Source organism: Diadema setosum, chromosome 4 (genome assembly GCF_964275005.1).
Source record: "Diadema setosum chromosome 4, eeDiaSeto1, whole genome shotgun sequence".
Taxonomy (NCBI): domain Eukaryota; kingdom Metazoa; phylum Echinodermata; class Echinoidea; order Diadematoida; family Diadematidae; genus Diadema; species Diadema setosum.
The window spans coordinates 31,378,736-31,486,272 of NC_092688.1; the positions used below are offsets into that span (position 1 = coordinate 31,378,736).

General features: G+C 38.9%; 1 protein-coding gene across 2 annotated transcripts; it reads right to left on the bottom strand.

Annotated features, from left to right (window-relative positions):
* Positions 1–4,252: 4,252 nt before the first annotated feature.
* Positions 4,253–102,638, bottom strand: LOC140227133 (kinase suppressor of Ras 2-like). Of its 2 annotated transcripts, none has more exons than XM_072307567.1 (20): positions 102,246–102,638; positions 49,985–50,125; positions 33,709–33,865; positions 31,972–32,437; positions 31,258–31,406; positions 29,381–29,453; positions 25,204–25,293; positions 23,240–23,340; positions 20,565–20,600; positions 14,497–14,722; positions 14,043–14,106; positions 12,308–12,406; positions 11,568–11,656; positions 10,914–10,998; positions 10,004–10,092; positions 8,490–8,586; positions 7,451–7,584; positions 6,625–6,765; positions 5,526–5,655; positions 4,253–4,479 (listed from the first exon to the last, which is right to left on the bottom strand). In XM_072307567.1, exons 1-20 carry the CDS (start codon positions 102,372–102,374, stop codon positions 4,324–4,326), a joined length of 2,652 nt encoding a protein of 883 aa, XP_072163668.1. In that variant the 5' UTR covers positions 102,375–102,638; the 3' UTR covers positions 4,253–4,323. The 2 variants fall into 2 exon arrangements, with proteins under 2 accessions (XP_072163668.1, XP_072163667.1); XM_072307566.1 differs by having other exon boundaries at positions 25,204–25,314.
* Between the last annotated feature and the right edge of the window lie 4,899 nt (positions 102,639–107,537).

Below are 107,537 nucleotides of genomic sequence, written 5' to 3' on the forward strand. Positions count from 1 at the left end.
CTTCAGCAAATTTTCATCTTCAAATGAAAAAAAAAAAGTTGGAAAAAACAACAACAATCAAACACTTCAGTGACTTGGATACAAGAAAAGAGCACATGAAGCCTATTGAGCCATGTGATTCCAGTTTCAATATACGCCTGCACGCACTTGGGCATTTCTGCTGTGACCTCAATTGACAAAATCTTGGCAAATGACACTATACAACGGCTCTTGACCAACGATGTTGACCAAAGATACATCATTGTGACTTCTTTAAAAACCATTGCAGGCAATACCGAGTTCAGACCTGCCCGGGTTTCTATTTAAACTATTCAACCTTGAAGTTGTTTTGACTAAGACAAGCACAAATGCCCCCCTACATCCATTATAGTGCCTAACCCATTATTACAGTTCACAAACTTTGGTGGGATTCTCACCACTTAAATCACTGGACTCCTGCACTCATTACAGAGTGCTTGCTAACGAACAATTTTCAAATAATCCTCTGGAATGTTAAAAGGCCTATAACTGACTTTTTAAACTTTTTCAATACAGGCACTGAAGCGCATAGCTTCATCACAAACAGCTAGTTTACATAGAGATGGTAATATCTGACCTGATTAGGCAACAAAAAAAAAAAGAAAGTGCAATAAAAGTAACAATTAACGGTATTTGGATCAAATTTACCCCATACTGTAGGAGAGGTACACGCACAGAGGCTTACTTCACATGAGAAAAGAAAATGCATATAAATTGATATATTTTATACCGCTAAAAACTGAAACAAATAAACATTCTGAATCACCAGACCAGCTGGTAGAAATATAGAAACTAAACATAGAAGGGAATGCACAAATGTTTTCAGTAAAAGTTGACCATCTCAATGATCACTGGCTTCTTTCAAGCATACATCGACACTCTGTAGATGATACCAAATATTCAAATAAAAGCAGTAGCCACAAATGATTCTTAAAATCGCATTTCAATGTACATGAAGACACTTTTTGCTTTTTTTTTTTCCTCAAAAAACATTTTGATGTCCTTGTAAGTCCACTTAAGAAATACACATATCATTATTGACAATTCATTCACCAGAAAATAACAAAGGAGAGTGACAGTCAGAGAGAGAGAGAGAGGGAGAGAGAGAGAGAGAGCAAGAAAGACAGAGAGATCAAGAGATAAAGACAGAAAAAACAATAACAAAAGCTACAACAAACTTCAAATAGACCTTTCCCGTCACAGTAAGATCAAACTTTGTTTGACTGACACGAGGTTCAGGCAATGACTGGAAAGGACACTGTGTTTTGCGTACGTCGCAATCGCAAATTGTTTCAAGCAGCACTTTTTACCACCACGTCGGCTACTGGTAGGAAAGAAACGAAGCGCCCCACCCCTAGCAATATCCTCTTTCCGTCGTCTTTTATGTCATGTCCTGAATTTTCCTAGCAGTGATGACCAGAACAATCCTTCCCCCCCCCCCCCCCCCCCCCACAGAGAGTGCGGCAGCTAGACAAGAGTAAAACAGCATGGCCTTGCTTCCCCATGCAGTATAATCCTTCACACTACTCTACTTGTCCATGATGGCTTGCCAAGGACAGTCCCCCCACAATGAGAATGTGGCACGGAGAGTGAAAAATGTCTGCTATGCTATTACACACCCAGCCTCCACTTCGACAGAGATTATGCAATGCTACCTACACTATGCAAAAATCTACCATGGCAACAAACTACAGCTGGGTATTTGGAATTAATTTCGAGTTCCTGTTGCCAGTTACTGCATACGCCGAATATTTCATGAGGTTTTTATTTTCGCGAATTTCGCGAGTCAGGTGCTATTCGCAGAATTAAAGACACATGAAAATACTGACTCTGATCCCGACGTGAATGTGACGTACGCGTGTACTCTTCTCCGTTCAGTACGGGACTCCACGATCGCGAATTTAACCACTTGCGAAATCGTTGTGAATTCCCGATTCGCAAAAATTTAGACTCGCAAAATATAGGGCGTATACAGTATTGGTTGCTAAGTTCAGAGCAAAGTGGTCAAATCACCAAAATATCAAAGATTGAACAGATTATTTGCAGCTCCCTCCCATCAATTATCAAAAATATTGGCATTTCTTAGAAGCAGGGAGCTGAAGGAACCACCACTCACTTATTTCTTTGGACAATCCTGCGATAATCTTGAACACAAACACATCTACAAACTCTGGCGGCTACAGATTGCTGCGGCCACACACATTTCAGTCCTACAAACAGAAATATACACAAGCTGAGACCAGGACAAATTCGAGGAATGGCTTACCTAACCTTGGCGCAGGAAACTAAAAGCAAAATTAGTCTTGTGCAGACTGTACATTTGAACAAACTAAGATCAGCTATGATGGTCCCCCACTTTGTACTGCATGCTTTGCGCATTAACCAGTATATCCATGGCTATTAAAGGCAAAACACAGTTCTCAAAATTCACCTTCCACCATTTGGACTTTGCTTGCAATGCATCAGAAGGGTCTACCAAGAAACTTGTGTGACTGATGAAATTTACCAGGATGATGAGATGATGAGAGTAAAATTATTTTGATTGTGTGCATACAAATTTGTATCCCTGAAGCGCCATCCCTGTTCAGTAATGGGTAGGCAGAGCATTAAATGATTATCGCTCATGCCCTAGCAGGAGTATAATTTCCTAACACGCTGCATGTGATGCACACTAGTGCTGAAGACCAATGGTTACTGCTATGGTCTGATTTGTAATTAATTATAAAACATTACATAGCAACCACGATCAGACATGCTCTGTGAGTGCAAAACCGTTGGCATACTTTTTTTGTTGTTGTTGTTGCAAATATTTTGCATTTTCATTGTTAACCACCCGAAATCTTGATATCACAGCGTTATTTTACGCACTTCTTATGCATTTTTGTGTGTACATTTTAGAGTAAAACTTGACAGTTTCTGCAGATTTATGAGAACTATATTTTCCCTTTCAGCAGCCCTGTGAGTATCGAACTGTAACGAAACAGGGGGAAAAAAAGGTCTGTGGTCTACCAGATCAATCTTCACACAGTAACCCCAGTTAACAGTATTTGCTTTTAATCAAATAATCCAGCCTCCATGTTCACTTAATCTGACAACGCACTGATAGTGGACCATCATCTAGACTTGCCTGATTTTGGATGATGACAATCTTCTTCATGAAAACATTACAGTAAGTATGAAGGTTTAGTTCTGCCCATGTGTAAAAGTTTCCAAATTAAGAGCTTCCAGTGTCTCTACTGTCCAAAGGTTTGCTTCTTTAGTGATTGTGCTCAAGCAAGATCAAGACTCAAAAAAATGAGTGGAGGGAGGGGGAGGAGTTCAAACTACTGATGCTCCATTTTATTTGAAAACTTGAGGCCAGAGAGAAATGTCTCATTTGTCCTTGTTTTGTTGAATTCTCGCAAAAAAGGCTAGCTGTTGCTTTCTGGCAGGGAGCCTGCTATTTTGACATGATGGACAAAGTGGCATTCAGGCTTCCATACACAGAACACAGACTACAGGTATGCCTACAACAAAGCAATGAGGGTGGGGATGGAGAAAAATGTCTCTGTATTCCGTCTGCCCTTGAGTGATTTCAGGTTTTTCCTTTTGTTTTCACTTGTGCGCATTCTCCGCAAAGGATTAGGATTGCACGAAGGATGTCAAAATCTTTGTTCGGCAACTTTCCTCAAATCCACATGGACCCGGTAGGTGGTGAGCATTCCCTTCTGGTGCCGGTCAACTTTGTACATCCTCACTGTGCCAGTTTCTCCGCAGTGCTGCTTGGCAGCTCCTGCACAATAGGATGATGAGGACTGATGGTTTCCATGGCAACAGAGGTAGCCAGTCCTCTTTGAAGCAGAATCACAAATTTTGTTTCCTCAAGCTTTAGCGGCCACAGTCAACATCCAAGACGAGGTACACTGGGTGGGTGGGGGGCGGGGGTGGGGGGAATTGATGCAAACGACATCCACGGTGGAAGAGAGAGAGAAAGAGGAAAGAAACAGACGGGCAAGGTTCAATCCTCAAACTTCGGTCCTCCCGTTCTAAGATTCGATTGCAGAAGTTGCAGTACCCTTCGACAAAACGTTGCTGCAGGACAACGCACCTCCAAAAATGCTCATTGAATGCAAATGATGCAGTGGTGGTCTCGGACTCCAGAGAAGTTCCTCTTCCACAATTTCCACATAGTGATACAACATGAATCATTCTTTTTTTAAAAAATTGTTCATTTAAAAGAGTTCTGCCATCGTTTTCTTTTTTTTTTTAAAGGGGAATCTCTCGAGGGGTGAAGGGAGACCAACAGTTCTCCCCTGATCCACACTATCATAAGACAGACTCGGCGGAGCGTGAGAGATGTAGGGGGTGAGAGGGGCTGCGGTGGAGCCCCTTCTTCCTTGGCAGTCTCAGGATGGTCTTCTTGATCTGGGGAAAGGTGGGGCGGCTGTCTGGGCTGTAGGACCAGCACATCATCAGGATGTCCTGCAGAAAAGACACACACCATAAACATGTAAGGACCTTTCCCTAGCTCTCTCTCTCTTTGAATCCAGAATATACTGGAACATTGCAAGATTACCACAGCAGAACAAAACTAAGCCACTTTCTCTTGAACTACAGAGCCTTTTTGTAATGTTTACTACCGATCCAGGTGCAGCATTACATATTTCGACAGCAATTTTTTATTTTTTTTTTCACTCTGACAATGCTCCAAATGACCAGTGAAACGGATTCATTGCTTGCATGTCACAAGACAGTTTTGGGGCCGATGACATTTCATTGCTAACCATTCCTTCACATAATCCAGAATGGTTGATTTATCATCATCATCATCATCATCATCATCATCATCATCACCATCGCCACCCATCACCACCCATCACCACACATCACCATCATCACCATCATCACCATCATCACCATCACCACCATCATCACCATCACCACCATCATCACCATCATCACCATTATCACCATCACCACCATCATCACCATCATCACCATCATCACCATCATCACCATCACCACCATCACCACCATCACCACCATCACCACCATCATCACCATCATCACCATCATCACCATCATCACCATCACCACCATCATCACCATCATCACCATCATCACCATCATCACCATCACCACCATCATCACCATCACCACCATCATCACCATCATCACCATCATCACCATCATCACCATCATCACCATCACCACCATCATCACCATCATCACCATCATCACCATCACCACCATCATCACCATCATCACCATCATCACCATCATCACCATCATCACCATCACCACCATCATCACCATCACCACCATCACCACCATCATCATCATCAACAACAAAATTTAACTCTCTAAAATGCCATATCTTTTTCAGGGCTCACTGAGTTTGACACACATTCCAAAGCTTTCTTAGACCTCTGCTGTATTGATATGTAACTATTACTCTTAGGGACTCATAACAGATTAACCTCAATGTATATCGAAATGGTACTGGCTAGTATAAAGAGACAACATACTTTGACGTCCCTGGAAGCCTGTAGATGACACAGAGGCTGCTTGACCCCCTTGCCAACCTGCCAGATGACCGTCTCGGCCGGCTGCTTGTGGAAAGGCCACTCGCCGGCCAGTAGCTCGTACCACACCGTCCTACGGGTCAGGAGAAAATAAATGGCTTTAAAGTTTAGCCCAGCATTCATGGCATTAACCCAAACACTTTTAACACTGGAGGTGAAGATGGAGGTTGGTTTACATAAATGAACTTTTTCACTATCTTTAAAAAAAAAAATTGTTCTGACACAATTGGCATCAGAAATGCATGCATCAATGTATGGTCTACACTGCCTTCCGACATGGACAGGACATGTATGGCAACGCTAATTGTAGTTTCTCTACTATTTTGAAGGTCCTTCCTCTCACTTATACACAGAAATGGGTTGAGAGAAGCTTGAATTACTACCTGATGATGAATTAGTGAATAACACAGTTGACAGTGAGAAGCAAAGGCACACAACACAAGGAAGGCCTTTCAACCAGACAAAGTAATCACAGATAAGCGAAGAGGCTTAAAGGGAGTTTCCATCCTGATATGACGTTGCTTGTATGAAGACGGAGAAATTGGAGAAGTAACTTAGTAAAACATTTTGGGATCAAATTGGACATATACACAAAGATATGAATTACTAAAGTTAAGAGAGAAAGGTGCTGAGCTGCTCTCCATTTGTTTTGTGCATAAAATTTCACTTATTTTCATTTTTGTCAAATATTTATGGTCACAGAAAGAACTTATTTGTGGAAGATAACAGGTTAAAATGTATTACTCTTATCATTCACCAAGAAAAGGTCTGGGGAAAATTTTCCTCTGGAGATAAAAGAAAATCAGTGACATTTTGTGTCCAAACTGAAAGGAGATCTGCTCGACACCTAGATCACACAGAATTGCCAATTTGTCTTACTCTCCTAACTTGAACAGTTCATAACATCTTTTTGTATGTCTGATTTTTTCACCAAATTTTTACTGCTCTACATCCCTGATTTTCTATTGTCATACAAAGCAACATACTATCATGATGGAATCTCCCTTCAATGAAACGAAGATTAGTCTCTAGGTCATCTTACCCAAAGGCGTAGATGTCAGACTTCTCTGTGAAGGGAAGCTCCATGTCCGCGTTGCCGTCGTTGCTGATTCCCAGAGATGTGATGAGCTCCGGAGCGAGGTAACATAACCAGCCGTCTGGGATCAGCAGCGTGTCCTTTTGCCTGGGATAGGGATTGCAAGAGGCTTGGTTTTAATCAGCAATATCGGTGAGATATGATGCTTTCACCCTGCAATGGTTGTTGACTTTTGTCAGTAATACCATTCATGCCAATGCCATCACAAGTTGTCATAAGCTAACACATGGCAGGTTAAGACAAATGAATGCCAAAAGGCGATGCCACGATAATTTAAATGCAAAATTTGCTGTGTGCATGCCTTCTCACTTTGACAACTTGTACCAAGGAAGTAATCACACTGTGCCAGCTCTACTTCAGAGCACACAGTAATGGACAATTACTCCAGTAGCCTGCAAAGACCCTATCCAGCGACTGCTGGCAATTGGAGACAGCTCAGTGGGACAACGACAGCCATGCTATCCTTTGGGGAAATTGGAAAATGTCACTATGGCGACTGGCATTTTAGCATTTGACCTTGAACAAGTGTGCCCAAAAATTGATAGGCACAACTTTGTCCACTCATACATACATATGCCAAGTTTCGATTGGATACCACAAATAGTTCGTAAGTTACGTCATCAATCAATTTTGATTACGGATGGACGGACAGATAGATGGACGGACAGACACAACCTGAAAACATAATGCCTTCAGCACCACTTTGTGGCTGAGGCATAAAAAAACCCCCCAAAACTCAATGACCTCACAGAGCTTGAGGAGGTCAACTTACGTCTTTTGCTTGGACAGTCTGCCAATGCTGAAGAGAGCGAAGTCCGTGATGACCACCTTGCCGTTCTCGATGAAGATGTTCTTCGACTTCAGGTCCTTGTGAGTTATATGCTTAGCGTGGAGATACCCCATACCCTGTGGCACAGTGATGGGAGATGACACAGTTGAAGCAAATGACATTGGTTTGACTCGTCATGAGTTTAAAGGCAGAAGTTTGTCTTCAACACTGGTCTGAGTAATTGTTGAGCCCTCTCTCTTCACTCTCCTTATTCTCGTTTCTGGTTCAGGACTATCACATTTTCAAGAAAGAATACTTCTACTCTCGCTCACTCTCTTTCTCTCTTCTCCCTCATCAATTATCTACTATCTCCTCTACTTCCAACAGTCCTTTTCAGGAACACCACATGGTGAACCGCAAACCAAATATCCATTCTCGACACCACCATGCAAACCTCCTTCTTCAAAGATCATCTGAGTAATTGTTGTTTTGAATTATTGGTCATGCAATCCTTATTCATTTGACATTGCGTGAAACAGTAGATATTAAACAATAAGACTTTAATAATAGAGACTATGACCATTGCTAGGTTGTGTGTAGCTGAAGTACTTTTGTCACGACAGATTTTTGGTCACTCTTCATATCTATATCAGTGTAGGACCATCAAACTTCGGCCCACTCATATTTTCAGTCACGGCAATACCTTCTGGTTCTTTCAACAGTCAAAGGTATAGTACATAATACAAGAATACATACATCCACTACGCAGACATTGATTGGTTGATTGTCTGATCACTCGATGTAGAGTCATCCAACCAGCTACACCTATGCACTGAACATTTGCTGTGCCTGTCTGCTGCAAGTTGATAATCACGTCACTGGACACAAACATATCTTCTTTTTTTCCCCTTATTTTTTGTTTAAAAGCATCAGCAGCCCCAATGATAAAGGCATAGAGTGCCTGTAAATGTCCCAACAAAGTCTTGCGGTATGGAATATTTATAGCTAGACAATGACGAATGAGGAACTCCTTGGGTCTTACCTGAGCTATTTGCGTCGCTATCTGTATTGTTCGGTTAATGTTGAATCGGTCTTTCCGCAAGTGTATATGCGTGTATAGTGTCTGTCCTTTGCAAAGACTGAAAGTAAACAAACAAGCAAAACAATAAAACAAAACAATAGAATACAGAGTATGATGCATGATTGTGTGCAAAACATGACTGGGTCATTGGTGGGTAAGAAGAGAAAAAACAAATCTGAAAAAATACAAGAAGAAAAGTACAAAATTTCTGTGCTTTCTTTATCATTCCCTCACCACGCATCTTGCCCAAACAAGAAATTGAAGTGATAGTTAAAGAAATAATGAGACAATCCTTGAAAAAAAAATGGTCTTCCAAAGAACTCTCTTTAAAAAACAAAACAAAACAAGAACAAGCAAACAAAACAGAAAGAAGCTGAATGCTACAGCTGGCAGGATTGAAATGAAATGAAATGAAATGAAATTTATTCATATTCCACATAGTGGACATTATATGATAAAATATACAGGGTATATAACACATAGTGGACATTATATCAAAACTATACAGAGTATATTACATGTATATACAAAATATCGTGATATTCTGAGATAAAATTACACCATGTACAAATGTGGAGGGGACTACTAGATTTAGGGAGAGCCAGGAAAAGAAAGGAAACCAAAAAGGAAGAGATAGAAGGCAGAGGAGGAAGACATGGAAAAGGCAAAGTAGGAAGTTGTTCACGGCCAGAGATGACTCGAAAGATACAGAATACTGCAGAGAAGACACTGAGAAACTTGGAGGTTTGAAAGTGTGTTTATGTTTTATGTTCACATTGACTGGACTTGCTTCAAAACATAAAACAGAATGGCAGAGGAGGGAACAAAATCACACCTCAAACCACAAAGTTATGAAGTCTAAATGTTTTACATTCTTTTACAAAACAGTGATATGAGCTGGAATCCCATCTCAAAATTAAATGACACGATGACATCACAGCCTCAACAAGTCTCCATCTGACCAACAAACTAATTTGAATCAAATCTCCCTCTTTTTTTTTTTTTTGGGGGGGGGGGACAAGAAATGAAAAAAGAAAATCTGACATCCTTCACATCGATTGTTTGCTGTGTTGCAATAGTCTAGCAATGATGCCTTTTTAAGGTGGAATATTTGTAGCTGCAAAGGTCTGTACTAAAAACATGATTTTTGCGATTTTTAAAAATGTGTGTGTGCGTGAGCATTAATGAATGGGAAAGTGGAGAGTTGATTTAAAGGTGGCTTGATGATATCAACTTAGATAATTTGCACTAAAGTCACCTTGAGCCTGGTGTGAAATTGTACTTTAGAAGGACAGAGTTGCATCGAAGAGAAGCTAATCCTCTGCCATTCACTCTGCCATTTTCTTTTTTTAAATTCATATTTTCATTCCCCCTGAGAGTTGTGAGCTCTTGCCTCCTTCCAATGGAACAGAATACACTTTGACGTCACATGGTCTCCAAAACTGTGTGGAAGAGGAGGAGGAGGAACTACTCACCTAGTTACAATGGCAAGATGGGGCGGTCTCATACAGGCTCCCATAAACAGCACCACAAAGTCGTGCCTCGTTTTCCTGAATATTGAAACCTGCAGAAGTTTCCAAGAGGGATGACAACATCAGCTTAGGTGGATGACGTAAGTCAGATAAAGCATTGCTTGTCTCTTTTGACTACATGCTTTACTCTAGCAAAGGCAGACATTCATACTACTGCTATGACAAGCCTATATTACACTTGGTGTCAAACTTTACAATGGCGTGGTAATCTACAATGTCAACATGACAACTTACATGAATATTGTAGACTGTAAAATGTAATAATCTGACACATTGAACTTGACAGTACAAAAATTACTCTCATGATGGTTAGCTTACATTGGGGGGGGGGGGGGGGGGAAGGGGGAATCCTAATCTCACAACCTGCTTGACCATTCTGTCAAATATTACTGCTTGACAGACACTGGGCACTATAATCTAGATTCACATATATTGTATGTAAGGTTTAGGGTAGCACAGCCTATATGCAGTCTAATGCCCATACCTCCATTGCTTACTACTAAGCAGTATATGAACCTCTGAGGTTTGACGAGAAATACAACATTTGTAAACCCTACATCCGCAATGTGATGAAAAGAATGTCCTGCCTGTCTTAGCATATTTTCACTGAAATGCTTTTAACCTTTTTCCCTACATTGTGTTTCATGTAATTGACTGAAAAAAGGCATATAAATGTACACCCCACCAAGACAAAAATCAAACATATATAAAAAGATGATGACATAATGGAACAGGTCATTTTGTGAATATATTTAGGGCATCTCTTTCAATTCCCGAAGAGTAAATCAATGGCGGCATTCGCCAGTTTTCTATCGTCATGGCAACCAGACTCTTGCCCCTCCTCCATTCTCACCTCTCGTTTGAACGCCTGTAGCTGCTCCTCGTCATCGGTGTCAATATCGATCATTTTGATTGCAACGTCCCCGTGCCATTTACCCCTGTATCCATGGCAATGAAAACCATACATGGTATCAAAACAAACATTCATAGATGACCAACATCAACACTACTAGAATATCACAACAAGTAGCTGGTGTAATCAGAGGTTTAATCTGTCAAGCACTTGCACACTGGTATTTTGATTGTTTACCTTACAGTTTCTTATACCCTTCAAGCATTACACATTGTTCAACATTTTGTGTGCACTACTCATATGCCATATATTTCATGAGTCTAAATTTTCGCGAATCAGGAATTCCTGACGATTTCGCGAGTGGTTTAGTGCCTGGTCACTGTACAGGCATGCTAGCCTGGAAACATTAAACTGCACATTACTTGAATATGAGACCATTCTGAAGCAAATAATTTTCACAAAACAATAGATATATAATGTAATCTTAAATGAATCCCACAAGAATTGGAACAATCACCCCCCCCCCCAGCATTCCCACTGATCAGTAACTAGCCATCCCCTTTAAAGACATTACCCCTCTAACATCAGCCTTCAGAATTACAGTCTTTAAGTACAGTAGACCCCTGATATCAAAGCCAAGTACCCTGAACTCACTTGTGCACTGATCCAAACCGACCTGTCCCTATTAGGTCCAGGATTACCAGCTGCTCAAATGGAATGTCCCACTCTGATAACAATTTTTGCTGTAAATGGTAGAGGAAAAAGGAGAGCAAAAGATGTGTATAATAACAATAATAATAATAATAATAATAATGATGATGATGATGATGATGATGACGATAATAATAATAATAACAACAACAACAGCAACAACAAGTAATAGATACATTTCCTATCCCAGATCAAGAAAGACTTTGGGTTCTTTTAAACAGCCTAGGTCTCTAATGACTTTTCAACAGAAATAGAAAAGAGATCCATTTTATAAAGACATTCAAAATAGAAGTTCAAAAAACAATGAAAAGGGGAGCATTGATCTGATTGAATTGTTATGAATTATGATTTGTTTTATGAAGCTGTCATGAAAGAAAACACATGTTGCTATTCTCTCATCCACAGGACCTCCATATCATGTCCTATCAGCGGGACAGCATGTTTTGCCCCAGAATAGTGAGGACAGTATGATAACAACCTGACATGGCTCAGCTGGCTTAACCGGGCCTTGAATATGGGACCCTCTTGATTGACATGTCAAAGATGGACTGGGCAATCTCACTGCCCACTGAGGCTGTAAGGGAAGCCACCATCTCTCACACCACGAGGTGGTCTGTGCACTGCATGAGAGCCACGGTGCAGAATGCAACCTCACAACTCAAAAGCACATGTGAGTTACTTACACTATATTTTCTCGTTGCTACTGTACTCGGCTCCGGGTCGGAGACCTCATCAACAGGCTCTACCTGCTCTGGCAGTGTCCGCTCTGAGTCTGTAAATGGCTGTAGCGGTAAAATGAAAGAAGATTAACATTTAACATACCAATGTACACAAACAAAATTACACATACTTTTAGGTGCACCCAACACATGTAACATGTAGTCAAGAACAGTAATCCATCAATACTTTGAGATGAAAAATGTGAACTACTATTGCAATTTGCTTTGTAATTATACACCATATTTGTTTGATTTCAATTTCTTTATATGAGCTACTATTCATAGAATATTCTTGATTTCACTGGTTTGATCTGACATTTCACTGGTATTACTAATACAATTGGGTAAAATCACCATTGGAGAATGCTGGAAACCAATGGATACAATTACAGACCACTAGAGACCACTGGAGATCACTAGAGACTACTGAAGACCAATTGGGACCGCTAGAGACCAATGGAGACCACTACAGACAACTGTTGACCACTACAGACCACTATAAACCACTACAGACCACTGGAGACCACTAAAGACCACTGGAGATGGCTAGACACTACTAGACACCACTGGAGACCATCAGAGACTTCTTGCGACCAGTAGAGACTCCTAGAGACCACTGAAGACCTTGGATACCACTAGAGATCACTACAGATCAATGGAGACAACTGGAGATCACTTAACACCGATAGAGACCACTGGAGACCACTACAGATCAATGAAAACCACCTGGAGGTCACTTTATACCGATAGAGACAACTGGAGATCACTTTACACCGATAGGGACAACTGGAGACCTTGGATACCACTGGAGACCACTACAGATCAATGGAGACCACTGGAGATCACTTGACACCGATGGAGACCACTGGAGATCACTGGAGAGACCACTATAGACCAATGGAGACCACTGAAGACTGCTGGAGACCACTTCAGACCAATGGGGACCACTGGAGATCACTGCAGACCATTGGAGACCACTGGAGATCACTAGAATTAAGTAGAAACCAATGGGGACTACTAGAGACCACTGGAGACTCACCACTGGAGACCACTGGATACCACTAAAATCCACTGGAGACCACTGGATACCACTAGAATCCACTGGAGACCACTGGATACCACTAAAATCCACTGGAGACCACTGGAGATCACTAGAGGAAACTGGAGACCAATGGAGACTACAAGAGACAAATGGAGACTTCTGAAGACCATGACAGACCACTGGGGACCAATAGAGACTCATAGAAATCACTGGGAGACCACTGGGGATGACCAGAAACCACTGGAGACCAATGGACACTACTAGAGACCACTAAAGACCGCTGGACACCCTTGGAGACTGCTGGAGACCACTAGAGACGACTGGAGACCCGTAGAGACCAATGGAAACCACTGGAGACTACTAGAGACCACTGAAAACTGCTAGAAACAACTGGAGACCACTGGACACCAATGGTTTCTCAATAAAATCAATGTTACAATAACAGACATCAATCTCTGATGGTCCAAACCTGTCAACAGCGGCTATCCAAGGGAGACGAAAAAGTTGCCGTTTCAGACAAGTGGCCCACTACAGACAGGGTCTTTGACATGGCTTTCCTCTCAGCAAGGGGGGGGGGGGGGAGGAGGAGGAATAGACAGGTGGTCGCTAAGGCAGGTTTGACTGTATACTTTTTGAAAACATAGGGTGGGTACTCACATCATGATTATCATGGGAGTCGATGGTGATGGTGCGATCACTGCTGGTAGATCTGACATTCTCACTGCAGGGTAGAAACAAAGCAAAAATGAGAGTTTAGTTTGGATTACCATCATTTTATGTACAAGCTTTCAATTCAATTCAATAGTTTATTTATTTCCATCCAAGAAGAAAAAGAAAACATGATTCAAAGCGGTACAAGATGTCAATTTGACTTTCATTCATCTGATAAGTTTTAAAGTTTATTCCATTCCTTAGCTGCTGGTAAAAATCAACATTTGAATGTGAGAGCTGCATGCATACTAGAGTTAGACATTAACAAGTACAGTTTCTAGCCTTTACAGTATTTGCAGTTTTACAGTATTTTCTCCTCTATGTTGCGATCTTTCTCTCATTCTTTCTCCCTCTTCCCTCTCTCTCTCTTTCTTTCTTTCTTTCTCTCTCTTCCACTCACTTCTTGTCGAGAATGTCATCTGGGACGTCGGGCGGGAACTTGAACTGGGACGTGCTGGTGGTCACCCGCGGCGACGGCTGGGCGGGGCTGGGCGGAGAGATGCTGGACGACGAGTTCGTGGTGAAGGGGGCGGGGCTGGAAGGGGTGGAGGAGGTTGTTGACGAGGGGTTCGAACTGGAGTCCCCTGTTGACGATGCCACAGGCGCTTGCATCTCATTATTTCGCGCTGCCCAACAAAGGTAACAAGGATATTACAGAGTTCAAGACAATCAATAGCTAATTAACAACATTCTGTTCTGCACATAAGGGCTGAAAATAGAACATGATGCATGATAGTACATGACATATTGCAAACTCAACCACTTCCGTCTCCTCACCATAGAAATGTCAAGCATAAAATTCAGCAACATGGAAATGACACATTTACAGGGAAAGAAAAATATTCAATGGCTCTAAGGATGAAGCCTGGTAGAACAGCAGCATTTTACATCCAAATCCTGAAAAATTCAAAAGTCGTCTTGTGACAGAGAGGTGTAACATCCATTTAGCACATCATTGCTGGGATGGACAAGATCTTATATCTCAAATTTTGGTGACAGTCACTCTTTCTCAGATTAATGGTCTGATTATCAGTCAAGTAATGTCTTGTCCAAATTCTAGCTGTCTTATCCCAGAAACAAAATCACCATGACAGGTCAAAGGAAAGGCAATCCCATTTGTTATATGCGCTTTGGTTGCCATGTTCTTTTGCTCTCCTGAACATTGGACAGTTTTGGGGTCATGCAGTTTTGTCACCCGAACAGCCATATGAGTATTTTTTTTTATCTCCTTTTACTGGAAAAATATATCCATGAATAATTTGTCAGAGATAAAGTTCTGCTAAGCCATTTTATTTTTAGATATGTATTTAGTGTTACTTCAGGTATATTTCCATCCAGAAACATCAGAAAGTTTCAACATGCTGCATACATTAGACTGCAAAGGACAATCACAGAAGAGAAAAGGCTTAGAAGTTTCAGTTATCAGTTGCTGTCAGGTTAGTTAGCATGCATTCCAAAAAGGCAAAGACATTGTATTATGCAAACTGGAGAGAATTCTACATAAGCTAATTGAAGTGATTATGTCACAGCAAACCAAATATCAAAAACAACTCTCTTCAGAAACAGAGATAGAATTTCCTACATAGATTATTCATTCATCTGAGCATACTATACAAATAGATTTTGATACTTGAAATTCAATTTGCACACTTTAATCACTGCTATGTCAGGCACGCCTTGTGCAAGTTTTATGCTTCATCAAGAAAAACATTCATCGCCATGACGACATGCTTAATGCATGAAACTTGTATTTATCAGGAAACTACATGTAAGGAATGGAACAGCTTAAAAATTTGGGGAGGAATATAATGTAGGGTAATCTATAAGGAAACATATTTATCACAGACAACACAAGAGGGATGTCCTTTGATTCAAATAACAACTTTCTGTTTTAATTTGTTAGTACAGTAAGTAGGAACATTCAGCCAGTCCAATTCTGGATAGATACTGTATGATACTATATATCTCTGGTAGGAGTGCTGGTGTTGTAAGGATTAATGCCATTTTTGTGATTACAGCACCAGCAGTATACATTCAGTGTAGTGAACAGAAAATTGCCGGCACCACTGGATTACTAAAACTGAGGGGGACAGTATCTTAACTGTGAGACTAACAAACTAAAAAGAGCAAAAATATTTGGTTTGATGCAGCAGTGGTAACAATCGTTTGTCTGGCTACGATGAGAGTGATGGTTGTGGGGCGTCACAGTAATTGATGCGTGACAGCCCGAGTGACAAAAGGGCGGTAACCCAAGGAAATGGTAGACAGTGCAACAGGTGGTGCTACGCAGTTAGCGAAAAGCACCAGCTGCTGACGGAAGTGCAAGGAAATCATCTTCTACCTGTGAGTGTGTGTGTGTATGTGTATGAGAGTGTATACATCAATATCAATTAGGTATGTAATATATACTGTATACATGTGTGTGTGTGTGTGTGTGTGTGATCGTGTGTGTGCAATATGCAAGCAAATGCACACATTTAGCAGTTTGACACCCTAACCTTATTTAACACACACACACAAATCAATAACTTTGCTTTTTCTTTTCTTAGATTAAAACAACATTTAGACGTCGTCTGCTCATGCAAACCACCCCCACAGACCATGCAAATGAACATGTGGTAATTTTCAATGTCAATATATTCAAATGGTTAAAACTTGCAGGCAGAATGTTATTTTGCTGAAATAATATATACATTCATACTGTATATATATATATTTTTTATTTTTTTTTCCAGACAATCGTGGAACTACCTCCTGTGGCACATATTAAGAACTGCTTTGGTCTTCAGTTGTTGCCCTCATAAAATGGATGTTGGTAACCATTCTACTTTTCTCTCTGAAATGAAATGCTGATTTCAAATGTGTCCTGTTGTCATTCCAAGCAAATTTCTCTAATGTGCAGAAGAATTTTCCATAAAAGAGAAAGCTAAGATATTTCAAATGAATGCTTTAATTACTAAAAATAAGACACAGTAGATTGGTATATTGGAAGGCCATATCCTTCTCCCATTCACCACCAGTCTCAGTCACTTAGCTTTGATGTCAGTTGATAATATACTTTGTCCCATTACTTTTTCCACAAACCAACCAGAGCAACAGTTAGATCTCTGGTCACAAGATCATGATAAAGCTTCAGGTTTTGAAGATTTCTTTTTTCCCCAGAATTTATTGTGCTGGTGACAGAGCATCAAAATCTGATAGATTGCCCTATAGCACTGCAAAACATGCCTCTCAAAGACGGAGAACTTTGGAATTCAAAACAACCTCAACTTTAGAATTCGGACAGGAGGTAGTACACAAATCAAACTTCACATTTGTGACAGAAATTTATGTTAATGTTTTCTTGCCAAATCACCTATTTTGCATTCAGTCATCTTTAATAACTCAGACCTCTATGTGACTTAAATATATTTCATGTTGTGTCTGTTTTTTGCTTGAATTTTAGTCCAGTTGTTGCCATGGTTTCACTCTGATTATTTCAAATCCTCTTCACTTTGGAGTATAGCCTCCTTTATGACATCAAGGGATTTTCTTCTGTAACTATTATTCTAGTGTTGTTTAGAATATATTTGCATATGACTCTTCAAATCTGTCTGCAATACATGGGACAAAAAAGCAAAGCTATTTGATTATGAAATATTAAGCCAAGAAACTCAAAGAAAATGTGGCAGATTAAACCATCAGTTCACGAAGACACTTCGTGAATCTCCCCTAAAACCAAAACATATTGCGGGGTGAATATGATGAAATGGCTTCACAGACACATAAACAAACAAACAAGCAAACAAACAAACAGAAATAATGTCATGCTATGTCCCTCAAAGTTTTTATGATGACTGACAGCTATATGATTAAAGGTTCTCAGGAATGTCTCAAATCTCCAAGTGACGGTTCTTGCAAAAAAACACACTTTTGCCAACTTTCTCTCACAAAAACTATGGCCAGGACTTACTGGCCTCATCACCATATAGACAAGTGAGAAATAAAATGGCAGAATGAGCTCTATGATAATGCTGATCTACGTCAAGTGATTTTTGTGCCATCAGAGAGACACAAATGTGTATCTACGGATGCGAAAATCAAAAAGTATGCATGCTCCACAAACAGTGTCATGTATGAGGTCAACTCAAGCTTGGCGAGAGCGAGTGTGAACCAAAAACATAAATAAATAAACAAACAAACATGATGCAAACAGAGGATTGATCTCTCGAAAGGTGAGAGGAAGAAAGGTCTTAAAGATTGCTGCACTGCAGACATAAGCCCTTTCAGCTCTTAATGGATGACACACACTTAGGCCTGACCCAGGCTGCTAAAACCTTCCCTCCTCTGTGAGTGTCAATAGTACACCTGATGACACGTTTGACGACCTTGAATATTTAATGCTGCCACTCTATTGGTGTGGCTGTTATAATTGTTCTTCCCTATCGGCAAAATGTATACCTCACACAATTCTGCAGCGACATGCAGCAAGCAATAGGCAATGAACTGTGACCTGGTTATTTCCAGGCTCAACTATGGTGTGAAAAGAAAACAGATGCCACCATTGGCATTTTTATTGGGTTATTATTCTTTTTTTCTTTTCTTTCTCTCTTTTTCTCCAACACAAAAAAGTGGTAATTAACACAAACTCTTTTGTTCTGCGCCAACAAGAGATGGCCATCCCATGAAAAATGAACCGGATGATGGAATGATTTAAGAGGTATGCAATCAATGCTGACATTGAATAAACACACACACACACACAAACAAACATATACACAGCTACCTCTCCTGTGTCACAGAAAGAAACACGTTAGCATCCGATCAATGAAATGATTGCAAGGCTCAGTCTCTGTAATGTACCGTTCTTTTTCGGCATCACACTTTCTGTTAATCTGATGACATGGTTATAACGTCACAAACAAGAAATGAAAAGTGGTATCATGGGGCTATATTTTCTCGGCAAGTGCAGTGGCAACACATCATATTACAATTCTTTGGAGTCCTTGCTGCAGAGAAAAAAACTATTATCTGTGGGCTGCCTTTTTTTTAAAGAGTCCATTGATGATTACTGAGCAAATGATTTATCTTATTCTTCTCCTGGTTGTTAAACAGACCAGAAGATAATAATCAAACATTTAAACTATTTTTATGTCCAGAAAATTTCATCAGCACATTCCACATTTATTTATTCATTTATTCATTCATTTATTTACTTATTTATGTATTTATTTATTCATCTATCTATTTCTTTCTTTCTTTAATTAATTAATTTACTTGTTACTAACTTTTTTTTGCTCAAGTTGTCATGATGATATACAATGCAAAATGTTAATAAATTTCAAGACTTTTCATTTCCCCCACCTAAACAGTATGGCAATTGATTTTTTTTTTTCGAGGTAGACATCGAGTTACTAACTTTAAAGGGGCAGTTTGTAAAACAACAGCTAAACTTGGTCTTCCAACCTCCACCCACTGCAGATGTACTTAGCAGTGCAAGTACTGAGGTATATGCATTTCGTTTTTGTGCTGCCACTGTTGTGTTTGTTTGTTTGTAAGTAAACACACACAGCAGAAACACTATTAAAATCAAGACCGTCACTCAGTAGTAAGGCAGCATAAAGCATCACTTTAAAATCAAGGTGCAATTTTGTGAATATCTTTGTAAAACTGAACTCCATAAAATCACCATCACTGCAATGTGTAAGAACAAGGGCCTACCTACTACCACCTCCCCCCCCCCCCATAAAAAAAAAAAATGAAGGGGAAAGCATAGTGACAGTTCAATCAATCAATCAATCAATCAATCAATCAATCAATCAATCAATCAATCAATCAATCGTGACAGTTCTCAGGTTGCAGACAGATGGTATGTCACATTTAGAACGGATATCTGAATAAATGCCACTGCATTGATACGTATTAACAGAAGCTAGAGGGGAAAAATATGATTAATAAGAAAGAGAACAAAAAGGAAAGGAGGGAAAAAAGATAAAAAGGAAAGAAGAACAAAAACAAACAGGAAAAAAAAGAAGAAATAAGAACCTTGCAAAAAGAAAAAAGTGTACTGAGGGCCCTGTCTCATAAAGCTGTTCAAAAAGTTACAAACGACTTACGAGCGACTGGTGATCAGTTCTGATGTGCTATACTTATCAGAATTTCCATAATTCAGCACAAGAACTGATCACCAGTCGCGCGTAAGTCGTTCATAACTTTACGAACAGCTTTATGAAACACTCCCAGATTGTCAGGATTGTCAGTGTCATCATAGCTTTTTCTGTTTAAAACCACATGTAAACTAGTTAGTGGAAGCTGGAAAGGGGTTAATGTTCATGCCATGCATGCAGTCACAGGCATCTATAGGGTGGTGAAGGAAGGAGTCTATTGCCAGTGCTACGGCTACATGCTACCGATGCTGGAATGGTATTTGGTTTTGCATAATTCAAGAGTACTGGTACTAATGGTAGTAACTCCAACGCTTCTCTCTACCTTGTTTATGTGGCATTATGGGTGACGAGGAGAAACCTGTTTGGCGAAGGGGGAACGACAAAAAAAAAGCAACATTGAATGAGCAAATTACCATAGCGACAATAGCGACAATTCTACAAAAAATGTAAACGTAAATTACACAAGACAAAGGCAATACGTCCAGATTAAAGCCCATGGTAACTTGTGACAAATCCCTGCTGTATCTGGAGGAAAATATATCACTAACAGTTGTGTTTGCAGTAGGAGTATTTTGTTTATTTCACTACTGCAAAGATCAGCCATCGCAAACAACAGTATGATGTTATACAAGATCAGTTGGCCAACATGTATACATTCATGCCAATTTGCCTGTGCTTGGGTATATGGCTAATTTGAAGAAAAAAAAAAGTTCTTTTGTTCGCACTAAATTCTGGTAATTCAGCACTTTTAGTAATATGGACAATCAACATATGAGTTACAAAAAATTTAGAGCTTCTCAATATTCATTGTGAATTGTTTCAAATGTACTTATTGTCCTATGCAGAATTATTTTTGGATTTTTTGTTGTTGTAATTTTGTAACATTCTTTGTGGAAAAAAAAAAACCCCAACAGAAATCAAATCAATTTGAATCAATTGGTCGATAATAAATAAACATGCGGATTTGTCTTCCAGTTTGTCATGTCACCAAGCTTGTCATGGCCTTTAATATCACAATACATTGGATCTGCAAAGCCCAGATACTATCCTAGCAGGGCTACGCCGAGGGACTGATCTGTGTGACATCAAACTATACAAATATGACCCGCTACAACAAAAGGATCCTAAAGTTGCTGACGGGTGAGCCGAGAAAATCAAGTTTGAAGTCAGAACAACAAAATCTTGTCAAAACGTTCGGATTTCTGTTTTTACATAATTTTGTAGTCTAATGTATCATCTGTAGAAATTTTGAAGCTAAATGATCAAAGGAAAGGCCAGAAAATAGCATTTTTTCTGGGCCATGCTTGGCTCGCCTGTCAGCGACTTAAGGATCCTTTTGTTGTAGCGGGTCACAAATGCTCCAAATCTAGGAAAGCACATGTGACTTGCATAACCCGTCATCTTCATTTCGTTTTCTTTGTAGAAAAGTAACAGCTGATTTCTTTTTGAATTTCTTGTTCTTTGCTTGTTTGGTTGGTTTTTGTTTTTGTTTTTGCTTTGTTTTTTCTGAAGGAGAGGGGTTGTGGGGGGTATTGGAACTACAGAAACAGATTACTTATCCAAAAACAAAAACAAAAAAGTATCAAGGGGATCAAAGCATTCATGAAAAGTGTTCCAACAATTTAGATCATGAATGGCAGATAAATAAACATTAAGAAAACACACTTAAAAACAGGTAGAAATATTTCACAGGTTTTAGTTATGCAAGTCAATACACTGTATCTATGTCTAATTTCAGCCGGCAGCAATTACCCAACTCATTCATACATGCACGTATGGGAAAGGTATCAACCAAAACTATACATCTTTTTCATTACAAAGTCTTAACTCTTGAATTCCCTCGGACTAAATGCACCATAGTCACTAATTACTTTTAGATTGAATGTGTACAATCATATAAAGCACTTTGGGAGCATGTTACTTGTACTGAAGCGATGTTGCCACAGCTATCTCGAACATCTTGCCGTGCTTCAAACACTGCCACAGACTGCTACCATCTAGTCTACTCTGTGCACAGTCAATGAAAGCGTTAATCTTGGCGTGTTGCTCGACACATTGGCTTGACCAATATTATTTGCATATAGCAAAGCAGCCGCCCCGCCCCTGTGCAAACATGTTGGCTTGGACGGAAAGCACCATCTCTTGGGCACCGACACTGAACGTGGTCATGTGATGCAACGACATGCAATGACAACCGTCAACCGTTCGAAACAGACTGCGCCTTCTTTGACATCAAGCTGACTGTGGGAGCCCCAGTTTCATATAACACTACAGCAACAACTACCACTTGGCTTGCCATCAACTGCTTTGACAAATTTGGATCAGCTTTTTCAGAATTTGATTATGGATTTGTCGTAACGCTTGCAGCCACTGTTGTAAACCTTCAGACATCTGGCTAAAACGACATGAAGGTTATGGGATATCTAGGCAAACGTTTTGGGCAGATTAAAAAATACATTTTTAAGAAATTATGATTTTCTTGTAGGTCTGGATGACATATAAAATTGTCTATCAAATGCAAATTAAGTATGATACCACCTGTTTTGACATACCCCGTCTTCTCAATCAAAGCCAAAGAAGTGAGCTTGAAAAAAAAAACTTCATAGCAGGGTCTCGTTTTATACAGGTACAAGCACTCACAGCTGAGCTATAATGATTGCAGTTGCCATAGCATCAAATCAAACCCTCACAGCTGACTGACTGTTGGCCAATTGCTGCCATGGTAGTCATAGTGACTATTGCCAGGCATGGTAGTCGTAATGACTATTGCCAGGCATGGTAGTCATAGTGCCTATTGCCAGGCATGGTAGTCATAGTGACTACAGCAGCATGTACTACTACAGCATGTACTAGAGATGGGGGCTGCATTCAACTGACAAGGAGATTTTTTTTTTTTTTTGGGGGGGGGGGGGGAGGAAGGGTATGTAATAGGGTGCTTTAATTGTGACTGTAGCTACTCACTCCTGCTTTGGAAAAGTAAAGCCCGCCCTCACTCACCGCTTTCAATTCTCTCTTTGAAGACCTCTTCATACCTACGAGGCAGACCACATGAGGGAACCTTCTCTGCCTGAAATCTGCACTGGTTGTGACATTGATACCTGTGATGAAAGAATGCGAGAGAGAGAGAGAGAAAATGAACTTAGAGTTAGGCTTAGAAATTAGCCAAGACTGACAAATGTGGTGATCTATCCTATTTGTGATTGGGGGATTTGGACATGTAATTTTTTGAGATGTTCATCAAACAACAGACTTGACATGTAATCTTAATTTGCGCATCGACCACAGCATATCATAAATGACTGCCACAGAGATAACATCTACAGCACCGAAGTAAAATTTTACAAGGTTAACTGCTATGGAATTTTTTTCGCAGTGATGTAATCATCATATTAAATAAGATTGTTGATGCTAATTTGCACGGCCAAGATGGCGTCTGATCACAGAGGTAACTTCTTTAAAATGATTCATCCGAAATTGTCTTTAAATGCAAAATATGAGAGCGATATGCTTTGTAGTTTATAAAATAACATCAAAAGAATTTTTGACCTTTGACTGTAATTTACATGGTCATAATGTAATCAGATAAAAAAGATGTGTATAGGGCACAATATGACATGCATTTCCAAAGGTAAAGGATATAATATGGTAAAATATAAGGATAAATATTTTTGACCTTCTATCCTTATTTTCAGACAAGATCACATCTGATCAAGAAATGATCCATGTAACATGGTCTATATGTGGGCAAAATATGGGGGCTATAGTGTATGTATTAATCGACATACAGAATTGAATATTTTGAATTTTGAACCCAATCTGCTCATCCAAGATGGCATCTGACCAAGAAGTTGTTATTGATATGAAATGATCCTCGTACAGTAACAAACGCTAGGGCATGTGTTATCAGAGACACAATGCAAAACATTCTAAAATACAGGATGAGAGAATTTGCACAGAATCGACAGATGATCCATGATCTCACACAGATCACCTAATGATGCATATTTCACAGAACAAACTATCAAACTGTTCAATGCATTTCAGTACACATACAAACACAACACAGACAAATATTTAAGGGCAACATCACAAACATCTTGTTGTCTTTTTAACCTTGATCAACACATTCTTGTTGTGATCACGGCAAAAAAATCTGTATTTTCAACCAATGAAAAACTTATATTTTTACCACTAGAAGGTAAGAAACAGCCACATTTTAAGCCTATGTCACATCCATCAGTTATCCCCTATCCTGAACTCTGCAATGATTCTCGAACATAGGGATGTATTGTTTACCATCAGGAGCATTGCTAGCAAGAAGAAGTAGAATGAAAAAAAAAAAAAGAAGGTGCAGGTCTACGTACGATTTGCCCAATTACGAATAAACCTGCAAACATTTTGATGAAAGTATAGGTATACGCACAATTCCTTTCACATTCTATACATGTACACAACTTTGATCCTAATCTTACCCAAATATCAATAATAGATTCTCATACAACAACAACAAAAAAACCACTATGTTTATGTTGCATAAATTTTTCCTTTAAGTATGTGAAAAACATTCCTCACCAATCAAATTGTTTTATGGATGTTGCCAAGGCAACAACCCCCCCCCACACACACACACAGACACAAGTACACATAGGCGTCTATGGTAGAAACCGAGGACCTGTTTTACCAACAAGAATTTTACCACATAACCGAGGACCTATGTGTAAGTAGGAGTCTTGTCAACCGAGGACTCATTCGTATATTACCAAACAACCGAGGACTTATTACAATCATGCTAATCAAACATGTACCCCTACATGCGAACTGAGAACGTCCTCGCTTCTCTGTGTGACCGCGGTTTAAATGTAAAGTTCGTGTGTGTGTGTCCTCGTTTTCCACCATGGGTAAGTGCACACACACACACACACACACACACACATTACAAGGGATTCTGGTGGATACTTTACTTGCAATCCTTGCACCGGTAGCCCTGGAGGATGATCTTCTCGTGGCAGTAGTCGCAGTTCTGCGTCTTCATCATGGGTTTCTTGCTGAACCTATGAGGGCGCAATGACCATCTGTTTGCATGAATTCGCAGGGAAAATGTTCGGGGGGAATTTTTCGAGGGGGAGGGGGATGTGGGTGAGGGGGGCAAAGGCGGGAGTATGATGGTGTCGGCAGTGAAGGTGAAGTATTTTACCCATTTCAAAATTTGTTTTTGAAACAATTTTTTTTTTTTTTTTTGGGGGGGGGTCATTAGCAGTCATAAAAATATCGCAAGAGAAAGTTTGAGTGAGGTGCGCATTTTGAGATCATTGAATAACATGGCACAGTATTACAGATTTGACAAGAGTTGGGTGTAAAAGTGAGGAAAATGATTGCCAAAAAAAAAAAAAAAATGATTACACAAAATCCCAACACATCCATGTTATACACAAATTGATTAATGGTCAAGTTAGGAAATTCCAATGTCAAGATGGCATACGAGAATAAGAGGAAAATAAACCTCCAAGCGCATTATGACCATTCAGTGGTTAGTGTTGAGTTGCATTCCGTCATGAGTGGTTAAAAAGGGATTATTGATTGTAGAGAGGAATGGTTGCAGGTTTGATTAGAGCAGGGAAATGGTGTTAAATTCCATGTTAGATGTTATCGAAGCCAGGAAGCGTTTGTAATGGAGGTTTGCCGGATTAATAATTAAGAAATGTATTACAATGGTTAAAGGGGAGGGGGGGTGACAGAATTTCCATGTTGACAAGAAAGTTGAAAAACATAGTGGATCGAGAACGTATGAAATGGAAAATGGAGCGACACATATGTTAAGCAGGATGGGTTTTCATGGATTGGATGCGTTGATTGGGCAAAGGAAGGAGGGGGACAGAAAGAAAAGGCGGGATGGGGTGGGGGGGGGGGGGGGGGGAGAAAGGGGGGAAGAGAGAGAGAGAGAGGGTGTTTTGTGTTAGCCGATGAGATGCAAGCCCAAAACAATAAAGTTCATGGCTGATAGTGCATACAAACTAAAAATAAAGAGATTAATGATCGTAAGTAATGTACTGAACGCCTGGTTGAAGTGACCTGAAATGACTCTAGCCTAAAAATGACTCACAGCAATGACAGTTTACACTGGAGATTTTAATGATGCTCTCAGTACATGGCAACAATGAGTTTAAGAAATCTTGCGCATGAAACAAGAAATGTAATGTATTCATGTTCACAGCACGATAAGCTTAAGAGGGTATAACAAAGTTTGCATTTATGCATATATACATCTATATATAATTTCAGAGCAATTTTGATGATGAACTTTGTCTGAATGAAATGTAACACTCTCAATGCTTTGTTGAAAATTAACTGAATGTGCTGTGTGGAAAGACTTAACAGGTCATGATTGTTTCAGATGGAACTCATACCATGCTTTCATACAGGTGGAATCCATGTCATCAACACAATGTAACACCACCATGTTTGCAAAATAAATAGTCATGCAGATGCAGGTTAGAGCATTTCATCTTTTCTTTTCCATGCCCAGTGTCTTGAAGGACACACCTAAAATGGAGCAAGTTGTACCATTACAGTTTCAAAGTGCTTTGGGACACATACAGAGATTAATTTTCAACCGTCTCACACACTATAATGTTTCAAATCGAACAAAAGAGATTGCACTTTTTTCAACAGCTGGCCCTCAGACCTACATGCTCTTGTCTCCTTCCATCAACACTTCATCATTGTCATTTCCTTCGAACTAGCGCAACTTACTCTCTAACTTTGCTGGTCTGAGATCTGTTTTCATAAAGATGTTTGCAATTACTGTAAGCTGTAATAACTGCAGTTAACCCACGGCAGCAGCCACAAAGCAAACCAATCACCTGGGAGTATTTAGGTTGTTGACATGACAACTGCAGTTCTTGCAGCTTGCAATGATTGGAAACCGCCACAAGTTAATGGGCACCTGTTGTCTTGATTTAATGATTGCAGTCAAAAACAGTATTGGCATCAGGGTAAATTCAAAAGTATATCTTTTATGACTGGGATAACTTCCATTAGGATGATTGAGTCATACCACAGCAACAGTGGCTGGCTATGATGTACCATCTTGTTTTTGCACGAATTTTGGTGAAGCTCTTTTTTTGTGGTTGAATATACATGGCTGCAGGGTGTTTTTTTTTTTTTTTTTTTAATTGTGAAATATTTTGCTATATACATATGCGACAGTGACAGTTAGGTATAATCATTTTACAGAACTGTCAAAGCAACATTAAGCATAATACTGCGAATAATTCCTTTTGTCACAACCAAAAATAAGATGGAAATTACCTCACAACTCTAAGCACAGCTTCTACTGCCTTGCATAATTGATAACCACATAACATAATACTGCAAATAATTCCTTTTGTCACAACAGAAAATAAGATGGAAATTAACTCACAACTTTAAGCATAGCTTCTATCGCCTTGCATAATTGATATACACCACATAACAGGTCAAACTGCATTTAAGGGACCATGCTCCTCAACAATTTCGCCAAGTGGACATAACATTCCAGGCAGCTGGAACTGAATGTCCAGTCAGCTCTAATCGTTTTATTTGCTGTCATGGCAACCATGACAAGTGTACTCTGCGGTTGTTCACAGTAATTACAACCACTGCAAAAAAAAAAAAAAAGAAAGAAACCCAACATGCACTTTCATCAAACATAAGAATCATGAATTGTACAAAAGCTAGTTTCGAACATCACATTTTGCTGAATGAGATTATATTGTGAATAGGATGTAAGCATTAAGGCTAATTAGAGCAGGTCTTTCTCTACTCATTATGGCAGGAATTTCAGTTGGAAGAAATGCATTCGGCTTTGAATAGTAAACATTGATCACTTGAAGAATGCAGCGCATCTTGGGTTGGTGAGTGATTCTTCTTTTTCTTGCAAATAGACATGGCATCACAAATTTTATGTGTTTCCCCTTTATCAAACCTGACTAAAGTTTCCTAAATCTATGACTACAATATTCTGGTAGTTAGTTGTGAGTATAATGGGTGGTGGCTTGCAAGGCACTTGGAAGATTCTAGATTGCACTGAATTATTCCAGGGTAGACAGATCGATCGATCACTGCCAGCCTACATCCCAAATTGCATAACAGGTGAGCATTCACCGTGCACTTCAGTCACTACAGTGACCATAGCAGCAAATCAAAAACAAAAAAACCCTGAACTGATTGGCGTCCGCCTAACTGTTGTCATGGAAACTGTCTTTACCTGCACCAACGACAAATTGCAAGTGCGGTAAAGTGCTAAACGGATCTTATACCTAGATAACGAAAGGATTGTGCGGTGACACTTTGGCCCATATTCACGAAGGTGGTACAATCTTTGTCCATAGTTTAAACCATGGACAAAGACCGTAGTTTTGTATGGCGCGCCAAGTGTTGCATGGCCTAAAATAAGTCATTTCATTAACGAAATGGTCATTTTGTCGACAAAATGTTAACATTTCGTAATGATATGAATACATTTCGTAACGATATGAAAATTTTGTTGACGAAATGACTGATTTTGTAACGAAATAGGCCATGTGACACTTGGCACCCCAAACAAAACTACTGTCTTTGTCCATGGTTTAAACCATGGACAAAGATTGTACCACCTTCGTGAATTCGGGTCATATTGCACAAATTACCGGGAGACCTTATTTGGAGGAGACTGACCAACGATAATTGCGGAAAATTGCAGAAATTGACCAGAATAACATGAAAAATTTCAAGGACTCTGCCTGAGGGGTAGAAAGTCTTCTACCATCTCACTGACTTTGTGAACAGTTTTGCCCCCCCCCCCAAAAAAAAAGGTCTTGATACTTTACTGCACATTTAGAGGCCCTTTGGACTGCAAGATAATCTGTATGGTTGCAATTGAAGTCAATTCTCTCTCCAATAACCCTAACACTTTGTGTGTCATCACAATATATCTTTCCAACGGCTTCACAATGTGACCACACATGGGCAAGGCACGATAGAGGTTATTTCAGATCATTTGCGTCAAAAGGCTCCTTTTCCATTATTTGTAACACACATTTGCGCACTGTTATTCAGGTGAATCCCCATCGTGCCGGACCACCCCCCCCCCCCCCCCCCCTTGAGGGCGCCAGAACGAACCTGTGCTTTATTGCATGTAGCATGTTGCTCCGGGGAGGCGTTCGCGGAGACTTGGGCTGGAGCGTCATTTTACCTATGGAGCGGCAATCATGAAACAAAGAGGAAATATATATAAGGAAATGGCATGCATTATACATTGTTCATTTATGCCTTAAATGTTCACAAATCATACACATGGTTTACATTAACTGTAAAAGTGGATATTTTCATGGAGTAATTTTTCGCACTCGGCCAGGTAAGATGGGTTTTACATGTTTTTAATTCCACGGAATCAAGACATGAACCACTGGAACATATGTGACCTGCTACAACAAAAGGATCCGAAAGTCGGAGAAGGACAATTTTCTGAAAATGGCATGACGTTATTCCCTTACTCTTCTACTTTAATTTCATATATAGCACAACTCATAAAAGTACTCGGTTGCGGAGGTATCGATGATTTTATTAGCGCATGTCAAGTAGTTGAGGAAATACAGAGTTTCGAGAAAAACGCCTTCAAAGTATTCCTACTGACCCTATCATGATCAAGGGGAGGCGAGACAGTTTTCATCACTTGACAAAAGAAGGCATGCTCCTAGCGACCTCCGCTATGTTCATTCAAGCTTAGCGCCAGCGGTCTACGCACGACCAATCAGTAATCAGGATGCCATACACTGACCAATAAGATAACACCCTCATTGCTAGGGGTGGAGTCTAGCTGCGGCGCTAAATCCAAATCTTCCGACACGTTTCTGTTACACTGAAAGTCGAAAATCATGGCCCAGAAAAACGCTGATTTTTTTGCTTTTCCTTTGATCATTTAGCTTCGAAATTTCGGCAGATGATAGACAAAACATTAGACTAGAAAATTATGCCAAAAACAGAAATCCTGTTGTTTTGACCAATTTTGATGATGTGACTTCAAACTTGATTTTCTTGGTTCAGCCGTCAGCGACTTTAGGATCCTTTTGTTGTAGCAGGTCACATATAGCAAGCAAATATATTTGCATGCTTTTATTTGCATGTTGGTTTCTGGTTGCGCGAAATGCTCCATTTTTAACAGTAGCTTACAGACTTAACAAGCCCGATATAGGTTTGCTTTCTACATATCAGCTATACTCAATTAGTGAATGTCAGTTGGCATATTGGGTTCCAATATGTGCAGTTTTGCGGTCAAAATTTGCACAATCTATGGACTAGATTTAAACTACCTTGGTGAATTCTGGCTGAAATGTTCAAAGAACTTGATTTACCTGGTTACGCACCATTACGTATAATTGTGTGTTTTTTTTTTTATTTCATTACATTTCTATTTTCATAAGTTAGCATTTCCAATGGAAAGGAATGTCATGAACATTCAGCATTTCTTAAAGGCAGCTTTCTACAGAATAATCACTGCTTATATTGCCACCATCTACATTTCCATGACCCTTCAAAATTTACTTCACAATAACTCAAGAAGCTCTGTTCAAAACATGCCAGTACATTGTAGCATGTTTATTCATTCATGTACTTCTCTGCTTATTTGACAGGCATGCATGTATGTCTTACGCATCAACATGTACAGTAGGAAACTCAGGATCAGTACAACTCAAGCACTCTCTTTGTGATCCTTGTATCAATACATATTATTTGATGAGTTATGCTACTACAGCAAAACCAATAAACCAGAAATTTTCACATGCATGAAACTTTTATGAATTTTGCAAGGAGCCAAGACTCACCAAACAAAAAGAAAAATGCACACAAAAGTTTCAAACTGTGAAAAAGGCTTTTGGCTCCAACTAGTGAAAATTTCATGTGACAAATGTTTCTGGCTTTACAATACAAGAATATGTCAAGATTAAGTTGCATCATGGCAATTGCACTGTCTTTGACAATGTTACCACCACACTAACTTCTCTGATTTGAGTCCATGTCCGTTAATGCCCCCAGGGACGCGTTTAATGACGTGACGTTCCTCGACGGTGAGGGGAGATTCGAACTGCGGTCGTCGGAGTAGCGGCGCAGCCCGGGGTCGCGACCTCTGCTAGACAGTCTACTTAATCTGTGGCCCGTCGAAAAGAAGTTAAAAGGAGATATGAGAAAGAGAAGAGATGCTACCTCAAGAAAACATACCACCAATGGAGTGGAGTAAGTGGTAAGAAATACTGTATTACCTTCTTCAATATCATTGCCCGGATCTTCTGGTGTGCATAATCAACTACTGGGAAGGGAAAGGAGAATATTCTATAGGAATCATTCTGGTAGAGCACTACCCACAAGATTCAGCAATGTCTGATAATACTTCTCTTTCTTATCCTTGGCATTGACACTTGCATTAATGCTGCTTGCACATTACACAAGTATGTTTATCTGACGAAGAGAAGTTTGCGGTTTACACCATGGGTATCCGTGAAAGGACGGTTGTTTGGCAAAAGAACTTAATAAAGAGAAAGTGGAGGAGGGAAGTGACATAAGGAGAGTGTAAGGAAGGCATACAGTGAGAGTCGAAGGGCAGGGGTGAAGTTCTTCTCACGTCTATGGATATACGCATTCATTACTTCTCTGTCATCTATATAGAAATACATTACGTAAACTGGTGAAAAATACAAAGGGCTGTGGCAACCTACGTAGCTGATTCGCCTGCAATGGGTCGAAGCGTTAGAGATTCCGCCGATATCCACGGCCCGGAGCTCTGGCCCGGCAGGGGCAGGTTGGTGAGCTTCTTGTTGGGTGGGGGTGTACCCTTCGGCCGCACCCTCTTGGAGGTGGGGGTGTGCGGGGGCGTGGGCATGGGGATGATGGGGAAGACCTGCTGGTCGGGTGGGGGCGTGGTGACGGGCACCGCCGACGCCGTCGCATCCCAGGACGTCTCCGAGTTGACAGAGCTGATGGAGGGGCGCTTCTGCTCCGGACTGCTGCTCTCCGAGATGGTGGAGTTTGACGGGGAGCCCCCCTGGACCTCTGGCGGCCCGGTGGTCTCCGTCGCCGGTGGCTCCGCCCTGGACACCTCGGTCCTCAGTGGCTCCATCCTTGGCGCCTCTGCCGCCTGGTCTGTTGGACTCGTCACGCCATCCTCCTGGGCCTTCTCCTTGGCTGTACAGAGACAGGAAACATGCATACCCAACATGCAAGAGTACTCAGTGGTGAATGTAAAGATACAACAATTGCAGAGCGTAACCAGAAGTAAAAAGATTCTACTCCACAAATTCATTTTCATCGATGCATTCAGAGCAGCTCTCACTATGAGATGCACTTGACTTGAATTGTTCATGTTAAACTTGATAATTTATTCTGCTGAAATATTTGGAATCTATAAGACCCCGTTTACAGTGCGGGGCTGGGCTCGGCCGTGGCCGAGCCCGACCTCAATTGCGCGGCCGAGCCTCACAATTTTGTCCATTTACTCTGCTGGGCTCGGCTGCGCTTTTAATTCAAACCTTTCAATATTTTGTCGTAGTGGCGCTCTGCTTGTAAACAAACGCAATTTGGTATTGTCTGGTTTTCAGACCCTTTGCCAACTGAATTCCGTGGTGACGAAGTCGCCGTTCGGGCAAAGGCCTTTGCCGAAGGAAAAAAATCCTTTGCAGGACAAAACCACCTTAAACTATACTAGTTTTCGACGTTGAGGGGGTTAACATCCTGAATAGCGAAATATACAGGCAGAGGGTTTGGAAGCCAGACTAAAATTGGATGCGCATTTGGCCCAGTTTGCGTTTACACTGAATAAAGGCCGGGCTCGGCCGCGGCCGAGCCACGGCCGAGACCACCTCCAGAGCGAGGCCAAATGCAAGGCCACTTTTGGCCTCGCATTTGGCCTTTTGCGTGTTTACACTGAAATGTTTAACTGAAACGTTTACACTGAAAATGGCCGCGGCCGAGCCTCGCACTGTAAACGGGGTCCTAGTTCATGTGAACAATGAAAAATGCACTGAACTCCATACAAAACTTTTCATACATGTAGGGACTGGTAAAAGTTTTATATCATATCTAACATCTAGGTTTCCTTATGATAAATTGAAAATTGTATGACATTTCACTACTGACACCATTGCTCTGTCAAACACAAGAAAGTGTCTCTTGGCCAGCCAACATTCACACATCAAAATCGGGGAGCTTCCAATGGCCAATCAGGGAGGTTCTCAAGCATTTCATGCATTTTAGCAGGCAATAAGATCTCCCAAATCAGAGACGCTTTCATCTTCCCATGTCAGCACAAAGAGAGAGGCTTTTATACATACCCTTGCCATGACCAGAAGAGATATGTAAGTATTTAGGGAGCCTTCTGCATTATCAAGGAGACTTTCTACTCTTTCTTTTTTTTTCTGATGAAATTCTCGGCACCCATGCCTAAAATGGAGACTGACCTCGTGAGCTGTTGTAGACCTTGCGGAGGTTCTTGAGAGACTCCCAGTGCCTGGCGATCTCCTTCTCCCCACAGCCGCAGCTCCTCATCGCCGACCTGACCTCTGACTCCACCATCTTCATCGCGGTGCCCAGGCTCTTCAGCCGAACCAGCAGCATCTGGAGTGGATGGATGCACGGAGGAAATTTGAAAAAATAATAAATCAAATCGAGTGTCACAATCACATGTAACATGTGACACATGTCATCGTCATAACTGCAAATCATAGCAACCATTCGAGGGTAACATAACAGAGGCCACTCTAGACAGTTGGCAACTAAAGAAAGAATTGCATTCGAAGCATAATCATACATTACAACCAATATAATAATTACATTCCAATCATATGTATACATGTATAGCAGCTGTTCGGGGGGGGGGGGGGGGGGGAGAGGTGGCCACTAGACAGACTTGAGTTTTACAGGCAAATCCAGACTATTCTTAGTGTAAGCAAAATTGTGAAAAATTAGATCAAAATCAGACACAAATTTTGAGAAGTTATGAAATTGCGAAGTTCCACTTATTTTCACGCAACAGTTTTTGAACAGCTGACCTGAACATATACATGTATCTCGAGTATTAAAGCTGATGATGTCATTACCTAACACTTTTCCATAGATCATTTCCATGCAAAAATTCTGTTTTGTTTTTGTTTGTTGTTTTTTTCCAGCACAGTCATATAAGCATATCATGGCCACTACTCAAGGGTAATGAGCAAAACGTCCTTCATAGACAGGTGTCCACTATGACACAATAGACTGAAACCACAGATCATCAGTATTTAATAACAACCACAGACCTGCCTGCTATAAACACATAAATGCACAGGGTCTTTGATACACTTTACTTATCACTGTATCTCAAAACTAAATATGCGCAAACACATTATATAGCTTTCGTCTTCAGATCCCCGCCAACATTTCAATAATTGCCCCTTGAGACAGAAGGATGTTTCTTGAGATTTTGGAACACCGGCAGAGAGAAGAGTATCAAGGTAATTCAGTACATCATCTAAAGGTACTGTTTACCATTGGGAGAAGTGATTTAAAAATTGAGTTATCACATTTGATGCATATGTGTATGTCAGTTGTATCAAAAGACATCCTACCATATAAAAATTTTGCAAATAAATGCCAAAATATTAGGAGATATCACTATTTTTCTCAATAAACTATAACTGTAGACAGTTTATTCCAGAAACAATGTTATTATAACTATTGTTATTATTTTGTATATTTAACCATATACCTAACATTGATTATACTGATTAAAATTTTTACATTGGTTGTTTTCATCCCTAACTCACATTTTAGAACTATTTTGAAGCACTAAAGCTTGGTTTTTGATTCATCCGCAAATGGTAAATAATGCCTTTAACCTGAAATGCCTAAGCACTACACACAGTTACTGACATGAATCAAATTGTAGAGAGATAATGTCACTACCTTACTATTCAATAATTGGCTTTCACACAAATTGTCTTTATTTTCCTCTTTGATATGAATTTGAGAAGAAGAAGTTGAATCCTAATATTGGAATATTCTGGACTTGTAAAGATTTAGCACAGAGAACTAACTATAGGATTCGTTGTGGCTATATTATTGAAAAGAGGATGATAACATAAATGATAATAATGATGGTGATGTTACTGATAATGATAACAATAACAATGATAATAATTACAACAATAAGGATGATAATAATAGCAGAATCATTGTTATTTTTATTAACCTACAACTGCAAGAACTATGTGAAACAAATAATTTTATACACAATCTTGGACTGCACAGATAATACAGAATTGTGTGTAACAGGGAATACTTTCTCCTGGGGCTAAAGAAACATCAAATATCATGGTAAAACAACGATGGGGAATAATAACCAACAGCCTGGCTGCCGAGACTACCACTGTACATCTCCTCAACAACTCTAGTACTGGTGCACGTTTGAGCGCCCCACGGATGAATCTAGGTTACGGTCAAAGTTGACAGAGGACGTTGCCCTGGGTCAACTTCACTGAGTCATCACTGCTGGTAAGCCCCCCTGTGCTCTAGGCATAGATGATCTAGCTCTCCTGACACTGACGATTCACAGGCTCCCAGTTATGTCCCTCCTCCTCCTCCTCCTCCTCTCTCACTCAGAGAGAATGAAATGTAACCTGTGAAATCATATCTGGCACACACTGCATCGCCTGATGCTGATAGAGGTCAAGCTATAATCTGTGTGGGTGCACGCACACTCTCGATTCTCCTCCTAACGAATAAAGCTTGGCTTTCCGAAATAAAAAAAGGAATTATCCTATTCGCGAATTATCTGGAAATGCACCAATAAAAACAACTCTCATCTCTACAACTCTCACATCAATTCTGTTTTCCTATCTGGCAAATTTACAATTTTAATATAATACAGTCTTCCATATTCCACAAATCATTGACTAGATATCATATCATATGCACTTCAATGTACAAATCTCTCACACATGATGAAATGTAACAGAACAGAATTTACTGCATGTTAATTGCATACCACACATTCTCTAGAAAAGCTCAAGAGATTATGCACATTTGAAATGTACATAGAACTGGTCAATAATTGCAGATGGGCATTAGTTCATTCGAGCACAGTACTCAGTGCCTAACTTCTTAACACTGATAATCCATACATAAAACTACTCATCCTCCTTGGTAGATATGATTTTCAATATACCTCCACTTTGGCAGAATATGCATAACCTCTCCCTAAATCATGTGAGGCACGTCAATTTGCATCACGTAACATTGCCAAGGAAATAATGACTTCTAAATCTGAACTATTGTTATTACAGACCATGATGTGTAATGGTAGACAAAAGGTATGTAGAAAGCCAATGTGGTTTCCACAGAGTGTTTGAGAGAGAAAAAAAAGAATGGGTAGCGCTGCAGCGAGGGACCGTGTCAGGAGGGCTCTCACACACTCTGTCCTCGCACACGCCGAATTTAGACGCCCAGTATTTCCTACGCGTCGAGGGACCACTGTCAGTTTCAGTCAAAGTGGCCTTCTCTGACGTCTTCCTGATAAAGACTCGTGTGTGGCATGGGCTTGTCAAGGGCACGTTCGCACCATGGCAGGGCAAAGCAAGCACAGTAACATGCACCTGGCTGGAGGATGGAAGGGGCTATTCACACTAGTCTTCTTATTCGCACTGTCCTGGCGAGTGTATGCTGCCAATTACTGCACAGAAGATGCCCAACAAAATGAGGTCTGATTAGCTCTAATGCCATCGGTAAGCAGTGTAGCCGATTGATTGCATTTGCTATTTTACTTCCAATCAGTAGCTAATTGTTCCTGAAGTGGGTGAGGTAATGTCATTAGATTACATATAACCTGCACCCTATTTTGGGGGTGGGAGGGGGGGGGGTAGGTGAGGTAAATAATGCACAGTAAACTACCTACTTTAATTGTAGGGTCCTACATTTAGATTACAAAATGTATTAGTGGAAGACCTATGTCCATACATTTGTTAATGGTTTATGATGAAAGTTCCATACATCTTGTGATTGATTGCTTGGATAAACTAGATACACACAGTATAACTGACTTAAACAAAAATCAAGTTGGTATAACACTGGGCCTAGAATGATTCCTTTTAATATATGATAACATTAAGAGTGAAGCTATTATCACTTTTGTCCTTTCCACGAGATTTTGAGACGACCTCCTGCTGTATGGTGTACATATCTCATTTAAAAAATAAAAGATAATGAATGAAGAGCACAAATTTCAAAAATAATCTTCCACATTTCCTTCTTAAACTATGTACTCCTTCGAAGCACAATATTTTGTGCGGTCAGTAAAAATTTGTGGACTCTGGACAGTGTGTTACAATGCTACTGTATGGGGTCTTCTGTGCCGAACCACACTCATAAGCACCCAGAGTGGTAAGAAAGAAGGAGAATGGGGGTTTATTGAAAGCAATAGTTATCACACTGACCCCCCCCCCCCCCCCTGTTGGCATAGAAACCTGACTATTGACTGCAATATATCTAATTTGACTGTATCACTTTTTCTGGGAACAGACTCATATGTTCATGCAAAAATTTCATCCACTCACCCTTCCCTATCAAACTATGTCAGTGAACTCCATCAATTTCACCCCCCCCCCCCATCCTCCCACCTACCCAACTGCCCTCAGATTTGTCACACAGCTTTTCTCCTCCAGTCCATTCACTGTCATTCATCACATTGTTCTCTCTTTCTTTATCCATTTTCCTTTCATTCTGCGCTTCTGTCTTCCTCCATGAATTATTCCTCCTTGTAATCCTGCACCCTTCTCTCCTCAGCCCCCCCCCTTCCGTCTTCATCCTCTTCAACCCATCTCCTTCCTGCACCAACCCTTCTTCCCCCCCCCCCCCCCACCCCCACCCCTTTCTCCAATCTGTCTCATTCATTCCCTGGCTCCAGGTACCTGGTAAACTGGCTTGCAGTTCACCCAGAGGTCAGTGGGTAGCAGCCCAGTGATCAGTCTCTCTCTTCTCCTGTCTCTCCCCACCCACCCCCCCCCCTATCTACCCTCTCTTCTGATGTCCTCTCTCCCTATCTCTCACTGTCCATCTGTCTCTCTCCTTTTTATCCACTGTCCCTCCTTGCTCTGGGGGCCTGGAGCCTTATGACAGCAGATGGGTCTCCGTGCACAGGGTGTGTCATAAAAATGCAGCAGCTCTGTATCAGGAGGAGGTATAGCCTCTGGTAAGGCTTTGTAGCAGAGGCTTTTATTCCACACTGCATGACTTACTGAAGATTACTGTAAAACATGATATATTCATGGCATTAAAATTTCGCGAATTTGAGCCGATGGCCTTTCTCACAGCATGAAATTTTTGCGAATTGCCACTGGCATCCAATGCATATTGTGTAGTCACGAACTTTCCTGCGCATTTTAATTTCGCGAGTTTTGGCCCTCGCGAAATTTATGAAATTAAAATGCACGAGAACATTCCTCGTTTTACAGTAGTTTGTCATAATGAAGAAAGGCAAGGCATGGGGTGAATGTGTTAACTGAAAGGCACCACATAACATTAGTCACTCCTTGGACTTGGATCTGCCTCAATTCACTAAAACCATTCATCGACAAAATATCTACAAAGCATAGGCTACACGCATCATTCGTGTTTAGTATGGTAATCAACTGGCTCTGCATCCATTGACCAGTCTAATCAAATGACTGTTTCTACATCATCTGTTTTCTAATTAGGCACTTTGGGGCACAGAGATGTCTACTTTCATTCTTAAAAGGGGAATTTGTATAGTAAACTTTATATATCATGTTAACTGATATATCATCTGATAAAGTGACATCCTAATGCACAGAAGTATGACAATATCCTATCATTATGCCATTGTCATTGCGTATATTACAGTTAGACAATTCCAACAAAGCGCCGGCCTTCCATCGTCCCACTTTTCCCATATTAAGTGAGAATACTTATGTGTTTTGTCCAGAACAGAATGTGTCATCTTTCGTTGCATTAGATCGGCATACCAAATATAGGCTGATGCCAGTAGAATGACAATGTTACTTGCTTGGCTACTGTCACTTTAGAAACCCAAACCAGGTCCACAAAGGACTACAGCTGAGTCTATATATCAAGTACAACTGCTCTCCTACTTTTGATGCACTGTGTACAATCCAGTCATTGACCTCATAGGTATCTGTGCTGGGTCATGGCGACACTGGTCATCAAATATGCACATTTTTTTAAACCACTGATAAGCTGATTTTCCCTGCCTCATTTTCTTGTATAAAAAATATATTCAGCTATTATTTTCTTTTTTCTTTTCATGCAAGTTTTGCTTCACACCGCTGCAGCTACTTTACTATCCTATCTAAAAATGCTAATATTTCACTAATAATGCTGCTGCTACTGTTGTATTACTTGTAAGCCTGGTACTAGTACTGCTACTATTACTGCCACTATTAATAGTACTACTACTACTACCACTGCTACTAATACTACTGCTAGAACTACTTCTTCTAATACTAAAACTACTACTATGTCTGCTACTTCTACTTCTACTACTACTACTACTGCTAAGACTAGGTCTACTATACTAGGTAACAGTTCCATAAATGCTACAGTTATTCCTATGGCTATTATTACTACCTCTGCTGTTGCTACATTAACTTATAATAATGCATCACATTCAACACTGAAAAAAAAAGAAGACATTTACTCAACAGGGAGGTGGGTAAGAAAAATCTGTTTGAATGACATGAGAGAATGCTCAGTGAAGAAATATTTCAGAATATGTCAGTAAGAATGGAACTGAAAGGTCATTTAAAGCTGGTATTAAGACAGATATCAAGCATGCATCCAATTCTATGTATGCAGGGAAAAACCACATGCACGCAAGAAAAGGTTGCAGAGAGTTTCAAATAGTCGTATTAAAGAGAATAAAGTAAGGAGTGCATTGTACTATCTCTCACAAACTACATCTGCAGTAAAAATTTTGCCGCGCTCATGACAAATGCATCAGCCAAGTATCAGCGTAATTCTATTTTTGCTCTTTTTTGTAAATAACATATTGTTATCATATGCTTCTTTCATGCCGGTGAAGGCTCGTTCGGAGCTCATCACACGCAGTTGCATCATTACAGCTTTACCTGGTAGTAGTAGCTTCACTGACACAAATTGAATATTGCTCCAAGCACTCCCCTTATTGTATGCGAAGGGGGGATACGGGGGGAGAGATTTATGCGGCTAAATCTATCCAGTGTGCGTGATAGTGATATCATCGTGTCATACAAGTAACTCCACGATTGATGACACCCTTGAAATCAATGCAAGCTGAGCTCATCACGCTGGATACGGGGGAGCCCACCCCTGGGAGAAGGGAAAAGAAAAAAAATACACCAACTTCACCACTTCCCCATCTCTTGCCAACCTCCTCTTCTTCCCCACCTCCCCCCCCCCCCTGCTAAAATTTCTTCTTTTTTTTTAGATGAAACTCTTTTCAAATGTATGTTTGTATAATTATATAGGCCTTCACATGAAATGGGGATTTTAGTCGAGTGTTGGTTCCAATATTTCAAAAGATTTAAAAGATTGTACTTGTAATCCATTCCTTGTGTCCACTCATTAAAAGTTGTTAGATACTAATGATACTTTACAAAAGATCATTTGTTTTCATCTTTTAAACCTGAATTATATACACATAAATGGATATTTCATTAAATTCTGTTCTTTTCTGCCATCTACTGTATCTCCCTATCTCAGTATCTTTGTCTTTCTGTATAACACTCTCTCTCTCTTTCCCGTGTTTTCACCTCTTTCTTGTTCTCTTTCTCAAGTCTCTAGCCCCCTTCCCTCCCCCCCCCCCCCCCCCCCCCATTCTCCACGACTTTCCTGTACAGGGAAAAGTGGCTAGGTTCAATGAGTTTCTCCCTCTAACCCCGGGAAGAGCACATAATGAGGATGCGCAGACACTGAATATTCAATGCATGAGACAAGATGTATTGGGTTGCACAGGAGCGGCCATGACAACTTGCGTAAGCCAAGAGCGCACGCATGAGAGAGACACAGTATGCTACACATGTTCACAGCCACATTAACTAGGATACATCAAGAAAAAGCCATTTAAAAATCAGAATGGGGGGGGGGTAGTTTACATAGACTTAAGAAACGTAGGGAAATATCACCTCTACATGATATGCTACAAGTTTGCTTGTCTGGGAGAAAAATAACACATACATTTCAGATATTAATTTTTTTTTTCTCCTTCTTCTAATTCAATCATGGTGCTTTGTACACCGTTTGATGGAATACAGTCTGACCAGTTTGATCAATATGTACATGTACATGGTTTGCATTCAGAACCGACGAATCATATCAATGTAGGAAGACATACTATAAGCATAATATTGCAGTTCAACAGCTGACTTTGATTCCTGTGAACACTATCTGTAGAATGCTGAATACCAAGTTAAAAAATCATAGTTCATTTCATATGAGTCAGTGTTCCTCTGATATAATGCATTCTCAATATTCAGGGATGAACAATACTTCTGGTGTGTGACGTTGTACAGAAGAACTTATTACAATGTTGGTTGAGGTCAGTCCAAACCATAATATGAGTGAAAATGTGAGTGATGATGATTCAAATGACATTTGAGTTACGACCCATTTGATCAGCTTCGTGAAGGGAATATTTTTGTAATAAATGAAAAAACAAAAGTACGAATGAAAACAAATAACAAAGAAGTTGTGCATTATTGTGAACCATCCAAATGAAACTGTCTGTTTTTCCGGCTCAGAGGGGAAATTTTCTCGACACGGACAGACGCAGTGATGCCACAAAGCATGATGCAACATTTTGAATACTGAACAAGCATTTACAATGTCTTGGTTTTTCCCCAACACATCATCTCCAAGTGAAAGTGTCATAGCGCAATCTAATGAATACATTCCTGACTTTCTACAGACAAAACACGAACTGACTACAATGTACACTTCTGGATCTCAAGCAATGATTTGTTTAATGTCGTATCAAATAACATGACGTCTGGCAACCTGCTCAAAATTTTTATCACATAAAGACATCAAACAATTTATGAATACCAGACACACATGATAATTAAGTTGCTAAGTTACATTATTTTTAGAACTTCTTTAGCTAGAGTGCATTGACAAAATGTCACAGTAATGTGACGTTAAACCAACTGCATCTTTTGAAAGCTTTGAATTTCTCTTCCTCCTGTCTAAGTCTTGGGAGAAAAAGTGAAAAAAAAAAAGGTTCTTAAAGGCTTGCAGGAAATGTTGAGGAGACGGAACTTCATTTAAACATTTGCAATATGACACTCAATCATTTGTGACCCCACCCTTTTTGAACGCTAAAAATATCAATGACAATATTTGCATTCTAAGTCAGGCTTCATAGATATACATAGACTACAACCTCACTGAAGTTTGAGGACATTTTTTTTTTAATTTTTTTTTTTGGGATATCTAACATGCTGCTAGATTGATTGCAATCAATCTACCCTTTTCTAAATTTATGTATGCAGGGCTCTGGCATTTCAAAATGCAGAGGAGATCTGAGAAATTGGGTGTACAGCATCACTTTTCATCACAAATACGGGGGGGGGGGGGGGGGGATGGGGGAAGGATGATCACATCTTGGACTTCATATGACCAAATCCTGTTCTCCATAATTGCCACAGGAGAAAATTGGGTCAGACTCGCCGGCTCGCAACGCGATGTGCAATCCCGCCCCGCACTCACTCCCCCTTCTACTTTTGGGTGATCCGAATAGCCAAAAATAGCGCGGCGTAACTTTCTCCCCAGCAAATGCCGTGGATGACGGTGGCGCGTGCTGGCACTGCCCCCCCCCCTCCCCCCCACCTGCTCCCCTGGAAAAAGAGCAGCCGTCGCTGGGGTGTTGCGTGCATGCCGGTGACCTTTGCGAGCCGCGGCATTGTTTGGATTCACCCGTGGAGGGAGAATTACGTCACAGCAGCGATGGACGGGAGTAGGTATGATGTCAGAAAAAGGTGTGAGGAGTGGAAAATGTGAAATTGAAAGGCAAAAGACAGGAGCAAGACACTGTGTGAGAAAGACAGCATCCTCAAAATGGGGGGGGGGGGGAAGGGACAAAAAAAAGTAGAAAACAGGGGATAATGTGTATGCGGACAGAGGGTGCAACTTGTAAAGGTTTCGACGTCATTGCAAGAAAGCTCCACAAGGAGAAATGGACTGGCGTGGGACAGTGGACAAATAGATAAAGGGTAAAAGACACCTTCAAGAAGGGAAATATCATCCTCAGACTGAAATCTACTGGAGAAAGAAAAAAAGGAAGTATGACATATTCTTATCTCAGTATGCTATCCAAGCAAGTGTACTGCTTGTGGAAATGAAGGAAAAAGTAGGGAAAAAATGTTATTTGAATGCCATAAATGTGAGCAAAAATAGACATTATGAAACAAGTGTGGACAAGGCTTGGACAGGAAATCACTCTGCAACAAAACATGAATAAATACCACATATTTCCTAATTTTCAGGGAAGAAAAAAAATCACTCAATTGATTATGATTTTTCTTTTTTTAATGGAAAAGTACACATTTCTTTCAGTTGACTTGTTACCGACATAATGTTCAAGATAACATAATTCCCCCTGTCTTCTGAAAGAGCAAAGTCAAGCACTCATTCATTATGCTAGAAATATTGAAATACATTTAATTCCCTACATTTTTCCTTTAAATAGTTACCCTACTGTGACATCACAAATTGTTGTAGTCTTCTTATCCAGCACTGACAGCATGTGGATTTAATCAAAACCTTTAACCATTCATAACTTTTGGATTGATGGTCCGATTTTACTCAAACTTCACTACGTACATACCTGCCAACATTTCAAGATGAAATATCTTACTCGTGGATTGCAAAAATCTTATTTTATATGCAAACTAAAGTTAAAAATCTTACTCTCGGTCAAATCTTCAGAAAATACACATGAAAGGTATATCTAAATATTTTTTAAAAATCTGATTTCTCTGACAGAAAATCTGATTTTGCTATTTTTAACGTAAAAAATCTTACTGAATCTGATAAAATCTTACTAGTTGGCAAGTATGTATGTAAGCCTATACTTTTACTGCAGTGTAATTCTGCATTATTGCATACTCATTTGGGATAAATTCCCCTTTACGCTCTGATGTTTTGGCCCTTCACCCTTACCCGAGGGATTGTTGACATCAACTTCTGAACAGAATAATAGTATTTGGCTAACTGCTTCACTTCACTTGTGGCAAAAAGAACAAGTGCAGGGGGTTCCACCTTGAGACTTAGATTAATGATGTACTATCTTTGGATGAGACAATACGACAGCAGCTGTAGAACCATCTCCAGGTGAAAGGTGGCGACAAAGATTGCAGATGGCAAGACAGATAATGTACATAACAAGTGTCTTGCGATGAGTAAACATTTCACACTGGTCACACGTGAATGACGTGCAATCATGCACACGAGCCACTGGCACCTTTGCACAAAACTGGATCTCATGATATTATTTAGATATATAGTACGCTTCAGTAATTGGCAACAAAAGTCTCAGGGATGCTTCTGACAAGGCTTATCATATTGACGTCATCTTCATCTGCGACAATCGTGGCTCGGCCGGCACGCAGGGTGACTTTGTGAATGAACGCACGCATGTCAGGAAGTCACTGTCAGATGACTGCATTAGCTATGAAATATGTTTTTGCCTTTTGCTTTTTGACATCATGTTGATAGAGACAACAAAAATAGTGTCTGCTTCTTGTGCCAGTGATACAGCTACAACTACTATCAAAAAATTACATAATCATCAGGCTGTGTAAACAAGAGCACGGTACGGTGATACAAATTTTTGATCGTGAGATTTCCAAGAAAGCAGAGAATCCTGCCGAAATCAATCATGACGTCTGGTCAGCAAATACGGGGATACATATGTACCAGGACAATAGTGACAGTAATGTTGAAAAAAAGAGAATCCTGCCAAAATCAATCACAATGTATGGTCAGCAAATATAAGGCAATAGTGATGGTAATGTTGTATTGTTTATTTTGTCGACAAATGAGGTTCTCAAAAACAACTTTACTGTCATAGTTATTATAGCTGATGTAATGACTTTGGGATGCTCCAGATTTCAGCAGTCGGGCAAGAGCACAAAAAAGAGAAAATTCTCACAAATCGAGAGAAAGAAGATGAGATAGAGGAATAAGTAGGGTCCTACTGTACATTGTTACATAAGCCCTTGCTCGATTGCCTAGGGCAAGTGAAAATAAAAATTGGGCAAGTGTTTTAGAACGGTGAGAAAAATATGATTGCCAGAATTGGGCAAGCAAAAAGTTTTGAAGCCACCTTTCTTTTATTTGTCTGAGAGAGAGAAGGAGGAGAGAATGTGAGCAGAATGGAAAGAGGGAAGGAAAAAAAAAACAGAAGAGGAGAGAGAGAAGGAAAGAATGTGAAAGAAAAGAAGGAGGGGAAAGGAGAGAGAGAGTACAGGGAGCTTGGGGCTGGCTTCACCAGAAGAATAGCTAGAGGACACCCAAGGCAATGGCTGAGACTGTCAGTGAGAATGGTGAATGTCAAGTGGTTTCAAAAGCTATATGGAATCCTCGGCTGTGCAGTTTACAGCCTTAGTGGTGCATCAGTCTCGTAATGGGCCTCTCTGAGTGCAATTACATGTGAATAATGCTTGCTCAATTCCACAAAAAAAAAAGGTCGTTGTCGGTGTGAAACGACATTTTCCTGGTATATTTTTCTTTTCTTTTTTGTTTCTTCCCTGCCAATGTCTGTGAGAGAGGGGGAGATACCAAGAGAGTAAAGGGGAGGGGGAGCATTTGAAGTTCAGCCACTGCAGCAAGGATTTCAGCATATTTTATTATAATAGAATATTACGATCTTTTACATCAATTCTTTTAATAAATCTCTCAAGCCTTTGTATTGACTATTACTTTTTTTCTCAACTGATGTTTTTCCTCTGAGGGGCCCACAATCTACAAGCTTTGTCTTCTTAGTGGGTCCCTCCATTTTTCGAATTTTGCATACTGTATAATTACTTCTAATAACTTTTGAGTTATATGATAGTGTATAATTATTATAAGGTGGTACAATCATTGTATATACATTCTTTCATGTTATACTTTACGCACCTTAATTGCTGTTATCAAAAAAGTGATGTTCATATCTTTTTTGTCGCAAAATGAAATAAAACATTGAATTGAATTGTATCAAGATGGAAGAGTAAAGAGAGAGAGAGAGAGAGAGAGAGATTAATACATATTCAAAGTTTCAGTATACTGTGGGTAAGAAAACATATTTTGGTAGACAATGTCTCTATATATCCTGCATAATTTGGGGCAAGCAAAAAGGTTTTAGGCCACCTTTTCTAACTTTTTCCCCCTACAAACCCACTAAGTCAATCATACAGAAGTCCTGTGATAATGACTGTTTAGTGGTGCAATATTTCATTTCAGCAACTTTCCAACACTTACGTGAAGAAGACCAAATGCAATGCAACGCCAACACTAGTTCAAATCGAGTCTGTTACTCCATTGTGCCTTAGCGTGCGAATCAATGTGTGCTGTTTATTCAAATGGTTGTGTTTCATTAAGCCCTTGTCAGACTTACGAGTAAATTTCTACATCAGTCTATTATATTCCTGGACTTTCTTTTAGGGCAAGTAAAATTCATGTTTGTGCAAGTGTTCTGCAACTATTTGAAAATCTCCTTGCGCGACTAGGCAAATGGTAAAAAAAAGTTATGTCGCACCCCTTTAACTGTCTCTCTCTCTCTATCAGAAGACAAATATCATGATCTTGGTCTCATACAAGATAGGTATTTGTAAAATTGCTTAAGTCTGGGACGAGACTAACCCTTAGTTGGGCCCGAGAAACTCTTCCTGTCTTCATACTAGTCAGGCCGACCGTCAGCACAGTGGTCTTACTTTCCCACACACAACATCAACATATCACCTAGAGAGTGTTAGGGATGACCGCAACCTATTTTCCTTGGCAATATTGTTCAAAGGAAGTGCAGCTTTAGCTAATTATTCCAGGACTCTACGGTACCACAAAGCCACCAGCACGGGCAGAAAATGGCACCAGGGAGGGGGGGGGGGGGGGTGGGGTTGCACAGCACATGAGCTTGATATTTTTGCATCGGGAGCAAGGGTAGGGACCTAATTGTCTTCATCAAAGAAGAAAGACAGCCCAATCTATGGAAATTTAACAAGTCTTGCTTTTGCTCTGCTTCAAGTTCTTCCCCAAAGTATCAGAGACGTTTGTCGCCTGCATATGACTGTGTGTACACCTTGAATGAATGGAACAGAACACTAAATGCACAATAAACACAATGCATATTTTAAAGGCATAATTTACCATTTGCAGATGAAACAAAAACCCAGCATTAGTGCTTTAAAATAGTTCCACAATGTGAGTTTGGGATAGAAACAACCACTGTAAAAATCTGAATCCGTATAATCAATGTTAAGTATTGTTAAATACACAAAATGTGAACAATAGTTATAATAAAAATGTTGCCAAACTAAACCATCTCGGTTATGGTTTAATGAGAAAAATACTGGTATCTCCTTATACTTTAGGCTTTACTGCAAAAATTTTATATGGTAGGATGTTTTGTGATACAACAGACCTACACATATGCATCAAATGTGATATCTTGAACATTTTTAAAATCACTATTCCCAAAGGTAAACAGGACTGTTAACTACCCCCATTATGCAAGTGACTGGATCTCAGAGGGACGATGTACTTTAAAAAAAAAGAAAAAAAAAAGACTTGCAGGGAGGGAGAAAAACCCAGCAGTCAATACGTGGATACAAGTTTTGATGCAATTAATCAGGCAAAGACATGATAATGTCGTGACTGCTTCATACAATGTATATCAAGCCAAGAATGTGGCATCCTTCGGGCACCATAAATCAAATGTCTTAAAGGACAAGTTCATCTTCATTAACATTTAAGGATTGAGAGAATGTAGCAATATTAGTAGAACACATCATTAAAAGTTTGAGGAAAATCGGACAGTCTATTCAAAAGTTATGAATTTCTGAAGTTTTTGTGCAGTCACCGCTGGATGAGAAGACTACTACAGTGTATGATGTCACTTGCGTACAACAATATAAGGAAAATATAAAGAGAATTTCACAAAATTTCATCTTTTGAAAGAAGTACACATTCCCTTGACTCGTTACTGACATATATTATGGGTAATATTATTCCCCCTGCCTTTAGAAAGAGGCAAGTCAAGTGCTCTTTCATTATGCGAAAAAAAGAAAAAGAAAATATGTTGAATCTTCTTTACATTTTCTTTATACGGTTGTACTCATATGACATCACGAGCCTTGGTAGTCTCCTCATCCAGCAGTTCCAACACAAAAGCTTTAAAAATTCATAACTTTTGCGTCGATTGTCCAATTTTCCTCAAACTTTCGTTGATGTGTTCTACTAATATTGCTGCATTCTCTCAATCCTTACGTTGATAAAGGTGAACTTGTCCTTTAACCACACAACTTGATGGCATGTGAAAAAAAATGGCTGAAATCAAGAAAGACGAGTCAGAATTCAGAGAATTCAGTTAAACGGTTGTCAATAAATCAATACCAATGGAAGGTGGTCTTCTTGCACCCTTATCTATGATTGCCAGTGAAAATGACGTCAAAGATATGGGATTGAGCTTTACAACAGAAACATTTCCTGATGAGTCAGTGGGTTGTTGAAGAAATGTCCAGTGGTGAATGACAGGTGAGTATCGTTGGTTCAAGTTGGTGTGAAACAGTGAAAGGTCAGTGCAAAAGTAAAATCATATAGGGTATGAATTTTCTTCAATTTGTCTCCTTCTGTACAAATGAAATTTGTAAGATTACAGCTGCTGATCTACATAAAACTCACACCCCATGTCTTCACCCCTCTGCTTAATTATCTCTTTCTTTCATTTAATATGCCCTGTCTGCCTTGGACTACCTAACATCACAATGTCTGAATTTCGGAGCTTTGGGTATCTGTTCCAAGTTCATCACGTCACTGGTGGTTGTGTCGCTGCCCTAAAAGCATTAGATGATGGGTTCGATTCCCGCTGGTTCTCTTTTTCCCCTCTGCTTAATAATCTCTTGCTTTCAGAAAATTATGTATACAGTGTAAACAATACATGCAAGAGACTGAGAGGGGTGTTTAAAACTTACAAAAGAACCCACTCATAGATGTGATAAGAAAATATAGTCCATGCTGACTAAACTATATAATTGTAACTATAACCTTACATCATGTTTCTTCCAAATACCTCCTTCACATCACACATATTTTCCCAATCATGATATGGGGGTGTTTTCTGATTGGAGTTTGCTCAATTTTGGGTGTGTGTTTGCGTTATGAACGATTTGACCTCTGAAGCACAATGAAGGTGGCTCCGAACATGACCTTCAAATCACTTCCCCCACAGTACATCAGTACATGGAAATTGCTTTTGAGAGTAAGTGTTGTATGTTTGCTGACAAGACCACAGATTTTCTAAATTCATTTTGATAAAAATGTTGAATGGAAAGTTGTTTGCGGTTTACAATTGTCACAGAGACTTTTGTTGTCTATTGACTTAACACACAGTCCTTCAACGCATTCAGAGATTTCAAAAATGTGTTTCAGAAATGTGATTACCATCAAGTTCTTTTTGCAAAGTCTGAAACTGAATGAAAGCAGCCAGCCTACCTCTGCCGATTTCTGATTGATGTCCATGACATGGAGCCACTGCTTGAAGTCGGGGAACCTGTTGAGCTGCTCGTTGGTCGCCTCCACTTCAAATTCATTCTTGGTGACCAGCTGACGACCGAAAAACTCGATGAGGCGACCCTGTCAGACAGAAAATAAAAGCAGCAGAAAATTAGATCATGTGACCATAAGTTTACTTTCTTGGAAGTATTCAATACCTCGTTCATTGTTGATATTGTAAATGCTCATGTATCCTTCACTGCGTGAGAAATTCCTCCACAGAATATCTGCATAGTTTCCTAATATTGATATATTTTAGCAATAGTCAGCAAACGGTTTCGATCTGGCATGTTGTGCCATACAAAGAAGAAAAAAAGTATATTGATCAGTTTTGCAAAACTATGTGAATATTGTAGAAACAAACACTAAAAAAGATATAACCCCATCAGTTCGGTCAAAGGAAGAACTAAGTCATGTAATACATGTACTGTAGCAATGAAATAAGTAAACTTTGTATTGGAGGTGGAGCTTAAAATGTCTAGCACAGATGAAATACCATCAAAACCTGCTCTATACCTTTTCACAGGTCAATACAATGCACTTTCACATATATATGTACATCATTGATTCATACTGTAACCATGTACAATGAATGACCCATAATTGCTCATATCATAAGACCGGTTTCAATCAGCACCAACTCTCTCTGCTTATCCGTTTTCAGGATGTTGCACTGCAATATCCGGGTGTGCTAGGGCAGTCCTGCAATGTCCGGGGCTTTTAAGGACACTTGCCTGCTAAATGTATTTGACACTTGTCCCCTTGCCCTAAAATATTTGGCACACATGAGTGAGGAAATATCCTCCAAAAAAAAAAAAAAAAAAAAAAAAAAAATCAACATGTCCTATCTAACAGCATAGAGATATGAAATTCATAGAATTGCCATTACTGATATTACATGAATAATTTTTTTTTTTTTTTTATATGGCTACAGAATTTCACTGATTGTCTTGAAATCTGCCACTGTAAAGCTATTATTTTCACAAGGGTTTAATTTTCATGAATCACTGTTGAAGTGCAAATTTAATGTGTAAAAATATCTTGAATTATGGAAAGGAATTAGCGCACTTACAGTAGCCTCGATGTCAAATCGTGAAAACAGAATCGCATGAAAATGTCTGTGACATCTGCACTTGTGAAAATGTCTGTACGCAAAAAATAACAGCTTTTACGTTATCATATTAACCAGAATGCCTGCAAAGCTACTGTAAAGCCATGTTACAGTAACTGTGACATCTACATACAGGACTTTTCTTCAATTGGTGTCGAGCCCAAACACACCATACTACATGTTGTACAGTGACTGGCTACTTCTTTCTGTAGACAGTCAGAAAGCCCCCAGTGCATGTAGATGTAGATGTTGAAACATTCATCAAACGAACTTGCACTTCTGCCAACTCTTGACAAATCAAATGAGGGGAAAATCTGCCTCCTAGAAACCCTTGTGCAATGCTTTGATCTCATCATTGCCAACATCTCTTGTTTGTTATGTTCCCGGGCATTATGAGAATGAGAAAATCTCTACATACTGTACACTTACTGCTTAGCCTCTGTTAAAGACTTTTTTTCTAGATCAAAATGTAAAAAGTGGAAAATAAACAGTGAAGAGGCAACTTCAGCCGTGGTCACACAGGCAAAATTCCTCAAAGTTTAACTTTGAGAACTTTTTGTGAAGTTTGCTCCTCTGTTTACAAAGGCGGTAAAACTTACCAAAGTTTCAGTTCTCAAAGTTTGGCTCACTGGTGCACATGAGCAACAACAAAGAAACTGTACATGTACGCTGTCTGATACATGTAGCTATTGATTGTTACGTAAAAAATGTACACACATACATCCCAATGAGGGCTCGCTTTGGAGGCAAAAACAGGCAGTGGACTTGTCAGGTGACAAACATCACGAAGATTCAGTTGCTACACACGGCATTTAGACTGCACAACGTTTGAGAAAGTTTTGGGGGTTCGGGAAATTCCCCTACACAAGTTTTAGTGGGAAGTTTCTTGTGAAGTTTTGTGGGAAATTTTCAGGAAGCTTGTGGTCACAGCAGCAAAAAAATCCAAAACTTTTAAACTTCATGAAGTTCTGCCCAGTGTTACCATGGCTACAGAGAGAAAAACCAAGAAAAATGTCACTCACACTTTTTTGAGGAGCTCAATTATCAGACTGATCTGTAATTCCTCACAGAACTGATTTTACAGTTACCAACATTCAGCACTGCCAACTCAACGCTTGGATAAGATGATTTGTTGTTGTTGTTGTTTCTCAAAAAGCAAAGTAACCACATGACTTGATGGTCTGAACAATAGACAAGTGGCCAAGAACTTCTGAGGGTGAGGAGAAGAAGCAGGACAGCTCTACTGTGTGGACATCCTCCAAGCAGAAGAGGATGATACGTGGCATACATGTAAAAATCAAAGCATAGCTTTCTTGACTATGAGATCCATGCGTGAAGATATATACTGTATACGCTATATATTTCGCGAGTCTAAAATTTCGCGAATCGCGAACTCCCGACAATTTTGCGAGTGGTTAAATTCGCGATCGTGGAGTCCTGCACTGGAACGGAGAAGTGAACACGCGTACGTTACATTCACATCGGGATCAGAATCAATATTTTCGCGTGTCTTTAATTTCACAAATAGCACCTTACTCGCGAAATTCGCGAAAATAAAAACCTCGCAAAATATTCGGCATATACAGTAGCAGGAGCGGCATGGTGGCCATTGCAACAAAGCACCATAACAAACAAGAAAACAGGATACGTCACAGGTACACATCAATAGGATAGTGTTAATTATGCTTGCCCACCCACTCCCACGCTCATTACGGACACTTGGTTTTTCTGGTCACCAAATCGAGGTTAGTTATAAATCATAAATCGTGCTGCGACAAGAGGAAGTCTGCCAATCGATTGTGATGATTACAGCAAGCTTACAACAAATAGTGATGAAGAACCCGAAATTGAATCAGATCCTGTACCAGGGTAATCCCCTTTTTCTAGAAGAGTTCATAACATGTTTATCAGTTAGTGTCATGAATAACATTTCTTTTTTATCCACCACGGAGAATATACAGTTTATATCCTCTGTAACTGTATACCTCTTGGTTAAGAGACCCTTGAAAATTATTTTTGATGCAAAGACTTTGTTTCTTTATCAGCTCCGGATGTTTTCATATCATGCCCACATACAAAAATGTAGTTTCCTGCGTTAAGTCATTATATGTTTTGACAACATATATTTGTCTATTGTATAAAGACAAGCAGGTCTACGCTGTCATATTGGGTGATTTACAGAGCTATTTGTCTCTCTTCTTTGTTTTCTTCTGGTATTTCACGTACATTAAATTGGAGACCATCACCTGAGGAAAATAAACAACCCTACTGTGTACACAACATGTCGCAAACTTCTGCTGCGAATTCCAAAGCAAACCAGTGGATTTAAAACGTGCTTGCGAAATTGCGCAAATGTGCAACAATACATGTACGCACATCTCTGATCCTCGAACATGACACCACAACATTCAAATTAATCTGCATGTCTGCCCCAACAACATTCAGTTTCATTCAATAATCATATACAAACTCTACTTTCGCTGCTGGGTTACTGAGCCAAAAGCAGCAAAGTGCAGTGCTTGTGACTTTTAGTTAAGAATGCTAAAAATGCGTAAACACATATAAAACTCAGAATGGCTCCCACCGGTAATAAAACATTCACAAATCGCAGAGAAGAGAAAAATACCAGACACATGTATGTATAAACAAAACTTGTACCCAACAAAATACTTGAACTCTCTAAACTTTCCAATTCCTAAAGCTCCTTGACATCATTACAGAAGAACTTGTATTGTCTTGGTACACTCGAACAGCATTTCTGTGATAAAAATTTTGACATACATGTACACAGAAAGAAGAAAATATGGCAAATTGTCTAAAGTAACTGAAAACATAAAGATACAGCAGTTATCACTCTTATAATACTTTCATATACAACCTTGTAGCTCTCACTGTATTATACAGATACAGACTCTCAAGCATTTTCCTTATCTTTTCTCCCAAGGTCTTGGTCTATTCTATGGCACATAATAAAATTAAAACGTCTACTCCGGCACACACAGTATACTGCTAGTATCATGAAAAATGGTGACTGTAGAATATGTTGGCAAATCAACATTGACCTTTTGACCTTCACCTTGACAACCAGCTCTCAAGAGACCAAGTGACAATGAGGAAGAGGCGCTTTAAATGTCAAGCACGATGCCGAGAAATGGGGACTGAGGATTGGATAGGTAGCTATATACAACTGTACGTGTAGGTGGCATAGCCAGTCAAGGTCAGTTCACCAGGATTTCAAGATGTAAGGCTACACAATGTATACTGTAAAAGTGGTTTCTTTCCCGTACAGATACTTTCACGGTTTCCATTGGTGCCGACTTTTTCGCTTGTGTATAAATTCGCGGTCAGCAAAATTTGTGTGTTTGTTGACCATCAATACCATCAATAACTGCAATGCGCGGAATTTTCGTGTGTGCGCAACAGCATTGTAACAAGCGGTGAGTTCAAAACATTTCCTTGCGTGGTTAATATCGCGCGACTTTTCAAAACATTTTCGCGTGATGTTAAATTTGCGGTTCAACCTCAAAACGCGAAAAGCGCAAAAATAAAACCATCGTGAAAGAAACCACTTTTACAGTAGATTATGGCAAATCTTAGTGGGTATGTATGCAATGTATGGGTCATGGGTATGTACACAATACAATACAATACAATACAATACAATACATGTTTAATACACTCTTCCAATGAGGCTATGAGTGCTCACAAAATGAGTACGTTGGTGGCTAGTTTTCTATACTGCCAAAAGAATGGAGAAAGATGGCAGCACACTTGGTGTGTCACATTTTCAGTCTTTCTTCTCCAATTTGTGTTTGGGAGATGGAGCAAATATTATATAGATGATGACTGGCGGGGAAGGGAACATACCGAAAGTTCCATCCGAAGGGTTTGAAATGCTATTGAGGGAGGTTATAAGTCCCGAGACAAAGTCGAGGGACTTATAGCCTCCCGAAATAGCATTTCAAACCCTGAGGGTCGAACGTTTGGTATGTTCCCGACAACAAAAGTCGTCATCTGTTATATTATATGGGTTAGTCAAATACCATCATTATCAATTGATTTCACGCTCTGAAAGTGGCGCATCAAACCGTACCTTATTGATATCATGGTACGCTTAGCGTAAAGGTCCAGCACGCGCATAATGCACTCGATCGTGCTAGCTCGTGCAGAGCCAAATTCACTGTGCGCGCAGGTATTTGTTACGTGAAAATGTTTTCCCATGGGAGAACATAACAAGAATGTTTGCCCATGGGCGAACATAACGAATGTACCTCCATCACGTGACTGTGTTTAGCCAATCATTAACCGGTATTTGACTAACCCATTTAATATTGAAGCTATACTGTATACTGTCTCATTACTGTGTGGTTCTTGGTATGGGTACTGTAAAAGTGGATATTTTCACGCGACTAATTTTTCGCGCTTGGCCGTGTCAGAAGACTTTCGTGTGTTTTTAATTCCGCGGAATCAAGACAACAAGTACTGGAACATATGGCATGCAAAAATATTCGCGTGCTTTTATTTTCGCGCTAGCTTCTCGTTGCGCGAAATGTGCGAAAATTTCAACACCGCGAAAATTTCCACTTTTACAGTACTCAATTCCATGCATAAACCTCTGCAAAAAAAAAAAAAAAGGAATTTTTTTTTTTTTTTTTTTTTTTTTTTTTTTTTTTTTTTTTTTTTGGGGGGGGGGGGGGGTGGGACATCCAGTTGCACTTCGGTACACCGCGCCACGGCCGGCACGGCAATATCAGGTGGTACACATGTCATGGTGATCTCTTATTTCTGAGGTCTCACATGCAGGATCCCTCTTTGTAAACATGTTTACATTCTGTACGCACAGTGAGGCGTTGACACACGGTCAGCGAAGACAACAGGAAGACTCAGTCTTAGCCAGAAATCTCGCCCACACAGCTCCCTGCATGCATGCACTCTCTTCTCTCTTCATAAGACGCAAACAGAACAGCTGTTCAAAACTTATCAGGATCTCTTTCCCTCCCCCCCCCCCTCTTTCTTTGCAGCCTTTCTACTACTCTGCTGCCACTTATTTCAAGGGGAAAAAAAAATGAAAACAGTGTCAAACACCTCTAGATGTGGTTTGTTTCTGACATGTACATATCCCTATCACATTTCTAGCTTTTGGGCCCAGTTCCACGAATTTCCAGGACACATGAAAAGATCATTTCAACTCAGCTGTTATCATCATTACCTCTTTAGTCATATCACACAGTAGTTTTGAAGGGGTCACTGACATTTCAAATAAAACCATTTCATCATTTTTCTATACTTAACTCCCATTCCCTTCCACTTCCCCTTCAAATAAAACCATTTCATCATTTTTCCATACTTTAACTCCCATTCCCTTCCGTACGCTAGAAGACTACACTGTACATGCTCATTAGCCAGGGGCGACTAGAGCTCACTGCAGGATGATTCAAACGAAAGAGCACTTGCCAGCTAGGGTTGGGGTCCTTGCCCAAATGGTCACTACGGCACTGGGCAAGTAGGAGAAATATCTGTTTGTAATGCCCGACCTTTAGCCTTTACATCCAGACTGAAACAAACAAATCCACATCATACATCAATAGATCACGAGCCACTGAAGTCCTCTGTTATGTTTACAAACAACTACAAGGTTGTCAACATCTTGGCACATGGTATGCTGTACCTAACATCAGACATGACCATTTTTAAAAAGCACTAAAAATTGTCAGTGGCATGGGGACACAACGCACACTACATACATGTACATACACTAAATACTAGTACATTTGTGTAGCTGGGAAGTTCTACCCGGCAGATAATCACATAAAACTACACCGAGGCTATGAAATTGGAAGCAAGATTTCTCAACATAAATGCTTATTCCAACTTAAGAAATTCAACCTTGACCATTACATGACTGATACTCCATTCTCCAGTCATGGTTCCAATGAATGCAAAGCTGAAATTTCCTATAAAAATCATACTATAGAGCAATGAGTAGTTTCTCTCGAACAAGTAGGCCTACAACCATTCATACCACCTGTTATCTTTTGTGAAACATCTGCAAAGTTTACAGTCCTTTTTTCATGAAGTATGAGACTTATTACATCTCTTTTGCATTTGATAACTTATATGGTATGCTTGCAATATTTGGCCCTATATCTTAAAATGTCTGGACATATACAATTATATATATATATATATACAGCTGAGCTTTTTTGCTCTTAAAATGCTGTGATACAGATCACTTCTGGAATCAATACAAAAGACTGCCATCATACCACAAGAGATTCTCTCTTCTCCTCCACAGCAAAAATGACAACAGATAATAGGCATGGGTGCTGAAGGGTATTATAGCTGAAGGCTGTAGCACGCAACGACTATAGACCTTTTCAAGTTAGACTTCAACTTAGCACAAAAGAAAAAGAAACAAAAAATAATTGATTTTTAATAAAATAATAATTCATTTAAATGTAGATTGTCTTGGAAAATACAGATGTAATTCATTTCTTGGTGAAGCCTGGACCAAAGGCTATTTATTCCTCTTGCATGATTGTATATAATTATATATGACATCATTGGGGGCAAGGCAGAAAAAAGGGCAGTCCATTTCTTCTACTGGGTGTAAATCAACAGCTAATATCCTTGGGTTATTTTTTTTTCTGCAAACAGAAAACAAAAACATATGTGGGTGAACTAGGGTACTTCACTGACCGATCCCCTGGAAAAAGGATTGAAATTAACTCACAAAAGGGCACAATAGCAAAACAAGGAAATATCCTCTGTGTGTGTGTGTGTGTGTGTGTGTGGTGTAAAGAACCAGAAGAAAGACTACAACACAAAGTCTATGTTGACATTAAGAAAAAAAAAAACTTTCTCTCTACAGTATCTTATCTGTATTCCACTCTCAAACCCTCATCTTTTTGGTATCAAGTGGTAGTACCAAGTAACACAGGTATATCTAGGTAAACTTACCGTAGAACGAGGAATGTTCATGTGTATTTTACATGGTAATTTTGCGAATTTCGCGTGAGCCAAAAATTGCAAAATCAAAATGTGCATGAAAGTTCTTCTCTACACTAAGCATACGCACTGAGTGTTAGAGGCAAATCGCAAAAATTTCATGCTGCGAAGGTCGTCGACTCTAATTTGCGAAAATTTAATGCCGCAAAAATATTGTGTTTTACAGTATTGAGCTATCCAAATGGGGGGGGGGGGCGGTGGGAGAAGGGGAGATAAATCAGAGCTTTAAGTTCCAGTGCTGTTTTGGCAAATGGAAAATGCAAATTTCCTTCCATGGAAAACCTCGCAATATTTAGCTCTACAATGTAAATGCATCATTTATTGTCACAAGGCTACCAGCTCAAGATGACACAAACCCTTTTCTCAACTGAATCTAACTTTATCAATTTCAAACAGAATATACAAAAACAAAACAAAACAAAACAGCATACACAACAAATAAACAATACAGACAAATAAACAACAAAGGCTTGAGACTGCTTGACATTCATTTTTTCTCCCCCCCAAAAAAAAAAAATGCAGAAAGACAGATTCGGGGAGAAGAAGATGACTTTTCATTCTCGTTTGATACAACATGGTAAAAATATGGTACTAAGGCTTTATTTTCTTTCTGATAAAAAGGCATACGTACATGTACATACATACCATAACTTGTCTTCTATTGCTTATGTATTTAATTTTTTTTTTTTTTTTTTAATGGCACGATGTGGAATATATTTCCCATGATGTCCTACAACAAGCTTGGTCCTTGAAGTGGCCATGCAAAAAGATCTTCACCATGTCACTGTGATACTATGTCTCAAACTCAAGTGCGGCATGAAGGTAAATGTGTGCTGACTTGTAACAGCAACTTTGGCCCCTGAGCAATGAAACACCAACCTTCAGGTGACAATCTGATGCCTAGATTCACCAGTCACCACCTTGTATGTACATGATTGATGAGTGCAACACTCAGGGTGACAGAGTACAGAAGACAATCATAAAGAGTGTTCATACAACCTATACTATGTCACAGGAAATGTGTCTAGTTATTTACACTCGAGCCACTAATCAATTCTGAGCTCGCGAATGATTTGACATGGGTCATCAATTGTCGTACATGTCTACCAACACAGCAAATTGTTACGAAGAGCTAAGACATGTTCCCTGCTTACCAAATATTTACATAACAATATAGTGGTAACAGCTGGCCAATATCCAATCAGGTGTGAGTGATTCACTTGCTACCATGGAAACTGCAATCCCTGGTAATGCTCCATAATTACAGATCCCTTCACTAAATGGGCCCCTGGTATCATACATCATGTAGTATACACAGCTGGTGCTGGGACATAAACAATAGTCACTGTATGTCACAGATCACAAAATTTAATGTAGTTTTAAGGTACAGTGTACCTCGGAAAACTATAGTTTCAGGTTTTAACATAGGGCTGTACGTGAATCACTGAATGAAGGAACATACACTTGAATTTTATGCCTTCAAAAGTCTACTTTTGATGACAAGAGCTGTGCTCCCACTGTTGAACCCTGGCAGTCCCCAGCATAAAGACCACATTGCACTTTCTATAGATCTCTAAATGTGATAGTTCCATTTTGGTGACATAGCATCGATATATTCATTTCACAAATTTGCATAAACATGAGGCGAGGGCTCAGTGAGTCTTGCCAAACACGGATCTTGTCCGAGCTCGTCCCATGAATATTCGTCCCCTCATTCCAACTGACGACATCTGCAAAAGAAGCAGCGTCCAATTGCAATGTTGATGGCACATGTGTGTACAGGGATGATGGGATAATTGCCTGCTTACGTGCAACTTTGCCCTGAAATCATCCAATCAATAGACTGATATATACGGATGTTTCCTAAGGGTAATTAATTAAGCGACTGAAACGGCAATCAATACCCAAAGTTCACATCACTTCTTGGACTAATGTGTATCGTAGTCTCCACAGCCAGACTCAAAGTAGCTTTTAAGGACTCAATCTATGCATAATTATGTAACAACACATTTCACAGTAGAAATAGTAATGAGAAACTTTATAGAAGAAAATACTCATGATGTTCTATGACACTGAAATGAACAAAAACACTTATCATTTGTGCATTAAAATCTATTCACATATACCAACGAAATTCCTCGCTAAAGAAATGACAACTGAAATGCTGACAAAATATTTTTCAATCAGTAAATTACTTACAGTAAAAGATTGGACATGTCACTTATTTTCGCATATTCATACCTGTATCAATACTTTAAAAGAGATGAACTCTTCACCATGCTAGGTTTTCTTGAAATATGATTCCAATTTTGCTCGTCTACACAATCGAGGATGCTTGCACATAACAGCCACAAAAAGTTCTGTGTGTGTGTGTGTGTGTGTATGTGTATGATGTGACATAGTACAAGATCAGCTTGAACTCCATAGAGCACACAGCTATTTTTCTTTCTTTCCACACCGTAAACAAAATGGCCATGAAAAAGATAAATATGTACAAATTTTGCAATCAGAAGAATTGCCAGAGCGCCATGACTTTGCCTGTTTATTGGCCATATATTAAAGCATATGACTTCTTCCTTTAAACTGCACAGTGACCCTAGTAGCATCGTAAAAGTAGAGCATCGTTAAAAGTAGGACGTCACTGCAGTCCCTACCCTGGGCAAGAGATCATTCGTGGAAGCCTCCAAACAAACAGAACAATTATATTAAAGCTGACACATGTCTGTGAAACAGACATCTGGGGCCACTTTATATAAATATCCACACGCTAGTCCTCTGTGCTCTTAGATCCTCTGCCCAGTGGTATTGATTTCTTTGACAGTAAGATGAACCCTAATAAAAACAATATGTTTAATATATTCTATGATAAAATTTTATATCCATACAGACTGCTTTAGAGAATGCATTTGATTTTTCCTTCCTATAGCTTTTGTTCTTCCTTTGTTTATGTTTTCAGACATTGGAGAACTCATGATAACATTCAAGATGCACATTTATTGTGTGTCTCAAATATTGCCCTCACACAAATAAAACAACAACAACAACAACAAAAAAGCAAAATGCTGGAAAATGATATTCTAAATCTGCAGTCTGGCAGTGAACTAAGAAAAAAAAATAAGGAAAGAGAATAATGGCTTGGATTAGTAGGCTTGGAGCCAAGGAGGTAAAAAAGGAGTTATAATTTTAGGTACATGTATACATGAGGTATGAGCCAAAGGCTCAATAAATGGCCCTTCTGAGCATTGTATACATGTAAAATGTGTATGGGACACTAGTGATAGATTTTACCCACACAATCTTCGTCATATGTCTGTCTGTCCATCTGTCTCTCACTTTGTAATTCTGTTTCAAATGAAATGCTATCCACCTCAGCAGAATTATCAAGCTATGGGCATTGTGCCTTCTTGACCCTGTGACCAATGCCACAGGCAAACTGCCAGCTGTCCTTGCCATACATATTTCAGCAACATAATCTGCACTTCTTAATGTCACACATCCAATATCTCTACCTTGGATTTGGACCCACGTTGCCAGATCAAACTTTCAGCCTTCCTTTGGCCCTCCTGTTTCAGGTATGAACAAATGCTTGAGCCTTGTACTACATGTATGTATGTTTGGTGTGTTTGCGCATCAGATGTTCATTCATGCATGAGCAGGCCTCGTGAAATGGAAGTCGAAATGAAGGCAGGGCTGATCATGTGGGCTAAGGACGATCAACACCATGGCACAGTGCATGTATGCATTATTCAAAGATGAACCATACTTCGCAAGAAAACATTAAATTGGGTCATATCTGTTGACTTTCCACAAAACATTTCCAAGAAAGGAAAGACAACCACAAAAACCTCTACTGAAATCAACACTTCCTACATTGATTTTCTTCAACAAAAAAAAAGTTTTTTTTTCACCATCAAAAACTATATCAGGAGAGTGCTGGTCCATAAATTCTTAGTTTGGAATGCAACTTGGATACATTTCCTGGACTACAGTATAAAAGAAACCATGTAATGTAGCTTTCTTTCATTCTTTAAAACTGTGATTTGTATGATTAACTTTATCGACAATGTCTCATACTCAGTAATCTTGTCTGCCACTGAATGGCAATTTCTGCAACATGACAGGTATCAGTCCTACAGTACCACTCCCCCATACACCTTTAACAAAGGTGGCACTAAAGTGAATTTTACACAACATTGGGTTCCTATCTGCAGATTAAGAGTCCAAGAAAAACATTCATGCATCCCAGATTTAATACGTGACGCCTCTCACAATCAGATTTCCCACGGAACGGGCGAAAATGAAAGCTGTTCACGTTGTCGCTGTTGATCTGTCGCTGGAACAATTCCTGGTATCAGGAACTGAGGAACCATCCGTCATTCTAATGGGACTGATTCTCGTAGCTAAAGGCAAAGGTCTCTCCAATACCAAAATTTTCTCTTAAGATGGCCCTTTGATATCAGTAAAAGCGCGCAACATATTCTATCTCACAACTCCTGACAGCCATGATGTTGGAATGTGTAAGGTGTCTTTGACTTTGATTTCTTTTTCTTCTCTTTTTTTTTTAATATTCAACACACCTTCAGGTTGCATGACAAGTTTTAATTATCAGATGACTACGAAATGATAATTACAAAGTGAAAATTGCGACATCTATTTTATCATCACATTGGGAATTCAAGTCTACAACTGGCCTGTGACTATTCAAAACCTCCTGCTGTACTTTCAGCTAATGGAGCTGATGGATCCTGCAGATCTACAAACAATTCCATGACATTTGCTCCTGCGACAATTGCTCCCATTAAAATATCTGCACGCTGAGCCAAATATAAATTCTACCCACAAACATAACCCTAACCCTAATCCTCACATTAAACTAAACCTAAAACCCTATCACAACCCTAACCCTATTATAGTGCCAGGAGAAAATAAGACCAGAGTAATAATATTGTCACAGTAGCAAATGTCCTGTCACCCTACATGTACAAGCACACTGAGGCTGGTAGGACAAGACTAGCACAGGTTGACTCCAATGACGAAGTCCACTCGCAGACTTGGGCTCCTTCTGGTGGATGACGTCGAGCACAGCATCGCTCCTCATGTAGATATAATATGTTTATTGCTGGGCACATGGAGTGGATGATGGGCAGCTGAACTGTGCCACGAGGTGCTGTCGAGGAACAGTTTACACTACTTTGAGTAACATGGTGACGGACTACTACACCGGACACTGATCGTGAAAGCATCCCATGCCCTCCCCTTACTCCATTTTCTCGTTGTAAGTGGGTAAGAAATAATGAAGTCAGCTTTCCCCTTTAATACGCGTATAAATTCAGCAGAGCAGGGAGCATGCTGCATGAATGAAACATGGAGACTCGTAGCTACACCTAACCAAAGCTGATTTGCCAATCACGCAGAGTGCCTGCCTTCGTGAAGTAGAATGTGTCAAATGAAGCGACCTCTTCCTCTTGGTTAGGCAGGGTGCTACAAAGCCACTTTTCAGGGCAATGAAAATTCACTATTGGGCAAGTAATACAGACGTGGCCCTTGCCCTAGTGGGGAAAAAGCATCTTTTGTGATGTCCTGTTAGGATAGGTTACAAACATTGCTTTAACACTTGTTATCAATACTTCACAACACAATGACACAATTTTGTGACATAACTGTGAAGTGCTGAACTGTATGGTGGAGTGGATTGAATATAGAAATGCAAAACGGATCAACCAGAATCCAAATGTAATCTCTGGAGTGACGATAAAATGAAATCCCCAGTTTCAACATGGTGTAGAAGATATGTTCATGCACAGTGCTTACCTCACAGCTTTTGGCCCAGATATACCACGGTATTTCGAGAATGAGAATGGTTCCATGTGAATTACCACGGTACCTATTACCGTGGTACTTTGCAGATCTGAAAATGGTGCCACCAAATTACCTGTGGCATTCAATACCACAGTAATTCGAATGTGAATGCAGTAAATGATGGAAATGGCTTTGCTGAGTAGAGGGGGAAGATGTGGGAAGGAGGTGGGTGGAAAGGAGCTGCGTGGGAAGGGAGCATTTTTTTTTCTCTCTCTCTGTGAATAATTTCTTTTTTTAGCAGAATGTATTAAACTTAATGGCCCGAATTCACGAAGGTGGTACAAATGAAACCATGGTTTGAACCATGGACAAAAACCATGCAGTGCCAAGTGTCGCACGGAACATTTCGTTACGAAATCAGTCGTTTCGTCGATGAAATGATTATTTTGTAACGAAATGACAACATTTTGTAACTAAATGAACATTTCGTCCAGGAAATGATGATTTCGTTAACGAAACTGTAATTCTGTCGAAAAAATGTCCAATTTCCTAACAAAATATTCCGTGCGACACTTGGCGCTCCATGGTTTTTGTCCATGGTTTAGACCATGGTTTCATTTGTACCACCTTCGTGAATTCGGGCCTATGTGGATCTGAGAATTCCTGTGTACAATGTATAAGCTGTTACTTTCGTGCAAAGATATTTTTGCGAATGAGGTCACCGACATTTTCGCGAGATGCTGTTTTCATGATTTGATGCAGAGACTATCATAAGTGCACATAACTCTCGCCCATGGAGACATTTTCGCGGTCGCTGAATTTGTGGTCCAACTGTGATTCGCAAAATCTGTGAAAATAACAGCTTATAGGCCTATACAGTATCTTGCCTATACTGATGTGCTACTATCACAGTAGCCAATTCCACATCGCTACAACAGGATTAAAATTTGTATGCAGTTAGCAACCATTTTTTTAAATGCATATGGATGTAAATTGAGAAGTTTGAGAAAAAGCATGACATACATACATACTATTTTACCAGGAAAACATCCAGATAGTATAATGTCAACATTGTTTCACCTTTGTTTTTTGTTTTACATATTACAGACGTGGATGCCACATATCATACAGTACCAGTATTGCATAAAAGAACTTCAGTGAGCTGGAGACCTTTTTTGAGTACCTGGTGATCAAAAATGAGGGAGAGTCAAGCCAACAAGGCTACAGTTGTGTAACACCCTTCTAGGCACTGGTTGGAAACTTGCCAAGAATGTCTTTCAGCTTGTGCACCGTGATGCTGTTTTACAGCAAGAATACATAAGAATTGTGTAGGCCTACCTGCCTACCTAGGCACCAGATCTTCATGCACTCTGCCCTGTATCAGATACTATTAAACCAGTACATACTTTCATAATACATGTACCTATGTACGTAAGTTGTTTTTGTCGTTTTTGTTGTCATTGTTGTTTAAAACTGTTCATGGCTGTTGCCAGTGAGATATGAATCCATGCATTCAATAACGCCTTCACACGAGGTCCGTGCGCATATTTTGTACAGCTTTTGGCCAAATCTGGCTCAATTTGATCTACTTTTCATTCCCAGGAAACCTTGAGCTGCTTCAGACTGTGAACTCACTGCTGGGCGAGCTCTGTAATGCCTGCTTGATCACAATCATTAAAGTGTGTGTGTGTGTGTGTGTGTGTGTGTGTGTGAGTGTGTGTGTGTGCGTGCAGACACTCACAAAGATGGATACACAAACACACAGCTACAACTGGGACAGTATTATTCTGAAAAAGATACACTTACAGCATGAGGCTAAAAAGTAGCTTCATGCTTTAATATTGACAGGTAGGTCCAGGTTTCAACCTTGTTTACATCAGTGGCTATGGCAAGCAGTATGTGGCAAAAGTATATTATTGTATACACAAGCAGCAATTATTTTTTTCTTTCTTCAAACTACACAAGATAATTGGTCATCATTCTGTTCATAGTGCCTGCTGATTACAAGTAATAATGCATGCATGTGTTACATTGTAGAGCTTCAGATGTTGTTGCTGGTTTACAAATATCATTGTACGCACGTAGAAGGCTATCAAGGTTAAGTACCATCAAAATAGAACTGAACCAGTCAGTAAAAATTTGAGTGAGTAGAACGACTGAATTAACGACCAGTGCTATCAGATTGATCACATAAAATTCACGTGAATTAGAAAAATAAAACAAAACAAGTCACAAGACTTGTTCTGTAAAGGTACTATTTACCAATGGCAGGGCCCTCTGGTAGATCAGTGGCAACACTGAAGAGGCTACCCTGGGTAAATAAGACCTTATTATTAGGTGATCCGAGTATCCTTCGGATCACCTTCTGTATCTGTACTGATTCTTTATTTCTGGACAAAAGTTGTGCAGAGATTAACTCAGAAAGTCCTCTGCCTATCAATTTCAAAATTATACCATATATGTATCATGTCACAAAGACGACAGATTTTGTAAAATCATTGTGATCAATGGACCGTGACGTCACTATGACGTCATTATATGAAAGCACATTTTCGTTAATATCTCATTAATGGAATGGAATTTTTCTATGAAATTTACGTCACATATAGTTCAAATCAAGCGCGCTCTACACATTTTCTCAAATTTCAGTTTACACTTAAACCGTGCGCGTACGCGCACGTTAAAATGTTGACATGCTCCAATCGAGCTCAAATTTTTTTTGCACACGTTTCAGATCATTTGGAGCATTTTTTGAAAAATTGAAAAAATTGGACGGACGCGTACGCGCGCGCACATATACGCACGCACAGCTCATATGCAATAGAAATTTCCCGTTTTTTTACACTTATCGGATGACTGAAATGTCAAGGAATATTTCTACCAAGTTTCAAGTCGATCCGACTCAATATGACGTCATACGGGCCCGTCAAAGTTGAAATTCCGCGCGCGCGTCAATGGCGATATCCAGTGCAACAATGCCAAAAAACTGCCAATTTTAAATCCGATTTTACTCGTCAGGATGGACGGTGACCCCCCATTTTCTGTACATATTTTGAAAGCTGATGAGTTGTACATGTCATTTCATGGGGTGGCAATGCTGACAAAATGATTAAAAGATATCAAATTTCTTAATAAAGTAAAAAAAGTAAATTTTCAAAATGACGTCATCAAATTTCAAGTTCATTCGAGCGTATTTCAATAATCCTTTGTCAATTTTCACCAAGATTTCAGTATGTTGTAGCTTATTAAATGCTTTTTCATTAACGTAATAACGGTATTTTGATTAGATGACGGTATCACCTCGTAAAAATGGATTGAATGTAATCTTGTCAAATTTGACCAGTTTACGTGTTAACTCTATGGGAGTGCAGTTTTTATGGAAATGAAAATTGACATGACTATCTTTATCGAGCACTAGCTCGCTTATGCTTCGGTGAATCTCTCTAAGATTTTAATATGTTGTAGCTGAGACGTAGGGCTATCGTGAGTGTGCCCTTCGTTTTTTCATACGATGTCTGCATCACGTCAAAACACTTGGTTGAAATTAAAGCTTATCTTCGATGTATTGAAGTATTTCTTTCTTTCTGCAACTTTCTTTGCAATAACTCAAGAAAAACGGCTTCTACCACTTCCATAATTTGCACATGTTTAGTTCATGTGACGTGAATTATTTCATAAAATAACAACTACTTGATCGGACACCATCTTGGGTATGTAAATTAGGGTCAAAGGTCATAAGTGTTTCACCCTGTATCTTAGTGAATGCATGTCCTATCTTTCCCATATTTTGCACACGCAAAGACCATGTTACGAGGATCATTTCACAAAATAACTACTTTTTACTCAGATGCCATCTTGTCTGTACAAATTGAGGTCAAAGGTCATATGTACTCCTTTTTGTATCTTCGTTATGACGTGTTATCTCTATGGGAGGGAATTTTTTTTAATGTGAAAATTGGCATGATTGTCTTTATCGAGCACTAGCTCACTTACCCTTCCGTGAATTTCTCCCAGATTTTAATATGTTGTAGCTGAGACTTTGCGCTATCGTTTTGTTTACTTCGTCTTTTCATACGATGTCGGGATTACGATAAAAACTTGGTTGAAATTAAAGCTTATCTTCTATGTATTGAGATATTTCTTTCTTTCTGCAACTTTCTTTGCAATAACTCAAGAAAAACACGCCCTATCACCCCCATATTTTGCACATGTTTAGTTCATGTCTCGTACATTATTTCATAAAACTAGACTCGGAATTTGTCAAGACTGACAAATTAGGTGATCCGATTTTTTTTTTTTTAATCAATGATTCGAGTCCTGATCGCAATAGGCATGACCATATGGGTTTCATCTGTGTTTAGAGACATTGGCCGTGTGATATTTGGGTTCTCATTTAGAAAAGAGAGTCAGGTCTGCCATCTTTGGTACCAAATTCGATATACACTATAACGAAGATACAGAATGAAGTATATTTGACCATTGGCCCAACTTTGCACAGCCAAGATAGCTGAGCAAAAAGCGGTTATTTTGTGAAATGATTCTTGTAACATGGTCTTTGCGTGTGCAAAATATGGGAAAGATAGGACATGTATTCACCAAGATACAGGTTGAAACATTTATGACCTTTTACCCTAATTTACATACCCAAGATGGTGTCTGATTAAGTTGTTGTTATTTTATGAAATAATGTACGTGACATTAACTAAACATGTGCAAAATATGGGGATGATAGGGGCTGTTTTTCTTGAGTTATTGCAAAGAAAGTTGGAAAAAGAAAGAAATATGAAAATACATCGAAGATAATCTTTAATTTCAACCACTTTTTTGGACGTGATCCCGACACCATATGAAAAACAAAGGGCACACGTACGATAGCGCAAAGTCTCGGCTACAACATATTAAAATCTGGGAGAAATTCACCGAAGGGTAAGTGAGCTAGTGCTCGATAAAGACAATCATGTCAATTTTCACATCTAGAAAAATTCCCTCCCATAGAGATAACACGTCATAACGAAGATAAAGAAAGAAGTACATATGTGACCGTGAACCTCAAAACGAACATAAAGTCGCACACACTGATTTTGCGTGAGGACTGAAAATAGGTGAAATGGGTCAACCTAGCCGAACTTGACTTTTTCATATTTTCTGAAAGAGCAGGTCTTCTTTTACATCATGCTAAACTTTGGTATCATACAACAGGCAGGAAAGTGTGTCTTTTTAGCAGTTTATCTCGAACATTTTTGGTAGAATCGTGTGATTAGGTGTGTTTTAAGAATCCCTTTTTCATTTCTGAAAAACCTTGTCCACACTCTTCACTTTCAACTCTAATAACTTTCGAAAGGATAGTGCTACTGCACTGAAAGTTGGCATTAATTATGAACAAAATGTTTTAATGAGGCATCCTTAATTTCAATTTAATCTGATAATCCCTTCATTATTGTTACTCTGGTGGTTTACTTCCTTTTTTTCTCCCATTCATCGCACAGCCAGCACGGTTTGGTAAAGATTAAGCGCTTGAATAGACACTGTACTTCAGAGCCTCTTTTCTCAGTTCACACTTTTCCTGAGTTTGTGCTTTCTTTCCAATATTTAGACAGGTTAGGAGAGTCCATTTAATTTGAGTTATACATCATTTTAAAGCTTAAAATCTGTTCTTTCAGAACATAGTCTTAACTACAAATTCATGTCTGGCGACTTTTTGTTTGTTTTGAGGTGCAGGGTCACATATGACCTTTGACCCCGATCTGCACAGACAAGATGGCATCTGAGCAAAAAGTGGTTATTTTGTGAAATGATCCTTGTAACACGGTCTTTACGTGTGCAAAATATGGGGAAGATAGAACATGTATTCACTAAGATACAGGATGAAACATTTATGACCTTTGACCCTAATTTACATACCCAAGATGGCGTCTGATGAAGTAGTTGTTATTTTATGAAATAATGTACGTGACATGAACTAAACATGTGCAAAATATGGTGGTGATAGAGTATGTTTTTCTTGAGTTATTGCATAGAAAGTTGGAAAAAGAAAGAAATATGAAAATACATCGAAGATAGGCTTTGATTTCAACCAAGTTTTTGGACGTGATCTCGATACCGTATGAAAAAATGAAGGGCATTTTAAGATAGCCCGAAGTCTCAGCTACAACATATTAAAATCTTATAGAAATTCACCGAAGCATAGGTGAGCTAGTGCTCGAAAAAGATAGTCATGTCAATTTTCATTTCCAGAAAAACTGCACTCCCATAGAGATAACACGTAAACTGGTCAAATTTGACAAGATTACTTTCAATCCAATATTACGAGGTGATGCCGTCATCTAATCAAAATGTTGTTTATATATTAATGAAAGAGCATTTAGTAAGCTGCAACATACTGAAATCTGGGTGAAAATTGGCCAAGGATAAGTGAGATACGCTCGAGTGAACTTGTAATTTGATTACGTCATTTTGAAAATTTGCTCTTTTTATTTTATTAAGAAATTTGATATCTTTTAATCATTTTTCCAGCATCGCCAACCCATGAAATGACATTTACAACTCATCAGCTTTCAGAATATGTAAAGAAAATGGGGGGTCACCGTCCATCCTGACGAGTAAAATCGGATTTAAAATTGGCGGTTTTTTGGCATTGTTGCACTGTATATCGCCATTGACGCGCGCGCGGAATTTCAACTTTGACAGGCCCGTATGACGTCATATTGAGTCGGATTGACTTGAAACTTGGTAGACATATTCCCTGACATTTGAGGAAGGCGATAAGTGTAAAAAAACGGGAAATTTCTATTGCATATGAGCTGTGCGTGTGTATATGCGCGCGCGCGTACGCGTCCGTCCAATTTTTTCAATTTTTCAAAAAATGCTCTAAATGGTCTGAAACGTGTGCAAAAAAAATTTGAGCTCGATTTGAGCATACAAATATTTCAACGCGCGCGTACGCGCACGTTTTAAGGTATACATGAATTTTTAGAATATGAGTAGAATGCGCTTGACTTGAAATATATGTGACGTAAATTTCATTGAAAAATTCCATTCCATTAATGAGATATGATTGAGAATGTGTTTTCATATAATGACGTCATAGTGACGTCACGGTCGACTGATGACTTTGATTTTAGTTCGATTGCCGTCTTTGGGAGACGATACATATATGGTATAAGTTTGAAATTGATAGGAAGAGGACTTTCTGAGCTAATCGATGCACAACTTTTGGGGAGAAAGAAGAAGAAAAAGAAGAAGAAGAAGAAAGAATCCGTACAAAAACAGAAGGTGATCCGAGAGGATACTCGGATCACCTAATAACAACTACAAGATCGGACAACATCTTGGGTATGTCAATTAGGGTCAAAGGTCATAAATGTTTCATCATGTATCTTAGTGAATACCTGTCCTACCTTTCCCATATTTTTCACACGTATAGACGATGTCGCGAGAATCATTTCACAAAATAACCACTATTTCATCAGATGCAATCTTGGGAGTGCAAAGGTGGGTCAAAGGTTATATGTACTTGTTGCTGTTTCTTCGTTATAGTGTATACAGAATTTGGTACCTAACATGGCAGATATGACTCCCTTTGCTAAATGAGAATGCAAACATCACACGGCCAATGTCTCTAAACACAGATGAAACTTGTATGGTCATGCCTATTGCGATCAGGACTCGAATCATTGATAAAAAAAAAAATCGGATCACCTTAATTTGTCAGTGATGACAAATTACAATCTCTAGTTATTATTATTATTATTATTATTATTATTATTATTATTACCATTGGGAGCAGTGATTTAAAAAATGTTTGAGTTTTATCACATTTGATGCATATGTGTAGGTTAGTTGTATCACAAAACATCCTACCATACATAAATTTTGCAATGAAGCCTAAAATATTACGAGATATCACTATTTTTTGCAATGAAACGTAACTGTACGTGTAAATGGTTTAGTCTACAAATAACTTTGTTATTAACAATTGTTCAAATTTTGTTTATGTAATATTAAACATTGATTATATAGAGTAACATTTTTACATTGGTTGTTTTTATCCCTAACTCATAGTTTAGAACTATTTTGAAGCACTAAAGCTGGGTTTTTGTTTCATCTGCAAATGGTAAATAATGCCTTTAAAGAAAATGCACAGCACAACGTCACACTAACAAATATTCTAAGCATCATCTCTTACAAGGATGGTGTAAAATGAACAAAAAGATATCTAACACTGACAACTATTTCACACAGTTCCTAAATTGCTAGGTCAGTTCATCAATACAGGTAGGTGTGTCACAAACAGACAAACAGAAAGAAACCTCAAACAGACTACACTGTGTACATCATCATGTTATCTGGGCAGAATGGTGTTCATTGTATATCCTTGATAGCACAAACTGTAAGCAGTGCCATCAATTTCATGAATTGATTGAATGTGTGTGGGTTGCTCATTGTATGAAAAATAACATCATGGCTCTGATGCTGCTGTACAATAGGACATGTCAGTATGCACAGGCATCAAATGCACATGACTTGTTTGATAAACAGAAAAAAAAAAACAGGAACAAAAACAAAAACATGGCAACTGTCAAACCAGTCTGCTCATGTCAGTGTGTGTGTGTGTGTGTGTGTGTGTGTGTGTGTGTGTGTCAATAAGAGACCTTGAAGCCTTCGGCTGCTACCACAAGCCCCTGGAAGAAGCACATGAGGGAGGGAGCAGCAGATACATCAGCAGCCCAGGTATTTGTGGCTCTATTTATAGGATGAAGGCAGCTAAATTTAAATCAAGTGGGGGTAGGAAAAAAAAAAGAAAAGTCGTCACGCAAGACAGAGAATAACCTGTGTCTATTCAACTGGCATGCAGTATAGCACGGTACAGCGTAGGCAATATTCTGATCTCTTTCCAAGCAGTAAATGTTGGAGAGAGTGATGATTACTAACATCTAGACATGTAGGGCCAGCAGAATTCAGCTTTTCACAATCCAATCTCTTCCCATCTCTTTCCCTCTTCTCTTTTTCTTGCTTTCAACTATCATTTCAGACATAGTAAGCTATGAAATGATGTTTTAAAAGAAATGAAATAAATAATAATATCCTCATCCATAATCTGCAGTCCAAAATACAATATTGAATGCCTATATTTTTGGGTGTTGTCTACAATGTCTACACAATGCTTTTCTTTTAATTTGCATACCGCAGTACAATCAAGCAACACTGGCAACCCCTTTCTAACATGTACAACCAAACTAAATATAAAAGAAAACTGCCACTGATAAAATAGAGGTCCTTATATGACAAACTTGATCACACATCAGATTTGAAGAATATGCCAATAAACTGATAGCAACTGATCACGTGTTCATCATGGCAATTCATGTGTCTCAAAACTATGTACATGTACACACAGTGCATGCATTTCTCTGCGGCTGTCCTCAAGTGGACGTGAGGTGGCGCTACACAACACGGTAACCCGGGGTATTACGGTACCCCGGGGTAACGCGTGATGCATCATTTGTGGACCACGCTGCTATTCCTAGTCCTACAACATTTGGGATTTGTATTAAGTATCTTCAAAGACACGCTAAATCCTTAACGAAAAGGAAGAGATGAATATGATGGTCTTTATTGGCATACATGTATTTGTTTCTGTACAAAATTTGAGCGGGGAATTATGAAACATTCTTCCGGCATTTGCCCATATATAGGCATTTGGGGAAGGCCCTCATATTTCGAACAGGCAAGTGCACATTCATAATTTCCTTGTTGGAGATTACATTTCAATTGCTGCAAGTACATACAACTGTACATGTCATGCACAGAGTGGGCAAATGGGTATTTTGCACCCTGCAGAGACAAAAATAATCGTACCCTACTGCTCAATCGCATGACGTACATTTGTACAATTGTAATCCAAAGATAGCCAGTATGACTGTTGTAATGCCATTACATCATCTTGAGATACATGCAGCATCCTGTACGTACAGATACCGCAAACAAGCTATCGCGGTCATGTGACCGATGATCATGTGGGCCCAGCTTTTCCTACAGATTTTCTCTACAGATTTACATTTGGGATATCAAGTATCTTCAAAAACATGCAACATCCTTTACAAAAAAAAGAAAGAGATAAAGTTGATGTTCAATATTGGCACGTATCCGTACAAAATTTGAGCAGGGAATTACAAATCATGCTTCTTGCATTTGCCCATAATGAGCATTTGGGTAAGCTGTAGGCAGCGGCGGCGGCAACAACAACAACATATCGACAACAAAATAAGACCCAGAATTCAATTCCTTTTGGAGGGATTTTGTTTTACACAAAATGACTATGCAAGAAGATGAATGTCTTGATAAATCACATGGTATGCAATGTCAAGGTACATTATGATCACTGCATCTCATGTGAAGTGTACAAAACCATTTTTTTTTTCTCGATTGACCTTGCCAATTCTGAAGAAAATGCCTCAGTGAAAACGAAGCGAAGAGTGTAATGCGAGATAATCCTAATTCATGTCAACAACAAAGGGAAAAACCACTCAAGACACATTACAGTCATGTGACTCCATAAACGGGCCAACTTGAGATGTCAATGGGACGCCAATCTAGGCACCTTCATCGGCATTAATTAAGTGGCCCAACTTCCCACAGCCATCGCTCCAATATCATCTAAATTTTGGTGATTCTCTTCAAATTCATTCGTCCAATTTCTTAGCAGTGACTTCCTCATCTGGAAGAAGCTTCCTTGATGTGGATGTGAAGCCAATGTCTTTTTTTTTTTTCTCTCTCTCTCTCTCTCTCTCTTTCTGTCTCTGAAAGCTCTGGCAACTCCGGGATTTCCCAGAATTTTATCAGGGAATTTCCTTGGACAACTGTGTTCTTGGTTTCTTCTAAATTCACAACTAAGAAAGCTGATAGCTCTGGTTTTATCTTAATCTTTATGTCTGTCCTGCAAGAACAGAAACAAGGCTCAACCACAAAAAGGAATTGCTGTTATATTCTGAAATCTGCCAATTTCAACATGAGATTTGCCTTGTAATAATACTTTTGACCATTACCTGCATTAGCAGGACAATTATTTTCTTTTCTTATTTAATCTCTTCAGTTCTTGGAAAGCAGACGAAGTAAAAGAGAGGGCTCCTGAACATATTCAAACTTGAGAGTCAGGTGACTTGAGATTCTACAATGATTCAAAGAGTCCACAACTTACTGTAAAAAAATGAAAGTGTCGCACACTTGATATTCGTGGCTTGTTTGCAAGTTCCTGCATTACACAAACCAAATGTACAATTGAAATGTGGGTATGTCAACATTTTCCCTCTGTGAAGCACAAAAATTGTGCTGAAATCTCTACATTTTGAAGTATTCCATTTCCATGTTTACTGTATTAGATCATGAAGATGTAAAACCTACCTGTTGGAAGTGGCTTTTGGATCTAAGTAATTTTTAGCCATATGACTTGTTTTCATTATTTATTCTTTTTTTTCTAAGAATTGGGTGGGATGGGAAATGGAACATAGAATTGTACACCATAAGTCAATAAAAATATAGTATAAAAATATAAAAAAATCATAAAAATAAAAATAATAAAAAATAACAAACTCCAAGTTTACTATATCCCAATCATAAATATATAAAAACAACTCATTAGGAGTGGACTTTGGCTCAAAGTAATTTTTAGCCAAATGACTAATTTTTGTTATTCATTTTCTCTTTTTGTAAGGGTGGGGTCAGATAGGAAATGGAACATAGAACTGTACTACCAAAAGTCATTGAGAATTTGATATAAAAATATCATAAATAATAACTAGACTCGGAATTTGTCAAGACTGACAAATTAGGTGATCCGATTTTTTTTTTTTTTTTAAATCAATGATTCGAGTTTTCACCTAAGATTAGGGACATTGGTCGTGTGATGTTTGGATTCTCATTCTGAAAAGGGAGTCAGACCTGCCATCTTGGGTACCGAATTCCGTATACACTATCAAAGATGCAGAATGAAGTATATTTGACCTCTGACCCCACTTTGCACCCCCAAGATGGTATCTGAGCAAAAAGTGGTTATTTTGTGAAATGATTCTTGTAACATGGTCTTTGCGTGTGCAACATATGGGAAAGATAAGACATGTATTCACCAAGATACAGGATGAAACATTTATGACCTTTGACCCTAATTTACATAACCAAGATGGTGTCTGATCAAGTAGTTGTTATTTTATGAAATAATGTACGTAACATTAACTAAACATGTGCAAAATATTGGGTTGATAGGGGCTATTTTTCTTGAGTTATTGCAAAGAAAATTGGAAAAAGAAAGAAATATGAAAATACATCGAAGATAATCTTTAATTTCAACCACTTTTTTGGACGTGATCCCGACATTATATAAAAACAATGGGGACACGTACGATAGCGCAAAGTCTCAGCTACAACATATTAAAATCTGGGAGAAATTCACCGAAGGGTAAGTGAGCTAGTGCTCGATAAAGACAATCATGTCAATTTTCACATCTAGCAAAATTCCCTCCCATAGAGATAACACGTCATAACGAAGATAAAGAAAGAAGTACATAATATTATGACCTTTGACCCCGATCTGCACAGACAAGATGGCATCTGAGGAAAAAGTGGTTATTTTGTGAAATGATCCTTGTAACACGGTCTTTACGTGTGCAAAATATGGGGAAGATAGAACATGTATTCACTAAGATACAGGATGAAACATTTATGACCTTTGACCCTAATTTACATACCCAAGATGGCGTCTGATGAAGTAGTTGTTATTTTATGAAATAATGTACGTGACATGAACTAAACATGTGCAAAATATGGTGGTGATAGAGTATGTTTTTCTTGAGTTATTGCAAAGAAAGTTGGAAAAAGAAAGAAATATGAAAATATATCGAAGATAGGCTTTGATTTCAACCAAGTTTTTTGACGTGATCCCGATACTGTATGACAAAATGAAGGGCATATTACAATAGCCCAAAGTCTCAGCTACAACATATTAAAATCTTAGAGAAATTCACCGAAGCATAGGTGAGCTAGTGCTCGAAAAAGAAAGTCATGTCAATTTTCATTTCCAGAAAAACTGCACTCCCATTAAGATAACACGTAAACTGGTCAAATTTGACAAGATTATTTTCAATCCAATATTACGAGGTGATGCCGTCATCTAATCAAAATGTTGTTATTATATTAATGAAAGAGCATTTAGTAAGCTGCAACATACTGAAATCTGGGTGAAAATTGGCCAAGGATAAGTGAGATACGCTCGAGTGAACTTGTAATTTGATGACGTCATTTTGAAAATTTGCTCTTTTTATTTTATTAAGAAATTTGATATCTTTTAATCATTTTTCCAGCATCGCCAACCCATGAAATGACATGTACAACTCATCAGCTTTCAGAATATGTAAAGAAAATTGGGGGTCACCGTCCATCCTGACGAGTAAAATCGGATTTAAAATTGGCGGTTTTTTGGCATTGTTGCACTGTATATCGCCATTGACGCGCGCGCGGAATTTCAACTTTGACGGGCCCGTATGACGTCATATTGAGTCGGATTGACTTGAAACTTGGTAGACATATTCCCTGACATTTCAGGCAGGCGATAAGTGTGAAAAAACGGGAAATTTCTATTGCATATGAGCTGTGCGTGCGTATATGCGCGCGCGCGTACGCGTCCGTAAAATTTTTTCAATTTTTCAAAAAATGCTCTAAATGGTCTGAAACGTGTGCAAAAAAAATTTGAGCTCGATCTGAGCATACAAATATTTCAACGCGCGCGTACGCGCGCGTTTTAAAATAAATATGAATTCTGAGAATATGAGTAGAATCCGCATGACTTAAAATATATGTGACGTAAATTTCATTGAAGAATTCCATTCTATTAATGAGATATGCATGAAAATGTGTTTTCATATAATGACGTCATAGTGACGTCACGGTCGACTGATCACTATGATTTTACTTGCGCTGTCGTCTTTGGGACACGATACATATATGGTATAAGTTTGAAATTGATAGGAAGAGGACTTTCTGAGCTAATCGATGCACAACTTTTGGGGAGAAAGAAGAAGAAAAAGAAGAAGAAGAAGAAAGAATCCGTACAAAAACAGAAGGTGATCCGAGAGGATACTCGGATCACCTAATAATGAAAAAAATATCAAAATCTTAAAGGTAACTAGACAAACTAACAAAATATAAAACATTCATGATTGAATACCACTCATAGACTGGTATATAGAACAGTTGATAAGCAGTCACAGGACTGCCCTTGTCAACATCCAGGGTAGCCATACCTGCCGCTGCCTAGGTTGCAAGTCTACAAATACCCACCTCACTGCTGATATTATGATGCAGCAGTCTTCTCATCATCATATCAGAGACGGAGGAAGGGCAAGGACAGTAAGGAGATGTTACTCTCTTTACTAGGTGCATTCACACTGGAATCTTTACTGTGGTATACTGTATAAATGTATGCCGAATATTTTGCAAGATATTTATTTTTGCAAATTTCGTGAGTTGTGCTATTCGCAAAATTAAAGACATGTGCGAAAAAAATTGACTCTGATCTCGATATGAATGTGACGTATTGGCATGCACATTTCTCCATTCAGTTCAGCACTCCACGATGGTGAATTTAACCACTCGCAAAATCGTTGGGAAGTCCCGATTCGCGAAAATTTAGACTCGCTAAATATATGGCATATACAGTAATTTGCTGTCACTGTTCTCAATGGCAAAATACCATGGCAATTTGACACCACCGATTTCAGTTGGTATCGTTCTCATTGGCGAAATTCCAGTATTTTATAGGAACAGCTGTATTTCAGTTGGCACCGTTCTCATTCACGAAATGCCATGGTATTTCTTGACCCTATAGTACATCTCCATGAGGTAAGCACTGCGCATACACACATCTCTTAAAGGTAAAAAACAGAAAGCGTGTCAGGTCAGGTGAGATATACACAACAGTGCGGTGGGTTTCATTTCATGACACGATTTACAAAGCTTGCATACTAAATTTCACGTAAAGTATGAATTACCACCCAGTTACCATGGTATTTTGTGACGTATTTCACAATATATTTGCATTCACATTTACAAAATACCACGGTAGTTCAAATACTGTGGAAATTTACTGTATGTGTGAATGGGCTTAATACTATCTTTTTCCCCCTCTCTTGTTTTTGTTTGTTTATTTGTTTTTTACCTTTTCCTCTCACTTTCGCTGCTCTCCTTCTTCATCCATGGGGCCGAATGCATAAAACAAGCAATTGCTTGTAAGCAATTGCTTCAAGCAAAAGCACAAGCTCGTCTAGCAAAAGGTCTAGCTCAAGCAATTGCTTAAATCTATATGCATAAACTTTTGCTTATGCTATTACCTTTTGCTTGTCCCGCACAAGCAATTGCTTGTGCTTGCTAGCAAAAGCTTCTGCTCGCAAGCAATTGCTTGTTTTTATGCATACGGATTTGAGTAAAAGGCTAGCACAAGCAATTGCTAGTGTTTATGCATTCGGCCCTTTGTTTCTCTCAGGAGACAGATAATTTGCTCTCCTCTTCTTATCACCTGACCTTATCTCGGCTGAAATCATCACTACTTTGACACACCACCAGAATGATGCAAGGGGAATATGTTAATCTGATGGCATGACCCAATTCTCCCTTTAAGATCTCATTTAACTGTAGAAACTCAAAACAGCGGCGGCACTACAGCTGTATTCAATTTCTATAATAATGCGTTGACAACGCTGCGCCGGTGCACAGCTCAGGTTCTATTTGATCGTACATGAAAAATATTGAGCATTAACTCTATCTCCAAACATGTAGTTTTTTGGATTTTCTCAGCAATTGTTGCTTGCTGGGGAAAAAAAGAATGAAGTTACATGTATGCTCTGAAATAGCAATTCTATTGTGAAATGACAATATTTTACAGGGGCCACAGAATGATGTTTCGTTTTGTTGTTGTTGTTGTTGTTTTTTTTTTTTTTTTGTTTTTTTTTTTTTTGGGGGGGGGGAGGGGGGTTGGCTGCGGGGGTCAATGGAACCCTGTACACCCCTAGCCTAGGTCTAGGGCAATTACCCCCTGAGCAATTACCCCGGACCATTCCCCTAACCCAAACCCTAATCCTAATCCTGAATCTAATCCTAACCCTAACCCAAACTCTAACCCTAAACCTAACCCTAACCCTAATCTCGGGGGGGGGGGGGGGGGGGGGGGGGATTGCTCTCAGGGGGTAATTGCCCTGATATGCCCTATAAACCCCCCTTATGATAATAATAACAACTTACAGTAGTCTACATAACCATAATACCGTATGTTATAACAGTCATGTAATCATTATTATGAATACCAGTACTTCTACATGTACATGTGTACCTCCAACATACTCATTACTTTTATCACTCGACATTACTATTATCATCATTACAAGATATCACCAGCACTATACTTTATTTAATCTATAAACCATATCAATACATGATAAACAAGCAACTGGAAAGAGCAGATAACAAGCATGAAAAATTAAGGTAAGAATAATATACACTCAGCAAAAAAGAAAGAAAGAAAGTATACGCTTTTTCAAACTCATATTTCTCATAAAATATTAGGCTACATATTGATGGTTTATATACCCTGTTAAAGGCAATTTAATTGGCTATCAACCTGGTAGGTCAATAAAATGGGAAACTTCACGCATGAGTGAACACATTTATTTTTCTCTTCCAAGGCACAAAAGCAAACATTGCAAAAATGGACAAGTTCTCACTCATGCATATGCACTCTTTATATAACAATCAGACCAAAAGACATTTAAGCAACACGGTCCACCATAAATTAAGAAACGCAAATGAGATTGGAAAAAATTCCAATTGATCTCTACAATGTCTTTGTAGCCCCAAAAGATAAACACAGGCAAACAATAATGGAGAAAATGAAAAATCTTCTGTCAAATCCAAATTTAAATGACATTACAGAAGAGGCCATATCAACACTACTGCCTCTGGCGACACTTCGTGGCGGAGGCATAAAAATGGTAGAAATGTGAAATGTTATTTCGAATTAAGCACATCGAAAAAGGTTCTTGAAATTATCTCATGACATCTTCAATTCCAAAATTAAAAGAACGAAATAAAAAGAAATTGTTCATTTTACCACCTTTGTTGTTCCTGTGTCATTTGAATTTGAGTTGACAGAAAATTCTCATTATCCCCCTTTAGTTTCCCACTTTGTTCTTGTTTGAGGATATGCAGAGATACAAGGGAACGAAAGCTTATTTTTGCTATTCATTCATATCACTCCACTGGTCTTTTGTTATCACTGCTATCTTGAAGGGCTTTTGCAAATGAATGACTAAATGTCAAATTCTGCAATTTCTACTTTTGCTCCTTGGAAGACAAAAATGAATGTGTTCATGCATACATCAATTTTCCTTTGTATTCAATTACCAGGTTGATAGCCAATTAAACAACCTTTAATATGGAATATAATCAAGATTTTTATCAAAATCTTCTATGAAAAATATATACTGGAAAAAGTGTTTACTTTCTTTTTTTGCTGAGTGTATGTTTACTGCCTTGACACAAGACTACAGGTGTACAAATTGTATTTCTATTATAAGCATCTCATTTGCATTGTACCTACTGTAGCCATTGCCAATTGTTACCTTGGCCTTGTCGGGTAGTCTAGACTTGAAGGGTTGACATTCACATTATTTAATGCAGTATAAATAACATTCAATACCTCTTCATTCTCTGCAGACGAGGAATAATTTCTTAATGCCTTGCAATTAGGAACAAAAGGTCACTACATCTTTGTCTCCATGCATACAGTACATACTTTCGGAAGACGGTAGACCCCCCTCCCCCCCCCCCAAAAAAAAAAAAAAAAAAAAAAAAAATATATATATATACATATATATATATATATATATATATATATATATATATATATATATATATACACTATATATATATATATCAAAATATCAAAATTTATTTTCCTCAATTTAAAATATGTGAGATTGGAGCTGCTACAAAAAAAAAAGAAAGAGAAAAGTTTGAATATGTGATGCCTTGACAATATCTTCAAAAATATTTCTTGTTTTGTAACAAGTGCAGTTTCACTGAAAAGATGCAATTTTCTTGATTTGATGACCTTACTTTGAAAAAAAAAAAGAGATGAAAATGGAGCTTATCTGTTGTTGTGTTTTTGTGGGGGGGGGGGGGGTTTCATCAAAATTTTTTCTTATAACAAATGTTGCTTCCAACAAGCAGAAGGCCTCTCACAAACTTGCCCAGTGATAATCAATGCAGGACAAGCTGGAATAAAATATAATAGTAAAAAAAATGAAAAAAAAAATACAGGTACCTTAGCCTGTTTACAAGATGCTCAGCAGAAATCTACAGATTTGAATACAAAGTAGACTGACCTGACTGATAAAGTAGATAATGTAGATAGAAATTACTAACCACGTCAAACATCCGTGACTTTGAGCAAGCATTATGATCCATCAGCTATCTCAACCTTCTCCACTTCAAGAATATCATTCAGACCATGGCATACGAGTAATTCAGCATAATCAAGGGATCTGCAACTGTCGTGACTTGCCAACCACGACTGCGTGCACCACTGTACTAGCATTCAATGCATTGTGTAGACAAAAACTTTCACATGCATTTTACTTATTGGGAATCTTGGCTCTCATGGAATTCATGAAAGTTTATGCACGCAAAAATGTCCGGTTTTACAGTATGCAACATGCACTTTTTGCCTTTGCCACACACAGATGTAATGGACAGAAACACATATATTTCTGGATTACATTGCAGTCCTGAGAGGTCTATCGTAAGACCTCATGGAGTACTCCCATAACAGCAAACCGAGGGCAATTCCTCTTAGTGATGACTTTTCCAACTAAACAAGCCACAATTTAACCCATTCAAGACGAGTCCCGAGTATTCTCGAGCAGGTGTCTATGGGAAATGCATGTTGTAGCAAAATCAGCCCATCCTCAACAGGTTAATAACCCCTCAAAGGGGGAAGTCTGGCAATGTCATGAGAAGACCTCTGGGGGTTTTTTTTATCTCCCAACAAGTTAACAATGATAACATTTGTGCTGGAGAAGAAAGAGGGAATGCACATAACATTCTTCTTCTTCTTCTTCTTCTTCTTCTTCTGAGTAAGTGCAGTCCACACTCTGGTGTGTTTTCGCACTGTTTGGTGGGTCTGGTGTAGTGTATGTACAGTGCCATAACTACATGATAAACTAAGTGCAGCTAAAAAACAGCATTCTCCTAACCTTCTATCGGAGCTGGAGTTTCTGTACCTCCTGCGTGAAACTGTCAGCAGAGGTACATTTGATGAGGGCTTCTGGCAGAGAGTTCCAAAGCCTTATGGAGTCAGGAAAGAATGAATTGCAACTTACAACTTCCTGTTGGAGACAGGGTCATTGGGACAAAATAGCTTTACACTTGCACCAACCTGTGCTTGGGCTATGCCAGTCATTTCTTTTGAAAGCAAAAATGCTTTCATATGAGAAAATTATAGTGATTTACAATACATGGAAAAAATACAAGGATCATTTCATACAAGTGTATCTGGTGTATAAGCAAAACTGCGCACAATCTAATAAGACATTGGCTATTTGAATGTCAGTATTTGATTAAATCAAATGGGCATTTCAAAGTACATTGCAGCTGTCCTCAAAGACCGAAATGATAGAGATAAAACCACCCCCACCAGGGGACTGTTGCATGCATGAAATATCACCCAATTATGCAATTTCTGTCGAGGAATATTTTCTCTAGCTACAAAAGAGATATCCTTGCATTGTACAGCATCAGATTTTGTTCAATCACATTGTCAGAGACAGATAAAATCAATTCTTTCATGACTGCTCAAGAATAATGGATCTTATTGATCAGTGTGCAATATGTTGGAATGTTTGCGTACAGAATACAGCATGGGTTTTACACAAGATGGGTTGTGGTCTTGTTGTGAGGAGTACAACAACGTATTCTAACTGCAAACAGAAGGTCAAGAAATCCATAATTTGTCTGGTTTCACTCAACTTTGAAGTGATCAGCTGCTATAATGTCACTATATTATTCTATAACAAATTCCCCTCATGCCAGTGAATTTTGCCTTCAATTACAGAACGGACCTTGGAATGACCTACAGTATAGATCTCATGAACCGAAGTACATGGACACGCTAAGATATACTGAGTATAGTATCAACCATATGTGCAAGGAGTGATCTCAAGCTTTTGGCTTAGTAATTTCATCAAATAGCCGCCTAATCCCCCATTAATCTCCACAAGAGGGTCAGGGTGCCTGGATGGTTACCAAGCAGGGCGGAGACACCCATGTCCATACCATCCCCCCCCCCTCCCCGAAACAGGGACAGAACAAACTTCTGTGACTAGAGCTGTCTCATATCGCTATTAAAGCTTCTAATACGTAACAGGCAAGTCATGGCAGCATGGCAAGATTGTCAACAGTAAGATATATGTTATTAACTTTCATATTGAAATCTACATCACTCTGAAATTGAATCTCACACACTGAACATAAAACAAGAAATATGAGGTCTTGTATTGTGCAATCAAAATCATTCTATGTGTACAGCTGTACTGTACAATACAGCTTATTTAGCAGCTCTGCGAAAACTCTAAAGATACAGCAAAGGAAAAAAATAATGATCCCACTGGATTGACTTCAAATAAAACTACACAAGCAGCAGCAAGCAGCAATTGGGAAAAGTCCCCAAAAATTTGCTTGAAGGAAATACCGTCAATAAAACATTCCCAATTCGAATCAGCTACAATACTACACAGGTTTGTAAATGAGTCGTGTGAAGGCACATCTTTGTATGTTATGTTGCCAAGACACTCGGGCAAATGGACACCAGGCCTAGTTTTTCCCACGCTGGCATATTTTGCATTGTCACCTATTGTATGCTTCTACCATACACATACATTGTACACATGTATATAAAGCTGCTGGCCAGTAGTTTATTACAGCACAGCAGCCACAGACAGAAAGAAAGAGAGAGAGAGAGATAGAGAGAGGGACACACACACACACACACACACACACACACACACACACATGCTCACAGAAAGGGGGGAGAGAGAGAAAGAGACTCTTGTCTGGCACACAATGAGGAGTTGGCACTGTTATCTCTGGAATGTCAAACATTCCAAAAGTCTCCTTTTGTTTCTTTCTTCCCTACCCCACTGCCAGTGTCAGTGACACTAAATGGTACTTCTTCATTACAAGGTGCTTTTTGAAAATGTACTCAGCAAATGGCAGCCACATGCATATTTTAACACACATAGTATATCACAACAGACTGGTTCTGTAATGTATTCAGATTTTATACATGTTTTGTTCACAAAAGTTGCCCTTAACAACCACAAAGCTTGCCCTACCTAGCAACAACTAAGTAAATTCCAGATGGAACTTAAAGGGAGTGGGGAGCAGGTAAATGAAATGCTTCAATACTAGGCAGTAGGAAAAGAAACATCCATACACTGTATTATATTTAAGAAATGGTCTATTGTAATATACTTACAAGTTTTAATATTGATACTTCAGTAATTCATCTACAGAGAGGACTGAAGCTTCACAAATTCTGTGAAATAATGTCTTTGCTAATTATGTAAACATATTCAATATTTTATTAACTATACATCCATTTCGACATCAATCTTCAAAAAACCACTACCTGAAAATCTGGGTCTTAAGATTAAAAACAACAACAACAACAAACACTAACATGTATTCATAAAGGTATGCAAATTCAGGCTAGGCTGGCTGACTGGTTGTCTCGTAGAATTGAACGTCTGAAATTTTTTAACCTAATATTTCATTTGTGATAAATCACATGCAATCTGTCATGGAAACCAAAGATGATTGTTGAGTGTACAGGTGTGTGTACAGGTAGCTCTAAAGATAAAGGGATACTTTAATGATAAAGCTCACACAGGTTTGCTATGAGATTTGACATTTCCAGTCTCATGATTATTCACCAAGAATACACATGTATGGCATGGTTGACATACTACAGTACCTTGTGTTGGCACTGATGTGTGCTATAAATGTCACAAAAAAATGGAACAATTGATGGTTTTAGAGCTTTGCCAAAAAACCTGGCTAAAATACAATCTACCATTGTAGCATGTGAAGTGATATCTTATTACTATACATCACCCCTGCCCTGCACTTTTGACATTATGACAATACAATGTACATGTACTTCTCCCCCATCACCCATTTCAGAGGAGATAAAGCTTCAGCACCTACACTGTATATCAGTTTTAGCCTATAACACCTCTGCAAAGATCACATGACATTGATATTACATGCACGTGTGTATTTCTCAAATACACCACCATCAAGGGATCATATAGTTTTGGCTGAGACTAACTTCAGGTTTTCAGCATTTTTTTGGTGAGATAATGAGAAATCTCTTATATGATATAAAGGAGCATGTAATTCCAAGCAGAATTCAACATTAATTTGATGAAAATTAGTTTTGAAATGGCTGAGTATTATCTATTTACAGAGCAATCCTAATAAAAGGTGGGACCCATCTTTTATTACAATCATTATGTTTTACTTTGTTTTTGGATTGAGATATCTCAGCAATTCCAGAACCGATTTTCATCAAATAAACTTTGAATTCCTCTTAGAATGATATGCTCTGTACTATTTCATTAGTGGTTTCTTGGTATCTCGCAAAAAGTTAAAAGCCAAATCCTCATCTCCACCAAATACTACACTATCCCTTTAATTCTTTATCGCCCATACCCCAATGGCCAAAGGCTCTGACCCAAAAAGTTAAAAGCCCAATCCTCATCTCCACCAAATACTACACTATCCCTTTAATTCTTTATCGCCCATACCCCAATGGCCAAAGGCTCTGAGTTTGGCAACAAATCCTGAAGCAAACAGTCACAAAAGGCAATCAAACTCCAATACATTTCGAAGTAAATTATGCCTTCATGAGCTAAAGAAAGAAAATCAGCTTTAATACGTTCACTCATCAACAGTCAAAGAGAGCACAAAGCAAGAGCAGGAAATTGGACTTCTATCATCTTAGAAGAGCATTCCAAGCTATGTTTTTTCTATAAATCAATCAATGCACTGACTATACAATACTGATTACACAATGTACAAATGTACCTTACACATAAATGTATGCATGCACTCATTGTGGATACAAGCTGTATCATATGTAATATGAAACTCCAATGTATTTTGTGGGGTTTTTTTTCAGTTGAATATTTTTCTTCCAAAAGTTAGCTAAAAACTTAAGAATGGGATGCAGAAACAAAGACAACAAAATATTTCACTTCTTCAACGTACCAACATATTACCTGGGTATATTGTAACAGGTACAATGTCACCTTCTCCTTGCAAGCAAAGATAAGACGGACAATGCAAAGTCTTACTCACTACGGTATGAGTCACTCTGTAATAAGAATCTATGAAACACTTCTTTAAAAATCCCACTACGTAACATAGCCAAAGCACTTTATTTTGTCTTCCTAATCAGCTAAAATGCAGAAGCACTTTAAAATTGCATGTCAACAAGGCCAAAGGGCCTTTATTGCCAGTATATCCAAATTGCTTATTTCATCAGAATCCATTGTGCTACCATCCACATCAATAATCCAGCATTCAAAACTGGCTATGGTGTATGCTCGATTTCGTGGAAATGGTGGGCGTATTGCTCGCTAATGAGGTTGTAGAACGCATGTACGACATCAGTACATGTTGTTCGTATTTTGTTTTTTCAATTCAAAATCTCATATAGCCACATAGCAGGGAGGTGCTAGAGAAGGAGAGGCAACTAAAGCTCTCCTATGAAGTCATGTGCGGCACCGCCGAGAAGTTATGCATTCAAGTACAGGTGTTACCCATGTGCTTTGACAAAAGAGAGCATCAATAATCGGGACTAGCGCTCTCACATCTAGAAATATTTGCTCCTACTGCAATTCGCTCTCTCTTTCAATGTGATGGCAACAATGAATTTGTGTACCTTGAATTGGAGCAGCGAATCAAAATGCAGTGTAAAACTCACAATTTTAACAGCAAATACATGTAGTTTAAAAACACACTGGAATACGCTTCAACGGAGTAATTTATTTGAAAGATCAAAATATCCCTTATCAAAAGATAGAAAAATTAACATGCGGAAATGTGCTCATTATAGAAAAAATTAGGTTTTTAAGAGGGCCTAATTTTCATTTCCTTTCGTTTTGCGAATTACGAAGAAACTAGAAATACATGTTAATAATATTGAATTCTTTCCTAAACTATTCTTAATCAATTCGAGTATTTCATATAAAATTTTGCGGTGAAATAAAGCTTGTAATTCAACGAAAGGTGAAATGCGTTCTTCGTCTCCAAACTTCGTCTTGCAACTAGAGCAGTGCCAAGCATGACTTCAAAGCGTAATGGAATGCTAGACATCCCATTGTAACGCCTTGAACCCAAACATGTGTTTGCATGAATTACGAAGAGTTGCCACTCCATCTCTGTAACACCTCCCTGCACAAAGTAAAGTTGATAATACAGTTAGCTGTAGTATTTTGTCCAACAAAAAAAAATGTGAATGCCCCCCCCCCTCCTTTTGGCTACACTTGCCATATGCTCTGGTGCCGTAGTTTTCACACTTGTCTTTTGAGGCAGATTCATCAAAAGGGGTCGTGACCTTGTTAAATGTAACAAGCATCTGATGGAATGACAAATGTCAAGCGCAAGCACCTGCACCACGTATGCCATATGGGACAAGGTATGTGTACAATCCAGAGTACCCAGCCCTGCTTTCAGTGTCCCAAACAGGGCATGCTGCATACATCACAATAAGTAACCCATTAAAAAAAAGAGACTAGGGCCACATAGACTCGATTCAAGGCTGTTTGGTTCTTTGTTTTTATGTAGATTCCATATATTGCAGTTTGACCTAGTTTTACTTTTATCTACAACTAGTACCAGCTGCAATGTATACTAGGACTAATAATATGCCGCCATCCCTTTCAGCTCACAAATAAACTATATACATGTACTGTATACTGCAGAGAAAAACAAACACATAATGTGACAAAACAAAGCTTGCTTGTATCAGATTTGACTGTGTCATAATGACACACATAGTACAGTTTATACATCACATATGAAACTACCATTCTACACACAATGGCAGACTCTGTCTGTACACATGTATTTTGTAATGTTTTACAAGGTGTACATGTACACTGTACATGTAGCTGCAGTACTTCACTCTACAACAGGCCCTGGAACAACAGCAGATATTGTCAGCTTTGTCATATTCCACCATGTTAATCTACTTAGGCTCATCAGCCCCTCCTCCCCCCCCCCCCATTTTTTTTTCACAAATGTATCTTCCATGAATTTCATGCCTTTACACTTAAAGCCATGACACCACTCAGCACATTGCATACAGTGTACTACAAATGTACATCTGAAAGCTAAAGCAGCGAAATAATTTGTTCAAATATATGGGCCAATGTACGTGTACACTGGTAAACAGCTTGTGGTCTTTGGCCACAGAATACATACGTACATAGGGCTACTTAAGTGCCTACCTACGTGTATGTAAACATAGCATACAGCTGTGGGCAATGACAGGGCATACTGGTATTGTAGTACTGTACTGGAGGGGCCTCAAAATATTATGTGTGCCTGCTTGAATGCTTGCAGCCTGCTTGCTATGATGGGAATGTTTACACCGCGAGGAGAGAACATAGTCTACAACTTTCCAGACTTTGATTGTACAGTATCTCATCACTACTGACAAACTGTAGTAGAATCAAAGGCAACACACACTGAGCGTAATATCTTTTCAGCTGTCTGATTACAGAAATTTCTTCCATTAATAACATACCCCTATGGAATACAGAACTTCAAGAACTCGTGTAGATGAGCTCATATAATAATGGAAAGTGTATCAGAATCATAGCCCCACATGCAACATTCAAAATCACATTATGCTGAATTCAGTTAAATTTCAAAGCACACATAAACTTTTTAAGATGTTCCTCTTTCGGATTGATTGAAAATGCTGACTGAATATCTGCTGATCTGGGTTAAAATCCATAATCATGTTTACAACGTATATCACATTAAATGCATATTTTTACCATTACCCTCCAGATGAATGCATTTGGCATTAGTATGTGTGAAAGCACTATATGTACGAAAGTGAACTTGATTTCTACAAATTTTTGTTGTTGTTGTTTTCTTTCAGCCTGAGAGAACATTCATTAATTCGAAATAAAATGCATTTCCCTTCAACATAATTATAAAAAAAAAAAAAAAAAATCACAACAGCCTTGATTTGAAGACAGCTCCCTCTGTATATTTCGAGAGACCAGGCCAAACTTTCAGCCTGACTGATATTAAACCGGTAGCAGGAAATGATCACAGCATATAGTGTAATACCAGCACTTGCCATCCTTGACGGGAATGGAATGGAATACCATAGAAAAGTGGATGAATACAGGAAACTGACTTCACACATTCAAATGAACATCCCTGCAACCTTCTATTCACTATTTCATAGCGAGTAATACAATGTAGGAATGGCTCATTCAAAATACATATGTATCCCCAGGTGCGACAACTATCACTTTTTCTTGGAATGCCCTCCGTCAGTAGAATAAGAATATATCATTACATTTTTATCATCATGTATGAATTCTTAATCTTTATCCAGCTATCAGATCTGCTATAGGTAGGCAGTGATTTGTACTGACTTCATATTATGGAGAGGTCATTACACAAACAAACATGGGTGAATCAACTGATACAGATCATGGCAATCACAGCATTCCCCCTGACAAAGTGCCTAGATAATGTACAAGTTGTAGGGCCTATACACTGTAGAAGAGCAGACCGTGGGTGCACTGCGGTATGCCTGAAAGAATGCAGAATTCCCAAGGTGTAGCTGAATCCACTTGTTAATGATATGAATATTGTAATATTCAGGTACATTGTACATGTTTGCACGTTTTGCCTCGTCTGCATTAATTATATCAGGAGCAATATTTGTCAGTTTTGAGGGGGGGTTTTTTGACAACAAAAGGAAAAGGAAAGGAAATTTTGAGAAGTATAGTGTATCACAAAATTTTGCAAGTACTTGTGCAATATACATAAAGGTACTGCACATATAAAGGCAAACATGATACAATGTGTATCTGTGGACAAAACCTGCTCTCCAAACAGGCATATTTGCAGTGACTCATGTAATGTCTTTCCAACCCACAAATCCCCTCTAGTGTTAACACTTTAGATTATAATTAGGGACACAATGAAATAATCACAAAATTATGATTTCAGAGTACCATTCCCAAAGAAACATAATTTCATAAATTGTACAAGGAACAAGCAAGTCTTGGCACACTGTACATGTAGGCCTATGTACCCAGGTATCTCCTTTATAAAACACTGAGATACAATGTGTACACGTATGCCACAAACACACCTGATATCCAAATTATCAAAATTATAGTGTAGGTTTGAAATTTTGATTGAGAACACACTGGATAACCAGAGTTGAAGTATATTTCAGGCTGTTGGCAGCTCATTTGGGTGCCCTTTTGGGGTGGCATCAGCATGACCAATAATTTAGAGGTGCTAGTATTCACTGGCACAGCCTTCCAAGGCCACAAGAAGTGGTGGTGTAATGTCGGCACATGATATACAGGCAGGCAGGTTGGAGTGTCTGTTTTTAGCCGTGACTCGTCCCTTAGTCACAGCCTGAACTGATACAGATATCACATCATATACTCGCTGACTTTGCCTACCATTATGAATTGCGTGCTAGGGGCACTGGCAGTCTTGCATTTCCCAGGGGCTACTGGCATACGAGTATAATACATCAAAGTTGGAGCTATACATGTAGCTACAGTGGCTACAGTGGTGCTACTGCCTGTACACAAACACACAGATACACACATACACACACGCAAGAGCACAGTTATATGGGCACATTGGGAGTTTTTAAATACCAACTCCGCAAGCCAGCAGCGCCACTCAAACCCACATGACCGTATTGCAATACCGCATACTGCATCGCCGAGTGTAAGCGACAGACATGAGCACAATACGAGGGCCTAATGCCTGATGTCATTGTGTTTTCTTGTGCGCACAGGGTGATTGCGTACAGAGGTAAACACTGGGCCGATTCATCGTGACTCACTGTATTTCACCTCGTTACTAGTCTATTCACATTCACTCTGGTAGGCTCAGCAACAGTGCCACCGCTTCTTTATTGGTCATTTACGTACATTGTAGTCTTTCACTTGGCATAATGTTGCCTGTCTCTCTATTCTATTCTATCCTTGGCTGCATTTTTCTTTCCCCCTCCATACCTACACACTAGAACCACAACTTGTTGACATACATGTATTCATGTACCTGACTTGATACATTTTCAAATTCAAGGCAATTTTGAGTAGGTACAGGACACCACATAATGCCACTGAAAATGTTTTTCATTTTCCCATTCAGTTTCAGCCACTCAATTCTTCTTATTGTATACAAGCGTCTAACCATTGACCACCTTGAAATGATATTTCTGCAAAGTGTATCAAAGGTTCAGATGAGGTCAGATACAATGCTTTGTATTCATGTCTCATTTTCTGCCAATGAAGTCTACAAGGCCATTGCAATTCTTCTGTTCATACCGGCTTATAAATGTTGATATCTTGCAATCTACAATGTACATGTACAATATGTTAGTTACCGGTACACTGTATGCTATTTTAGAGTACCATCATGTTCAGCTGCCCTGGATGAAGTTGGGAGTTCACACGCAAGTTTGACAATTAAACTGAAAGTACTGTGCTACCCTTCTCACCAGCAACCACTGCTTCAGCTACAAAAGTGATCTCAGATCAATACATGTTTGTGAGCTCTGCATAACTCGCATACCAATGCAATGAATATATCAAAATAGCACTAGCATGAGCGTTCATGTGCATTCTATTTGGGTTCTTGTTGACGTCTCCTGCCAGTCCTTTGTCAATGCTGACTGATAAACAGTCGAGGCTCACAAAGCCAACACTGGTCATGAATACAAGCCATCAATACGGCAAGATCATGACTATCGACCTTTACAACAGACCATTTCTGTAATGTACTGTATTACAATCTATGGATGTTTCTTTTTTTTTTTTCCCTACAGCCTCGTAAAGGAGCATTTTATTCACCTGTAGGTAGGAATTCACTTAGTTGTTGCAAGGTAGGGCAAGCCTCTGGCACGCTTTGTTGTTGTCAACCGGCAACTTTTGACAAAAAAAGCATGCATAAAATCTGACTAACAATGTTCACTGTATTGCAAGTAACACAACAAGCATGCCTAAAACCAAGGGGGTTTAAGAGATTGAGTTCTAACTGGCTGTAAACATTCAAACAGCTGTCAGTTTTCTATTGACGTCCAAAGAACTCCACAGGTGCATTTGTGCCTTTGATGATCGGGGTTCGATGCCACAGTCTTTCTGAGCAATCTGATGATTCATTTGGGACGCTAACATAATGTCAGCTATATTTTGCTTGTTTTTGTATTAAAGGAAATCAAATTTCACCTACACATGTATTTAAAGGCATAAGAAAAAGAAAGTAAATCCTGTCCAGGATTATGCCCAAAAGCGTAAATCTAAGTTGTATGTTGTGAAAATATTTGAAATTGTACTCTTAATGGAAAGCCTTTTTTTATCATCAATTTCCGATCATTTCCGACAAATGAAACCGATTGATATGGTATAATCTTCAAGTAAAGTTATTAATACATTTATATGTTAGATTAGTGTAAAGACATGTAAAGTCGAGTACGGTAATCTAAATTCTTATTTCATCAATTTTTGCACATTTTTTTTTTCACACATCCCTGTCTGTAACTTTATGTACCGCTCATGTTTTATAAGAAGGACAGCAAAAAGTAATTACCATCATACAGACATATCTTCCTCAGAGAGTGACAAGTCATGATGCAATGACACCTGAATCAACTGTCTTTTTATCTGTGGGTAGCTCCAGTTTAGAACATACTTCGAATATTTCTTAGTTGCGGCATTAAACATAGGATCAAAGAAAATAAAACTTTTATTACTCAATCTCTTGAACCTCCTTGCTAAAACTACAACTGTATGACTAGAAGTTTGTGTACCAAGACATCGGAATGTGATAAAGCAAGCAAATACAACAAGCATAAAGCTGAGTACAATTTCTGGAAATGCTTTGCATATCACTCATGAATCATCCATCCCCATATCAACTTAGTTCTCATTTCCAAGTGTGGCTGTTAATCTTGCACATTTTATTATCTTCATAGCCCTGAATGATGTTTGAGTGGTAATCTTTCAGTGGAGTGTACCCAACAGGTCATCACCACCGAGGATAAAGTATACTATATCATTTTCTTTCATTTTGGTTGCAAAACAGGACAGAACACATCATGTACTCATTTTCTCTTAATACTGTACACTTTATTGCTTCTTTAAAGGGACTGTACAGTACTGGTTGAGATGGGGAGTCATGTTTTGAACATTCCTATGTGAGATAATGAGAAACCTCTTATGAAATATGAAAGAGCATGTAATTTTAAGAAGGATTCAACGTTTATTTGATGAAAATAGGTTTTCAAATGGCTGAGATATCCAAAAAAGTTATAATAATAAAAGGTGACAGGCCACCCTTTTGTTAGGATCTCTTTGTTTCACATTGTTTTTGGATGTAGGTATATGCCATCTCAAAACCGATTTCCATCAAATAAACTTTTGATACCCCTTAGAATTGCATGTTCTTTGACATCTCATAGAGTGGTTTCTGAATACAATGTATCTCACAAAACGTTAAAAGCTAAATCCTCACCTCAATTAGAACTGTACACCCCCTTTAATGTGTATGTACATTGTGTGTGCACTGTACATGACCTAGCTATAAAACAAATAGCATCACATTTCAAGATAGGCTCAAGTCCATGGATGTTGAATCTCCAAACTGGTTAGACTACAATGTACATGTAGCTGTCCATCAAAATCATTGTTCCCTTCTTTTGTATACTATGTAGTCCATGGTTACCTAACAACATGCCTGTGATTTTATACAGAGACAATTAAGCTTTTGTCTGGTTAAATTCTAAAGACTATTTTGTACTTTGAAGTGTTTCATAAAACATTAGAGATTTATGATCGATTAGAACCCTCATACAAGCAACTCCCGATCTCCACCTCTACATCAATCATGCTCCACAAACTTTAAAGCCCATTATACACGGTTATAATAATTCTATTGAAACACATTTATGCTGTTTGTGAGGCGACATTCTCCCGATTTTCCCTTTTATTTGATGCACCATTCACATGCTCATTTTAGCTCATTTTAGCTCGCATTATGAGTTGAATAACTATATAAAAGTACAGTTGTATGTAGATAGTTTCTGTTTAATACAATGTAGTTGTAAACATCGGGTTAATGTACAGTATCATATTGTTGGTGTATGCGATACTGTATGCTAATACACTTGGTTATGAGTTAGTTCATTTGCACTCTGCGACATGTCTCTGGTGTACTTGTAATGTATTTAATGTTTATTTTGTTGAACCATCCAATGAACACAGAATTTCTATTGTGGACAATTAAAGTAAGCAATCATCATCAATCATAATATTTTCATATCTGGAGCACTGTTATTTAAATAGTTCACACTTAGACAATTTCTTTAATCTTTGTACATGTACCACTGTTTTCCTTTTATGACATCCCCCAGTTAAACAAAAAATTACAAAAATAGATTTTAATGCATGAAATTATTATGAAATGAAATATATACACAGCAGAATATTTCAGCCTACTGTGGCTAAACACATAAAACATAATTTTATTACCAACTATTCTGTATGAAAATGACTTAACGAGTGAGGTGTGCGACCATGTGACAAGCTCGGTGCAGGCGTGTATCAGCCAGCCCTTAGAGCACACAGGAAGGTGCTGGCTGGAGAGCTGATAATTGAGCCTGATTGGCAAGAGGAGGTTACTGCTCTCACTTCCTGGTTTGGTAGACATACAGGCTGAGCCCAGTTTAGTGCACAGTACGGGCATAATGCTGTGACACAGGCCACCCTTCCACCCAACCTACATTCTCCACTCAGGGGCACTGTTGAGTACACGGTACTGCATGCACAGCAGGGCAATATGAATGCCACCTGACAAACAGCTTACCCAACCCAACTACTCACAGCTCTAGATAAATTTCAGACGAATAATCATCAGTCTTTATCTTGATATCAATACAGAGTGACTCTCAGTGACAAGGTGGGGGGGGGGGGGTGAGAGGAGGGTGAAATACAGTCAACTGCAAATTATGGATTTTGCAAAAAATAGCCTTTTCATAGCCATCACTTTACTGTATACAGTCATCAGAAACTACACTGTACACCATTATTCATGTTAGGGATTAGGCCCTACATAAATATACAAAATGTAAGTCATTATTAACAACATCAAGTAAGATGAAATCTACAAGTAGGCCCTGTACTATATGTGTATCTGATACCTCAACCCATTATGTTGACAAAGATAACATTTCCCTGTTTCATCACTCTTTCCTCATTAGCCAGCCAAGTTAGCATTTGTGTCGGGGCATACATCAGTATCAGTATGTAGGACTACAGTGAATTCACAAACTCATATCTTTGGTCTCTCTGTGCAATTCTCCCTTTTGAAAGTCTTATTTCTATTTTCATTTTCTGTATAAGTTTAGACTTAGAAAGAAGAACACTACCACAAAAGTACATTATTCATTCCATGACACACTCTATACAAGAGGGAACACCTTTTCTTGAATGAAGTGTACAATAATAAGCAGAGATCTCAAATAACCCCCAAGCCCTTAATTTGAAGTTAGATACTGGTTCACCTCGGTAATTGTTTATGTAAAATGTATAATTGCTTTGAATGACAACCTGACTGCATGCCATCTACATGTACATAAAAGCTTATTTGTTTGGTTTTGTCATGGAAATCAAACTACTGTGGCTAATAAAAAGTCACTCATCACAATTACAACCTATCAATAATTGCAGTTACTGTGACAGTAGCTACTGTACATGTATGAAACAACCAGGTAACTACACTGTACTATCATCCTGTTTTTGCTGTAATGACTGCAATTATTGTCACTCAGAAAAAAAAAAAAAATGTAGACACCTGTAAATGCCATCTTGTGCAGTTGTGATAATTTGGTAATGTTATTCTGATGTTTTAACCTTCATGACATTATTTGTGGGGCAGGAGTTTTGTACAATGCATCAATTGGCATAAACCTTGCCCAAATATGATGCTTAGTGGTCCTGGCTCAATAAATAAGGACTGAAAAGTGGAGGCTTGCACTCTGTTTCAATCATTTGTGGTGCATGGAAACATTGTGATGTGAATCTCTCTGGGGTGAATCACACAGTTCTTTAAACATTGCATATTAGTAGATATCAGAAAAAAAACAACAACAACAAAACACATACACAATGGAGAAGTGTCTGATATTGACTCTTGACACACAGAATGTTCATGAAGATGTGCATTATTTACGTGTTCACCTGTCTTTGTTCATACTCACTGTATACTCCAGTACTGAAACTGTACATGTACAATAACGTCACCTTACAACTTACAGTGTACAACAGATGACTGCCATATTCTTGTGGCATACAAAGGCAAGTACTTACATGTAGTTTTCTAAGTTCCTATCTGTGAAATATCATACTAAAAAGATGTATACAGCATATTGCACATTGTATTCTGTAAATCAAAATGGCTCCAGCGTTTGAATACGGTAGGATAGTCTTGAGTTTGCACTCGGAACAAGGTACAATGTACGCCATTTATTGTGACTGTTTAGCAAGCTCGGTGAAGATGTGAAAGTTTGATAGCAGTGAAATAAGGGCAATGTCCTCTGTTTGTCACTAACCTCCCCCCCCCCCCCAACACACACAGACAAGGAAAAAAGCTCCCTTGCATTCTCCATACAGTAACATCAGTCTTACCAAAACCACTATTTCAGAGCATAAATAACATTAATGAAGCAATTGTCAATTCTCAAAAAAAGTTCAGTCATAGGGGTGGTGGCAGATTACATGAAATGAAATGAAGACTTGGTTTTGTATTACATTCTTGATTGTCAACACAAACTTCGCTGTCTGGGACCAGCTACAGTAAGTATTATGAGTGTGATTTACAGTTCAAACAAAATACAGACTGAAACCAATTCGGATGCCATGTTTATCTTTTTTCTTTCCCATCTATACACATAAATTACTATCTCGTTTAGAGTAAAAACAGTATTGTGAGAGAGAAGCCAGGCTTCAAATTTGATATAAGAACTTTTAACAAAGGGTCTGGAATGGAAGGAAATGCAGTGCGAAACAACTCATTTTTGTGTGTGCCACAGAGGGATAATGAGGAATTACAATTAATGTTACATGTATTCTTATATCACTAGTGGAGTAAACCTACAGAGAAGAAATAAAAGAATAAAGGGACTTTCTGTAGACTACATTGTACAGTTGGTTTGCCTTATAATGTGAACTCATCCAATCAAAATCTGGGAGAGAAAAACAGAACATACCAGAAATTAATGTTTACAGTATGCCAACCCAAGTTTAATCAATATCATACCTTGTCTTATCCTTATTGATATTGAATTCATAACTCTCGGTATTGACATACATTTGTACGCGTGTAATATGATGCACGTGCTTGTTCAACTGTTTTGACCTACAAAGTATTTTTCAACCAAAATAATGGTTTATGTGAATCTGCACCTACAGCTAACATGAAAGAAGTTCAACAATATCTTTTTTAGATTCAACCTTTTCATCAACTTGTAACTAAAATTATGAGGCTTTTGCAAATAAAAATAATGACTTGGTGAGAGAAGTTACAGTTCCAGTTAATGCTTACCGTAAATTATACTGCCAAGTTCACGAACTCTGAGACCTACATTTGTATGACCTGTTTTCAAGGTTACTCTTGCCTTATACAGACTTTATACAATGGAAACTTAGAAGCAACTATAAAACCCACTGCAGTAACAGACAATGAGCTCTCACGATTTCGGCTTGATGCCACAGTCTACCATTGTTTGTAACCAAATATTATAATACAGTACATGTACCTTTAATCACTACAGGATCCTGGTTTATGACACTGGATGAATCCAAGAAGAGAGGTCAATATTTATACATGATCATTTATTCTATGAAAATGAAAAAAGAAAAAGAAAATGAAGCAATGTCTATCAGCATACTATACTATAAGATACACTTGTAGATAGATTATTGTATCAAATGAAAGTTCAAGTCTAGATGTTCAAACTGAAGATGAAGAAAACAGTTTGCGAAAAGATTTTACACTGTATGGTGTAGCTTGAAGAGCTGGAAAATGTCTTTAAATGTAACAGATCTACAATAGTACAGTTCCTGATCGAAGACAATGAACTGTACTGTTCTACAATTACATGTACTTGATGGGCATACCACAAAATTCTGGTCTGAAAGACAACATGCTGACTTCAGCTTGGTTCCTTTTATATACAAATGTACAAGACTATCTGCAATGTATGAGTTTAATATGACAGGAATCAGCTGTTCTTATGACTTTTACGCCACATTCAGGTATTGCCTTTTCAACACTCACCATGCATTTCCTGCAGTAACATAAAAGAAGTATGCTGCCCATAACATTTTCACTTTGCATCTACCTTGCTGTGTTAGCCAACTGTCAAAAACTGACATTTTCTTGGCAATTTTCCCTCTTTCATTGTTCGAGGACTCTGAATTTCTATCCAACAATAATAATAACAATGACAATGATGCAAAAACACTAGAGACTACAATGTACAGTGTATGTAGTACCTTCACTGAAAGATCGCTGTGAATTTAAACTTGCTGAGAATCGGCATTTCAATGTTTATCAACACCATCATTTAATTGCAGTAGTCTCAACAAATCATACATTTGTAGTTTTTACTTGATTTTGAAAAGGACAAAGCTGTAGATTATTCATATACATACAAAGGCACACATCAATGCATGCATTGAAAATGTGAGTCAATTTACTTTTTAACTTTCATTTCTTGTCCATGTTTAAAACACTTCACCTGCTATGGCCATCTTGTACATATCCTCTACAAAACAGCAGCAACTAAAAAACACACAATTAAAGACAATTTATTCCTCCAGTGTAGATTCAAGATGACTGAAATACATGTAAAGGTCAAAGATCATGTGACACGTCTACTGAATGGAAGAAAACTTTGCAGACATTGTCCCTCCTCCGCTCCATATCCCTTGTCCATTTGAGTTGTACACAGCTGTGTGATGACAGTTTCAATGCATCAACTGCTACAATCTATACAAACTTACATTTTTATATACCGGTATGTACATTTTACTACAGAATGGAGCAAGTTTGTAAAAAAAAAAAAAAAATGTCAGTTTCCATACCGTACCAGTACCAGAGGAGCACTCGAAAGCTCCCACTGTACCATAGTACACTACTCTGTATACCGAGCCAAAAGTGGACCACTTCCTGATGTGCTCCAAAAGTTACCACAGTTGTACCCGAAGTTGGCATGAGAAGATTGTTAAGTTGTTTTTATTGTCACCGATTAACACACTGCCCTACATATCGACATACATACATGTACATTGTAAATCTCTGGACAGACCTCTGCCTGTCCAGAGATCAGGAGGTCTTGGGTTAGAATCCTGCCCGAGCATGTATGCTCGCGATTTTTATCATGGCTACTACTACTACTACGTGTGTAGGTCGGTAATCATTTATTTTGAGTTGATTCTCTTTGTTTGGGACACTTGGTAAGTAGCGAAAAAGTGCCAGGTGCCATATGACCCTGTTGCTACACGGTGTACACAAACGTGTGACCACCTCTCAAAATAACTCATGAGATAGGCCTACGCCATCTCCGCAGAGCGCATAAACACTCCAAATCAGGCATGATATGGTGCAGTAATAGTAGGCCAATGATTTGCTTTAGTTCGCTTTGGTTTCTTTTAAAGCTCGAACGGGGCCTCAATGCTGTAGGGTCTATAAAAGAAATACAAATGTAGTTTCTGCTCAAATTATAATGAAAAAAAAAAAAAAAAACCTACCGTCCGATATGATCAGGACATCTGTGACAAGATGAGAAAAAAGTGGGGAAATCATTCTGAAAAAATAATAAAGTGGTCCAGAAATATAAACTTGTGTGAAAAATGAGATTATTTTCTTGGTGATGCAGGGAGGAGTCATCATCTCCCTGGGTGACTGTGGTGTGTAATGTAGGACTCTAGGCATATACCGGTATTGCGTGCTGATGCGGCTGTGTCATGTCCCAATCCAGCTAATATATGGGCCATAGAGTACATACTACATGTACGTCATACAGCTACAGTCACATCACATCTGTGTAGCTGGATGGTGAAAGAATATGTGCTTAGGATCTATATGGCTGTACCTCAGAGAATTGACCGAAAGATCGGTCTGTATCTGTCCGTCGGGGAATGTTCCGCGGAGACTGCGTCTGGCTTCACGGATCCCAGGACAGCGTTAATGGCAAAATATAAAGGAGTCCTCCGGACAGACGGATCTTTCTGTCTACTCAGAGAAGAGCATGTATTTGTGACCTTTATAGGCATTCTACTGTCATAATATTCATTCAGGAGATCTTCAAATACTTTTTCACACATTTTTTGTTATTGTTTTTTTTTTGCACAGTAACTTCACATGAGCCAAATGGCAAAGTTTGCATATCAAGACTAAACCATCTAAATGATTGCAATTAACAATTGACTTCCATAAATCTAAACCTAATCCTTGTCAATGACAATACCAACACGGCACACGCTTCATCCTAATTCCTATCTAACCGAATAGACTTTCTACTACAATGTAGATGGTGGCAACATGCAAGCAACACACATCGGATCCGCAGCCTACCACTGGTAAAATGGGGTTCTCATGAGAGAAATTGGAAAGGTCATGAAAAGGTCCCGTGACAAGATCACACAAGCATACGGTATTTCTTGGCTTAATTACGTGCTCTTCTTGGATCCTGAAGATGCGTGAATACCTTGTCCATCTTGCATGACTTGGAACCATATTGTGCTGCCGACAAAAGTAAAATATCACAATTCACATAGCCTTTAAGAGACAACCAGACAAGTCAGATCATTTATAAGACACACACTGACTTACTTCGACTTGACTCATTTCACTCTGCGTGAGGTCGCTTGAAGGGAGTTTTCGTAGGCCATTCAAATAGTCGATTCGCCCATCTATGACGGACTGGATATCTTCCAGGGCCTTTAGGCACTCCGTAGACATTATAAATTCCTCAAAAGTGAGCGATTGGGCAGTAAGATATCCAATTAAGCCACATGTATGCCGATGGAGAAAACGAACATAGCAGAAGTCCAATGATTACACATCGCAAGCCATCATACCACTTTTATAGTCACTCCGAAGATAAAAAGGTGGCTGATGTCTTCACAGCCAGCAACATGTCATTCATAGGCTATGGATAGTCGATGCACCTTGCTACTTGCGCGAGCTGCTGGCTAGCTGGCTGCATGTAGATAATGGAGTGGTAGTAGCTGCGAGTACAGTATGTGGTTAGCGCAGTGTCGTGAAAAGATACGTTGCCAGTCAGAACCGCAGTACAGTGCAAGCGCTGTGCACCAAGCTCCCAAACTGCATTACCATCGCATCGCACACACAGTGCATCACCGTTTGTTCGCCAGTGTACGTCGTACGACGGCTCCTGCATGCACAGCGCCAGCTTGTAACGCAAGTAGTACAGTGTAAAGATCGAGACACAACGACTCATCGTCATGCGTGGGTGTCATCCCAAGTAACAAAAGTGTGAATCATTTGTACAGTACTACAGAGCGTATAAAAAAAAAGGTAATCCAACTTTGGAGGGCTACCATTTCATGACTAAAAGCTCTGGAGAGTGCAATCTTAGTTTTAAGGAAAGAAGAACTCTTCCTCTTTCCATTGATACCTAATTATGTTGACAAATGTCATACATGACTGAGCACTTAAACTTTAAATAAGACAACAGTGACAAATTGCACTTTACCAAGTTTGAGTGTCACACGAGGGAACAATGAATGTCTCTCTGAATGGATCAACACATATCTGTCAATGAAAGTTACAAAATAAAACAGGTCAGCCTGTATGAATGCAGATTTGTGTTTAGGGTTTGTATCTAGGGTTTCTTCTAACATTTTATTGGTCCATATAACCTTTAAGATGGCCACCTGCCCGATAATGAGGTCACTTCCACTAAAACCAAATACTGTACATGTATAACGTACAGTCCATTTTTCTCTGTTCATATTCAACACATAGCTCGCTGCAACAAACCATGTCTTGAATATGAAGAAAGAAAATGAATAACCGGTTAGCTTTTGTGGGAGTGACCAAGTAATCAACAACGGTGGCCATGTTGAAGGTTATGGACCATAAAAGGTTAGAAGAAACCCTATACACGAACCTGCAGTCATACAGGCTGGCCCGTTTTATTTTGTAACTTTCATTGACAGATATCATCCATTCAGAGAGACTGCATTCATTGTTCCCTCGTGTGACACTCAAACTTGCAAAAAGTGTAATTGTCATTGTTGTCTTTAAAGTTCATGTGCTCACTCATGCATGATATTTGTCACCACAATTAGTTATCAATGGAAAGAGGAAGAGTTCTTCTTTCCACACAATTAAATTTGCACTCTCCAGAGCTGACACTTACGAAATGGTAGCCCTGCAAAGTTGGATTACCTTTTTTTATACGCACTGTAGTACAATGTAGTACAGTAGTTTGAACACCAGCGCTGTGTAGTGTGTATGTGTGTAGCGTAGAAATGCCTGTCCTTATGGCGCGCCATTTGCCCAATAATTCCGAAACTTAGTTTATCGCCGATAAACTAAATCTTTTGCGTGCCGATAATCACTCTTTTGAAACACGTACTGATTGGGAACACTGATTTTAAAGACGATTTTGTCAGAACAGCATTTATTATTACAATACCAACGTTTATAAGACTTTTTCCCCGAGCATGTTGGGGCTCTCTCGGACCGTGCCATCGCGCAGCTCATTCTGCGCAGTTTGTTCGCAAAAGGTCAAACACGATATCGAACTGAGCTACTATGAGCTAGCTGAGTTGACGACTTTAATAGACTGTGCATGTGTCATTGTCCAGCCCCGACAGGGCGATAATTCAAGACATGTGTATTTTTATGATGTCCATTCAGCGATTAAAGGACAAGTTCACCTTCATAGACATGTGGGTTGAGTGAATGCAGCAATATTAGTTGAACACATCAGTGAGAGTTTGAGGAAAATCAGACAATCCCTTCGAAAGTTACGAATTTTTGAAGTTTCTGCTCACTAAAGGCTGGGTGAGAAGACTACTATAGCTTGTGATGTCACATGTGTACAACGATATAAAGAAAGAATAAAGAAAATTCAACATATTTTCACATTCTCGCACAACAAAAAGAACACTTGACTTCTCTCTTTCAGAAGGCAGGGGGAATAATACTACCCTTAACATATGTCAGTAACAAGTCGAAGAAAATAATGTGCACTTTATTCAAAAAGTAAAGTTTTGTGAAATTCTCTTTTTATTTTCTTTATATCGTTGTATGCATATGACATCATACACTGTAGTAGTCTTCTCATCCAGCAGTGACTGCGCAGATACTTTAAAAATTCATAACTTTTGAACGGATTATCCGATTTTCCCCAAACTTTCACTGATGTGTTTTACTAATATTGATGCATTCACTCAATCCACATGCATATGAAGGTGGACTTGTCCTTTAATGATGCCGGTCGTGATGGTGAATGACTCATACCCACTGCAGTATGCACGAGGACGACTGGACAGTGCATTGCATTGCATGTAATATCGCATATTGTGGCTTGCCGCTTTTGGCTGACCCGGAAGCACATTCTGCGTGAGACAAGTTTGAGATGACTGTTGCGTTAATAAGATTTTCAAAACACTGGTTGTAGAGAAACACTGTTTTCAAACACTGGTAATTTGTGTGTTTCAAAACACTGCTTAAAGAGATCATACAGTTTTGGTTGAGACCTAATTTCAGGTTTCTAACTTATTTTGGTGAGATAATGAGAAACCTCATATTATGAAATATGAAAGAGCATGTAATTCTATGAGGAATTCAATGTTTATTTGATAAAAATTGGTTTTGAAATGGCTGAGATATCCAACAAAGAGTGATTCTAATAAAGTATGGGACCCACACTTTATTATGATCGCTTTGTTTTACTTTGTTTTTGGATGTTTCAGTCATTCCAAACTTGATTTTCATCACACAAACTTTGAATTCCTTTTCAAATGGTATGCTCTGTACTGTATCATAAGTGTTTTCTTGGTATCTCACAAAAAGTTAAAAGCCCAATTCTCATCTCCACCAGTACTGTACCATCCCTTTAAATTTACAATAAATTAGTGTTTATAAGATTGTTTTTTTTTTCTTGCCAGAAACACTGTTTTGAAAAGTGCTGAGGTTTGAAACACTGTTTCTATCCAGAAAAAAAAAAGACCTTATAAATGCGGCCTTTATCAACCGATAAACTAAGTTTATCAATAAAGATTCAACATAATTCTGTAAAAAAGGACATATTTCACCTCCCGTAATTTGTTTATGAGACTGAACCAGTGAGGATTTACCGCATCCAACATTTCCATGTATAGGCCTACACAGACAAAGTGCACTTAAAATTGATTCCACATAGAATGTTTGGTGTTGCGACTATTCTCAAGTCTGCAAGTAGCTGAGCTCCATGTCCTGATCCTGCTAATTCCGTGCAAGCGCCCTCAGTCGGCAAAGCTGAAATAATCATGAATATCATTAAGCTTGTTTTTCAATAAACTCAGTTTTAAAGATAATAAAAAGTTTTGGTACCTCAAAAGTTTCCCTGAATTTCCGTGTTTCAGGTTAAAGTACCTTTCAAATAACTAACACTGTGAGACTTACTCGCCCCAAAGTGCTCTCATTTCTTAGTAATCATGCAATTAACTGCGACCAGCAGCCTCATACGCATAGCGACTAGCAGCCCCATACGCATAGCGTAATGGGGCTTCGCATTGTAGCATTCAGGATCATGACAGATTTAGTATCGCGGGCAAATATCAACTTAAAATCCAAAAAAATCTTCGATTTGAAGACTTACCAATTAAGTTGAAGTCTTGAAAACAGGCTTAGGGCAACGTTTGGTTCTTCCAATAGTCCCTTTCTGTTCAAATTGATGACTGAATGTGACTGTCGAGAGGACCTTGGGAGAGCTACATACACTGATTACTACGGCCACCGCATACGCACACATCACATGCGAACAAATTTCAAATCCACGAACGGATAAGATGTTTGTGTGCGCATGCGCTGGCTGTCAATTCAGTGTAGCTCTCCCAAGGTCCTCTCGACCGAGTCACATTCAGTCATCAATTCGAACAGAAAGGGACTATTGGCAAAACCAAACGTTGCCCGAAGCTGTTTTCAATACTTCAACTTAACTGGTAAGTCTTCAAATTGAAGAAATTTTTGGATTTTAAGTTGATATTTACCCGCGATACTACATCTGTCATGATCCTGTAAGCTACAATGCGTAGCCCCATTTAGCTATGCGTATGGGGCTGCTGGTCGCAGTTAGCTACTCAGTATGCGTATGGAGCTGCACGCTGCTGGTCGCAGTTATCATGCAATAATGGTTTCGTACAATACGTGTACTACCTCGCCGCCGTACGGCGGCGGCTCTGGTACGAAACCATTATTGCATGATTACTAAGACATGAGAGCACTTTGTGGCAAGTAAGTCTCACAGTGTTAGATACAATATGAAAGGTACTTTAACCTGAAACACAAACTAAGAGAAGGAAATTCAGAAAAACTTTTGAGGTTATACCAAAACTTTATATTATCTTTAATATCGAAACACCCTTTTTATCGAGCGAAATACTTAGTTTATCGATGAACTCGGTTCATCAGGCGAAAAACTAGGTTTATCAAGAAACTGCTTATCTAGTGAAAAACTATGTTAATCATGATGAATCTAGTTTTCCGCTCGATAAAAAGAGTTTTAAAAACTAAGTTTATCAAGCGAAAAACTAGATTTATCAAGAAACTCTGCTTGTTTAGCTAAAAACGTTAACTCTGTTTATCAAGCGAAAAGCTAAGTTAATCGTGATGAATCTAGTTTTTCGCTTGATAAACAGAGTTTCTCTCGAAAATCTAAGTTTATCGACTGATGAACAAAGTTTATCGGCGATAAACTCAGTTTTAGGAATTATTGAGCAGATGGCTTGCCATATACACGTTCACATCCTCCTCGTTCTGAAAAGCAATCTATTTGAGCGCGCGCTCTTGCTCTTTCAGGAAAGATGCATTACGAATCAGAGGCACTCGTAGAGATAAGTAGAACATACATATTTCGTTCGAGATTATTTTATTCACAAAATCCAT

What these genes read in the sequence shown, in the direction of transcription:
- LOC140227133 (XM_072307566.1), bottom strand. Translation starts at nt 102,374, where the DNA reads ATGTCTACGGAGTGCCTAAAGGCCCTGGAAGATATCCAGTCCGTCATA. An exon ending in TACAGGCGTTCAAACGAGAG is followed by an intron (nt 10,093 to 10,913) that starts GTGAGAATGGAG and finishes AAACTTCTGCAG; the next exon opens with GTTTCAATATTCAGGAAAAC. An exon ending in TAGCGACGCAAATAGCTCAG is followed by an intron (nt 7,585 to 8,489) that starts GTAAGACCCAAG and finishes ACTGTGCCACAG; the next exon opens with GGTATGGGGTATCTCCACGC.